Source organism: Rhinolophus ferrumequinum, chromosome 10 (genome assembly GCF_004115265.2).
Source record: "Rhinolophus ferrumequinum isolate MPI-CBG mRhiFer1 chromosome 10, mRhiFer1_v1.p, whole genome shotgun sequence".
Taxonomy (NCBI): domain Eukaryota; kingdom Metazoa; phylum Chordata; class Mammalia; order Chiroptera; family Rhinolophidae; genus Rhinolophus; species Rhinolophus ferrumequinum.
In genome coordinates, this window is record NC_046293.1 from 64977124 (window position 1) to 65121302 (window position 144179).

The following is a 144179-nucleotide window of genomic DNA, read 5'->3' on the forward strand; positions in this document are numbered from 1 at the left end:
CAAGGTCTCGAGCTTACATTGAAAGAAAAGATATTTAAAACATGCAGATAGAAATCTGTTTTGTCTTCTACTCCCTTCCTTTCCCAAACATGTCTGTGTTTTGTATCTTCTATCAAAGCCAGGGGAAATTAAAAATGCTAATATAAGTAAACTGCCATATAAAAACTGCGTTTTACTTCATGTTTCCTCTCATGTTTGAGAGCACCATTGTTGGAGAAACAGGAAAGAGCAATGCAGTATTTGGAAGTTGGCATGTTTATTATGCACTGCGTTGGGTCATACTTATTATGCTGTACTAAAACATGTTTTTCATTTTCAGTTTTTTTCTGATAATAAAATATTATTGGAAATTTAGAAAATAGAGAAAAGTATAAAGTAAAAATCACTAGTAATCCACTATCCAGAGAGACCTGTCAATATTTTGGTACTGTTTACTGCTAGTCCTTTTTTTTCTTTCTATTTTTTAGCATATTTGATCATTCTATAGAATTTTGTATCTTGGTTTTCCCCTCTGAGCTATTTTCTAGGTCGTTAAAATTTCTCATAAACAATTGTCAGTGGCTGCAAAATAATTCCCATTATGGATATCTGATAATTAAACTATCTCCTAATTTTATATTTATTTCAACTTATTCCTATCAAATAAATTTGAGTTAATTTCTTTAAAAGTATCTGATGGTCTTCTCAGATTACCAGATAAAAACCTGTTAAAAGGGAATACTATATTTTTGAAATATGGGACAGGATAAAAATTACATTAAAATGACCCGAGATTCCAACTGCCATTAAACATTTTGATGTAAATATTCTGGTCTCCTCTCTATATATACACTTTTTAAAAATTTGAATCACACTTATATCATTTTCTAAGCTGTGCTAAAAACATTTTTAGCATTTCCCTCTATTATTAAAAGTCTATTAAGAGTATGGCTCCATTATATTCCATGTTCCATAATTTTAATGTATTGTTGGACATTTAATTTGTTGGAAAACATTTATTGTTATAAATTAGGCTGTGATAAATGTCATTTGTTCATAAATCTTTGTGAAGATCTTTGAATATTGTCTCACACTAAAATCTTTTCCAATTTGACTGATTGAAAAAAAAGAAATTTAGAAGTTTGCCCAGCATTGGTGGAAACAGTTATTTAACTGAGTGTGGAAAGATAAATCCCATGTGACTAGTCATATCGGGAGTTTCTTAAAATACCACTGCAATCCTCTCAGACAGGTACGAAAATATTTTAAGCAGGAATTTAACTGTGAACCTTAATTCATATCTTTAACAAATACTTATTGGCACAGTGCAAAGCATTGGAAAGATAGCCTGATCAAAACAAAGTCCTTCCCTTTTTGAAGCTTACAGTGCAGTGAAGGAGAAAGACTAGAAACAAATAAATACAATTTGCATTTTTGGGGAAGGAAAAGAACTGGTTTCTTAAAAGAGAAACTGACAGGAGCATGTGTACATAGATGTAGACACGGACTGCATGAGATCTGCATGAGGGGAAGTTATCCAAGCAGAGGGTGGGGTGAGCTTAGCAGGCAGACGGAAAGTCTGACAGAGACAAGATGAGTAATAATCACTCATTACTCAGAGAGCTGCAGCATTTGTTTCAGTTGGTGTTGTGTTAATATTTTCTTGTTGATATATGTGTCATTGCATAAAAGTTCAGTATATTGCACATGGCGGAGTTCTCTGGACTTTAGATGGAGGGCTCTGTGATGAAAGGAAATGTTTTCCATTTCTTTCCACTTTTCTGGGTTTAGTACAGTGTGCTACTTGTGCTAAGAGGACTTTTAATTCATGTTACCAACTGAATAAAGGACTATTTCTCTGAGTGTACCTAGTAAGGAAAGTCCCTTCAGTTAGATTACTTCACCCAGGGATTTTGTATTCCTAGCATCAAACAAAGTGTCTGTCATAATCAGTGCTCAGTACATATTTGTGGAATAGTGAATAAAAGACCAAGTGAAAGAGTACATTTTTCACTACACTCGTATGTCCATTTCCATGTGTCAATCATTCAACAGATAATCACTGAACATGTGCCAGGCATTGTGCCAGTGCTTGGAGTACAGAGGTGAGTAGCCCTTGTGTAGCTTATAGTCTATAGTATCACAAAAGTCAGCGGTAGAAAATTGATCGAGCATATACTGTACTTTCTTTATTGTTATGAGGTAAAGGGCATGGGGGAAATCTGAACGAAACTCAACTTCTTATGCCCCAACTCAGCACAGTCCACCAATAGACATCCAATGCCGGGATCCAATAGACCTCCTGCTGCCAGGGTTCTATTGCCAAGGCAGTGGCCACCTTCTGGCTACTAGCAAAACTCCTTACACTCCTTCCATCTCCTTCAGGGACCATTGACCTGTGGAGAATTCTGGCAACCTTTCCACATCAAAGGGAAGTGGATTGCTACCCAACCTCACTTGTCTCTTCTACTAGTTGAGTAGCTAAGCAACTTTCAGACAAGATATGATTGTTACAGAACAGAAAGAGTTTGTCCACCCAGTACTAACAGAGCTAAAAACTAAACACCAAGAATTACAGTGGAAAAAGATTGGCTATATTACTATAAATGGAGACACCCAGGAGAATGGGAAGCTAATGTTCAAAATCCCAAACTCCTCAATCTAGGATTTCGGGTAGGTTTTTAAGGGTATAGAAGGAACATGTATGCAGAAGCTCTGGCAGGGCAAGTTTTAATTGGAGGACCTTGGAGCTTCGTCATTTATGGTAAGGGGCATCAACATGGGATATTCCTGGACAAAAGACCCTCTGCTTTGGAAAGAGTTTTGGTGTTCAAGTACCAGTTATATCCTGGTCCTTTGGTTCTGTATGTGGGGTGAGGGGATAGGTGGCAAGACTTTGGCTCCTGGTGCAGCTGGAGATCAAAGTTCTCTCCTCTGCCCATGCTTTAGCCTCATGACTTGCAGTTTTGGTCTGTTGTCTCTGAAAAGCAGCTCAGTATCTTATTAAACACAAAAGGACCATTTTGAGCTGGTTCTGCAGTTGCATGATCACAAATGTCAGATTTCGTTGGGGGATATGGGAGATTATAAACTCTTCATTCGTCTAAAAGATGACATGTGTTGCTCCTGGTGCTCCCTTAAAACTCTCAGTGGTAAAAGTCATCAAACTGGTTGAGCTTATATTACTCTTGTGGGAACGAGAATCTCAGGTCAAGAATTTGGCCTTATTTGAACTTAATCTTGGAGAATGGAGTAACTGTTTTCAACAGGACAATATCCCTACTGAAATCCCTGAAATATTTGGTAACCTCTGAGGACAGGATTAGATATCAATTATGCTCCATGTCATCCTATTACATTATTCTGCTAAAAATTCAATTCATCAGTGTCTTAAAAAAAAAAAAAAGGACCCATTACAACTAAGTAGAGTTTACTGGAGTAAATACATGATGGTTCAACATTAGAAAATCTATCATTATAATATTGCCATATTAACAGATTAAGGAGGAAAGCCAGATGATTAGCTCCAGATGCATAAAGAAGCATTAGATAAAACTGAATACTTATTCATATTAAAAAAACATTAAGAAAAACAGGAATAGAAGGAAACTTATATAATGTGATAAAGGGCATCTACCAAAACTTACAGCAAACATCCAAGTTTAAAAGCATTTTCATTAAAGTCAGTGATATGACAAAGATTCCCACCATCATTGCTACTATTCCATAAAGTAACAATTGTTCTAATGGTTATAAGACAAGAAAATGAAATAAGATATAAGAAAGAAAGAGACTGGATGATTTTTACAGATGTTATTATTATTTACATAAAATTCAAGAGAATCTACTGAAAAACTAATTGTGTTTATAAAATGAAATGCAGGAGTATTGCTGGCCATAAGATCAAAATACAAAAATTAATAATTGTCCCATATCTCAGCAATAACTAAATAGAAATAAAATAGAAAAAAGATACAATTTATAATAACAATAAAAATTATAAAAAAACCCAAAAAACTAGCCAAAGATACAAGAAGAAAATGATACCATATGATTAAAGGTTGTAAAGGGAGAACTGAAAAAAAATGGAGCAATATGTCATGTTCTTGTTTGGGAAGAATCCAGACTGAAAAGATGTCAAATTAATCTATTAATCTAATGTAATTTGAATCAAAATCCCAAAAGGATGCTTTTCTATGTATTAGAGAAACTGATTTTAAAAGTGACATCCAAGAAGAGCCAAAACAATACTGAGAAAAGTAAGGAGACTTTCCCATTAGATATTGAAACTGACTATAAAGCTTAATAATACCCTATGGCCTAGCAATTCCTCTTGTATGTATGTAGCCTACTGTACTTACTGTTTATGGATTCATAAATTTATAGTCAATGTACAAAAACATGGACTCTCTGGATACACATCAAATTGATAATTATAGTTGTCTCAAGAGAGGAAGGGGAATGAGATTAAAAACGAGAACGGGAATTTCAACTTTTTTTTGAGGTATAATTGACATACATTATATAAATTTCAGGTATACAATATAATGATTCAATATTTGTGTATATTGCGAAATGATCACCACAATAAGTCTAGTTAACATCAGTCACCATATGGAATTACAGAATTTCTTTTCTTGTAATGAGAATTTTTCTGATTAACTCTAATAGCAAATTTCAATTATGCAATACAATGTTATTAACTATAGTTGCCATGTATTACATCCTCATGACTTATTTATTTTATAACTGGAAGTTTGTATCTTTTGACTCCCTTCACCCATTTTCCCCACCCATCCCCACCCCACACCTCTCTGGCTACCGCCAGTCGATTCTCTGTGTCTATGAGCTTGGTTTTTCTTTTTTTTTTGATTCCACATATAAGTAAGATCATATGGTATTTGTCTTTTTCTGTCTGACTTATTTCACTTGGCATAATGCCCTCAGGATCCATCTATAGCAAATGGCAAGATTTTATTCTTTTTTTATGGTTGAATAATATTCCATTGTATATACCACATTTTCTTTACCATTCATCCATTGATGGACCCTTAGGTTGTTTCCATATCTTGGCTATTGTAAACAATGCTGCAGTGAACATGGAGTTGCACATATCTATTTGAGTTAGAGTTTTTGTTTTCTTCAGGTAAATACCCAGAAGTGATATTTGTGGATCATATTAGTTCTATTTTTAATTTTTTGAGGAGCCTCCATACTGTTTTCTATAGTGACTGCACCAATTTACATTCCTACCAGCAGTGCACAAGGGTTTCCTTTTCTCCACCTCCTAGTCAACACCTGTTATTTTTTGTCTTTTTGATAACAGCCGTTCTAACAGGTGTCAGGTGATATATCATTGTGGTTTTAATTTGCATTTCCCTGATAATCAGGAATGTTGAGCATCTTTTCATATATATCTTATTTATCAACTTTAAAAAAATGTTCCATTTTAAAAATATATCTGAAGCAGAAATGACAAATGTGAATTCTGGGCAGTGGTTACATTGAATGTGAATTGTTCTGAATGCTTCTGCATATTTTAAACTTGTTAAAATAAACAAAAAGTTGATTGATTCTCAAAATAGAAACAAAAAGCCTGTGTTTGTATTCACCATTTGCTGGGATTTTGCTTTTTAAATAACACTATTCATCTCTAGACGTTTGGAATTTGGACTACTTTTATAATTTTAGACAGTCTCATAAATATTGTGAAACTTTCAGCATTCTAAACATTCTAAACACTGTTTCTGAGATAAATCTCATTTTTTAAAACCATTCCTTAAAGATTAGTTAGTTGTTATTAATAAATATAACATGGCCCTTGGACAAGGATAAAATTCTATTGTGGATGTGTTTGTTTCTAGGTCCCAAAGAATATAAAGATGCTCAAAGGTATCTCCATCTCTTGAAACAAAGGAGGGTGTCAAGAAAAATACTGCTACACACTAAGCAGAAATTTGCCTCAGAAAAGCCTTGAGTAAGCACAAGAGCAGAGTGACATGGGATAACTGTGGAATGCAAGGAAACAATGGTAGCTCACGTCCATCTTTTTCTTAAAGTCATATTCAAGAACTGTTTTTATTTTTTTATATTTGTTTGTTTGTTTGTTTGTTCATTTATTTATATTTTAAGGATGGCGCTGCTCACCATGGCCTATGTGGGGATCGAACCAGCAACCTTGGTGTTATTAGTACCACGCTCTAACCAACTGAGCTAACCGGCCAGCCACCCAAAGAACTGTTTTTAGAGTGAGTAGATCCAGTGTATTTTTCTTTCTTCTCTCTCTCTCTCTCTCTCTCTCTCTCTCTCTCTCTCTCTCTCTCTCTTTCCTTCTCTCTTTCTCTCTTTTTTTCTTCCAGCAATATTCAGTGTCATTACTTGACTCCTCTAGGTTCTGAGACACCATTAGATGGTCCTGTGTTGGTTGACCTTCTGGTCATTCCTCTCATTTGTTACTGTTTCTCACCCTGCAGCCTTATTTCCAGTCCAGTCTCTACTTGCCTTTGAAGAACTCATCAGTTCTCCAGTGTTGAGCCAATCATCATCTCAAAAGCTCTCTCCAGCCTGACCTCCAGTGCCACATTTTCTAGCACTGAACTTTTCCTTCTGCCGTGCATCATCCAAAACTTAGCCACAACCCAACTTTTCATGTCTTCCAGGCTTTCTGTCAGCAGCATCATCATTCTTTTTGAGTGCAAATTCAGTCATCTTGCTAAGTTTTAAGACAGCAGAGAGAATGACTAACTTGTTCACCTCTTGGGGCCTAGGGTAGTGCTTGGTACATAGGGTAAATTTTCAATACCGTTAAAAATTTTTTTAACTTTCACTGTTGAAAGTCTTTTTATTTATTTTTAAACTTGTATTGATTTTAAGTGTGTTTTTTCTGGACCCATCAGTTCCAAGTTAAGTAGTTGTTTCAATCTAGTTGTGGAGGGCAGAGCTCACACTGGCCCATGCGGGGATCGAACCTGCAACCCTGGTGTTATGAGCATCGTGTTCTAACCAACTGAGCTTACTTTTACTGGCTGCCCCTGAAAGAGTTTTTAAAAGCGAGGCCATTGCTAGAAGAAAAAAAAAAAAAGGCCTTTTTAAGTTCATGCTAGAAAAAACAAAAAAGTAAGACTAGTCTTGGGGAATGGAGTCTAAACTACCAGCAGCATGGATAGGTAGAAAAGACAATATGTGTGTCATCCTGGAGTTTTGCAAGCATTTTTACACATCAAGTTGGTGGTGGATGGCGGGGAGAAAGATGTAAACCCTTCCGAAAGAATTTATATTAGCTATAAACAAAGGACATGGGGGAATGTGAAGCAGGGTTAGTTCTGGGATAGGTGCAGCAGAGTCCATAGCAGAGTCTGTAAGATTCACACATAAACAAGAAGTGGAGGCTAATGGCATTCTATGTTGCCTGGCTATTCTCTCTTTGTAGATAATCTCAGAAAAAGCCACCTAGAAATTAATTTAATAATTGCAACATACACTAAGGAGTGTGAGCAGTTTTTTGTTGGTTTTGCCCTGCAGTTGTTAACTAATTAACCCCTTTTTTCTTTTCCTTCCATCCTCTGGCCTTCTGTAATTTAGGACATCTCAAAATTTTCTCCTTGTCAATACCAATTTCTTGAAAGATAGAACCTTGTCTCACCCATCTCTCTCCCCAACACTAAGTACTATCACTTCTTCCTTCATGTCTGTCCTTCTTTTCTGGTCCCCTTAGAGAAGGACTAGTCCTATCAGTTTTGTCCTTTGTTTCTGCTCTACTAATTATGTCAACAGAATTTTTCAAAACACTGGGCAAATGAGAAGGGGGAAATTTGGTCCAGAGGGGCCTGGCCCGACTGTTCAGAGCTTGAATCTGCTCATGGTGATCCTGTTAAAAATATAGCTTGAAGCAATTCACCTGTTTATATCCTCCTAATCTGTCTACTGCCCACCCTGTCCAAAGCCCCCAATTCCCTTGTTTCAAATTTTAAGGAGCCTCCAAATTCTTAAAACTTTTTGTCTTGGCTTTTATGTAAGTCAAACTGATTTTATTGTTTCTCAAACAGCTTTTCACATTTTCACTTCTGGAATTTTTTGATAATATTTTTCTTGTACCTGGAATATTCTCCTCTGTTTTAAGTCTTCAAGGCATCCTTCAAGGCATAAAATATGTCTGATCTTCTCTGAAGCCTTTGTGAACTGCATGTGTATTCACGGAGCAATCTCGTCTTTGAACTTTTACACCACAACCTGTTCCTTTACTTGGCATTAACAAATGCCATTTTGTATTTTACATTTTTATGTTTTTTTTCATCTCTTACGAATTTCTTTTATCCTGTGTCAAACACATACTTTCACAACCAGAAACTTCACTATATTTGTTATGATAAAGATGAGTTTTTAATTTTTTAGTAAATTAAAAAAAAACTTTAAAAAATTTCAGTTACAGTGGATATACAATATTATATTAGTTTCAGGTTTGCAACATTTTGGTTAGACATTTATATAACTTATGATCTCCCTGATAAGTCTAGTAACCCATTTGACACAACATAGTTATTACGATATTACTGACTATATTCCCTATGCTGTACTTTACATCCCTGTGAGTAGTTTTATAACTGCCAATTTGTATTTCTTAATCCCTTCACCTTTTTCACCCAGTCCCCCAACACCCCCTCCCATCTGGCGACCACCAATTTGTTCTGTGTAGCTGTTAAGTTTCTGTTTTGTTTATTCATTTATTTTGTTACAGGTCTTTTTTTAAGCCAAAGGGAATCCCTGAATAATGTTAATTAAATCAATTGAGTGACCACTATGTTTAAGGAATATTCCTTTCTAGTAGTCTAGGGCATTGGAAAAGGGTAATATATACTGGTAACTTTATAAAAACTTCCTTGCTCACAAGGAATTAATTAATGCTTTCGTGGCCAAAGAGGCTGTTCATAGCGAATGACAGTGCTTTCTGGGTAACGACTCAATTCTTATGTCCTTGTTCATTTTTGAGATGGCCACGTCCATATACCAAAAAGGGACAAGTACGTGTCTTTCAGTATTGAGTGCCTAATACATACATATTTTTAATGGGAATGAATGCATATATTATATACATAAAGGCAAACATTCATACTCTGGGGACAGAGTCCCAGAGAGCAGGTTCCAAGCTCTCGACCTCATGTGGAAAGGTGTTGGCTTGAGTAGTAGATGGCCATCAGCGGTGACTAGCTGGCCATCAGCTGTAACCAGTTAGCCATTGGCCACTGATATAACTGCCCTGGCTACGTGAGTTTGTTGTCGGTTGGTTGGCAGAGAAGCAGACTGCGGATTGCAGCTAGCAAGGGGGATTGATTGCTGATCGTGTGGCTCTTGCTTCTTTTCTCCAACTGAGCTGCTGGTGAGAATGGAGTGGTATGACTCCCCCATCTATGGCTCCCTGGGTGTTCCTTTTTGGCCTCACCACATCCTGTGTTCTTATGCGGGGAGCGGGAGCTGAGACCCCCATATGACACCCCGCATGACATATAACTCCCATCTTTTATTTCTCCAACTGGAACACTTGTATACATCCGTGTACAAGCCTATATTGTTGTATTTTTAATCATAAAGAAAAACCCGTCTTGAAATAACTCATTTGTATACAACTCCAGCTGCTGGCGGTAAGGGCTTAATATACCGCACAGCTGTTAATTTCGGTTTCTTTTCTTGGTAGCGGCACTTAGATACCCATTTGCCCGCAGTTTCCACCACGGTAGCGTCTAAACACAAGAAATACAAAAAAAGAGCACAACCAACAAAGAAGTTCTAAGCACCCCGCGCCAAACGAAGCGGCGACATGCCCCGTCGGCACGGGTGGCCAGTCACACACGCCAAGCACCATCCCTCCCTTCACCTGCCCAGGCCTTGACGGGGCCGCAGGGGCCCCAGACCGGCTCTTCGCACAGTCGCCGGGCCCAGCCCCCTGCCCCAGTTAGCGGAGGTGTCGGTCCTGGACGCGCACGCGATTGCGCGCGCGCGCGCGCAAACACCCGGATGGACTGCGGCTTCCGGCGCGCTCCCCTTGGGCGGTAGGGGTCGTGAGTTGGCTGCCGCCTGGCCCGCTCTGCTCCTGTTGGGGCATGTGCGGGCCTGTGTGTATAGAGAAATGGAACAAGGGCTGCCTGACGGGCAGCCCTAAGCCCTCTGAGCGAGGTCCTGCCGCTTCCGCCGCCAGGAGCCTCTTTCTCCGGACCTAGTAAGTTCGATCGCCTCATTGGCCTGGGCCCTGTGAGTGGAATAGTTGCCCAGGCCCATGGTGTCGGGCTCCCGCGCGCCCGTGAAAGGAACTGGAGAGCTGGGGACCCCTCCCCCCGAGTCCAATCCTGGCCTGGGAAACCCCGCTTGGCGAGGAGCAGGTCGGGCCGGGAAGCGCGCGTGGGCAGTTCAGGGTTTGCTCTGCGACTCGGGTCTCCTAGCTCGCTGTCGTTTCTAGCCTCTTCCCGACCCGCAGCCTTTGTGCATTTTGCGATGGGCTGGGGGGTGCAGAGCACATGCGTTTGGGCGGGTTTTGTTGGAAGGAGGTGAGCTTGTTGCTGCCCGGGCGGAGGGCGGGGCTTCGGGCCGGGTTCTTTGGGTAAGGGTCATGTGGGCAGAGGGCGCTGCATCTCTAGGTAAAGGTCATGTGGGCAGAGGCCGCTGCGGAGCCCCGGGCCTACTCCAAGATGGGGGTTGGAATAATGACAGGTGCCTGTTCTGTAGCCAGTCTGAACTGGGTGTCCCGTCTGGGCGAGATCGGGCTGGTTCTGTGGGCAGGTTGACTCAGCTTTTCCTCTTGAGCTGGTCAAGTTCGGACACGTTCCGACTCTGCAGTAAAAGGAGCTAAGCCCTGACTTGTCTCCAGCTGCGGCTATTTAAACCATGCCTTTTCCCAGCTGTACTCACTGTGGTTACAGGCACACAGCGCTCAATCGATAGTGACCCAGGTAAGGACCCACTTGCTAATGGCTTTAGTTTTAATAAAGGCATTATTTAAAGGTATTATTTCCTTTCTATGTGATTGTCTTTTTCACAGATGTTTCATTGTTTTAACTTGTTTTCGTGTCTTATTTTTTCCCCACTCTAGGCGAATGTGCAATACCAACATGTCTGTGTCTGCTGATGATGCTGTAAGCACCTCACAGATTCCAGCGTCGGAACAAGAGACCCTGGTTGGTATTTTTGTCTCAAGTCTAGCTTTTAATAATTTACTTCATTAGGTGATGGACTAAATTCTGTAGACGCTCCCAATTCTAGCATGGCTCTTTAGGTAAAATTGTATGTACATAGCTTAAATTCTGCCACTGAGGCATAAAATAACTATGTGAAGTCAAAGGTAACTGTAAGAATCAGTGTTTATTTTCTTAGCTCTTTACCACACTAAATTTAAAAATGAGTTCCCTTATACTCTTAAGCATGGGTGCTAAAGTTTATTATGTGATATTTTTTTCTGTTTTGACTTGTTAGTATTTAACTTTTCAACTGGTTTCTAAATGTCACAAAAGGAATTTGTGCTTGTTGTAAAGACTTCAGGCATCACAGAAATGTAGAAAGTGAAAACTGGAAATTCAAATCTTTTTTGACTATGTCTTACATCGTTCGTGTACCTACCCTGACATATATGCACATGTGAGTTTTAATCTGTTACCTTCCTGTTCTTCTAATACAGGATTAAACTAGAGGTGTTCTGCTGATAGCATCCATATCAATAAATAAAATCTGCAGAATTCTAATGGCTGCATAGTATTTCACAGCAGTATATCATTTAAAAAATTTAGGCCTTTACTGATAGCTTTAATTGCCTTTAGTTTTTGAGTATAACGCATAGTGCTACTTTGTACATGTATCCGAACACAAGTGTTATATGACTATTTCTGTAGGGAAGATTTGACAGAAGTTCTAATGTGTCCTAAATTATACACATATTTGATTGCTACTGATAACTTGCTAGCTTACCAAAAGATTGTAACAATTTTCACCTCTGTCAACACTGAATATTATCAATCTTTATTATTATTTTGCCTTTTTTTGGTAAAAGGTATTGCATCATTGTTTAAATTTGTATTTGCCTAATCTTTGGTGAGGTTGGCATCTTGTCAGTAATCATTTGTTTATTCTGGGATTTGCCTGGTCTTAACTGTCCAATTTTCCTTTAGGTTTATTGTATTTTTCTTAATAATTTGTAGTAATTCTCTGTTTTGAGTATATTTAACTTATCATTTACAAGTTGCCTTTAACTTTATGTTGTCTTTTTCCTGTTGAGAATGTTTTATGAAGTCAAATTTGTTGACTTTTATTGGCTTTTGAATTTCATATCATGCTTTGAATGAACTCTCATCCCAAGATTAAGCAAATAAATTCCTGTATTTTCTTCTAGTATTTCTTATTTTTACATCTAGATCTTTATCTGGAATTTATTTTTTTGTTATTAAATGTAAGATTAAGAATGGTATTGTCTTCTATAGTAGTTTTCTTATTAACGCATGTCTTAATGAAAAACCATGGCTTTCATTGGAGATTTTTACTTTGAGTTGTTTTAGGAATATAGTATATATAAAATTTCAGGAGAAAAAAGGTAATATTTTATTTTCTGAGAGAATCATTCTTTAAATATTCTGTAAGTAAAGTATATATGTAAGCACAAAAAATGTGTGATCAGAACAATTAATCGTTCAATAGGACATTTATTGTGTATTTTAAGTTTTCCAGTTATTAAGTAATATTCTGTTCATTAGCTAGAAGTGGGCAATTTTCCTAAATCTAGTTTTGAGATTTAGATCCCAAACTGGGATGTTGTCAGATTTCAAAGTTAGACAAAGGACAGGAGTGTATTAAAGAGAGGTGCAGAGGTACCAGTCTGTGTGGAGGTGGCAAGCTGTAAGGATATTTGAATTTTGAAGATTTTGATACAGCAACAGATAGAAAGCATAAGCACATTATATCCCTGCCCCCTTGCCACTTGTAATTTTTTCTGTATCATTTGCAGAGCTTCTAGATCAGGATCAGGCAAACTACAGCCTGTGGGCTAAATTTGTCCTGCTGCCTATTTTTATAAATAAGGCTTTATTGAAATGCAGTTTACATATAATCTATTCTTCTGAGTCAGACCATCTGGCAGGCAAAACTTAAAATATTTACTGTCTGGCTTTTTATAGAAAAAATTGTTCCTTGGTCTAGTTGGCTGTCTCCTTGAGTACAGGTCATATGTTTTGTCTTTTTTTTTTTTTTTTTTTGCGCAATACCTAACATGGTAGAAGCTCAATAAATGTTTGTCAAGTAGGTAATTGAAATGGAGACAAACTAAGGTAGTGTGATATAATAGGAAAAAAATGGTGTCTTATAGTTGAGGGACATGAGTTGCAGTCTCAAATCTCTTATCTTTGTAAGCTTGGGTTATTTAAATTCTCCATTTTTCAGGAGCCTATTCTGGAGAAGGAAGAGATTGGTAAAAGGCCTCACACTAAAGATTTATTCTTTTTTCTTGGATTTTGTAATTTAGTTTACAGAAAGCTCAATGGAGTATTCCATTTATGGTTGAGTTTGTAAGGTAGTAAGCAGATGACAGAAACAGCTGGAAGAAAAAGAATAATTTTCACTGCTTTGGCATGGGCACCTTTTTAAACATAATGACAATTGATGATACTTGAGGAGTCCATGGCTATTTGCATAATTAAGTCCCAGCATTTTTTCCTCTGAACTCCCTAGATAGTCTATGGTATTCAGTTTATATAGTCTTACATTTAGTGAAAACATTTTGACTTACTTTTTGAAGTCTAACCTTGTGAAATTGTTAAATGTATTATCTGCTACCTTACTGAAATTCTTTATGGACGTGTTTGCTGTGGGACTTAGAGTTCTGTACTAATTTTGGAAGTATAATAGCAATTCTTTGTTCCTTATAGGTTAGACCAAAGCCATTGCTTTTGAAGTTATTAAAATCTGTTGGTGCACAAAAAGACACGTATACTATGAAAGAGGTAAGCTGAACTAAGAGTTAGCAAGGTAACTAATGTCTTACTAATTTATATATCCATGGGGAGAAATTGGCCATATAGAGGGATTTTCAGTAAGAAACAATAAGTATTGTGACATTTTAGACTATAATTTGAAGCTGAAAAGTCTAGTTACATTTGAATTTCATTTCTCAGGAACTGAGACAAAGGGAAGTTCTGTAGGTGAACCCGCTAGGCAGAATGGTAGTCTTGTCAGACTGCTAATTCCTTTTCAGAATCATATTTTTAAATGCATAAAATAAAAAACATAGAATTAGAAAGGAAATACTATATTAAAATACAGTTATCAAAGTAATAAGTTTATAGATTTTTGCAGCAGATCTAATAAACATAATTTTGAAGTCGTGAAGAATATAATTGATATTTTGAAATGTTTATATCAAGCAAGCATAGTATGAAAACACTTGTGATTTTTATTGGTGACAAAAATCACAGGTATTGCTAATACTTTAATATAGGTTTGTTGCCTATATTAGTAATTGAAAGAAAAGCTAAATTTCAGTTAAAACTTAGTGAAAATAAGGATTTCTTTTCCATCCAAATCGTGGGGACTAAAGAAAAATAATACTTTTCCTCTCACCTTCTGAGTTCTTCTAGCTAGGCTAATAATCAAATTAACAGACAGCAGATAAGCCGGAGAAAATAAAATTTTTAATTTTTATGTACACATGAGGAATTCACATAAGCATGACAATTCCAAAGAAGTGAAGAAAAATTGGGTGTATATGTCATTTTGGACAAAGAAAAGGGGATAGGGGTCTGAGATTTCAAAGGAAGTAGGCAATCGACAGGTAGTTGAGGAAGAGCAGAACATACATGGCGAGTAAGTTTTTGCTAGGCAACCCAGAAACAGTGGACAGGGGAATCTAGTCAACAGGCTCCTGCTTGGAGTCTTCCTAGCTAATGTTGAGGTGATTATGCCAAGATTCCCTTCCTGATGCAAGATTTTCCCTCTGAATCTCTTAAGCAGGAAACAGGGGTGTCTGTCAAAGGTTCTCTTTCCGAGTCTTATTTCTTAATAATCAATTTAAAATCAGTATCCCAAAAGACAGTTTTTGAGGTGGCAAAACTTTAGTTCCCTTCAAAATTAATGGACCCCCTGAATTCTGTCCAAGGACTTCTTGGGCATCCATGGATTCCAGGTTAAGAACTTCTACACTAGAGATACATGAGTACAATACACTGTTTCTGTGATAGAGGTGAGATGATTCATGACATGTTCTGTTTAGTGGATACATTTCAATGTTGTCTAGCTTTAAATTTGTGCACAGAAGCATGATTTTCAGTGATGGATTGGGTCATCGTAGGCAGAATTTCAGTGTGTATGAAATGTGCCTCCTCCCCATCTCTCCCACTTAGTTTATAGGGCTTAGATTGCTTACAACACTAAAAAAGTACCTTACCTACATCAGGATGGCGGGGCAGGAAGAGAGTCCAGACCCTTTTCTTTTTTAGCCACACTTTTATAAAACTTCCTTTTGGGATGTTTGGTAGAAGGAGTCTAGATTCTCTTCCTCCTTTCCCACTGTTAACCGTCTCTCCAATCCATAGTCCTATCCAATACATAGGAAGTATTTAAGTCTGAACCTTGCTTAGCCAGTTAAGTCTATAGACAGCGCTTGCAGAGAAGTATCAAATGATGTTTTCAGGGCTGTTAACCTTATTACCATTAAATAAGGAAGCCAGAAGGGATTTAGTAGTCGATAAAAATAAGACAATTGATCAGGCCATCATAAAGACTTAGAATGCTTACGCTAAACCATATAACAGTACTGTATATGTTGTCTGACAGTTTACAGTTGTAGGCTCTTTGTTCTGGGGCAAACGAGACAGTGATGAAAGCTAGTAGAAAGATAGTAGAAAGAACATTGGACCAGGAGTCGGAAGACTGGGTCAATTTTCTTATTTCTAATATGGTGATAACAGTTCTATGAAATATCAGAAGAATGAGACAATACTTGTAAAAGTACATTGTAAAGTGTAGAACGCATACATATTTAGGTGGCTAGTAGGTTTGTATTGAATGTCTTAAAATGTATTGCCTGCTTATTAATGGAGCATGCAGAATATAATTTATCTGTATATGCATGATTCAGGGTTACTATTTTGATTTTATTGCCTAGATTATATTGATACCTTTGAGAGCTTATTTCATTCACTGAATTCTCCTAAACTGTAGAAGTAATTAGTTAATTGACATGCATGGTGCTGAGACTATTTACTAAATGACTCTAGGTCACTGCTTTATTTCAGTTGATGTTTTTGATTCTGCAACTTTTTTTTTTTTTAAAGTGTGTTTTTCCAGGACCCATCAGCTCCAAGTCAAGTAGTTATTTCAATCTAGTTGTGGACGGTGCAGCTCACAGTAGCCCATATGGGGTTCAAATCTGCAATCTTGTTGTTAAGAGCACCACGCTCTAACCAACTAAGCTAACTGGTCACCCTGATTCTGCAACTTTTTATTGCTATCAGTGGACTTGCATTTTGCTACCTTTTCCCTTCAAAAATAACATCTAGCTGGACCATGAGCTCTAATGTGTCTTTTGGAGCAAAAATTAATATAAGACCCGGTCTTAATATAAGACCGGGTATAATATAATATAATGTAATACTGCGTATAATTTAATATAATGCCAGGTCTCATATAATATAAGACCAGGTCTTAAATTAATTTTTGCTACAAAAGACGCATTAGAGCTGATGGTCTTGCTAGGTCTTATTTTCGGGGAAACACGGTAATACCTAGATATCTGGGTAAAGTTAAGGTCTGAAAAAAAAAAAAATTTAAGATTTATTTTAGTTAGAAAAGAAGTGTCTGCTTCCATCAGATTAAAAGGGAAAGATTTAAAAGCAGCTTTTTTTAATAGTACAGAAGGATTGTTATTCTAAATAGTTGTGAATGGTTGCCGTTGTTTAAGCCTCTTCAAATAAATAAGATGATATTGAATGTATTTGAAACTAACCTTTAATGTTCATTAATGCTCAGAAATCATATTTTTGTTTCAGGTTATATTTTATCTTGGCCAGTATATTATGAATAAACGATTATATGATGAGAAGCAACAGCATATTGTGTATTGTTCAAATGATCTTCTAGGGGATTTGTTTGGAGTGCCAAGCTTCTCTGTAAAAGAACACAGGTAAATTCTTCAGTTTAGTCCATTGTAAAAAGCCAGGTGGATAAACATTTCAGTTTACCTCCACCCTCACTCCCTTTTGTAAGAGAAAAGTTGTTATAACATATATAAAAGATACTGAAATTTAATTTCTTAGCAATGTAGCATATTGTTTGCGACCTGAGTTTTGGAATCTTAAAACCTGGGTTTCGGACCCAGCTCAGTCATTTACTAGCTGTGTGACTAGGTAAGTTTACTTAACCCTCTCTAAACCTCAGTTTCCCTTGTTTGTAAAAATAAAGATAATATAAATACCTTATGTGGAGGTTATGAAAAGACATTGTGTAAAAGGCATAGTGTTTGGTATGTAGAAAAGTATTCAAATATTAGCTGTTAGTTACTGCATATTAAAAAAGTATTGTTGTAATCACTTCCAAAAATCTTTATTCTACCTTAAATTTGAGCTTTGGTTAGTTACTTTGGAAATCATTTTTTTTTGTTGTATACCATTATGGTACTTAATCGATTGATTTAACCCGGATAACATTTCTAGAATTATTCTACTGGGAACTGAAGACTGTTTTTTCAGTCATTCTTACCTTACATTTAGAATTCTTTGTCTTGTTTTAAGGTTTAGCACAGTTTATATGGAGCCTTAGCATGTGTATCTTAATAAATGGGATGAATACTTTTCACATGAAACAATTAACTAGATTCTGCTGGTATTTAATGCTCAATAATATAGCTAAAAAGATGGTAATTAAATGGGATAATTAAAATACCTTCATTATTATAAACATAATATAAATTTATTATTGAACATTAAGAAAAGACAAAGCTAAGAAGAATAGGAAATAAATGACTATAGTTTGTCATTGAAAGGAATCTTTACCCGTCAGTTTTATGTTAGGTGTAGATGCGTGTTTTAACCTAGTTGTGAACATAATAAATTTTGTTTTTCTTAATTTAACATTATATAACATCTTTCTATTGACAAAACCACTTCTGTTTAATATTTATCATTTTACACTTGACCTTGAGATGTAAGCTTTAATTCTATAAGTTTAAGAAATACCTATATTGGTGATTTTGTACCATTTGAATATTGAATCTTCGATAATGTTTGGGGATATAGTTTCTGATATTGAAAGCATAATGTTAAAATTACCTTTGACTTGAATTCTAATGTTGAGAGGTTAAACACTGGGGAAATTACTGACTTGGAAAAAGAATATGAATAGGAATATTGATTTTTATGAGTTTAAGGAGCTGTGTCGTCAATCCCTAGGGTGAAAAGAAATAGTTGGGTTTGGTACTTCCACCTTAACCTGGAAAATTAGAAATGATATATTGAGACGAGTCAACATTCTCTAAAATCATTAGTTAAAAAAAACAACACCACAGCATACTGTCATGTCAATGAATAGAGGAATAAGTGAATTGTCTTCCTATTAGAATTTAAGTTCCATGAGAGCGGAGATTTGGTTCTAATTATTCTTTTCCCCAGTATCTAGAACAATGGTATGTAGTAGGTTCTCAGTATGTATTTATGAAAAGAATGAAGACTGCATTATCTTTTTTTGTCTTTTTTTTAATTGGAGAATATTAGTGAACGGTGTGTTTTTCCAGGACCCATCAGCTCCACGTCAAGTTGTTGTTTTCAATCTAGTTGTGGAGGGCGCAGCTCACTGGCTCATGTGGAAATAGAACCGGCGACATTGGTATTATGAGCACCGCGCTCTAACCAACTGAACCAACCAGCCACCCCAAGACTGCATTATCTTTAATAAACTTTAAGATTAAGAAAGAAAATCCATTAAATAATTGGCCTAAGATTGGTGAAAGTCAAAATTATAATCAAGTTCCTATATAGTGGGTTTTCTATAATGCTACTTTTTTAGGTAGTCTACTTCTAAGCACACAGCTAGAAAATTTCTTAATGAAAATAAGTACATATATTAAACTGCCTCCTGCATTTGTTCACACCCATTCTCTGGGGTCCTTTGATAAAGTCTATAAACAAGGCACATTTCAGGAAATGGAAGTGTGAGCTCTTTCAGCTAGAATAGACCTTAGTGATTATTAAAAGTAGTTGTATGTGATCATTGTATCTAAATATGGCACTTTTTAGGGTCTAGAAGCGTGGTATGTAATTTGAATGCAGTGATTTAAAATTTGGTTTGTGTGCAGTAGTTCAAGCTAATAGTGCATTTAAAAGTCTGATTAAATCCAGTTTAATACATTTTTATTTTAAAATGTACATTTCTTATTTTTTTCTCCCTACAAGGAAAATATATACAATGATCTACAGGAACTTAGTAATAGTCAATCAGCAGGGTAAGTTAATTTTGAATACCATAAACATGTGCCATAAAAATATTTTAAAGACATTTTGTATATGTGCAGTCATTTTAAAATGGTGATTCTCTTTAAAAGTTGCTTTAATTATATGTTTAATTATAAAAGAGTATGATAAATTTAACAGGAAGAAACATGTATAAACTAAAACAACATACTAAGGTTCTAATGCAGATTTATGATATATAAGGTTAAATATCCTATTACCTCCGTTTAAGGGGGGATATTAAAGTTAGAATTTGTTTTGAAAGGTAGATCATTTCAGAAGCTCCTGCTTGGTAGAGATGTGATTAAACCTTGAAACATGTATTGAAGATCTTTGGGAAGTAATATATATACATAGGTCAGACCATTTGAAAGGATGGGTATTTTTTTGTTTGATTTTTATAGAAAAAGCTTTGTTTACCAGTTTGTTTAGGTAAGTGGCATTTTACTTTTCTACCTTTAGACTTGTTCTTAACTGCTTAATTTTGGGGTCACGTATCCCTTTGATAATCTCAAAGCACTGGGTTCTTATTTCAGAAAGTTACACATATGCAGTCATATGCTGATTTAACAACCCACTCTCCAGGGGAAAAGTCCTGATTTGTAGTTGTTGCTGATTTCCATGCTATGAATACTCCCATCAGGGCCATTTTCAGGCTATAAACATACAAAGTTGGGAAGAGATGTGCAGTCTGCTTTCGGGTACCACTCGGAGCTGGCTTCAACCTCCCACAGGTTTCTTAAAGCCCATCCTCAAAAGACAAGAACTGTTCTCAGAAGTTTACTTCCCAGAATGAACTCACCACTCCATTGTGCTCCCGCTATTCTGTATTTAGATTTTATTGTTATATATATTGCTGTGTTACACTTGTTTATATTTCTCTTTTCTGTTTATTCAAGTTTACATTCTTCATTGCACAGTACAGTGTTTTATTAATGTGTTTAGTAAATGTGTTGAATTGAATAGTTATTCTTTCAAAGTTAGGATTTAAGGCCCAGAAAAGGGCATCACCATCTTATCCTAGAATAGAAGTAATTATTAGTCTGGTGACTTGACATTTTATTGTTTTACAAAGCTCTTTATAAAATCAAATGAAGGCAAATAAAATAACTGCAGTATTTTCAGTTTTCTTAAGTATTATTTCTGACGTATTTGTTCATTCATTTAAATAAACCTTGATAGATTACTAGGAAAATTCTATTACTGAGATGGTAACTTGTAGATTACTTCTGTTCTCATTCTGAATTTGTCTCAGGTTTCAGTTTAATAGCATAAACTTCAGAACTCATATCAGTGTTCTAAACCTTGTCACACGTAGTGCTTTTGTTATATCTGCTTTTGTAATAATCTACTTTATTATACCAAAACAAAATATAACCTATTTATAGGTATAACTTAAAATCAGTGTAATACCTTGCCCATAATATAAAGAAGAAACAAAGTATTATGATAATGTATGCATGTATAATTTCAAAATGTTAATGCTCAGGCCTGACTTCACTATTAAGATGAAAATGTCTCCTAGGGAATAGTAAAGGGCTTTTAAAAATGATCTTGGTAATTGTATATATCCCGTGTCTGAAACTGACTTTTGAGCTTCGGGTCTACAAATCCAACTACAAACTAAACTCACCTACCTGAATGAGTTTCATCTACTTTAGTTCATCATCTTCCCATCCAAATATGTTCCTTTTCTACATTTTCTGTCTTGGTGAATGGTACTACCTATTTTTCTACCCAAGGTAGAATCTTGGAATCCTTGACTCCTTTCTCCCTTGCCTTGTATATCACATACCGTGTTTTTTACCTTTCTAATTTCTCTGGAATTGATCTTTTTTTCCATGCCTTAGTTTAGGCTTTAATACTTTTTTATTTGTATTATTCCAGTTACTGTTTAATACTGGTTTTCTTGCCTCTGCTCTCTTTTCCTTCTATTTTGCAAGAGTGATTCATCACTCCTGTGCTTAAAATGACCATTTCGGGAGGGATTTCTTATTGCTCTCTGGATAAAATACTTGCTGTGCACTAGCAAGTCAGTTTTATCTCTTGGATTAAACCTTTTTATGGGACGTGGCTTCAGCAGTGCCTTAGGGAAGATTCTGAAGTATCAGCTGGGAAGAGGGTAGAGATGTAGGATTGACGGCAGGAGCGCTGCTTGTGGACATCCTTGTGCTGCTTAGTAAGACATACAGGGTTGTTTCTGATCCTGCTTACGTTCTGGCAGGATCCAGTATACTGCCGGAGTTCCCTGCACCACGCATTGGTAATCCGGTTCTGGATGTTGTGTTTTAATACGGTGTTCCCTCAGGCTGGAATGACGTTTCCTAGTCCTACTTCTACATCTACTGTGAAGCCTTTCCTGGTTTCTTGTTCCTCAGCTCTGTCCCTACCAAATAATCATTGGTCTGCTTCACCTCTGATTTATACTTGTTTTATTGTGTTTATTGCACTTTATAATTTCTCTTATGTATCTTCTGTATTCACACTGAATTATTTACATCTCCAGAATCTAGCACAAGGATGGCAGCTGGGAGACACATATTTATTGAAAAGTTAAATTGTGTAAGGAGTTTGTCCTGATACCTATGGAGTAATCGTTTCTCTCCTAGTTTGTGATTTTTTTTGTTTGTTTGTTTTCTGTCAGAACCATCAGATTCAGGCACATCTGTGAGTGAAAGAAGGTATCACCTTGAAGGTGGGAGTGATCAAAAGGTAATCTTGAAATTAACTCATTCTAATATGATGTTTCTTGAAAATTTGAAGGTTATTTAAAACAAAATTTTTAGTTTCTTGGTGTTACAAGTTAAGTTGGTGGGTCTTTTTTTCTCTTGAATGTTTAGGACCCTGTGCAAGAGCTACAGGAAGAGAAACCTTCATCTTCACATTCAGTTTCTAGACCGTCTACCTCATCTAGAAGGAGAACAATTAGTGAGACAGGTATATATGAATATTTAATTGTCATTTTTAAACAGCTTCTTAGTGTTCATTCTCTAATGAAAGTACGTTTAAGCTTAATGAAATGACTGTGCTTTGCTGAGTTAGATGAATGAATGAATGAGTTTCATTCTCGTTTTTACTTGATTATTTGGTTTGAAAATTGCTTTCTTAGTAATACTTTTCTGGTTGACTACAGCAGGCACAGTTTACTGTGCCCCAGGGTTTTATAGTGAGTCATTTCTCTAGTCAAGGTAATAGAGGAGAAGGATGAAACTATTTTACTCACCATAACAGTGAAAATATTTAATTATTGCTTCTAATAAGTGGTAAAACATACCAGTAAGTTCGAAAACAAACTAAATAGCATCTTAGAAATGAAGACGATAAAATAGCTGAGCATTTTTGCAGAGAAAAGATAGTGGAGGTGGAGGGAGCAGCTATTGCCTGATCAGACATCAGTATCATAACTAAAACTATGATTCAGGTGAAAGAAGATCAGTGAAACAGAATAGATAAAGTCAGACTGGAATCTTGTACATGAGGGCAGAGGGCAGTAAGGGCAGAGGATGGCTTACTAAATACGTGAGACTGGAACAAATGGTTAGTTTTTTGGGGGGAGGGGAAATCAAGTTATATTTGTAACTCATGCCAAAGTGAATTCCAAGTATGTCTTCTAAGTATATTAAACATTTTTGGTTCTTTTCAGGAAAAAAACCTTACCGTCTTAAAGTTTCATTTTGACAGAAATATCCTAGTTTGTTTGATTAATACAAGCTGTGGATGGATTAGATTAATTGTGACTTAATGGAGAGAAAGTTCTGAAATAAGCTTAAAAAGCTTTTAAAAATACAGTGTTCTCCTATAGCTGTTGGACAGATCCAATGAAAGAGTGTTGACTTTTGAAATAGCACTATTTTTCTGTTTAATTTTGTTGGAACTAAATTTTAAGTACAAATAGGTACTCAAACAGCTCGATTTCTAAATAAATTACATATAGCAATTGTAGAAATTTAATTAACTTGTTTTTCCTTACATATCCAGAAGAAAATTCAGATGAGTTACCTGGTGACCGACAAAGAAAGCGCCACAAGTCTGATAGTATTTCCTTTGCCTTTGATGAAAGCGTCGCTGTGTGTGTGATAAGGGAGATACGTTGTGAAAGGAGCGGTAGCAGTGAATCAGCAGGGACTCCCTCAAATGCGGTAATCTTCTCGTTTTCAATAAAACAATACTCTCATTTTTAAAGTCTTACTTCTGGCAGTTCTAACACGCACTCGCGTAGAAAGCGCATGTATCATATGCATTTGCTGCTATATACAGTGGTAAATTATTCTTTGAAATAAGCCTATATAGATCTACCCCACGCTAACCTCAGGTTTGGGGAGAAGTGTAGAAGGTAGTGGAATTGCACTGGATTTGTATTGCTAAAATCAGTACCAATATTAATAGTTATTAATGTCACCCTACACAATTGGAGAACCTTTGTGGGTCACGGCACCAATAGAAAATTCAGATAAACTGGAGTATAGCGTAGTCTGAGAATTCAGAGGTTCTTAAAAAAGAAAAATGGAACAAAAATGAAAATTTGATTTAGTTAGATAGATGTCTTAGGATTCTAAGGCAAATTTGTCTTGAATATTTAGAATAGAAATGTCACTTTTACACAGCTGTCAGCAAGTAAATTGGCATAGTCTGAGCTTCACATTTGCCATATGTAGTCTACACAGTAGTATGTAGTAAATAGACCGTAAGGAAGGTCTATTTACCAAGCTATGAAATGCATGGATGACAGATTACCAGTAGTTTTTAATTCCAAAGTATTAGCCAGGAATAAAATCACTGAAAGAAGTTTTGTAAAGAAGTTTTTGCTAACAAGAGTGTTTGACAAATGAAATATATATTTTTTTGTCATTAACATTTGTCTTTAAAATGTTACTAAAAGTGGAATATTTGTTATAATGGCAATGCCACATGGTCATTATTCTGGATATGAGTGATCATTTTATAGTTCTGTAGAAGATGTAAGGGGCTGAACCACTTGTGATAGTAACTTTATTCTTGCTTTGTATGTATTCTTGTTACGTGTATTATCTTTAGGTTTTTCTCTTCAAAGCAGTGATATTATAGATAACTGATGTTGCTCTCTAAAGTTAGTATTTAATAGAGCTGTTACTTGTCTAGGCCACTAGATGGCATGGGAGAGCAAGTTGTTTATTCAGTAGGTATGGAAGTGTCTTTTCTATGCCAGGTTCCATTTGGCGTTGGAGATACAGTGGTACTCAAGGTAGATATGGTCTCTGCCCTCATGGGGAGGTAGATCATCAGCAATTAAACAAATAATTAAAACATTTAATAAATGCTATGAAAATAAATATGGGTTCTTGAAAGCAAATATATGTGATCTGAAAGTTGAATCCAATAAAAGAAATCTTGACATGTACACGAACTTCATGTTTGGATTATTATATTCCTTACAGTGCCCCATTAAACTTAGTCTTTGTTAAAGTTGTTTCAAAATTCTAGCTAAATGATATTTAAAGTCCTTGTTCTTGCTTTCCATCTGGGACACTACCTTGTTATCAAAGCAATGTAGAGGATATTCCCTCCCGCCCTTTTTTTTTTGGTTATTCCTATCCTACACTCGCCAAAAATTCCTCTCTATTAAAAATCTTTTGTTTTTCAAGCTAAGTCCCTAGTTGGGAAAGCTTTTGGTAGGGCCAACTTTTTTTTCTTCATTTTAGCTTACTTCATATAAGAATGTTATAGTTGTCATTTACCAGTTAGAGGGAGTTAAAGGAAAGTGCAGTTGCCTCCCATCTTTTCTTTCTTTTAGGTTTAATAAATTGGGAAACTAAGGCTATATTCTAGACTATACCAGGCAGTTATCATCTCGATAGCCTCAAACTCTTATTTATAGATGGGAAAACTAAGACTTGAGGACTTCAAATAACTTAAGGTCCCATAACTAATAACTGTCACAATTGGAATTCAGACAAACCAGGGACTTCTAACTTCAAAATTTAAGATCTTTCCAGATCAAGCATGTCGGATGCTTTTTAAATATACAGTATTTAAAAGTTTCTGGATCATTCTTTTTTGAACATTAGCTAGAACTTTTAAAAAGAACTTTTAATATTCCTTTCTTCACAGTACCCTAGCACTGGGGTGGGCAAACTTTCTGTAAAAGGTGGGATAGTATCTCTTTTGGGCTTTGCAGGCCATATGGTCAATTGCAGCTACTCAGCTCTGTTGCTGTAAAGCAAAAGCAGCCATAGAGAACAGGAAAACAAATGGTTCTTGCTGTGTAGTTCTTTATAAAAATAGATGGGTGGTGGGCCATAGTTGTTGACGCCTGCCATAGAGCATGTGTTCTAAGACTTCATTTTTCTTGCGATTTACCCCCTTATTCTAAACTTAGTGCACCAAAGACTAGTTAATTGAAGTATCCAGTTAAGTTACTTTATTAAAGATGTTATTGTATTCTGGCTTGACTTGTGATTTTAACCTGATTGTTAATAGAGCCCTTGTTAGGAGTCAGAACTGCAACTTGATCTATGTTGCTTTACTACTACTTGCTTAACATCACTGTGGAAAAATAGCATTTTGACTTCAGTGGTTATACTTTGTTCTTGTTTTTATAAATGATGGAAGTATCTTAGAGATCATTTAATTCGAACTCCTTTCATAGGTGAAATAGCTGTGGCCTTTCTAGGTTAAATATATCCAACGTTAAATAGCTACTTAGTGGCAAATCTAGAATAAGAATGTATGTATCCTGACTCCCAGACTTACATATTTTTTCTAGTTCTAGCCTTCTGCTTTGTATATGTTCCTATCCTTAGCTATTGACAGCAAATATTATGAGACTGAAGGTCTTACTAGGTATTTGTACCATTAATTAGAGACCTAAAATGAAGAATCACATGAGCAGATAAGGAATTTTAAAAATAATAATAAAAAAGATGTCTGAAAACTCTTCCAAAGAAATTACTCAAAATTCATTATAAAACATAAATATCATAATTATATGTTATAGCTACTAGCATTCTAACAATTAAAGATATAAAGATGATTACGACATGGTCTTAATTCTTAAGTGTATATAACTCAGATAAGAAATGTGTGCAAAATTATGTTTTGCGTAAGTTATGTGTGGAAGTGTATAATCAATAATATTCTAAGTAGTAAAGATAATAAAAGTTCAGAGAGCTCTCTTACGGTATTGGTTATGGTATTGACAGAAGCTTTGGCAAAAAAGGATGAGCAGGATTTAAAAACTGTCGAGTTATTCCATTTAGAAAGGGAGTGTGGCAGTTGAAGTGCCAAGTTTGGTTTAAGAAACAGTCTAGGTCTGGCTGATAGTTCATATTTATGGGGGAGGAGAGTGTGTAGTTGGAGATAAGCTGTATAAGTTAATATAGTCATACTACATGTACTTTGAATGCCAAAGAGGATTTGGCCTTTTTCCTTAATGTAATGGGTTCTGAACAGGGAAAATAAGATTAGTGCAGTAATGACCCAGAACCTTAATCCAGTGTCAGCGTGCAGGAGAGATCTGAGGAGAAATTAGGGACACAGGGATGACTTAGGAAGCTATTAACAGAGGCCAACAAATAATATACATTGTCACACTTATTTTTTTCTTTCTGATTTTAGGATCTTGATGCTGGTGTAAGTGAACATTCAGCTGATTGGTTGGATCAGGATTCAGTTTCAGATCGATTCAGTGTAGAATTTGAAGTTGAGTCTTTCAATTCAGAGGATTATAACCTTAGTGAAGAAGGACAGGAACTCTCGGATGAAGATGATGAGGTAGTTTTTTTATCTAATTATACTCTATAAAGTTTTTTTTTTTTAACATTTTCCATTTTAACTGATGAGATTGAAATAACGTATTCAGATTTCACTTGAAATATTCATACTAGAATATTGTTTTGTGGACTTGAGGCTTTGTAGTTCTTTGTTGTCTGATTTATATTTTTATAAATACAATGCCGAGAAGAAGGCCTTAATGAGCATTCTTATAGTAGTCTGCTCATTTAAAAAATATTCAGTTCTCTTTTAATATTTGCTTTTTATAAAAGTAAAGCATGCATGCAGTTAAAGTCACATAGTACGTCTAGATCTGTTGCTTACATTTCTAGCTGCTTCATTTAATACCTTCATATTTATAAAATAAAAGTGCTTATTTTATAGTTTTTGCTTTACTCATTTTAAACATTCCACTGACTTTTTACCCCAGTGGGTGAGGATTTCACTGATCTCCATTTCTTCCCCTTTACACCTATTCCATTTGACCTGTCTCAATTCCTCATACATAGTAGTAGATGCTATTTGTGTAGGACTTACTGCTAAGAAACCTTTCAGGTTGAAGAAGCAAGGTGACAAATTGATGATAATGGATTTATTTTATTAGGTGTATCAAGTTACTGTGTATCAGGCCGGGGAGAGTGATACAGATTCATTTGAAGATGATCCTGAAATTTCCTTAGCTGTAAGTGAACATTTACTTTTTTAAGGAATCAAAAAATAACATTGCAGTCAAGATTTGGAAAATATGTCTGGTCTACTTCCTGACATGAGATAATTTGTAATAAAGTTAAAATCTTTAAAATGTTAATGATTTAAAGCATTTTCTTTCTTTTATTTGTTGTGTTGGGATCTGTTGCTACATTTTAGTTTTTTTGTGCTGGAATTTGAACTTTTAAAGAACTTTATTATGGAAAATTTCAAGTATGTACAGCATACAGAATAATGTATCTCCAATGTACTTATCACTGAGCTTTAATAGTTACCAACATTTTGCCACTTTTTGAATATAAACATTTTCATACTGATTTGTATTAAAATGTGATAGGATTCGCCAATAAAGAAATCAGGATTTAAATATTCCATACTACTAATATAAAATAATATTGAATGTCAACTGTAATTAAAAAACCTAAAACCAACACTCTATTCCAACACGAAAAAACAAAAACCACATTTCATACTTCACTGAGTTCCTGAGGTATTGGAAGTTTTTTCAAAACAATATTATTGCTTTAACTTTTGTTCTTAATATTGCCTTTTATCATATTCGAATAGGAAATCTCATTTTTCTTTTCTGAGTTGAAAACAATTAGTAATTATCCAAATGCAAAAACGGTGAAATTGTAAAATTTTTCAAAAATTTTTTTTTTGCTGTATTAGAAAATAATTCAAGTAATTAGTGGACTCATTTGATGTCAAACTGAGTGAAATGTTTCAGACATAGATCTTGCAAATTTTTGGACTCTGAAGTACCCCCTCTCCTTTTCTATATTGTAAGAACCTGTCTTTAGTTTTATTAGTTAGGAGAAACCTACTTTGACAACTTGAAAGAACCAATGTGGGAGAATGAACAGTCTGCACCCTTCTTGCTAATGTCTTATGTCATTGGTCAAGCAATTTAAAGATGGTTACATTATTCATGGCAAGATACGAAGAACCTCTTATGGCAGGTTTTACAGCATCCTCAGGCAAGAACCATGCTTCAGTTCTGGCAGGGAAATAAGGATATGTTCACTAAAGTGGCTGGGGTTGTGCGGGGAGTTTGTTACCCAACTTGCATGGTGAAAAGGTTTGGGAAATAAGTTAGGATAAGGTAGAAGCAATGAGCGGTTGACAGAGATGAGAACACAGGAAGGATAGACAAGAAAGAGGCATACATATTTTGGATAGTGACAGGATGACAGAGTTGAGCTGGCAGTGATTGTTGAGAAGAATGTTTTAGCATTGCCTTTGTGGGTGAAGTTAAGGAACACTCAGCTGAGCCTTCATTTTAGAGCACTTTGAAAGAGAGGCAATGGCAGACGGAGCAGTAGTTTTGTCTAGATTGATGGGGGGACTCAGCACAGTATCCACGGTTGAGCCTCTAAGGGCGTGGAGTGGAAACAGGTTTCATTACAGAGCAGAAGATCGATCCCGTAGCACGTGCTTCAACTAAATGAACCAACGGTATCTGTGCCCTCGAACAGATGACTTTATAGGTGCAGACTTAAGTCACGGTGAATACATTTGTTTGTTTTAGTATTCTTCAGAGTTTAGCTAAAAAAAGAAATACTTAATAATCTCATACTTGAGGAAAGATTGTTAAATACTGAAAATTGAGCTGTTGGATACATTTTACCTTAGACATTCAAGTTCTTGGTGTTGATATGACTAGTTACTAAAGGGTTGCAGAAACTAACTCTGTCTTATTTCATTGAAGGACTATTGGAAGTGTACTTCATGCAGTGAAATGAACCCTCCCCTTCCACCACATTGCAACAGATGTTGGGCCCTTCGTGAGAATTGGCTTCCTGAAGACAAAGGGAAAGACAAAGGGGAAATGCCTGAGAAAACTGAACTAGAAAACTCAACACAAGTAGAAGAGGGCTTTGATGTCCCTGATTGTAAAAAAAACACAGTGAATGATTCCCAAGAATCATGTGTTGAGGAAAATGATGAAAAAATCACACAAGCCTTCCATTCCCAAGAAAGTGAGGACTACTCTCAGCCATCAACTTCTAGTAGCATCATTTATAGCAGCCAAGAAGATGTCAAAGATCTTGAGAGGGAAGAGACACAAGACAAAGAAGAAAGTGTGGAATCTAGTTTTCCCCTTAATGCCACTGAACCTTGTGTGATTTGCCAGGGTCGACCTAAAAATGGCTGCATTGTCCATGGCAAAACAGGACATCTTATGGCATGCTTTACATGTGCAAAGAAGCTAAAGAAAAGGAATAAGCCCTGCCCAGTATGTAGACAGCCAATTCAAATGATTGTGCTAACTTATTTCTCCTAGTCTGAAAAGTAGAATTATATATTTCTAACTAACCCTAAAAATTTAGACATGAAATTCTATTTTTTTACATGTATCAGAACAAGAAAGAACTTTAGTACATGTAGATTTGTTTTCTGTAGTGTAATATTGCCTACTTTGTAAGAGGGAATAGTTAATATTTATTTTCTTTAATGAAAACTTCACTTCTGTTTATATTTTATATTTAGGTTTGAATGTAATTTGAATGGATATATAACTCATCCTTGACCCCCACCACTCATATTTTAAATAATTTCCACTTTCTTAAAAGATCCCAGTCGGATCTTTTAAAAAAAAAATACTGTCAATAGAACATTTAAATGTAATTGTTTAGTTGCTGGCCTTTACTTAAGGCCAGTACTAGAAGCCAGGGAATTCACAAAGACTAATTGAGAAATTTAATAAACAGAAGGGCTATTTATTTTTAAACTAGCTGAAAATGTCATAACTTCTCTCTAAGTTGTCTAGAAATAACAGATCACTTTTTTTTTTTTAAGAATGATAGGGTCAGAACATAGGATTCTAAAATATCAAATGTATAAATTAACATCTTGATTTTGCACAGGAAGTTTGTGTGCCAGTTACTAATGGTACATAAAAACACATATATATGACTTACCAATACACAGGTAAGTAGGTAAAAATGGTTGAAGCAATCAGTACCTTAGACAAAGAGTGATCTTCTAATGTAGTAGAGCTTTATTAATTTGGGGTTTATAATACTTCAAGCATAGAAATAGAATTGATCCGTTCTGAACAGAGTTAGTATTAAAAATGTGATTATAAACATTTAGGATATACAATAATTATACTATTTAGAAAACATTCACATGTGCAACATTTACTGTGCATTAATGTAGTCTTGATTGTCTAAATTTTTGGGTTAGTATACATAAGTTTATTGATTTATGAATAAACAAATTAAATGACTAAGCATTGTTTCAAGAATGTGATTATTGGATCTTACAAATTTTTCCATAATAATGAGTTGTTAAAATAGAAATTACATTTGAATATCACCTCATTTCGGTAATCAAAGGTACAAGTCTGAATATGCTTCTGTTTTTGGAAAGATCCTGTCTGCTCACTTTGGAAGTACACGTATCAGTGGGCAACTTGATGCAGTTGGGAGGAGTGAGGCCAACCTGAGAGAATGACGTTACAGTTTAGTAGGGCCACGAAGCGCTTTTCTCTCTGTCTTGTTCACTTGTGTTACCACATGGCAGCCTTGCTAAGTGGTTTCTCAAGTGATAGTGAACTAACTGGTCCGGAAGGGATGTAGTTGGGGCAGGGAGGGAGTCAGGGCTAACCACCCTGCCACTAGTCAGCATGAAAAGCACTATTGTAATTGCTTGTAATTTCTCTGAGTTATCTATGAAACTAAATTCCATATGGCCAAGAACCTCTTCTTGACTGATATACATACATGGGTACCAATAAGAATTTATTGAATGAATCAAAGCATTGAGACTTGAGTCTGGAAACTGCCTTTAAAACAGGAGCCTGCAAGGGTTAGCTGTTGGCATCTTTTAGTTTACATTTTTATTTTTAATAGGGTTCTAAAGATAACTGATGAGTGTAGGTCTGTAGACAGTAACTGCAAGTTATGCAGTGTATCGTGAAAAGTTTGTTGCACTTTCTGGTTATTTGGATTCTGAATTGGGTTTTAATTTAGTATTTACAAAAAAAAATTTCTTCACCTTAAAATACCAATTGTATAGAAGTTTGTGGCCAGCTTTCAATTGTATATGATAGGGAATTTTTGACATATACAAGTGATGCTTTAAAAAGATACATACCTGAAAGTACCAGCGCTTTAGAAGGTGCTCAGAAGTGCTGAATATGTTAACACATTGTAAAATGGACTATTAACAGGATATAATAAAAACCAACAGAAAATAGAACGAGCAGTGTGAAGTGACAGCAGATGGGAGACTCCCCACATGTTCAGTAATTAACAGGTAATGCATTTGGAATGATATATAAAAATATTGGTGGAATAGTATTGTTTTGGATAAGAGAACCATAATAGATTGTTTTATTTTTTTCCATTACTGTCATGTTATGTATTTCATTTACTTTTCAGCTAAATTTTAGTACTTATGTGTGTGTGTTTGATTCACACATTCCCAGGCCACACTCCATATTAGGCCTTTCTCCAAGAACACAGTGACATCGCCTCAATTGACTTCACTGCCTTTGGTCAATGGACCATTTTTGGTTCATTTATAATTTACAGGTGTTCTGATGTCACTTCCCTGATGAAAATACGGAAAAAAGAACTTTAATTTTATTGCTCGTTGGGCATTATCTGAAGTGTTCTGCCTGATCATTTTAGATTTTTAGAGCTCCCTATGGGTAGGTGCTTTCTTTTCACCGTTCTCTCATCCTTTTTAGTACAACAAAGTTTACTACCTCCTGACTTTTCCATGGCTTTTTATTTTCGTCCTGTGCAGTGTTAAGAGCTAACTAAATTCAAGTAGCACATTTGGTACTTGCTTAGTGCCCCTAGAATTAGAGACAAAAAAAATTTATGGAGCCTAGGATGGGTTCTGGCAAGAAGAGGTTCTTGGCCTTATGGAATTTATTTTATCAGTTCCAGGTGTACAAAACAATGTAGTAGTTACACATTTACACCCCTCACAAAGTGATAAGCCTCCATCCCCCAATCTACTACCCCTTTGACCTGATTTCTGAATATTAATTTTGTATCCTTCTACTTTACTAAATTATCAGTTCTAGTATTTTGGTGGAATCTTGGGGGTTCTCTATATATAGTATCATGTCATCTGCAAATAATGACAGTTTTACTTGTTCCTTTCCCGTTTAGATGCCTCTTGTTTCTTTCTCCTGTCTGATTGCTGTAGCAAGAACTTCCAGTACTATGTTGGATAAAAGTGACAGTGGCCATCCTTGTCATGTGGCTGATCTTAAGGGGAATCCTTTTAGCTTTTCCTCATTGAGTATGATATTAGCTGTGGGTCTGTCATATGACCTTTATTATGTTCCCTCTATTCCCACATTGCTGAGTTTTTATCATAAATGGATGCTGGATTTTGTCAGATGCTTTTTCTGCATCATGACCATATGCTGTTATTTTTCATTTTGTTAATGTGTATCATGTTAATTGGTTTGTGGATATTGAATTGACCTTGCATACCAGCAATGAATCCCACTTGATCGTGCTGTATGGTCTTTTTAATGTATTGCTGAATTCGGTTTGCTAATATTTTGTTAAGGATTTTTACATCTATGTTCATTAGGGATATCAGTCTGTAGTTTTCTTTTTTTGTAATTTCTTTGTCTGGTTTTGGAATCAGGGTAATGGTGGTCTCGTAAAATGAGCTTGGGAGCCTTCCCTTCTCTTGGATTTTTTGGAATAGTTTGAGGAGAATAGGTGATATATTTTTTTTTTTTTTGGAATGTTTGGTAAAATTCGCCTGTGAAGCCATCTGGTCCAGGACTTTTGTTTTTTGGCAGCTTATTGATCACTGATTCAATTTCGTTGGTAGTAATAGGTCTGTTCAGATTTTCTGTTTCTTTTTGATTCAGCTTTGGAAGATTGTATGCTTTTAGGAGTTTCTGTTTCTTCCAGATTGTCCAGTTTGTTGGTGTATAATTGCTCATAGTATTTTCTTAAAATTCTGTGGTGTTGATTGTCACTTCCTTCTTTCAGTTCTGATTTTATTTGGGTTCTCTCTCTTTTTTTCTTGATGAGACTGGTTGAAGGTTTGTCAGTTTTATTTTTTTTCAAAAAAACCAGTTCTTGGTTTCATTGGTCTTTTTTTTTTCTTTTTACATGGGTGTTCATTTTATTATTTATTAAACTGTACATGCATGTTTTATGTATGTTTCTGTACCTGTGGTCCATTTCACAGTAAAAGAAGATACAAAGAGATAACAAGGAGCCGAGTTAGTAAGTGGCTAGGATAGGCTGAGATCTAATTCGAGAGCTTTTTACCCCACCAATCCAACCCAAGGCATGAGTACCAGGCCAGCTCACCTATATCTTGGTGCTGTGGCTTAGGGCAAACCCTGATACCTCTCTCAGACTTTGTATTGTTTTTTTTTTTTAGTCTCTTTCATTTATTTCTGTTCCGCTCTTTATCATTTCCTTCCTTGTTCTCACTTTGGGCTTTGCTGTTCTTTTTTCAGTTCCTTTAAGTGTAAAAATAGACTGTTGATTTGAGATTTTTTTTTAATTTCTTTAGGTAGCCCTGCATTGCTAAGAATTGCTCCCTTAGGACTGCTTTCACTGTTTCCCATAGATTTTTGGGCCATTGTGTTTCCATTTTCATTAGTCTTGAGATATCTTTTGATTTCTTTCTTGATCTGATTGTTGACCTATTCATTATTTGGGTAGCATGTTATTTAGTCTCCATGTGTTTGTGTGTTTTCAGTTTTTTTCTTGTAGTTGATTTCTAGTTTTATAGCACAGTGGTCAGAGAAGATGCTTGATATGAGTTCAGTCTTCCTAAATTTATTGAGACTGGCTTTGTGGCCTAACACGTGGTCTACCTTGAAAAATGTGCGCTTGAGAAGAATGTATATTCTGCTGCTGTGGGATGAAATGCTTTAAAAATATCAAATCCATCTGGTCTAGTGCGTCATTTAAGACCACTGTTTCTGTTTGGAAGATCTGTTTATTGGTGTCATAGGGTATTGAAGTCCCCTATTATGGTGATTATTGTTGGTCTCTGCCTTTATGTAGGTCAATATTTGCTTTATATATTTAGGGGCTCCTATGTTAGGTGCATAAACTTTTACTGGGGTGATGTCCTCTTGTTGGATTCATTCCTTTATTATTATGTGATGTCCTTCTTTGTGTCTTTATTATAGTTTTCATTTAAAAGTCTATTTTGTCCGATAATAAGGATTGCTACCCCAGCTTTTTTCTCGTTTCCATTTGCATGAATTATTTTTTTCCATTCCTTTACTTTCAGTCTGTATGTGTCTTTCAGTTTGAGGTTGGTCTCCTGTAGACAGCATCTGCATGGGTCTTGTTTTCTTATCCACTCAGCTACCCTATGTAATTTTATTGAAACATTTAATCCATTTACTTTTAAAGTGATTATTGATAGGTATATAGTTATTGCCATTTTATTATATTTTCTGGTCTTTGTTCATTTTCTTTTTTCTTCTGCTTAAAATAGTCCTTTTAACATTTCTTGTAATACTGGCTTGATAGTAATGAATTCCTTTTCTTTTTCTTGTCTGGGAAGTCCTTCTTCAATTTTAAATAATAGCCTTGCTGGGTAGAATAATCTTGGTTGTGGGACCTTGTTTTGCATCACTCTGATTATTTCCTGCCACTCCCTCCTGGCTTGCAAAGTTTCTGTTGAGAAAAATTCACTGATAAGTCTTATGGGAGCTCCCTTATAAGTAACTAGTTGTCTTTCTCTTGCTGATTTTAGGATTCTCTCTTTGTCTTTAAGCTTTGCCATTTTATTGATGATGTGTCTTGGTGTGGGCCTGTTTGGCTTCTTGTTATTTAGAACTCTGTGTTTCCTGGGCTTGTATGGCCATTTCATTCACCAGGTTATGGAAGTTTTCAGTCATTATTTCTTCAAATAGGTTCTTGATCCCTTACCCTCTCTTCTCCTTCTGGTACTCCTATGATGCAATTGTTGTTATGCTTGATGTTGTCCTACAGGTCTCTAAACTATCTTCATCGTTTCTTATTCTTTTTTCTTTTTGTTGTTCCGATTGGGTGTTTTCTGCTACCTTGTCTTTTACATCACTGATTCGATCCTCCATTTAATCTGCTGTTGATTCCATCTAGTGTATTTTTCATTTCAGTTATTGTATTCTTTATTTCTGACTGGTTCTTTTTTATGGTTTCTATGTCCTTCTTTATGCTTTGCTATCTCTTTGTTGAAATTCTCACTAAGTTCCTTAAGTATTCTTATAATCAGTGCTTTAAACTCTGTCTCTGGTAGGTTGGTTTTCTTCATTTCATTTAGTTCTATTTCTGGAGGTTTCTCCTGTTCTTTTATTTGGGACATGTTTCTTTGTTTCCTCATTCTGGCTGCTGCTCTGTGTTTGCTTCTATGTATTAGGTATATCTCCTATGTCTCTCAGTCTTTGCTGGGTGGCCTTATGTAGTATGTGTCCTGTGTGGTCCAGTGGCATAGTCTCCCTGATCTCCTGTGCGTGTGTTCCGGGAATGTCCTTTGAGTGTGTTGTGTGTGTTCTCCCATTGTAGTTCAGCTTTGATTGCTTTTGACAAGTCAGTGGGTGGGATTGACTTTCAGGCCGCCTGACTGTGAGGATTGGCTATCTCTACACTGTATGATCTGATGTGTAGGGGCTGACCCTTCAGAGGGGAGTCGCCCCCCACCGGCTCTTGTGCCTGTTGAGACTACCCTTTGGATGTGTTGCTTATTGGGCTAACCAGGTAGTGCTCTGGTGTGGTCTGAAGCCAGCCTCTGGATGTGTTGTTTCTGGTGTCAATTGACCCTGCAGCCCAATTTCAGCCTTACCTGTCAATGGCCCGCAGCTACCTGGTATTGTGTTTCCCCGAAAATAAGGTCTTATATTTTTGTTCCAAAAGACGCATGCATTAGAGCTGATGGTCTGGCTGGGTCTTATTTTCAGGGAAACACAGTAGGAGCCACAAAATTGTATGTAGTTGGCTGCTGCCTGTGCTGGACCTGTAGGCCTGTGGGTGTGGCCTTCCTGTGAAACGAGGCTGGCTGCCACCAATAGTGGGTCTGAGGCAGCTTAGCAAAAGGCCCAGAGATCCCCTAGGCCTATTGCCATCGCCAGCTGCCCATAAAGCCCAGCTTTTGAAAGAGCCTCCTTGGGTGTGCAGGCTGCACTGGTTGACCTGACGTTGAGTGCCCTCAGTGATGCAGCACTAGCTGGGTGGGGTATAGTCCCAGGGAGTCATGAGATGTGGCTGGTGGTTTTTACAAAATTAATGTAGATTCAGTTCTTAGGCCAGTGCCCAGCCTGTGACTACTTCTCACAGCACTCTTAGAACACCACAGCCAGCCACCACTTGCCTCAGGCTGACAAATTCCTGAGAGCTGCCCAAGAGTGGCTGTGGTGCAGGTTTTGGGTCACTGTCCACAACCAAAATCTCCCCGGGCCGTCATGGGCCCTCTGCTGTAAAAGGCCTCTGTGGCTTGTCGGGCAGGGCTGGCCACCTAGGTGCCCAGAGTGCCCCTGGCAGTGCAGCCCTAGGTGGGCGGAGCGGGGTTCCAGGGAGCTAAGGGGTATGGTTGGTGGTTTCTACAAAGTCAATGCTGCCTCAACTCCCGCACCAGTGCTGGGCCCACCACCACCCCGCAAAAACTCCCTGAGAGCACCATGGCCAACCACTGCCTGTCTCAGGCCCGCAGGTTTCTGAGAGCTGCCCAAGGGACGCTCTGGCGCAGGTCTTGGGTTACCGCCCACTAGCAAACGTTTCCCAGACCACCACCCAGGCTTCAGCAGTCTGTAGGACGGGGCCAGCAGCCCAGCACTCAAGACTGTCCCAGGCAATGTGGCACCAGCTGTGCAAGGGTGGGTCCCAGGGTGTCATCAAACGGTGGTGCGCACATGCGGATTTTACCAGACCAATGCAGTCCCAGACTTGGCCCTTTGGGTGTGGGCTTAACATTGAAAATATGGCGCCCTCCTATAGGCCACAGGTGTGTCAGGCTCTACACAGGGACAGCAATGGCTCCTGTTCTTCCAGCTCCTGCCCTGAAGCCATGCAACTTGGTTCTTCCCCGCATGTCTGTCCCTGGGCCTCCTGAGCTGCTGCCCCTCCACCAGAGACCAGGTGAGATCCCACGAGCAAGTGAGTCTATGTGCTGGCTCGACACGAGGGTGTCTGGATTTCCAGCCACCCTCTGCCCCACTGGGAAGGGCAGAGTCCTCGCTGATTTTCACTTCCAGATGCTGTGGGAAACTCCTCTTCCTGACGCAGGACCCCTGGTTTGGGGAGCCTGGCATAGGGCTGGGAACCCGCCCTCTTTAGGGGGGACCTCTGCCACCAAGGTGCCCCTCCCAGCATTCAGCCACCATCTGTGGGTTCGGGGTCAGCCTGCTTTGATCTCCCTGCCCTCCTACCAGTCTTGATTTGGTCTCTTCTTTATATCCTCAGTTATAGGAGTTCTGTTCAGCTAGTCTTCAGATGATTTTTGAGGTTGATTGTTCTATATTTGTAATTTTGGTGTGATCCTGAGATGTAGTAGGCATAACATTTACCTATTCTGCCATCTTGGACCTCTCCCCTATATTGTTTTTATAAGAGGCATGTGAACACCAAATCTTTTTAGTTAAGCACTTTTTTAGCCACAAGGTGGAAACACCACATTGGGTTCTCTGAAGGCATCCACTGATGGAAGACCCCTAACAGTATAGACAGAATACTCCCAGAAGACATTGCTGGGCTAGAGAGCAAAGTAATGATGAGAGTTGTACTCTCAATTAAATCAAACACAAGCTTCACATTTGGGTCCTGAAATCCTTCACTATTTGCCCTTCAGAGCATCCTGAGATAAATACTATGTATAAAACCAGTGTTGAAGTACAGATATCTCTGATCAATTAGAACAAATGTATTTGATCTAAGTTGATCAACTGCTAGTTCAGTATAAACTCTGGAAATCTTTAGTGAATATGTAAGATGTAGCAATTACTTGTGTAGACTGGTGCCTCTAAAATTTGAGGTTTATTCTTTAAGTTGCTTTTCATTATAAAACTAGTGAATAGAAAATTTCAAAATGGACTAATCACTTGTTTATAATTTCTTTTACTTTTCCCCCCTATGTTCAATGTTTTAAAGTTTAGTTGATTTAAAAATTGTACCTTGCTTTTTTGGGGGGTGGTGGGGAGTAATGGATGCTTTAAGGAGCTGCAAATTTAAATATTGAAGTCTAGCTAAACTACAGCAGGAAATTTCTGCAAAGGGGTTCCTATGTAATGAATTCTCTTTCAAAAATAGAAAAACTTCTCAATTTATTTTCTAAATTGAGATATTTATCACTTTTTAGAAATTGGTGTCTATAAATTTGCTATGTCCTACTCAGCCTTGTCTCATTTAAAATTACTTTTTTAGCATGTTTCAGAGGGCAGACATAGACGGTAGCCCAACTTCTTTGTCCTATGACTAGAAATTCGTTATCAGGGGTTATATTGATGAAGCATTAGGGCTGTTAATTTTCCAATTCCTACAGGAGGCAAATTCTTTGTTTATAAGTATGCTGTTTCAAAAGCACTTTATTATTTAGGACACTTATTTAGCAATTTATTTAGGACAGAAGACTTCTTCCTATATCATCATTTCCCAAAATATGTTTGGAAATCTAGGAAGGTGAGTTCAAAGGGATGGTACTAAGCTAAATTATTTAAGAAAATGGTTCCATGGCCAAGTATGTTTGGATGATTTCTTGCATGATTTCTCAGACCCTTTACTACCGTGTTTCCCCAAAAATAAGACCTAGCCGGACCATCAGCTCTAAGGCGTCTTTGAGCAAAAATTAATATAAAACCTGGTCTTATTTTACTATAATAGACCGGGTATAATATAATAATATAATACTGGGTCTTATATTAATTTTTGTTTCAAAAGACGCATTAGAACTGATGGTCTGGCTACGTCTTATTTATGGGGAAACAGTATATTAACGTGCCTTGTGAATTTTCCAAAGGTCTTTTTAATTTATTTTATTTTTTTTAACAGAATACACACTTCATCTTCTGCCCCATGTACAAATTATTTTGGAATATAACATTAGGATGGGTAATACCACATAGAAACTGTTCTGGAAGGACTACCTGAGCTTTGAAGAGTTACTGCAATATTACTGCCTCATAAAATGTCATTTGGTCTTTCCCAGGCTTTATTTCATGATAATCAGTTCTCTCTAATATGTGGACTTTGTTACACTTGCGTATTTGTTTTCAAGGTAATGTAATGGAAAGAGACAGCATTTGTTGTTTACATGAATATTAATTTATTGAGAATAAACATTCTAGATTTACTGCATTCAGAGGTAGTCATGGCCAATACTCAGTAAAACTTCATGGTCTTAGACGATTTATGCATTTTAAGTTCTTAATTAGAAAGTCAGAAAACTTATAAAATCATTTGTGAAACATCTATAAATGGCTGTGGAGAAGTTCATATGCTAAAGTATGATAAAATAGTTTGTAAGCAATACAGTATAATATTTGCTTATTAGTGATATAAAGTCTATAATGAAGTTAGACTTCAAACTTCGGTTTTAGGTGTTAACTAACAATTTTTTTGCTTTTTAACCATTTTCTCCCCTTTTCCCCTCCAAAGTCATGAGGAAGATAGAAGGGATTTGTCATAAAATAGACATCAACTGTAGTTTCACCGTGTGCAATAAGAATCAGACTTCTCGTTAAGCATCTTAATCCTGTTGCAATGAGACAATATGCTATGCTCATTTTTCTGGATTCCCCAGGAAAAGATATTTCCAATCAAGTGTTGGATATTGTTACTTTCTAAAGGTAGAACAAATACAAATTTGCTTCTGGAACAAAACGCTGATTTCTTAAGACTTTCAGACGTGTTGAGTAGAGGCTTTTTTTTTTTTTTTTTTTTTTTTTTAACATTTCTGATATATCCAACAGTTCGTCTGAATGTGATAAATTAAGCACCAAAATCAACACTGACTTATCTGCAGGGACTTAACATTACTCTAAAATATTCCCCACCATTTACATGTTAACATCATAATTTGAGTAGGTACATCAGAAAAAGTTACTTCATGAAAGTTTCCTTAAATATTACTAAATGATCATTCCAGCTAACCAGTTTGTTTTCAGACCAATTCTGTTTGTATCTGAGGCAAAAGATTTGGTCTTTAATAAGTTATACCGCCTTCAAAATATTTACCACCTTAGGGTTAATTATACTTCCTCTACCTGAGCAAGTACAAAAAAATGGCACCAAAGTGTGACTTAACCACTGCTTCTGCCAGAGAATCGGAGTCAAGCAGAGGTCTTCATTTTACAGGTAAGGAAATTGAATGGTGGGTGGGTTTGAACCCAGGGCTCGTTAGAAGACAGCGTTAGAAGACAGCACGTGGGAATAAAATTATCATGATAATAAATGATTTTATTCCCACGTGCTGTCTTCTAACGTGAAAACCTTTACCATGTTGGTTTCTGTATACAAAAAGTTCTACAGAACGTGAGGAGCACGTGAGGGTGGGAACAGTAGGAAAGACGTTAACGCAGGGAAATGTGGGGATCTGGTCCGACTCTAGTCAGAATTCCATGGTGGTCTCTCCTCTGGATTAGTGGAGGGTGTAGCTGGGATGCTATGGTACTATTCCCCTTGCTGCAAACTACTTTTGAGCACAGAGCCCTTGCTGCAAAATAAGTAGCGCATACCTGCTCTGAATTAAATTCAGGCTTGGTTTAGATTTTGTAATCATCTCCAAAAAAAATTGTCTAAATCATTTTAAGTTTGATTCTGATAAAATTCCTGATTTTAAAATCATTTTCTTAAGAAATTTACATTAAGGATCATGAACCAATTCAGATTTTGGTTCACATCCCTTCAAAAATTTCTTAGAAAAGGAAAAGTTAGAACTCAGAATGCTGGATTGGAAAATTGTTGGGGCTTGATGGTAGATCAAGCCGAATTTTGTATGCTTTTATATGTATGTAATATACCAAGATCATTTTCTGCAATGTTATAGTAATATATACTTTCGAGTACATAATAAATTAAGGCTTATTTAAATAAAAATGATCAAGATATTTAGGTTATTGCCCAATTTAAGTGATTAAAAGACGATAACTTCTGTTTATATTAAACATGCATGATTTTTGTGCACAAGAATAATTCCGAAATGCCCACGTATCTCCCATTCCTTTGTGGTTCTTAAGCATTTACCACGCTCATTACAGTTTCATTTCTAGATCCTACAGAAATTTCAATTTAAGAGCCAAGGAAACTCATTTTCCATAAGCAATACACAGCACTTAGAGATCTGCTTGTGCTTTCCTCCCCCTTAATCTTACATATAATGTTTTAAGTTAGGCTAACTCATTAAACAATTGCTTTATATTTGAGTACTAATGGTAAAAATTTTGTTTTCTGATAAAAGGTAGCTGTAGTGTTGTTAACAGGTAAAATACTATCTTTACTATGAACCTTAGGATAAATGCAAAGTCTTATAAAAGCACCGTATTTGAATTCATTTCTTCATACATATATGAAAACACTGTTACTACTGAGCTGGAAATCGGCAAAGCATGGGTCCTAGTTTCATAAAATGACTCAAAGCCCTATAAGGTTTCTGGGGAGAGATTGGGAGTAGCAGATTGCTGGAGCCCTGCCTTCATTCATTCATTCATTCAGGTCCTAATATGTTCTAGGCCCTGAGGATATAAAAGCTAATTTTCAAACAAATAGCCCTTGGTCTCAAAGAGCTCACACTCTACTAGAGAAAAATCACATGTGGAAATAGAGGATCATAATACACTGTTCTAAATCCAATCATAGAGGCAACCTGTTTAATTTGGGAAGCAGAGGAAGGGCCCCCAGAACGGCTGGGCGGGGGTGAAATGGAAAGAAATGGGATGATGGTCACACCACAACCTCCCTGGGGGAGTTGGTACCTAAACTGAGTTTTAAAGGAGGTGGAAAGAAAACGTAGTGGGTCAGAATGGCATTCCAGACACGGGGGACACAAACAGGACGGTACGTGTATAGGAACTACAAGCAGTTGATTGTTGATTTTTGTTTTAAACACACCCCTTTCCCCAGTGCTGTGTGGAGGATGAATCAGAAGAGGAGAAGGCTGGGAGCAAGACACCAGTAAGGCCGTTGCAGTGGTGCAGGTGAGCTACGATGGCTGAACCTTGGCAGTGTTAGGCGTGGAGAGAGGGCAGAACCAGTCAATGTTTGTAATGAACATCAGTCTTTAGGGACTGACTGAATATATGGATGAAGGAGGGGAGGAAGTATCAAGGATGACTCCCAGGTTTCTAGTTTGGTGGTACCAGTAACTGAGAGAAGATAGGAGGAAGAGCAGCTCTAGAGAGAAAAGCATGTCCAATTTTCGACATGAGTTTGAGGTACCTGTGTGTCACACCCAGGGAGAAGTGTCCGGTGGGCAGCTGGATGTAAGTCTGAAGCTCAGGCAAGATGCTACAGTTACACATTTGGGGGTTATCAGCAAAACAGGACTGTGGCATCTGGGTACAGAAAGGCAGGGGCACTTATTGACCTGTTTTGGGGCTGTAAGCAGCAACCTGTCATCCCATTAGGCCCATATTTTCTTGGGCCACTGAGACATGGTTGCCTGTTTTCTCTCAAATTTCCTTAGAACATTGACAAAACTAAATATTCCCAGTCCTGCCACCAGTTTTCCCTGCCCTGAGAACTAGTTATATATGGCACTATGTCTTCACATATAGCACTCATAGCAAGGTCTTGTATATAACAGGTGATCAATAAATGTTCATCTTCATTGCTTACATTCATCTGGCTCTCTGTATACAAAAATAGCTCCTTTTTTTTTCTTGCAGGAGCTTCTTTTTTGCTCCTCAAGTTTAACTTCTTACGAATTTCTAAGACTACTTTAAAATTAAGTGTAAGTAAGTGGGTAGTACTTGATAGCGAGGTGTCTTCCATTCATCAAGATGAAATCATTTCCTTGTGTTATCACCACACATTGCTTGCTGCAGGATTTGGAGACAACTGTTTATCTTCTTAGGGAAGGACCAGTGGAGTTTGTCCAGTTGTCCCACAGAGGGACTTAGATTTGCAGTAACCTGGCATGAGGAATCCCTGATTCCAGGTGGTGATGGGGGTTGAGTTTCACATTTTGCTATATTTGAACAATACGTGAAAAAGAGTCACTAAAAATAAGAACAGACTAGGCTTTGTTGCAGCTGAGTGGCTTGGCAAATTTCTGTATAGAGGAATCGTAGGACAAGGAGGATTTGATACTGTGATGGAATCCAATTGCCCTCTGAATGGAAATAAAATATCCTTTTTAAGAGCGCTGAAGTCCTGGGATTTTTTTGGAATGATCACCTTTGTGAGGTGTGGATTGTGTCCAGGGACTGTAACCTGAGAAGAAACAAGAAACAATTATCTGAGTGATTTCAGATGTTTGTGGTGCCAACACTGAAAACACTGAAATCCACCCCTAAAATGCACTCTTTATGAAACACATGTAACGATCTGCCCGGCCTCCTAGGCTAGTAACCGCTTCAGTCCTGCTCGCTGAAAGGGTTATCCAGTGTCTGTTGATATGGGCCATAGTTAATGCTGTTTTTCAAGAACTTACAAAGTGCCATAAAGACAGGTCCCTTATCTGAAGATGTAAGTCAGGGGAAGGAAGCAGTAGACTGCTTCGCCCCCATCACTGTCACAGAGAGCAAAGGCAGAGTTGCCTGTTTCACTTTGTCCCACGCCTGTACTTCCTATGCCGACTGGGTATCAAGATTACTCATAAGTGGAATTCTTTATTCAATTTATTCCATTTTCCTTGCAGCTGACCTAAGTGTACACGTTTATTGCTTCCTTAAAAAGCTTTGATTGTTCCCTGGTTTTATTCACAGGAGTCTGAATCTTCAGCTAGATTTGCTTTTTTGTTGGTGGAAATGATCAGGAAAAAACAGGCCAAATGCTAAACTAATTTAAGACTATGTCTGCTGAGAAACGCTTTTATTCTATATGGTGGAGAGAGAAAAGAATGGGGAATAACATTTGCATAGCCATTCATTGGTATGTATTTTAGCCATTCACTGCAGCTTCCAAAGTCTTGCCTTCCAATCTTGTCCTAGAACCAGTAGCTAAAGCTGACATGTACTGCATTAGTCTAACTAGAAATGAACAATTCATAACTATACTATCAAGGTGTGGTTTATTTATGGGATTACATAGAAATAATGTAGATTCACTACATGGAAAACTCCTTTTTTCCTAGAATGGAAATGTCACAGTAAATGACAGGAAAATAAAGGGCCTTTTTTAGGGAAAGAGACATGCCGAGTTGGTTTTCCAGCTCGATCGATCTTCTCAGTAGGAGGAGAGGTTCTCAAGAAGAAGATTAGCAATTGATGGGTTGATGGGCCCCACTGCTGGGCACTGGGGGGTAACCTATGGAGCAGGGAGGCTTTGACTTCTATAGAGTTTGATAAACTGAAAACCATGCCTTTATTATGTCCGAAGATGAAATAATGAAATACAAAGCCAGTTTTTACTGCAGCATAGATGACTACCTTCTCCTAGGAGGAACTGCTATGATTGGCATCAGATCCACTGGCAAAGTAGAAGAATCTGGAGTGTCTTAGAGAAAAGTCATATCAGAGAGAAAAAGGCACAATCTGGCCAACTAAGTCAGGTACTTATTCATTTAGTTCATTTACATACTAGTCCATGCTTCCAACTAGGAAGAAATGACTCAGAAACATGCATATTAAATTAGAATTAAAACCTGAAATTTTACTTGCATCCATTGGAAAACTCACTATCATTTGTGTAGGAAAGTGCTGCAAAATGTGTATAACTTTCTTACTGTAGTGGTAAAATTGGTGGATCAAATTTTGTTTAAAACAGAATTCTACAGACCTTGTATCTCAGTCTGTTTTTTTAATAGCAGAAATTATGTTTCATGGAATGGGCATTAAAATGATACTCCATGAAGCTTGGAAGTACTTTGGTTACACTGTTTAATTATTACTATTAATAAGGTTTGTTCCATTTTTATAGCCAAGTAGGATTTGGCTTCTATTTAAAAAATTGCCAGCTGGGGGGGAAAACATGATTTTTTTGGTTGGTTCCTATCATTCTCACCTCTCTCGCTTCCTGCCAGACACAAGTCTGATGTTGTCCTTTCCTTCTGTCCTGATGTACTACTTTTGGACTTTTCAGACTTATTTTAGATTCCTGCTGAGTGAGGGAATATTATGAGTTTTATAGTATTTTAATAACAATAACTAGAACTGTATACTTACATTTAGTGTATAGGACCCAGGCAAAAGCAGGAGATAATACTCTCCAAATTTGTTGGTTTTATAGGGGCAGATATGTTTTCTGTCTTGGACTTCTACAATTACATTGGGTAATGGATTTCCACTCTGATCAAAAACTTGACCCTTTACACCTGCAAGACAAAAAGAATTAAATATTAATACCATGTTTTATGGCATATGAAAAATGTTCTTGTAATTATTTAAGAAAAATATGTTCCCTCCTCTTCTATTTTTTTGGAAGAGTTATATGGTCTTGGGCTTTTGTTTGCTGGGAGGTTTTGATTACTAATTCAATCGCCTAACTGTAAAAGTTCTGTTCAGATTTTCTATTTCCTCATGACTCAGTCTTGGTAGGTGTATGTTTCTAGGAATTGAACCATTTCTTCTAGGTTGTCAAATTTTTTGGTGTATTATTGTTCATAGTAGTCACCACGATCTTTTGTGTTTCTGTGGTATCAGTTGTAATGTCTTCTCTTATATTTTAGATTTCATTTGAGTCCTCTCTCTGTCTTAATGAGTCTAGCTAAAGGTTTGTCAATTTTGTTTATCTTTTCAAACAACCAACTCTTAGTTCTATTGATCTTTTCTATTGTCTTTATATCTCTATTTTATTTATTTCTGCTCTGATCTTTGTTATCTTCTTTCTACTAACTTTGGGTTTAGTTTGTTCTTTTTCTGCTTCCTTTTTTTTTACTATCCATTAAGAAATTATTGTGCTTAGTTAGTGTTACTACTTTTGTCTTTTAACCTTCATACTAGTTTTATAAGTGATTAACCCGCTACCTTTACAACATTAGGTTATTCTGAATTTTACCAAATATTTATCTTTACCAGTTAGATTTATACTTTCATTTGTTTTCCTGTTACTAATCAGTGTCCTTTTGTTTCAGTTTATAGAAGTTCCTTTAACATTTCTTGTAAGGCCGATTTAGTGGTGATGAACTCCTTTAGCTTTTGCTTGTCTGGAAAATTCTGTCTCTCCTTCAAGTCTGAAGGACAACTTTGCCAGGTAGAGTACTCTTGGTTGGCATTTGTTTTTCCTTTTAGCACTTTGAATATGTCATGCGACTCCCTTCTGGCCTCCAAAGTTTCTGTTGAAAAATCTACTGATAATCTTATGGGTCTTCAGTTGTGTGACTTCTATTTGGTGCTGTCTTATATTTTCCATTTCTTCGTTGAAATTCTCATTTTGTTCATGCATTGTTCTCCTGATCTTGGTGGTTGGTGGGCATCGTTATGGTCATTTTTTGAACTCTATTAGGTAAATCACTTACCTGGATTTTACTGAGTTCTTTTTCTGAGGTTTTATCTTGTTCTTTTGTTTGGAACATAGTCCCTTGTTACTTTATTTTACTTTCCGTTGGTTTTTATGCGTTAGATAAAATAGCCACCTTTCCCAGTCTTGAAGGAGTGGCCTCGTGGAGGAGATGAATCGTATCCTTCAACCCTATCCTAGCTCTTGGTTGCCTCTCAAATCTTTGTACTTTTCCAAGCAGCCTACTTTATTCTTAGTGGCTCCCAGTACTTAAGGGTGTACCAAGACCTTTAAGGGTCCCAAATGGGAGGCTCTCAGTCAGCACTTAGGTTCAGGCTGATTGGAAGCCAGACCCTCAGGCAGCAGCTTTTAAAGTCTGCAAATCTACCTCTTTCGGGGAAGACATGGAGGTGGGCATTTCTGTGTGCTCCCACTGCACCGAGCCCTGGGGTGATAGCCAGTTAGGAACCATTTCTTTGTTTGCTAATGTCCTATTGAATTGGTCAACACTAGCGTGCTGGCCCCCAGAGCCAGGCAATCAAGGGTTAGCCCATGGGCAGCAGCCACTGAAACTGGGACACCAGATGAGTGCACAAGCTCCTTTCTGGGAGATACTGGTGACCTGGAGGGAGGTGGAAGGTGAGCACACTGTACCTGTCAGGTTCCTTCTTTGGAGAATAGTTCAGTAGGCCCCTAGATGTGGGTTAAATTAGATGCCTGCCCCTCAGGCTGAAGCTTTAAGAAAAGCAAATAGGCCTCTTTCTCAGAAAGACAGCACTATTTTCAGTTGACTGCCTCTGCATTTGTTGTGCCCTGGGGTGTAGCCAGGTGAATCTGTGTGAGCCCTTCTAGAACAGTTTCTGTTAGCCTTGTGGTTTCTCGTGGGTAAGCCCCAAGGCTTTCAAAGCTAGATGTTTTGAAGGCTCATCTCTCTGGTGTAGGTCTTAAAAGTTGGGGTGCCAGATATGGTGTTCACAGCCTTCACATCTTGTGGAAAAGCTCAGCGTTGTGAGTTCCTTCCTGATTGTGGGTCGCCATATCAGGAATAAGGTTTATAGTGAGATTATCTCAGCCTCTCCTCCCATTTCGATGTAGGGTTTTTTTCTCATTCACCTGATGTGTAGGAATCTATCAGTTTTTGGGTTTCTTTCACAGGAATCTGTTCCACATGTAGCTGTAGATTTGGTGTGTCTGGAAAGAAGTGGGTTCAGGAGCCCACTGTGTCGCCATCTTGAAACAGAACGTGGTAAACTTATTTCTGATATATCTTAAAATACAGTCAAACTACCAATGTGATACCAAATGAGAACACATAAATGACAGTCTAAATCCATTTCTGTCATTTTCAAGTTGTTTCCTCAGTCACCAAACTGTACTACAACATTACCATAAGTGGATTCCACAAAATCCTAAACAAAACTCAAAATAACAATGTATTAATTTTACAGTAAGATACTTATCTATGCAAGGGACTCAGTAGTTTTATGGTCAGGTAAACTACATGGGAAACAAAATTATAATCGTGAGTTTGCTTGGAAGCATGGAATTGATTGATGGGGTCTCATTACTACTGACAGAGCGAACATTCATTGAGCAGTTAGTATACTTCAGGCTCTATGCTAAATGCTTGATGTGCATTTTCTCACTGAATCCTCACATCAACTCTATGAGGTAGGCAATGTTATTGTCACAATTTTACAGACGAGGAAACTAAGGCTTTGGATTATTAAATAACATTCTTAAGCTCACATAACTAAGTGGCAGAGCCTACCTATAAATTCATGGTAGTTCCAAATCCATGCCCCTCACCTCAAAATTTCAGGAGTAAAGTTAGTAAAAGGCCATTTATATTTTAAAACTCTTCTCATTTTAAATTCTATGTTTCACATTCTATTTTGTTCACTCCCGTGACAAATCATGTTATCTTAATGATGAGAAGGAGAACGAAGAGGACACAATGAACAAATGACCCTGAACTATCCCCAATTATACTTAGTAATTATTTATGAGGACAGAAAAATATGAGGTACACATTAAGTAGTTTCCTTCAGAAAAGGTTAACATGAAATGTAAAAGTTTTGACATTTAGAAATAAAATCTTTATCTTGAACATTAAGCAAACTTCTATCTGGCTCAAATTGCCTTTCATTTCTTTTCTAATTCTTGACTCTTCAGTTTTCCCCTCCAGGGAAAGAATTATTAAAACCCATATTTTCTTTTTACTTTTCCAACATAGATCAACTATGTAAATCTCTATTTTCATGTAATTTGTCCCTCTTTTGCCTCCTTAAGAAAATGTTCCATTTATATTTATTCCTATTACTTGGTATGTAGTAGGAATAAATATATTTTTGATCTTTTGATCTTTCGGTAGCACTAAACCATAAATATCAGTCATAATTTAGTAATCTGATTATGCATTTATTCCTTGGATTTCATCTTTGAAGAGATGTTTCCATTGTGCCCTTTTTAGGAGGCTCTTTGATACATTAGATAAACACAGCATAGCTTAGTGTGACAGAAAGACCAGTCAGGTCTCAATTTCAATCCCAGCTCCCCTGTCACTAAACATTCCGAAGCCTCAATTTCATCATTTATAAAATGGGGATAATCCATAGCACCTTCCAGGATGGTCATGAAGATGCAATGCAAGTAACACAGAAGCGGAGGTTTAACAAATATTAATTCTTTTCTTATCTAGATAAGAAAAACTATACAAAGGAATAGAAAGACTATAGCTGTATAAATTTGGAATTGAAACAGAAATGCTGGGTAAGTTTCTGGAATCTCAATTCAACTTTGTTCCACTAAGGCAGGAATATGTGAAGGAAGAAACTATGTATATTTCTTCCTTCTTTGGGTCTCTGAACCAGCTTATCATCTTCCTGCCACTTAGAAAATGTGTGCATTTGAGCAAGATAGTGTGTGGTAATGTCTGTTGGTGTCTTTTGTAGTTTTCATTGATTTCTACAAAACTAACCAAATCAAACAAAACCCACACTCAAACAATAGAAACTGTCTTTGAAACTGACTTTACACCATCCTTTAATGTCTAAGATAATGCTGAAATAGGATTCAGGATGCTAATAATGAGTAGTTGGCAGAAGGCACCAAGAATAAAAAATGGTACCTTAAAAACCAGTAGTAAATTCCTTCTTGGCTAGAAATGGTTATACTTTAACAGAACAGACTTGAATTTTCGCATGAACAGTGTTTTTGGATGGCCTTAGGTACATCAGCCATATACAACAGCCATATGTCAGTATGTGTCACAAGTGAACACAGATTTCAAGTGACCTGTGGTCTGTCTACCCTCATACAGGCAAAGGAATCATTTGGATTTAGGGCATCACTGAAAGTCTTCAGATTCGAGTTTGACCGTCATTAACTATCCTCTGAAAATCGAAAAGATTCATTTCCATATGACCCTTACCCAAACCTAGAGACAGTTCTTCAAGCGAGGAAAGGCTGGGTATCTGAATATCACTGTCACTGAACAAACACAGACCATGCCAAAATATGGAGTTTCTATTAGGGGAAAAACCCCATACCACCAGACAAACGAAAGCTGTCTTCAGATCTTACATTGTTTACAATATTCTGTCCAGACACCACCAAACGTTCCCTTAGAGGGAAGTAATTGTTTTACCAGAAGATAGGATTTATCTCTATTATGTTCAAACCGAAACATTGAAAAAAAGACCAGTAGATCCAAAGAGATGCAGACAGAGCCAGCACCATTACATCAGGGGAACAAAAAGTAAAAATTGGAAAAAAATAGCTGAGGTAATAAAGGAGAATAAAATCAAAGCCTTAGATTTTGTGGCCACAGCTGAAAATGAGGAGAAATATAAAGCTCTCCTTCCCTTGGAAATGTATCAAGCTTCAGGAATGAGAAGTGTATGGCAGGCAAGAACTGGAATTCTGCGTCTGTTGTCCGCAGGGCAGAGTCCGAGCTGGGTGGTGCTCGGAGGCTGCTCGTTTATTCCCAGGGCTCCACCTAATAATCACAGGTGCCACCTATTTTGGATCTGATGACAGATGCGTATCTGTGTCCCACAGGCTCTGGAACTCAGCACATACCAGATTCTCTTAGGCCAGTTTGCTTAGGTTTCTAGGTGCTGGGGGCCATCCCCCAAACCTTGGGGTTCAGATCTGCTTTGAGAGGAGGGGACAGCAACAGGTAACATCATGGCCTGCTCATCTTTGCTTCTCCCCAGAGAGGGGGACACGCATTCCAGGTCCCTAGAACTCAGACTTGCCCTCCTTTGCTCTCTTGGCCTCAATGTCTGCAACCCCTATTAAAACACCAAAGGCATTCTACTCAGAACAACTAATCCTACAATCTACATGGAACCACACAAGATGCCAAAGAAACCTTGCTTGAGAAAGAACAAAGTGGAAGGTATCATGCTTCCTGATTTCAAACTATATTACAAAGGTACAATAATCAAAACAGCATCATACTTGCATAAAAACATACATAAGATCAATGCAGTAGAACAGAGAGCCCAGAAATAAATCCTCGCTTATATGGTCAATTAATCTACAACAGAGGAGGCAAGAATATACAATGGGGTAAAGACAGTCTCTTCAACTAAGTGGTGCTGAGAAAACTGGACAGATACATGCAAAAAAAAAAATTTAGACAATTAAGCATGGTGACACAGCACCCAGGGGCCTCAGTTTAGATTGACGTTGGCAGTGAATTTAATGGAAAGAATAATCCCATTGCAGCCTGAGAACAAGCTGGCTGAGGCAAAGGTAGAGGCTATTCCTCCCCTTTCAGTTGCCTAAAACTGTAGACAAGTGGCTCACTCAAGGTTTTACACAGGGGCAGATGACAAAACAGCCTGGGTCTTACCCAGGCTCCTGTGCTCTTGGCCAGGCCCTTCCATTAGAGCAGGAGGCCTTTCCTTCCCAGACAAGATAGGCCAGAGACTTCCCAGATGGGTCAAAATCTCAGACTCAGAGGCATCTTAGTAAGTGGTGAAACAACCAGTGAATGTGACGCAGCTTAAAAAGTACCTATAATTTCCTCAAACCAGAACAATACCAATAAGGCGGTGTTTGCTTTCATCACCCACAAAAGTATTCTTTGGCTTCCTACTGGGCACCAATATGAAGAGAACCTTTCTATCAAGTAACAATGACCACACGGTGTCAGTATTTTGAAATAGGATTTCATAATAAACTAGAAAAAAAAAATGCCTGTGTTAAACCACGAGGGGGCAGGGTTGATGTGCTAACATATGTTTTTAAGTGAGTTGAACACATCTGATTAGAGAGACAGGCAGATAGACATTCTTTATAAAACCTAGTGTAAATGGACTTGTAAGCCTTCCAAATTAATAATAACAAGAGTTATACTGTAATTTGTATGTCATTTAACAGTATAAACTCCTTCACTGGCAATATGTCAGCACACTACTTCAGAGCCTGCGTTAATGCAGTGCTTCGCAAAAAACCTTGACTGAAATTCAGAAAATAATACTGCAGTTGCCGGGAGCATGTTTCACATTCAGTTGCTCTCCCATGTTGATGCTGATGGGGGAGGAATTCTAGAAAAGACTAGGCCGAGTAACACAGTGAAGGATCAATGTAGGTAGAAATACAATAGAAAGGCTAAATTATTACGTGCCATGCGAGGAAAATCGAGTGGAGAAATACCAGAATACTAAGCAAGAGAGAACCCCAAAACGGCGTGAGCTCCTGGGTGTTGCCATGGCCTGCCGCGGGCTGCTGTGTGCTGCCGTGGGCAACCATGGGCTGCTATGACGGGCGACCGACGACCGGCGACCGACTGCCTCAGCCGGGGAGAACGCAAGGCTCCTACTCCCAGCATGGGCCAGGGAGCTGTGTCCTACACAACTAGACTGAGGAACAACTGCTTGAACCGGAATGTGTGTGTGCGGCGGGGAGGCGGAGGAAGGGGAAAACAAAAGAGGACCTAAAACAAAGTTTGATGACATAATTAGGAAGAAGAAAGACCCAATAATAAGCTTAATACATTTTAAAATGCTGGTGAAAAAGATGACATTTCGTCACATGCCTCGTCCCAGGGAATCAACCTACCCCATCTATGCCTCAGCCAGTTAGGCACAGCCCTGTGAGTTCACCAGTCACCTATACATACTTGTGTTGGGGTGAAGGGCATGGGGATGGGGATACAGGTGTGAAAGGGGATGGGCCTCCATTCTGGGGACGTGTGGCCAAGGGAAACTCTTAATTGCCCTCGTACTCAGCGTTGTACCCCTGTGCTTCTGACTTTTCCCTCCTTCAACCATCTTCATCTCTTAGCAGGTGGAAAGCTTTGATGTGAAGCATGCAGAAAATTACGGGAATTACGCAATAGGCCTACGATGCAAACCTGTTCAGCACAAACACACACCCTCCACTTTGGCTTGATGTGGTAGCATAACTATTATACCAGTTCCTGACATATTTCTTCCCCCAAGCCATCAGAGTGGAGAAAATTAACTCGGGCAATGCAGAAGAGCCATCCACACCCTGCCCACAGAGACAGACGAGTTAAATGAACTATGTGATTCCATCATCGTCAACAGCAGGGTGTTTGCCTAGTGCAATGGTTTTCAGAGCCTGGTCCCTGGACCAGCCGCAGCTTCGCCTGGGAAGATGCTAACCATTCAAGACACACGAAGTCCAACTCTGGGGCTGGGACCTGGCAATCTGTGTTTTAACAAGCCCTCCCGGTGAGTCTGCTGCGCGTTGAGAATGACCACTCTTGCCACATTTAGTCTGTCTGTGTGTGATAAAGGCCAGACAGCCATCAGGGAAACAGGCTGGGAAGATTCCCAGGTCATTTGGCAGAGCTGAGGGGTGGGAAGGGATAAAGCTAATGGTGCTAGGACCTCAGTTTTAGGAAAAAAAGGGAAAATGGCATGTCCAGTGTTCTCTGAATCTGTGATACTGTATGGCAAGTGACAAGCAAACTCGGCTTTCTATCTTTTACTGGGGAATGACGTAACAGAGTAATGACCTGTTTTCCTGATCTTTTGCCAGATTTCCAGGCCATTCAACATGTAAAGTTAGAAATACTCTGGGTTTTACACCCCTATATTAAAGTAACATCCACCATACTTTCCCTTATGTAAACTGAGGGGCACTCTATTTCTTACACAGTACAGATAATTCATGCACAGAGAATGCTTAACCATTAGTTGGTACTGAAAATGAGGCAGCACCGAGAAGACACAAATAGGGGCTCACGTTTTCTCAACCCAAAGGTTCTGCCAGATGCTATATTGTGTGTTAACAGAAATTAACAAGAAAAGCTTACAAACCTAGGTGCACCTCTTTTATGTATTCAATCAACGAGGCTTTGTTAAGATTCCAGAAGGAGGGAAGCTTCTCCTCGCGAGGATATTTACAGCATGACAGTTCCAACGTGATTTCAAAACACTGGGCCCAGATATAGTTGTAATCTTGCATTCCACCTAAACACAAGCATATTTAATATTTTTTAAGGTCTAAAATTGGAGTGGAGCCGAGGGTCATGTACTTTGAGGACAAGTGAAAGAAAATACATGTAAACAGGAAAAGATGAATTTGACATATTAGCATATAAAATTAGGCTTTGACATTTAATTACCCAGGCATGACCAGGTAGCCCTAAACATTCCCATATGGGTAACTGGATCACAGCTGATTGACGTTCAGCTGTGTATCAGAATTAAGTGAGGGGTAGCGGAAGAGTCCTATTTTGTAATCATATGTTATTACCAAAAGGATTTTTCAAATTATATTTCTTCCCTAAATTACATTTTAAACAGATGTAAACGACAGTGAGATTTCTTTAAAAATATTCCTAAAAATCATTTATAAATACACATTTATTATGTAAAGCTAAGCACACTACTTTGGAGGAGTAATAACAGCTAACATTTACTGATTGTTCACTGTTGCTAGGTCCTGTTTGAAGCGCTTTGTATCAACTCATTTAAGCCTCGCAGCAGTTATTACCCATATGTGGGAACAGAGCCCCAGAGAGCAGTTTCCAGGCTCTCGGCCTCACGTGGAAAGGTGCTGGCTCAGGTAGTAAATGGCCGTCAGCTGTGATTGGATGGCCATCAGCTGTGGCTAGTTGGCCGTCAGCTGTAACCAGTGAGCCATTGGCCACTAATATAACTGCTGTGGACTGAGCTAGCAAGAGCAGATTGCAGTTAGCAGGGCAGACTGCAGCTAGCAAGTGAGGGGGGTTGGCAGAGAGAAGCAGACGGCAGATTGCGGATAGTGTGGCTCCTGTTTCCTGTGTCTCCAACCCAGCCACCAGCGAGACTATAGTGGTATGACTCCCCTATCTATGGCTCCATGGGTGTTCCTTTTTGGCCTCACCATATCCTGCGTTCTTATGTGGGGAACAGGAGCTGAGACCCCGCATGACATCCCACGTGACACTATATTTTACAGATGAGGAAACTTAATCACAGATAAGTAACATGCCCGGGGGTTCTAGCCAGGGGATGATAGACAGGCACAGGCTCCTGCTGGAGCCCCCGTACTTTTACCCATGATGCCAAACTGCTGCCGTGGAGGAAACAAAGGGTGCCGTGCTGACTGACCCTTGGGAGGGAAAAGGCCCAGGCCCCTCCTGCTTCTGGGGTTGCCATTGCCCGTGCTTACTATCCAGTTCTTAACTTTAGTGACCCTACTTTCAAGGGGTTATACTCATATTTCATATTTTCTAAAATGCAAAACTTTTCATCTTTTAAAAATCTCTGAATTGGGATGTGACTTAAATGTGATAGCTGAAAAATGTCATTGTGTCATTAGTTCGGCTGGAAACTTCTTTTTTTCTGTCTTGGTAGTACACTGTACTTTACAATCAGTGCCATCTTGGGTTTGATGAAATATAGTGACTTTGAAGGAAGTAGTTTCTGCCTAATTTTAATTTGTTATGCTTGATATCTGCCCAATAAAATATGTATTCTCTACTCCATCAGCGTATTTGGGAAGTAGTAGAGAAAATTTTATGCTGACAAAAAGGTCAAAATATTATATCAAAATGGTATTTAAATGTTAAGTAGTGTCAATGTAGGTCCAGATTCCATCCAGGAAGAATTTCTCTGTCCTTTCTATCGAAGAGTTTTGTATTTCTCTCTGACCTCATTTTCACCATGAAATAGAAGAAGGAGAAAATGGTGAGAGACACAAAACAAAAGCCCTTGGTGTGATGACTGTGTCTCAGGTAGAAAGAATTTAAATGGTAAAACAGGTGTGCAAAGCATGCATGATTGAGAACGCCAAGCGTGGCGAGTGCGCAGCTCTGGATAAGGCCAGTCAAGCCCGGCTGACAAAACCTCCAGGCTGAGCCAGAATGCCTTAAGCTCCTCAAAGTAGCTGGCTGGCTGCTTTTTTTCTCAGAAGGATACACAGCTTACACACAGGCACACTTGAGAACAATTCCTGGCCGAAAGATGGGTTCCTAGCTAATTTCCCACACACCTGGATCTGTCTTGAAAGTTAGTACACATGAAGGACAGCTCTGCCTTAGGCAGGAGAGGGCCCTTTCATCCCTGTGAAGAGTGATGAGCCGAGACGAAGCTGGAACCCTGAGGTGGATGGAGGTAGGGAGGCCGTACCTAGCACAGTGGAGGGAAGTTTGGAGTGTTGTGGTATCGAGCTGGCCCTGCTGCCTACCAATTGTGGTCTAGCTTATTTGTGTTACCTGGAAAGCTGGCAGAAAGCCGCCCAGACACAAACGTACCAGCTTGTGCAAGACTGCTTATAGTCTGTGCATCCCAAGTGACAACTGGGGAAGTGGCCTGCAGCTTGCTGTTGGTAGGATCAGGCTAAACAGTCTCAAAGGAGACACTTTCCACTGAGGCCGTGGAAACCCGTTTCCAGCCCACTGTCCACGACCTTCCCTCTCACCCTTCCATCCTACGTGCCTCCTGTTTTCTCTCAGGTCCCAGACCAGGACGAGTTCTCTGACACCCCTGGTCTTCTGCTTCTATTATTCCTGCTGGTAAGAAGAATATCCCCCCTCCCATGTTCCCTACCTGGCGCTCTCCTCACCTCCCCCTTCCTCACCTGGACATCCTGTTCCAAGGGTGGAAAACTGGAGCCCCCTTGCCCCCCCCCCGTATCCAGCCTGAAGAGCTCTTTTGTTTAGCCTACAATGTGGCAAAATTTAAAATCATGAGACTTCATTGTACAAATCCAGTTTGTTTTACAAACTGGAAGATCTGGCAGTATTGGAACCCACTCATTGCTGCATGCAATAATTAACTGGATGTAAGGAGCAGCTGTCCCCATTAGATGACACATAGCATTACATTTCTCCAAGGTCTCTACTACTCCCTGTCGTATTTTGGCTTTACACCTATGGTACACTGTACCTTTTCTAAATCTCTATTCTAATTATACTGCCATCACAATGATTTATTTGCATGTTGTTCTTCCTTATTAAACTTGGGGGTTAAGATCTGTGTCCTGTTGTTCATCTTTCTTGGCACAGTTCCTGACTCATAGTAGGAAAATGCTGAACGAGCATCCGAAAGAATGACGATGGCCTTGGCAGTGAGGAACATGTCTGAGCTTCCCTCAAACGATCAGTCACCCCCACTGTTCTTGTGATATTAGCCGACAGAGACACGACTGAAGGGACTGCACTGTGACTCAGGAACTTTTGACAACTGTCGGAGATCAAAACAACCAGCTGGCCCCTCTGGGTGCAGGCAACAAGAAACATGGTAGAAATGAGGAGAAACTCACCTTTGAGTGGATACCAAGAGTAGCCATTTGTAATTCCATTAGGAAAGTTCATTTTATTTTTACACTGATCTCCTTTCATGTTGGGATTTCTGGAAGCATAGGTATTTGCAAGATACTGGAAAACGTCATCGTCAGGGGTTAAACTCCGGGAGTGTACTGTCCCAGTTGCTGTGTGTGAAAGACAAACCAAGACCTTTCAGTTGATGTTAGAGGAAGCTGCCACATCGCATCAGCAAATGCATCCTCTTATCACACACACGGGCTTTCATTTCCCAGAAAGAAATCCTCTCCCCACGTCCGCGAACGTTCCCTCTACTTTTCTTGCTATGTTTAATGAACACATACAAGGTAATATCACACAAAACAGGCCACATTCATATCCAAACTCCTCCAAAATCAGCTTAACAGTTAAATATCCTCTTAGTCACTCTGGCTAATTTCTGGAGGTCAGTAAATGTTCCTTAGGCACTGTAGGGATTAAAGGAAGCCACTGTAATATTTTAGGTTCTTAGGTACATAGCTCATCCTGCAGAGTTTTAAGAGCAGTTAGCAATTATGACTCATATAATTAGCAAGGAAAGGTCAGTTCTAGTTTTATTTTCTTTTAGCCATGTTGCTGCCTGTCAGATCATCTAAATCCCAATTTTACTATTTCACCGATGAATGTCACGTAATCCTGTTGTCAGTTCAGCCATGCTGCCCATGTACTGTTTATAAATTGTAGGAAGGAGAGCTCAGGGTTGAGCAAATGAGGCTCTTTCTATGCCTGCCAGATAAGTTGAGTGGCGAGAAGAGTTTATCCCCACGCAGAGGCAGAGTTCGCGGTTTCACTCCGGACTTGGGGAGCCAGAGTCAGCCTGTGTTTGCCTACCTGGGACACCATTGTCAAACGGATAACTGGCCACCAGGGCCCCGCCGTGCAGGTTTGCAGAGAGGACAAACGTCTCTGTTTTCAGCCACTCCATGATTGCCACCGTTTCAGGCTGCCTGGATACATTATTAAATTCAAAAGCATCGGGGAAATTTCTATTCAAGTCATAGAAGTTACCATTTTCCCTGTAAAAGAAAGCATTTTTTAGGGTTTACTGGTGGTATGTGAGAGAGTAGATTCGTGCAGTGTGTAAACCTTGGGTGTGGGCTCCAGGTGTTTTTCCAACTATGAATACAGGGGTGGTAGAAGTGCCTTCGCAGCTTCCAGTGACCCACTCCTGGCATTCATGTATTAGGTTGGTGCGAAAGTAATCGTGGTTTAAAAGGTTAAAAATAATTGCAGAAACCACAATTACTTTTGCACCAACCTAACAGCATGCAGTCCCCCTCCTGTGTGACTTGCTCTCGCCCATGGGACGGTGGCTGTTGTAATGTAAGCAGAGGCCTGATAAGTGTTTTGCATTTCAGGGCATTTGCTCTTGGACACCCCCTTTTGGAGTCCTCAGGTCCCAATGCTAACCATGCGGAGAGTCCACATGGGGAAATGAGGTATCCCGGTGACAGCCGGAACTGAGACTCCAGACATGTGGTCCTGAGAGAGTCGTCAGACCCCAGTTGAGGCCCCAGATATCACGGCACAGAGATGAGCCATCCCTGCTCTGCCCTGCCCAAATTCCTAACTGACAGAATTGAGAGCAAATGAAAAGACTGTTGTTTTAAGTCTCTACATTTTGAGATGGTTTGCTACCTAGCATTTGATAACAGAAACAGCAGGAATGTGCTACTTTATACAAACGTATTTCTGAAAAGTGAACTGGCCATGTTTACATCAGCTAGAAAAACTTGACAGTCGAAGGGAATCAAGTGGTGAGATTTTATTTATTTCTGGTAAAAGCAAACAAATTTTTCGTTGCACAACTATAAATGCATATTAGATATTTGAGAAATGCTAAACATCCCGAGGCAGCTTGAAACAAATTACATAGTTTAAATCAGAAATACTACAAGACTCACTCTTCTTTGGGATTAGTTCTTGTACTGGCTAATAAAGCAAGTGGTAATTATTGAGGGCCGAGGTAGTCTGCTGGGCCGTGGGGATTTACCAACAACGGACACAATCGGCGCGACACCTGCCCTCAGGTAGCTTATAGTGTAGACATTAAACAAGACATTAGACTTTAAAAATTGTGCTATGAAGGTAAAGTGCTAGGTGGTAAGAAGACCACTATAATTGGGGACCTAATATAGACTAAGGAAAGAGTCTTTTAGGAAGTGCTGTTTCAGCAGTGAGAGGGCTGAGGAGGGAGAAATGGGCTGTGCAGAACGTAATTCCAGGAGAAGAAGGAGGGTTAGAGCGGCTGAAACAGGGTGGAGGGTGTGGGGGGCGGAGGAAGAGTGACGAAGGAAGCAGTAAGGTGGGCACAGGAGCAAAGCAGCCTTATTCTGGATTTTATTTTTCATCCTAAAAGCAATGGGAAGGCAGCTCTGAAGAGTTTGCAGCACAGCAATGCCCCGACACTGGCAATGAGATGGTTCACTGACTGCTCTCGTAGGGCCCAGGGGTTCTCTCTGAGGGGGCCTTTTGTTTTGTTTTTAATAAAGATTGAGTAGCTCATCATTACCTTCCATTACTGTAAAAACAGTCAGGCTTTTTGACAGCTTCAAATCCATCTGGGTTCATTGAAGGCATGATGTGTATCCGGGTACTGTTGATTAAATTTGTGATTTCAAGGTCTTTTCCATCATTGGTTACGAGATATTCAATTAAATGGAGCAGCAGTTCCCGCCCTACAGTCTGTATGTGAGAAAAGGGGATATTATTAGGTCAGAGGAAGACAAGGAAAACAGCCCCCAAAGCATAAATTTCCCAACAAGGGATTCTACACATGGTATCTGAGACCAACACCAGTTGCAAGACCACTGGTTCTCCAGCATACTGATACCCTGGCAAAGGCCAGTCAATCACCGGTGTATTGAAAACTATGTTAGTAAAAGTTTTTTGTTCTGTTTTGTTTTTTTACGTTAATTAAAAAAATACCCATCCATAAATAGTTTACTTTTAAACAATGAATTAAAGTGGAGTAAAGGTTATTGTTACTCTATTTTCAATTTGCTCCCCTTCCGAAATGCTTTCTGGAGTGGTAGAGAAAGAGATGGGGTTGGCATGGGAGTTGTGTGTGTTTCCATGAGCATGCATGGTGCACGTGAAAACCATCAGGGACGTCTCAGTGGATGACAGACGGAGAACCACTGCATGGACATGTACATTTTTTAATGGAGAAAAATCCAAGTTTGTAGGAAGCAAAATTTAAATAGGTTTCTGATTTCTATATCCTTCTATTTCCAAGTTCTCTTATTGCCAAATTCCCCTATTGCACATTTGTGCAATTTTTCCATATCACTGTATTTCTGATTTCCACATTCTCATTAACTTTGGTCGTTTGCAAATCATCCTCACATTTTTTTTGCCATAGCTGCGTATTATCTATACTATTATTTGTATTTTCTTTAAATTGGCTCTTTTTACTTATGTTAAAAATGAGAAACTTTGTGTCATTACCATGTTGCTAGATATATTTGTAATGTACATTAAAATTAAAGCATGACTACGAAAATAAAATGGTCGCATCCACCTAAATGTATCTTATGTACCAGTGGTTAGGAAACTGAAGGCGTGTGACAAATCTTGCTTTATAATTCCCAAGGGGGAGATTTACTACTTTTCTTACTTTTGTTTTAAAAAGTAATTACATTTCAGATTTATAGGAAGATTGGATTAGGCTGTATCAATGTCTCCCTGTAATCCTGGGTTCCGGGAATCTTTCTGAGTGATCTTACATGAGTCAGACGCTATTGAGGGGCTGGTAAGTGGGAAATTGGGACAGCAGGTGATTAAATAAGGACGATGGTCAGAGACATTAACGCTGGTCGTGGGCAGGAAAAGAATTTTCAACTACAACAACTCCACTGTAGGAATTCGTCGTTGTGACAAAGGAGGAGTAATTCCATCCTTTATGCCCCTCACTAGCAAGCAAGCAGAGACCACATTTTATGATTTTGTTATCCTAATGAACATAAAATAATTGAAACTGGGACCAAGGAAATTTGGATTATGTGAATTATATATTTATAGGTAACCACAAAATTCAGAGTGGAAATATATTAAATTCTGACTTGAATTTTTTCCTATTGATTTCTATTTATTCCCCTACTGTGATTTTAATTTTTACAATCCAAATTGTCACTTGGAAAGTCCTTATAAACTAATAACCCAAAAAGCTAGGTTTCCAACTCTATGTTTTGGAAGCTCAAGCAATTTTGGAAGTAACTTTTTCCATGAGCCATTTACTGGCTACCCTAAAACCGGAGGAGAAGAGGCTGGTGACTTTAATTTTTTGTTTTAAATTTTACTGGGGAATAGTGGGGAACAGTGTATTTTTCCAGGACCCATCAGCTCCAAGTCAAGTCCTTGTTTTCAAGCTAGTTGTGGAGGGCGCAGCTCACTGGCCCACGTGGGAATTGAACCGGCAATCTTGGTGTTATGAGCACTGCGCTCTAACCGCTGAGCCAATGGGCTGCCCGATTTTAATTTTCTAAAGGTGACTTTAAATGTAGAAAATGTGGTTGATTTAAGGAGCTTTTCTGGCAATGGAAGAAAAACATGTAAAGGAAAAGGAGGAGGAAGTGACCGGGTATGACTTGCAGCTCCTGAAATTTCTAACTGTGGTTGGAGACTGTAGGTTGGTTCAATAGAGGGACAGATCAGGAAAAAAACTGAGGCTTGTCTGAGTCCGGTCCAGACGGGAGCCATATCCAAATCCCATGTGGTTCTAAATGTGAATTTCCCTCTTAACTATCTGCACCATACATCCACAAGCATGCCAGAACTCAAGACAAGAATTGGCAATGAAATTCATTCAATCAAAAGCAAATGGAAATAGTAAAGAAGCTATGATTAAGCTATAGAACTGGATTAAGCAACTAGTAATATGGGTACAGAATAGAATATAAAAGTTAAGGTTTATAATTAACAGAGGGCAGGAGCTAGGGGAGAGGGAAGGAAAGGAGAGAGGACTTTTCAAAATGCTAATTTCTTCACTTTTCATAGCAATGGCTCATAAGACACTATCAAAAGTTTTTTTAAAAAAGAGTAAATGATTAGAGTATCAAAGTTTTCCCTTGACTTTAGAAGAATCTTCTGATAGTTTCTTATTTTGAGAAGATATTTTTCAAGTTCACCAATTATTTCAGTTTACTTCAGTTTTAGTCTGTTAAATCCAAGTAAAATTAAATCTCATACTTATTTAAAGATAACATATAATACAATATGACACACATTTAATTTTATATCCTTTAATCCCTCTCATTCTCTTACTACAGACATGCATAGATGTCTGATAAGTAGTATTGATGGCTATTTTTTTAGTGATGGTATTCTGAATGATTTTTATTTCCTCTTATTTTTCTAACTGTGATTGGAGACTAGGTTTTAAATTAAAGAAAACCTATGTCATTTTTACAAAGACAATTAAAGATAACCTATATCATTTTTACGAAGACAATAAAATCATGATTTTTTTTCAAGGAAACAAATGTATGACCAAGGTATTTTCCGTTTGTCTCCACATGCCAAAACAAATCACAAGTTCTTAACTGCAGAGGGTAAATAAGAATCTTGGAAATACAATAAAGAACTAAGAGTCAGATAATTTAAAAAATGCTGAAGTAAACAGATGAAATTTCAGTTAAACAAAGTCCTCTTTTTGTGTTGGGCCATATTTTGCTGCCTCTGTAACAGCAGATTTATGCCAAATAGTATTCAAATTAATTCTTCCCAACCTCAATATAAATGTCTCAAACACTCATTTATGTTTTATGTATAAACCTCCCTTCATTTAAAATTAAGTTGTTGAATATGAAACCTTGAGAGTCCAAATTGTAAGAAAGAATGTGGTCAAAACAGTCTCTAGTAGCTTAACCAGTCTTTCATTTAGCACTCTCACTTCCTTTGTGGGAGAGTGTAGACTTAATGAAAGAATCCCTCATTAAGAAACTGAAAGGCTGCATGAGCACACCAGCTTCTGGAACCTTCCATTCATAATTCATCCAGTAGACAAAATGGCAATAAACCATAAAATAGAAAATAATGCTCTATCAGTTTTAGTTCAATTCAGTCAATTTGGAATTTGCTAGGTTGATACAATTGGTTGTTCAAGCTCTTCAAAGAATGTTTATAAACCATGTAAAACCTTTTTTGAAGAAACAATCCACAACAGAGGTAGTGTGTTGTGAGAAAGTGAGAGGTGGCACAAAACTTTAGCTGTCCTAATGATGTCCTAATCTATTTTTGAAATGTTACACTGTAAGGCAGCTTCTGGGGGGTGGGGGGGTGGAAATAAGCCTGTCAGTTCTGGGGCTCCACAGTAGTGTGTTACAGATCTAATTCATTAGCCTGGTTAACTAGCTACATCCTTCTTCTTCAAGTATCAGCCTAAATATTACATTATCTCGCACACCTTTCCCTGCCCTCCCAAAGTCGGGATTCCATGACCTGCCTGTGTGGCCCGATCACGCTCCACACTTGTGCTATCCTAATACTGCTCACACACCTTACAATGTCCTCGCTGACCTTGACTGACCACCATCGAAGCCTTGAGGGCAGGGATCCTAACCGGCTTTCCCTGTAGCCCTGGTATCTTGCCCAGTTCCTGGTATATCATGCCCTCCAAAATGACTGTTGTTACTGTTTTGTTTTGTTTTTTCCAAGGAGGGCGCAGGTCACAGTGGCCCATGTGGGGATTGAACTGGCAACCTTGATGCTCCCAGCACCACGCTCTAACCGACTGAGCCAACCGGCCACCCCACTCTTGTTACTACTGACAAAACCATTACAAAATCACGACTATTTTAAGGAGGAACTTTCTGAAAACGAGGACTTAGTGAGGGGAGATGTACAAATGATGATTTCATGTGAAGGATTTTTGATATTGAACGAATTTTACAGGAGTGGGACTAACAATTCCGATCAGGCTAAGGACTCGGGATTTCTGGTCACCTCGGCCCAGTCTCACCAAAAGGGAAATGAAGAGAAAGGGATGGTTATATGAGGAATGTAATACATGCTTAAAAGGAATTAGACACTTCATCTGGAAGAAGGATTCTGTCTAAATCCAAAAAGAGAATTAATTATCCAAAGCCACACTGCATAACTGAGGACTTTTTTTTTTTTTTTTTTTTTTTTTGCTGTCATCTGGGATAGTGGTGGAAAAAAGAACCTGGGAAGTGTCATTTGATAGGACAAGCTTTAATTTTTTGTTGTTTTAGAAAGTTTGGAACCTCTACTGCATGTTGACTACACATCCCAGATTTTCTAGGACAGGCACAATTTCAGATATTATGTCCTATCATCGTTCAGGTAAACATTAAGTTACCCTCTAAGTACCAACATTTAGACATACAAACTACATCTCATGTCTCCTAGATCTAGAAAGTGTGTGAAAATCATTTCTCTTATATTTCAAAGTTGAAAAATATGGTCTCTATTATCCAGAGAATGTTTTTCCTTTCAACCTGTATGTATGGAATATGATAAACTATACATTAATGCCACCAAATGTGAAATTCTAAGTGTGATGTGGATATTTCAAAAGTCTATACCTGCATAAATCATCGGAGTAAAAATAATTCATTGACATTTAAGAAACAGAAGCTTTAAAATATATCTCCAAATGTCAACTGTAATTGAAAACAAAACAAAAAACATTTAAAAAAATCTTTAGAAAAGAGTCAGAACGGCAATTCAGTTAAGTTTAACACACATATATATGGCTGTGGGCCCTGAGGTGAAGGGAATCTTGTGAATCTAGCCTCTGACCTGTACTTTGTCCATTACTGGATTAGTTTCAAACTATTGGCACCCAACTTTTTGAGCACATAGTCAGGCCTCACTTCAATATTTCCATTAGACAGGAATGAGACATGTCTTAACAATATAGAGATCACCCAAGTATAAGATGTTTTTTCTACAAAGTTTAAAAAATTGGGATAGGAGATAGGCACAAAACAGAGAGAGGAGGGCTTGAGTAAGGAACAAGGAGTGATTTTCCCAGGCTTCTCTTCTGCACCCACATTTAGGCTGAAGGTGTCAGATGTCCCCAGTTTCAGGGATGGTCCCAGGTTTCGGTAAAGCTCTTGTTGTAAATACAGGGTTACAGTTTACTCCAAAGCCAGCCAGTAGCAGAATGAAGTGGAGGTGGTGGGTGAGGGGTCGAACACCCCACTCCCAAATGCGAATAATAGTGGAGTGAGAAATGGCAGAGCCCCGCTCAGTCTGCACTGGTCTCATCCCTTCCAATTAAAAACAATGATTAGGGGGCGGCCGGATGGCTCAGTTGGTTAGAACGTGAGCTCAGAACAACAGGGTTGCCAGTTCGATTTCCACATTGGCCAGTGAGCTACGTCCTCCACAACTACATTGATGACAACGAGCTGCTGCTGAGCTTCCAGAGGGGTGGCCGATGGCTCAGTTGGTTGGAGCGCGAGCTCTCAACAACAAGGTTCCCAGTTCAATTCCCGCATGGGATGGTGGGCTGTGCCCAATCTTTCAACTAAAGATTGAAAATGGCAACTGGACTTGGAGCTGAGCTGCGCCCTCCACAACTAGATTGAAGGACAACGACTTGGAGCTGATGGGCCCTGGAGAAACACACTGTCTCCCAATATCCCCCAATAAAAACAACAAAACAACAACGATTAGACTTTAGGTATGTCAGCACTGCCACTTAGGAGCTTGCATAAATTAAACGTGGAATTGGGTTTCTACAATGCAGCACACCAGTGTGTGCCAAGGAGGGACTGGATGGTCTAGGAAAACGAAAAACATCTGAAGTTTTATTAAAATGAGAAAGGTAGAAACTCAGAAATATTTCTCACATGTTGTTTTGAAAACAGGTGATAAAAGGCTTATCAAAAAGCCACCCAGTGTGATTCCCCAGCAGTCAAGGAGGGGGAAGCAGGGAGTAGGAAAAAGAAAGGGACGAGATAGGTGACTTGGAGATATTCATTCCAGTGTTACTCTAAGAGCACGCTACTCTCTTATATGATGAATGAGCCCAAATCTTCTCCCAAAAGGCACTGGAACAACTAGATACCCATCCAAACCAAATTAATTTGGAGGCAGAGTTCAGTGCTAAGGCTCTGGGTTCAGATGGCAAGGCATCAGAAATTTGGGGAAGTGCACAGAAAGAATAAGCAAATTCAGAGGTGAGTGAGCGAAAGGCCTCTTGCTTATCTTTGGAAGTTTCAGTTCTGAGGTTTAATTTCTGAGCAGCAGGCTGCAACTCTGAAATGCCAGGAATTCAATAAATAAACTACTGAAGTCAATGAGTGCCATATGTCTCTTATTAAAAATGATTTCCACGGGACCTTGATCAATGGGCTAGATAGCAAAAGGAAGTCTGGGCTGCTGTCTGTAACGAGCGGTTGTTTTATTAAAAACAATGTTGGTCAGACTCCCAGCAATATTAAGTCTTTGAAAGTACAGCCCCATTCTGTTAAAAAAAAAAAAAGTCACATGGGGGTTGAACTCCCATTCACAAATCAGGTTCAGAGATCAATCCCTTTCTTATAGGCAAGTGTTTGCATCTTAGCTCCACCTGCAAGAAGTCCCCTCACTCAGCAGGACAGGTTGGGCAGCATGCCTGGAGAGGGCAGGCTGTGTGTCATGATGGGTGGATCCTATTCCTATAGAGCCCAGGTTTGGGGAGGATTAAGCCAGGACAGGAAGCTCAGCATTTGATTAGAGCGTGCCACCCACACTTTCGCAAATTCAGAGGTGTTTTAACAAGCCAGCCGGTTGTACTTACTGGAATATACATTTACTTTGACATTCCTTCAAGTTAAGTGTACTTTATAGGGGTTTATACATGATTTCTACATACATTTTCTTTATTGTGATGACTGGGAACTATCTTTCCCTTCCACTTGACTGCCTAGTTGTGTGGAGTCCTGGTGAACAGAAAATAGTGCAGTTGCCATAGTCTTAAGGTAGTCAGAGGAAGTAAGGTGAGAAATAGAGTCAGCATCTTCAAATGCCCAGCAAAAACGGCTGGGCGGGTAGGAGCGGTAAAAGGGTGTCTTGCAAAATATAAAATAAATAACATATACAAAACAAAACAAAAGTAGAATTTATCTCGCTAAGTTGGAAAAAAACGCAAGACATTATGGAATGTAAGAGTGGTTGTAGAATGGTGGGTATGAGAGAGGCCTAAGTTTGTCTAAACTTGAGCATTGAAAACATTGAGTATTAGGTTGAGAGCAAGTGACAAAGTATTCAAAAAGCCAGATTCTAGGAGTTTGGATTGCCATTTGGGATCTTCTGTCTGTTTTGGGTTTGAATAGAGGATCCGTCCTTGGCTAGGTCACCTTGATGCTGACCGGGAGGTGGGAAAAGTCAACCCAGGAAGGAGCTCAGGTACTTGGCTGGCAGTGAGAAGCTTGGGCACTGTCGTTGCAGCCCCAACACAAAAAGAGTTCAAGTTACCCTCACAGGGCACTAGGTAAACAACCACATGGCTGCGACGGTGGCTGGGCTCTGGTTCCTGCCATTCTCTCAGAAGGCCTAACAGGAAGACCGTTCCAGATTCTTTGCTATAATTTATGCTGCCTTCTTGGCATTTATACAGAGCTCAGGAGACCTGAGAGGAAGTTTCTCTGGTGACATTTCAGCTATTCAAGCCACATACATACCTCATCTCCATGCATATTTGCCACGTACTTGAACTCGGGAATCCCAATTTTGTGTTCCTTTGGTGAGCGCCCCACGACAAGAACCCACAGGTTTCTGCCTTCACAGGGAAGAAAAAAATAGAAAAATACGTTGTCTTTTACAAATGACAAATGAACTCTGGGAGAATGACAAAAGGAAACAAAAGATGCTGCTTGTCCTACCTGATTAATGTTTCAGGATGACTAAAGTTCACATGACTAACACCTCCATGCTTAAAACGCTCCTAGTTTACTGCCAGCCAAAACCCTTTCAATTTAAGCACAAATATTTACTTACTATTTTAGAATGCGATTTTTAAAAATTGGAGACTTATTAGGCTACGCAGAGCTTATTATTCCAAAATGTTTTTATATCTTGATCTGAGTTCCTAGTGCTTTATAGAAACAATCTTGCTAATTCACACAATTATACCAACTTAAAACTGTTGTTGATGGTTGACTGAGAGGGTGCTGTAACTCTCAGAGTAAGGAAAGTGGGGGAAAACACCGACATAAATAAAACATGTAACGCAGAAGGGAAATTGTTTTTAAAGTAAGAAATCCAGAATCTCGTATTCAAATGCTGATGGAACGCACAGCTCCTTTGCGGCAAGGGTCCTTGATGCACGTGAGTCCTGTCAGGTGAACTGGGTACCACAGTCCATCCTAACAATACCTCAGGGAAAATTTCTCAGTCCTAACTCTGCCTCAGCTGGTGTGATTTGGGCAAGGAAGGGTAGAGACAAAAGATCGTTCAGGGTTTGCTCTGTGCAGCCGCTACAGATGGTACCCTGGTTCACATTATCTCATCCTGACTCACTGAGATGGATTTTTAACCAATCTTTACAAATGAGAAAACTGAGCTTCAAAAAAATACGAAGTAAACTGCTTGTGATCACAGAGCCAGTGAGAGGCTGTGATTTGAGCCCCGGAGCCCAGACCTGAATCCTGGCCTGTTTGATTTCAATTCTAGTGCTGTTTTCACTAATGAAAACTGTCATCTCTCAAAAGGCTTGGTTTCCTAACCAGTAGTCTGGAAGAGGTCCTTTTCAATTCTAAACTCACCTGGCTCTTTCAATACAAGCATTTTAAAATCAGAGGTTGGGGGTTGTACGTTTGATATCTATCACATATGTACAAAGGTCAAATAACCTGGAATATTTAAGCCCGCTGTGGCTTAAATGAGCCCAGAAGCCCAGCAGCAGCTAATGGGCTAATATAGAACAGGTTTCTGCAGAATTTCAGATCTAGTTCCTTAACAATAAGGGTCCCACAGACTGGGAACACTCAGTGCCATGAGGAACCCAGGGAGAAGTAGATACTGGACTTGTCTTTTTCACCATTTATTCTTACTATAACAATATTTTAGGGAGTTTTCTCATGACAGGGTGATATATTAAATTAACTGTAGGAATTCTCAGAAAACACCCCCAAAATGCAGTTTCTCTGATGGAGGCCATCTGTTCAGTGCAGAATCCCCATTCATTCATTCATACACTTATTTAGTCCTACTTTATGCAGGCATTTAACCAGGTGACTAGACTATACAGATAAGTCACACTCTCCACCCCCAGTGTTTCTGATCTAGTGGAGAAGAGCAACACGTAAACACACAAAGACACACACTGTGACATATATCATCCTAGAACTGTGGTCAAGGTGTTGTGGATGTAGAGTAAAAGAAGAAATGGTTGATTTTCAAAACTTTACAGACGGAGAGTTTTAGGGCTGACTTCTGACTAGGATTCTGAAGAATAATTCTGAGTTTGCCATGTGGACAAGTACAGTCATCTGGTGATCTCCTGCCCAAACCATGTCATTACCAGAACCTCTTATTCCCTAGTAATACCAATTCTCAGGTCATTTGGAGTCAGTTCTACAAAGTGAACATTTTCATGTGAAGGAAGTGAGAGCTTTATCTGAGGAGCAAGCTATTAAACTTGGCTCTTTACGTTTCCTTCTGGGGAATTCTTTTAGGTAGCTATTAATACTTTCAAAGCTAGAATGAACGATCACAGATTTATACAGAATCTAATCCCCTCACAGGCAAGGCAAAAACTTCAATATCATTTTAACATAATATTTACCAACTCTGTATCTGCCAACTGGCCTGTTACATAAAGGAGAGTGTAACACAACACAAATGTGGATAGCTAGTATTATTTGGTTTAAGGAAGGAGGGAAACCAAACCAATAAAAACTACGTGAAGAGGTACTTCGGTGGGTAACCCAATCTCAATTTTAGCACAAATGGCCCCTAAGTGAACTGCAAGATGAGACACTCACCTTAAATAACCTCAATGGCACAAAGTCTGAGAATGAAATCAACCAATAAATCTGGAAGACATTCACACAAAGACAAACCTCTTCAAGGGTTTTAACCACTCTCTCCAATGAACACTGGCTGTCTCTGGCTTACACCAGAGTAAATGCACAAAGGACAAACTATTTACTTTTCACAGCCTTATTGCCAAGGTAAGGATAATTTAAACAAGATTTTTTTTTTCCTATCAAGGTTGGAAAGGTTACCTTTATTCCCCAAAGTTCTTGCTAATATCAGGTATGCTAAAGAGTTTTGAAATGCTTGGCCTCTTTCTCCTCACTAGAAAGTAAACAAAACTTGGATTCCAAACATTTCATTATCTGTATTCAGGAACTCACTTGGGGCTTCACACAAATCCCAGCGGTGTGTCATGGGTACCCAACTGGGTTTGCTTGGAGGATCAAGAAACACCTTACAGTTCAGAAGGATTCACAAAGATCCACAGGACAAGAAAGCAGACAATAAGTGCCACAAAGTACTATGGGCATTCAGGAGAAAGCAGGAAAAGCTCGGAAAATTAAGTATAGCTTCAACAGGTAGCAATGAGAGGAATGTCATTCCCACATCAGAATCACCTGGATTGTTGTAAAACTGCCAATCCCTTTGCCCACTCTCTTAAATCAAACTCTAGGGATAAAGCCTAACGTCTGCATTTATCAGGCTCCCTTGGTGACTCTGAGGCCCATTAACATTTGAAAGCTGCTGAGACTGAGGCAGTGAACATCCAGTCGATCTTTAAGTAAAATCATCTCATTTTACATATAATCATGAACATGTTTCTATGTTGACAATATAGGTACTTCTATTATGTTTAAAATGGCTGCTTAATATTTTATAGACGAATGCACTACCATTTATTCCACTAGTGCTCTGTTAGGTGTTCAACAACAAGTATTTTATGTAAATTTCAGCACGTCCACTGAAATTACATACATGAAAATATGATGTGAGGATATTTTATAATGTGAAAGAAATCAGAATGCAAAATTATGTAACCACAACCATGTAAAAACAGACCATTCATTAAAAAAATACCATGGAAGGAAATAACTCCACAACTTGTAAAGCCTTAAATAATGAATGAGCCCCTACAAGAACTGAAAATAAAAAAACAAAACAAAAAAATACCACAAACCAACAGAGTTTTTCAATAAACCAGATAAACTATGCTAAAAAAAAAAAAAGAATTAAAAACGTCACAGTGTCAGTGATAAGGGGCTAAGTGGTAGGGCTATAATATAAAACCAAGTGATTTTTTTTCACTTTTCCATCTTTCTAATTTTTAAAAAACAAAATACCAAACCCTACCATTCATTAACACCAGATGCTATGTGCTAGGCATGACGCTGTGTTACTCGATCTTCACAACACCTCTGTGTGGTGGATGATGGCCACAAGTTATTGTTGAGGAAACTGATTTAAGTGGCAGAGACAGGGTTCAACCCCAGGTATATCTGATTCCAAAATCTGTGCTTGTCTGGTGACTCCAGGCTGCCTCAGTCTCCCTGGAAGCACTAGATAGGCCAGAGCCAACCCCACTCTGGGGGCAATGTTCCCCGGCAATTGTTTCTACATCATGTCATTACAGTTTGCACCTAGAACAAGATCTAGGCTGCTACCTGGCTACTGAGCCAGAGCATGACACCTGAATGGAGGGCGATCCTATAGGGTCATTCCATACTGGGTGCTGATGTAACAACCCTATCAGACTGTCTTCCCTCTGAGAGTTTCAGTGGGACGTGCCCAGGGAGAAGCAGAGACCTTGCCTGGTGGCCCAGTCACTGAAGCAGAGCTGCAGTGATGATGAAGCACGTTCCAGTTTCTCAGGAGGCTTGTTGTATATGTGGTCTGATCCACATGGCTCTGGTACCCAGAGTGATGGATCAGAGGCTGGTTTCTCAAACTTGCATGTATCTCTGTATGTCCTCACCGTTACCCTTTGACCTAAGTCAAAGCTTCAGAGAGCTTGCCCGATGCGCTGAGTTTCAGTGTCCTCATACACACGTGTGAATAACAGCCCTGTTAACAAAGCTGTTTGTTGTAAGGCTGGTGACTTGCTTCCAAGAATGAGCTAAAGATCTGATACCAAACCTTCATTTTCCCTTAGGCACATTCCCTTTACCACACACATGAAGAGTGTATCACATAGCACACAAAACCCTACATGACAGATGAGTCCCTACAAGAGTTGAAAATAGCACATTACTTAAGTCAGGTTATATACTCTGCCTCAAAAGTTCACACCTGCTGATTGGCTTATTACAAAAACAAAACAAACACAGATGCACAAAACAAGGACAAAAAAGCATGGGAAAAAGTTTTTAGATTAGCTATGCTTGCATAGTAGTAGTCACAGCTCAAAGCATTTTATATATATATTCACTTAACCCTAACAACCATAAGCAGTAGGTACTAGTATTATCCTTTCATGCAGGTAGACGCAACCTTAAGTAACCTCAGAAGGCAGTGGTTCTCAAAGTGTGGTCCCAGCAGCATCAGCGCCACCTGGCAATGAGTCAGAAACGCACATTCTCGGGCTCCACCCCTTATGTGCTGAATCAGAAACGGGGGGTGAGGACCAGGGAATTCTCATTCACACTAAAGTTTAAGAACCACTGTAACCAGGAATGGAGCTGGGGAGTCTACCCACAGAAACCGCTCTGTTTTTAACCACTCTGCTGCACTGCTCTAGTCACCTAAGAGATGGAAAACATCAAAGACAAAATCAAAGAAAAATCAAAGAAACATGACCCATGTTTGTGATGTGCCATCTCTGGTGCTGAGATATTGTTCTTTCTCTCCACTAGAGAATTGGACACGGAAGGAGGAGGTTGAGATGACACTATGAGGGTCCTTTGAGAAGTTAAAGCTATTGTTTGCTCCCTTTCGTGTGCAAACCAAACCCCAAAGTGGATTGTAAACTGGTATAGCAGTTCGTCTCCAAATTGCTCTCTACTTAAAGACACAGGCAAGTCCAAAGTCGTGGCATCTGGAGTGGCCGTACTTCAGGGGATCTGGCTGCTAGGCATTTTCCCTGCAATACGGTTGGCTACTAGTCAACAAAGATGAGGCTGAAAAAGTAGGGTGGGTAGAGTAGCAATCAAAGGAGAGACACAAACAAAACCCATCTGCTCTATACGTATCCTGTCTCTGCGACACAAAATCCATGCAAATGTCTTCCCTTCGTGGCAAACTGCCCAGTGTTCACTGTGGCTTCTGTACTGAATTGAGGGGTTCTGGCCAGCCATTGTGAACACTCAGTCTGTCTGTGTCTGTACTTGCAAAGCCAAGAACCCACGATTGGACAGATGCAATGCCCTCCCTGCCCCGTTTCCCCCTCCCTGCCATGTAATCCCCAGGAAGCTTAACTGCCATTTCCTGTGCAGTGGGCTGGGAATTCCTGACCTTGTTCATGAACAGAGGAACTTGTCAAGAAGGGGGTCAGAAAGGAATTGGGGGATCCCAGGAGTCCTGCTGCTCCTGTGATAAGAGCAAGTGCTCTGCTCTGCCTGGAAACAACATGGGTCTAGGCTTTTTCTTTTGCCTGGGGTCATTCTAAATTCCAAATTATCCAATGCTAAACATGTTGTACAGTTTTGTTTTGTTTTTTTATAGCACTGGAAGGTGTCATGCACATTCACATATCTATGGATTGATTGTGGACAGGCAACAAATCACTGTTAAAATGCATGGAAAACACTATATTAAAAAAGGAATACCAATAGTAAGACATCATTGGCAAAGCCTTTCTCTTGGAATTTTTTCCCTGAGTAATCTCACTATATCTTCATGTACCATTAAATAGTATTTGTATGTGGAGAGATAGGATTCCAGAGCTGAACTAATGCTTTGAGTGCAAAACTGGGCACGAATAGAAAAAAAAAAAAAGACAACAAAACCACCTAAATACTTACCATGTGGTTAAAAGTAAAGTGGGGCAATCTCAAACAAGGTAAGTAGGGGAGGCCCGTTAAGGAGGCACTGAAACACAGCGGCAGACAAAACGGTAGTCCAATAAGATGCTGGAACACAGGCCTGCCTGACGTCGGGAACCAGGAACTGCACGGCAACAATTGGGTACACCGCAGCTATCGGACCAAGCTGGCAGCAGCAGCCAGCACTGCCACCTGCAACTGCAACCTTCCTAAGGTGATCAGACGCCTTTGTAAATCTGCGTATGAAGTTTTACGAGCGACCACCCTACACAAAGGGCTTAACTCTTCATTTCCTCACTTACTCATTTGACAGATAAGCACTGAATGCCCATCCTGAGCCTGAAGTTTAGTCAGCTGAAACAAATGGAAAATGCTAACTAGTTATATTACCAAGGAAAACACAAATTTTCTATTTCTGGTATCACTTTCATCATTTGAAAGAAATGAAGTCCAAAAGAAGCACAATGTTTGGTACGTTTTCCATTATTTGGGGCTTAATCACAGGTGAATCGGATCACATGGGTCCATTGCTTATCCTGCAATGGCTTCCCCTCAGGGCCTCAAGATAGAACCCAAGCCTCTCAGCACGGCAACTAGACCTCTCATGGGCTGTCTCCTTCCTGCCTTGAGCCTCCCACAATCCCATACACCAGGCTCTAGCCATTCTTAATTATGTGTAGTTTCAAAAGGAGCCAATCATCTGCCTTGACATCTTTAATGCATGCTCTTTCTTCTGCATGGATAGTCCTTAGTCCACCCGATCAAAGGGGAACTACCACTTGCCTTTTCTTTTCTTTTTTTTTAAAGATTTTTTTTTAACTATTATTTATTTAAGTGTGTTTTTTTCCAGGACCCATCAACTCCAAGTCAAGTAGTTGTTTCAGTCTAGTTGTAGAGGGTGCAGCTCACAGTGGCCCCATGTGGAGATCAAACCGGCAACCTTGTTAAGAGCACCATGATCTAACCAACTGAGCCAGCCAGCCGCCCCTCCACTTGCCTTTTCAAGACTCAACCAAAAGCCCCCTTCATGCAACACCTTTCTTACCTTTCTCTTCCCTCGGTCCTATCCCTCTCCTTAACAGGGAGAGCCTGAGTTACTCTCCCTTTTGAACTCCCATAGTATTTCTGCAACCCCTCCCCTAACACTTACTGAAACCACAGGCTTTCCTGCTGGCAAGGGATTGTGTATGTAGCACCTAGTGTAGTGCCTGGCACATACATAGTAGATGACTGATAAATACTGCTGAATGAATAAATGATTGCATAAATTAACAATAAGGAAGTCCAGCTGGAGCTGTGATCACTCTTGGCCCAGAGGTTAAATGGAGTTGTTTTCCAATATTGATTGAAAAGTGTGCAGCTGGTCCACCAAGTGCCATCTGGGGTGGCCTCTGAAAAGGACCCAATTTTCTAGATCAATTCCAGAGTAGATGGACCTTGTTGGCGTATTTCTGTGCAAAGGAGAGCCAAGATCCAAACCAAATGCCTGGCTTCGAGTTAGACTCTTCTGACCTCATGGGGAGACAGGATTTTATTTGCTTATACATTTGCCCCCCTGGCGCTAATGTTTTGAAATGATACCTGAGGAATGTTGATGTTGTTCCATTTTATTTCTTCCTGAATATGGGGGGGGAGAGGTTTGAGGACCTCAATTCCTAAATCGGGATTCTTCTGATGGCTCAGGGACATTTCCTTTTTCAGTTGAAAAAAGGAAAGGAAAAATCTGAAGATGAGGTGAATTGGAATACATTTTCTTTTCTTCTTTTTTGATTTCAAGACAGTCAAGACTCCCAGAGAAGCAGAGCAGCTTGTCTCATTCACCAACCATCAACCAAAACAAGAGTCTAAGGAATTCCTCCTCTGGCAGCTGTATCATCACTATTCCTCCCACTCTATAAGGGGCTGATGACTCTGTTCCCTTGCCTGTAAAATTCTTCATTTTTAAGCTATAACTGATAAAATTATAGTGAGTTTTAAAAAAATTGAGTTTTACAAACCAGCCATAATTCTTATGTCCCAACCATCGTAATTTCCCTATGTTCCTTTCTAGCGTTTTTTTCATATAAAGACAGGAAACTTGTTTTTAAATCCCCAAAGTGAAAACCTCTAGAGGCCTCATACTATAAAAAGCTGAGAACTTCCCTTTTTGTTCCCTTGGGAGAGAAATAAAAAATAATCAGATCATCTTTTCGAAGGGGAGTTCAAGCAATCATAATAGCCAAGCTGCGTAGTATCTTAAAATATTTAAAGAGATTTTTTTAATGTTATTTTAAAAGATATAATAATTACAACTAGCACTACATATTTATTGTCCATTTAATGGTTCTCTTTTATGATTGGTCAGGGGCATTCTGGTTCAGTGTTGATGCTTTGGTTCTTTCTTCTCAGTTGTTGTTTTTGTTTCTTATGAGTTCCTGTAGGTGTCACACAGCTAGAATTTATGAGAAGGTCAATTCAGATCCATTTGCCCCCCAAAAAGAGAGTTTGTTGGAGGCCTGCTTATCCTTATTGCCTAATTAAGAACTCATCTTTTAGTGGCAAGAAATAATGACATTTAATTTACTAGTTTCCTCATAATCTGCTTTAGGCTAAAACTTCTTTCCCTTATCCTGCTCCCTGAGTTTGTGGTCTGAAAGGTTTTCCTTTAAAAGTGAAGCAAAGCCCGAGTCCAGACACAAGGCTGCGGAGCTCCTGATAACAGGAGAAACCCTGAAATTGTTTCTCCTTAAACTCCTTTAAGAACTAAACTTGACCTAAAACTAGGGTATTTGATGGAAATGTGAGAATAACCAAGGGTGACCTTCTCACTAGTATCACTGTTCTGAGATTTAAATCTCACAAATGCACCAATAGTTTAGTAAGGACATCAAAACCAATATTTCAGCAGCACACCATCTGCCTCAAAACAGCATCTGGGATTTCTTAAAAGACGTGCAGTATCCGTTTAGTGGCACCTTATAAAATGATTCAGTGTGCAGTTTCCAGAATCCAATTGCCAGCGTTGAAATCCCAGCTCCGCCACTTACTAGCCACGTGGTATTGGGCAAGTTGCTTAATTAATCTCTCTGAGAGAATCGGTTTCCTCCTCATTGTTATGGGATTAATGGTACCTATACAATATAAGCTTGCTATCTCATTTGATCCTCACACGCTTTACAAACAGTGCCAGAGACATGGTGAGCACGTTTGTTTGAGGGCTTTGAGTGTATCTAATTGGCTGATGACAAACTAGAGGCCCTAGCGGAGGACATAGCAGAGCCATTGAAGAAAAATTTCAAATATAAACAGTGTTCATACCATATGGATAGAGACCTTATGCTAACAGCCAGGGGCCATGTACGTCCCAGAGGATCTGCAGATCCATTCAGATAAGCCGTACCCACTGAAGATTCTGTACAAATTGAAGTGCGGCTTTAGAAAGCGGAAGAGGCTATCCTTGAAAGAACATGTCCTTCAAAATCAATTAGCACAAAAACCGTCACAAACATACCACCAGACATCAGGTGACTTTACTTTTTAAGTCCAAGGACTGAATTGCATTCCGAATTCCCAGAACAAAATGCCCTAGGATGGTGCTGAGCCTGGAAGCACATGCGCATTGCCACGGTGGCAGGGCAGGGAGCAGGTCACCTTGGCTGACGGTGCTGGAACAGTCACCAGAAAACATTTTTCACAACATTTTCCTACATGGTCTGTTGCCAAAGTCATTGAAAGCATCACACAGATTTTAACTATCTCCGGGCTTAAGCATGTGAAGATTTCCAGTCTGGCCCTGCCACGGAAAGACTCCAACTCATCACTGTAAAAGGGCAACCCAGGAGTTTGTCGGTGGGGAATTGGTTCATTAACAATCAGTCAGTGACATAAAACTGGTTCCAAATGAGTCAGTCAGTGTCAACAAAAGGCAGGGGGAACTGTCCCAAATGACGAGACTAAAGAGATATAACAGTATATGCAATGTGTTTCCAATCCTTGATTGCCTCCTAAGAGGAAAAAAAATGTTATAAAAGGCATCCTTGGAACTGCCGGAGAACTTTACAAATGGAGTATATTGTGTATTGATTATTATTTTTCTTACATTTATTATTATTATTATATTGTTTATTGTGTATTGATTATTATTTGTCTAGTTTAATAATGGTGTGTTGTAGTTAGGAAGGAAGAGGTCATTTTTAGATGGTGCATGAAAAAGTATTTAGTAAATAAGCATGCTATTTACCATTTCTCATAGTTCAATGAAATCTATCGATAGAGCTCTTGAGGAAAAGCAAATGTGGCAAATAGTAACAAACGGTGGATCAACATAAAGACCGTGTATTTATTTTACTATAATTTTTGCAATTTTTCTATGGGTTTAAAAAATTTCAAAATTTAAAGCTGAGGGGGAAAGGTTAAACAAAGGTAAAAAATCATGGCCTGATTTACTGGATTCTGGCTCCTGTAGCTTGTAAAGTTGAAATGCAGGCTCAAGAGAGGTCAGAGTTGATCACCATAAAGGTGAAGCTGTGAGGAGGAAATGGAATCCTCCAGGTGAGAACTTCACAGGCTACTTCTTTTGAAAACATACAACTATACTAGAAAAGGGATTAAGAAATCACTATGTTAATATATGGTGATGGAAAGAGAACTGACCCTGGGTGGTGAACACACAATGTGAGATATAGATAATATATTACAGAATTGTACACCTGAAACCTATGTAACTTTGCTAACAATTGTCACCCCAATAAACTTTAATTAAAAAAAACCAAAAAACAAAAAAACAAAAACAAAAACAAAAGAAATCACTACATAAGCTATCCAAAGCCAAGGCACATTAGTCGATTAAATTTCCATATATGAGAAAGAAAAATCATCTCAGTGCACATGTGAATGTTAAGTATAGGGCAGACACTTTTTTATTTTTATACAACCAGAAAACAACTACAAAAATACTTTAAAATGATACGGTTCATGTGATCATTGAGCCTTCTGGTCACCAAGTCATTAATCTAGCAAAGGCCAAGCGATTAATGTAGGATAAGAATAAGGGATCAGGAAAGCGTGGGTGTTGGGCAATTTAATCCTGCCTCCCATGTCTTCTTCAAGACTGGACTTTGGGTCAGGGAAAGAGAAATGCATAGTTGGAATCATTCTCTGCCTCAATCTGATCACCCTGGGGGCTTCGGTTGGAACAGAGCAACAAGACTATTACAGAAGAGGAAGGGAAGGTGAGGCAGGAACAGTGGCTACTGAGAAGGAAAATATAAGAAGGCTCTGAATGTGAACACGGACTCAGGAGACGCCCTGCTTTATTCAGTGGACATCAATGGAGCCACATATGTTTGTGGCTTTTAAGGATCCTTTCAATTTATCCCTTAACAAAATCGTAGCATGTATTTGTTGTCAACAAATTTAAGAAGATATATGGTAATTACTCAACCTCTTCCCAAGGAGTGATAAAAATGAGATTTACTTAATTTCTGTTTGTGTTCATTTTTAATATAGCCAAGAATATTAACATACTTTAACATCATAGTTCTTGATCATTTAAACCATGAGCTGGTGCTAATCAATTTCTCTACTGAAGTAGTATGTTAAATTTGCTGTACCTACTGTTGCTAAATCAATACAAATATAAATACTTATTTAAAAAAAGAACAACAAGAACCAGTGCCTATGCATTCATATCATTGCAACACCCTACCTTCAGAAATTATCAACAGATTTCTCAAGTTTACAAAGCAATCGGCAATGATCCCGTCAGCAGACCCATGAAAATGATCACTCGTTGTGGAGCATTACAGGGTGAGAGGCTTTGATAGCAATTTCTATTGATTTGGGACTTTTCCAGTGTTTCACTGAGAATTTGATGATTAGGATTCCAGAGGGGGTAAGATATTGAAATGATGTCATAATCATGGAATCTGAGGAAGAACTCCAAGATTTCAGAAATCATATCTGCTTAAAATACTCTTATTTTACATAATTTCCAAAGTATCCTCATGTACTTCATATTATCATTTAGTCTTCAACAAAAACCCCACAAGATAGGTAAGGCAGGTGTTATTATTCTCATTTTACACCTGAGGAAATAGGCTCAGTCAGACTGGACTTTGAACTGGTTTTTTGTTTGGTTTACTCTAAGATTAATATTTGTTCCACTTTGTTCCTCCGATGTAAAACAGAACTTCCTCTGTAACCATCTTGGTTGCAACAGATATTTACCTTTCTGAGAACAAAGAACTTGACACATCTAACTCCTAAATGCATGAGGCATAACTCCCAAAACAAAGTAAGAGCTTCATCTTCCATGTCCCTCTAACCAGCCCACAAAAGCAACTACTAATAAGTCACTTCTCCAATAGTAGCATTAGACTCATCCATGAGAAGATGCTTTCTGGAATGTCATGTGTTTACTTTCTTTTGTGTCTACAGAGCTCTGAGACACTAACTGCTTACCCTTCAAAGCCATTGTTATCTGCAAAATAGGCCTGCATACACACAAAGAAACTGGCATATATTTTGAAAGTTGCTAGGTTTCCCAACTGTTTCTGTGGCTGGTATTTACAACTGGTCATCAGTCTTTCCTAAGCTGAAGACCATAGCTTTAACGATGCCACCTTGTACCCATAATTGCAGCTTTTGCTCAATCTGTCTGAAGGAGCAATACTGAACATTCAAGCTCTGAGCTGTCAGCCAGAGCAGACCCAAGATTACAAAGGCCACCCCCACTGTACATTTTAAGGTCAGAAAATCTCCCAGGCCCAACTCTTCAGCTTCATCAAACTATATAATTAGCTTGCGTCTCAGATCAGCTCCTACCTGAAAATGAGGGTTGAGAAATGCCCATTTCCAAGAAGCATGAGGAAATGCAACTGTTAATAAGCCACCTGAGTTTACTCACCCATTAAAGCACGTCTTTGTCTTGATTTTTGTTAGTTTGTATATATTTAATTAATGATTTATGCCCTGCCAATTTCACAAAGGATATGAGACAGCTTGGTCACATAGCACATTGCTCACTGGCAAACTATTCTCAAAAAAGCGTGGGCCAGATGCCTACAATTGATTTCATACACACAAACGTATGATGCAAATCAGGTCTCTTCAGAGGCACCTCCTTTTCCATGGGCTATGACACAGGAACCTTAGTGAAAAGGCCAAATAAACAGAAGAAGCCATTGCAGAGCTACTTTTTGACAATATTAGACACTTTCTCACAAAGGGTCAAGGTAGCAACCAAGGTTCAGCTCACAATCACAGCTCTGCCCAGCACATGGTGGCCAGCTTTCTGACGGTGCCCCTCTATTTATCTCAACTGAGTTTAAGAAATTTGTAGACAGGAACCTTATTCAAGCTGTCACTTATCTCACTTCACTACACTCAATCAAATGGTTGGGCTGAAAGGATGAGGCGGGTTCTTTTTTTTTTTAAGTTAAAGTTTATTGGGGTGACAATGGTTAGTAAAGTTACATAGATTTCAGGTGTACAATTCTGTAATACATCATCTATATATCACATTGTATGTTCACCACCCAGAATCAGTAGGATGAGGCAGGTTCTTAAGAGAAGATGGAAAACGAGATTTGCCAGGGTTTTCTCATTGCTCAACAAGTCAGCAATACTCAGCCAAAGAATTACTAATAGGGCAATACCTTAAGACATGCCCAACCATCACTCTTAAAGATCAGTGATAATGTACTATTCCATTTAGCACATACGTAAGCGGGCATGAAATGGTGTGGCAATGGCCCAGTGGAAAAGCTGGGGAGCAGCAGTTTTAACCATGGCTTTGCATTTGGCAGGAAGGGGAAGAAAGTCAGTGGAGGAAGTGGATGGTGATACAGTCATATGTGGATGACTTCTATGGAATGGAGATCAACTATGGTAAAGTAGAGCCACACCTGGAATTTATCCTCTTTCCATCAAAATGCAGGAAGATTTTTAAACACCTCTCATGTAGGCGAGGGAGGGATTCAGAGAAGTCTTGTTGCAGCCATTTTATACAGTGTTTCTGCTTTTGGGGGCATTTTTTTTTTTTTAATCATGTAAGATACATCCCCTGGTGTGAGTTCAGTCATTCTCAAAAATTCTTTTGCTCAGCTTATACAGCCCTGTTGCTGGCAAGAGTTAACAGCAGATGAGGGCCGTAGCATCACCATGTTCCTTCATATAGAGCATATAAAATATATTATAAACAAGGCTGTTGTTGGATTGAGGTTTGCAAAACAAGTGATTTACTAGCAGGTGTGAGACTGATAAGAGTAAAGTGAAAGTAAACATGTTTATGTGTGAAACTGAGCATAACAAAATTGAGTGGTAAACACGTTCACCAAAGCAACTTCTGGTTATCACCTAAGAGGTAAACAAGTGCAAGGGAAAGAGGACAAAAGCAGAGGTCGAGAGCAGTGCAGTGAGCAGTCTGACTGGGCGCTCTGGCTCAGACCCCCTGCGCAGGGCATGCTGAGATACTCTCCGAAGTTCTTCCCTGCAAGACCAGCTTGTCTCATATGAGTCGGGGGCCCTGTCGTCTCTCCCAGACCGGGAACTTTCTCCCTCTCGATTGACTCTGGGACTTGGTTCGTTACTAAATGCTATTCTATCTTGCATAACCTGTGGTGTTTTCCAGAGCATTGGCCTCTGGAGGGATATTGGTTCCCAAATAAAGCTGTGTTACTCGCTCTATCTGAACCTGTGTGCCGGGACTTCCCCACTCGTGTCATGAGTACCACGCAGGGATGGAGGGCCCTGCTGAGTGGTTAATGTCCCCTTGACTTTCAGAAAGAGACTGAAATGTGGCAACTGCCCTTCCGGACGCTCACGACATCCTTACAGCGTATCTCGGGACTACCTGCAGCCGAATTATTGGGGGGTATTTGTTACCACTGCAAACTCTTGGGCCCCACCTAGAATGGGAATCTCTAGATGTGACCTTAGGAGTATGCACTCTTCACAATACCTGACTATACAATACATACCATTAAAAAAAGAAAACCTTTTCAGTGAAATACAATATACACAGAAAACTGTACAGTATACAACTCACTGTGGATTTTATAAACTAAATGCAGTTGGGCAGCCAGCACCTTTGTGCCTACTTCTAGGCACTATTCCCCTACTGTGGGTTCACTCATACTATTGTGTAAATGGTAATCATTCATTCTCAGGGCTCTAGAGTATTCCTTTGGGTGTTGCAAACCAAACTGAGAACCACAGCCTTCCACAATGAAGCATTAACACAGCTATCCCTGCACGTTATATGCCACAGCTTATATCTGAAGGTGCTCATCTCCATTTTTACCACAAGGCCCAACTTTGCCAGGAACAACCGAACTCACACTGTCACTGAAGTCGGAGGGCTGGTCTGGAGTACCCACCGGCCAGAGCGGCAGCTGTTTTTCAAGTTTACAGCGGCTCCTTCCAGGGTGGTCTGATAGCTGTAGAGGCATTACAAATCTCTTTTCCTGACACTGGTTTTTCAGCTCTGCCTCCTGGGGGCTCATCACAGTAGAATCCTTTCCTCCCCACTGCATTTGCTAAAATAGCCAATTTGGAGATAGCATGAGCATAGTGGTTATGCTACCTGGAGCCAGACTACCTGGGTCCAAATTGTGATTCTTGCTGCTTCTTGTGTGGCCCTAGGTATCCTGTTGAACTCTTTGGAGCCTCAGTTCCCTTATGTGTAAACTAAGGCTTATAACTGTACCTTATGGAGTTGTTAGAGGGAATAAATGAGCTAACATTCGAAAAGCACTTAGAAAAGGGTCTGGCACACAACAAGCAAGCAGACGTCGTGTCTGCTAGGTGAACTGGTATTTCTAAACTCATCGGTGTAACACAGACACTAAAGGATCGTATGGGTCTCGTGCCAAAGGAAGAAAGGTACCGAGGTGATTCTGAGTGGATTAGCCCAGACTAGTTTCCACTCCACCTCCACTTTAAAAAATTCTATCTACTGAAGGTTCGTTCATTCATTACCCATATTTTGGCCACACAACATTCTCTTTCTTAAATCTAAAAAGTGTTACTTCACATGCCTACATACTTTAGTAACCCACTTTTATTAACCTCTGGTAGCCAGAATTAATGGGAATCAAGTCAATCATGAATCCAAGGTTGGATTATTTTTAAATAGGCTGTTATCCCAAACTCAATTTTGTCCCAGATGATGGATTAACAATTCTCTTACAACTAGAAATACCACAGAATCCCATCTCTGATTCATTTTCGCTTGTTTCCTGAAGCTGTGACATCTTGTATATTTGAGATGTTTCATGTCTTTCCTAAGCTGCTGTAGCAACCAGGACACGAGGTCAACAAGGGGCTCATCCTTCGGCCTCTGTCTCTCTCTAGAGCCTTTATGACTCAAGTCTATTCCACAGGCCCACAGTTCCCCATCAATTTACCTTTGCTCCCCTGGACATTCACTCCCTAAGTGTCTTTTCAAAATCTTCATTGCTCTGTCTACTTACAGAAATCATACACGCTTTTTAAAAATTTGAACATTCAACATGAAGGTGAAATCTATCCACAGCCCACTCCACTCACAAAAATAGATTCCAGATGGATTCAGGTGCTAAATATAAAAACGAAAACTATAAAAATATTGAAAAAAGTATAGACTATATTTATGACCGTGGGGGAAAGAAGGCCTTTTAAAATGAGACATAAAACATAAAAGCCTAAAGAAAAAGATTGATGAATATGACCTCATAAAAATTAAAAACTTCTGTAAGGCAAAATACATTGAAAACAAAGTTTAAAAGAAAAGCCACAGAGTGGGTAAAAATATTTCCCACATATACCATAAGGGATATCCAGAGTATCTAAGAAGGCCTACAAATAAGTAGAAAAACAGGCAAAGGGCATGAGGAAATATAAATGGCCAATAAATTTTGAATGGAAGTTCCACAGGGGCAGGGATCTGTGTTTGTTCACTGCTGCCTCCAACATCTAAGCAGAACTTCAGTGTTTATGTAATCTTAAATAAATGTAAAAACACACTCATTCTGATTTTTAGTCATGAAAGTGCAATTTAAAATGGAGATTTCTTTTTACCCATTGGATTGGAACAAACTTAAAGTGTTGCTTTAGGATGTGGGGAAATGTACATACTCATGTGGTGTTGGGAACGTAAACAATACAACTTATTAAAGAGTCGTTTGTTGGTATTGACCAAGTACAAAAATGCATGGACCTTTTGACTTAGCAATGCCTACCCTGGGAAATTACTGAATTCACGTGCTTGTTCAAGGGTATTAGTCACAGTCTTGTTGGAAATATCTGAAAGTTATTGCCCTAAATGTAAGTACCCTAAATACTCATCAATATGGAAGTGATTAAATAAACTACGATGAAATCAAACCAGGAATAGTATGACAGGTAAAAACAGTGAGGGATGTCGACATGTACCAACCCCAACACACACAGAAGAAATGGCAAGTTGCATAACAATGCATATGAAGTGACACCCACCAAACAAAACTGTAGCCTTATGCACATATGTAAATGCATAGAAAAATAAGTGGCTATGAACTTTTTTTCCTTTACAATATATTCTGGATATCTTCCCATGTCAAAACATAAAAATCTACCTCATTCTTTCAGAAAGGTATAATATTCCATTGGCTGAGTATAGCATAATCTAATCGATTCCCTATAGGTGAGGGTATTTTTTTAAAAAGCAGCTTTATTGAGATATAATTCACATGTTATCACGTTATACAATTCACCCATATAAAGTTCAATGATGTAGGTATATTAATTTCTAAAAATTGTGTAAACATATAACATAAATTTTGCCATTTTAACCAGCTTAAGTGTGCAATTCAGTGGCATATTTTAGACGGCTATCATTTTCATTTTTTACTATTATAAATAATGCTGTAAATCTACATCCTCGTACATACTTTGTGCAAATGTGTTTCTCTAGAAGATAGAAAGCTCTTATCTGCTGAGGGCTAGTGATAAAGTGTGATAAAGAGAAATATGGGCTGGTCTTTTGCTAAGATTACTACATTATTATTAAACACACTTTCAAACCCCTTAAAGAGGTAGGGGATTTTCTGAATCAAGTTGCAAAACTAGAAAAACAAAAAAGCCCTTATTTTTCTATGTTCATTCACATTGGCAAGTACTATATGAATAAAGCCGATGAAAAGCAAAGGATGATTTGTTGCCCAGTATCTGAGCATGCTAGACCTCAATGGAATCAAATACAGTGTATCTGGAATATGACAGCTTATCCTGAGTCTTTTTTGCCAAACGTACCACCAGCAATTGGATCCTACAGAGAGAGACACAGCCTTACTATCTGATCTGGTTTCCTAATGTGGACCTCACAGTCTCATTAGAGGATGACCTTCGGCAATTCATTTAATCCAGTGACCTCATGTTCCTCTTCTGAAAAATGGAGGGTCTGCCTGGATGCTATAATTTGTATGGCCCTGGTCACAAGGTGTGTGGGCAGGAATGAGGTCAGCCTAAACCTGCAGTGCAGTGGGAACCACGCTCTGCAGATGGGAGCTGGGGTCTGAATGTGCCAGCTACTTGTTCTGTGGCCCTGGGCAAGTTATTTAACCACTGGCAAGTCAGTCTCTAAAGTTGTCAATTAGTATTTATCCTATAGGATGTTGTGAAGATTCAGTAAGATAAAGCAGAAATCCTGCCTTTCTTATGTCTGACACCAAAGATGCCCTCCATAAACAGCAGCTCCAAGCATTTTATACACCAAAGCATGTGTCAGTGCCACACTTCCAAGTTGCCAAATATCCTAATTTCTATAACAGCAATAATAGTAGCATAGACTTCTGTAGCATTCATTATGTGCCAATCACCTTGGGAACATTTAACGTCTATTCACTTGTTTAACCTTCTCAACAACCTATAAAGTAAATACTATTATTTTCATTTTACAAAAGATGAAATAGGTACACAGAGGGTAAGAAACTTTGCTGAGGATCATAGTTACTAAATAGCAGAACCAGGATTTGGACCCAGGTAATCTGTACTCTTCAGAGTCTGTGTTCTTAACCATTAAACTATTGTATGATTGTTTCCCAAATATCTGTGTATTTAGGGGTGAGGGTATAAATATGTTATATTTCCCTATTCCGATAGCTCCCCACTTTTCAATACTTGATATCAAGATCTCTTTCTTAGCAAGATTTTAAAAATTAAGATTACTTTGCTAAACAGTCAATTAATCTAATTTAAAATGACTGCCAGATGATAACTTGTTTTAAAGGCAGCTGTATAAAAACAAATATAAGAAAAGGCATTATTACCCTTCTCATTGGTCACTTGGACCTCTAAGATCACACTGTGATTCCTATGAGCCTAAGATGTTTGGAACTCAATTGCTTGGAGAGTTACCGTCTCATAACGGGCAGCTCTCTAGTCCTTTAGATTACACTACTTTCCTAGAGTTTCCACCTCAAAATTGAATGGTTTCTCACTAGACCACATGTACCATTATACCAGCTCATAATACATCCCATAGAGGAAATACAGTTAGGACTCCTGATGGAGCCCACCTCAGTGTTTGGCAGCCTGGGATTCTGTTAATTTACCCAACGTAAAAGGTTATTTTGTTTTCGTTTTTTAATTCACTTCTATCTCCATCTCTAGCACACAGGAAAAACCCTTTCCCCGACCCCTAGAAAGTGGGACCCCAGTGGTGAGGAATGAGAGTTATGTGTTTGACAGGACCACCTCATTCCCAGGATACACAGGAGTTGAGGCTGCTCGGCAAAGCTGAAGCGTCCCTATACTGCACCACCATCTTCTCCCAGACATTAAGGGTGCTGAGTGGACTCTGTCCTACCAACTGGGTGGCTTGATGTCTTATGCATAGTCTTCCCTCAGGGGTCCTGCAGCCTAACATCCAAGGTATCTTAGTCTGTGCTCATTGGGAAACCCAAGTTCCTGATGGCCAGATTCCACCCCCTACTCTCTAGGTCCACCTTGTCCAACAGAGTCTGTATGAGTCTGAATTTCAGTTGTGAGGAGACAGCTCCTGAGCCCAGCCAAGTCAGTAGAGGTGGATAAGTGTTCCCGAGCATTGTGAAATAGAGGGACTGTACCTGCCCAGAGTACAGCAAGGATGTGGGGGTGGGGAGGGTGACGAGTGAGATTGTTTGCCTAACCCAACACATAGGTGATCAGCCAAGATACTCTGTTATTCACTCAAGCTCCTAGCATTTGGCTTGATATATAGAATATAGTCAACATTCTCTGACAGATACAATCTTGTTTTGATAAGTTTCAGAGTGCTCGGAACCTTTGTGAAGCATCACTTATACATGTCCCACTAGAATACTATGTTCCAAAGGGCAGGAACTGATATACCTTGGCACACGCCAGAGAGTCTGGCACACTGCCTTGCTTACAGCATATACTCAGTCTATTCTTGCAAAGGCACCAGGGTTGAGGAAGTAGTTTTCATGCTACCCAACCCTGGTCCTGGAACCTTTCTCCAGTAAAGTCTTATGTGAAAATCCAGTGTGAAAAGTTAAAGCTAAGCAGCTCTGGTTTAAGGAGGAGGACCCCAAGCTGTCTTCTGTCTCCTCACCCACTGAATGAAGTAACTTAAGTCACTTCAACAGAAACTTGTAGGCTCTACAGACCATTTGAAAACCAAAAGAACTGGGGCCTTGAATCCTGACAGACCTGGCTTTGAGTTCCCACCTCTTTCTAGCTAAGTTGTCTTGGGCAAGTCACCTTTTCCCCAAGCTTTAGTTTCCCACCTATAAAACAAGGGTCACACTACCTAATTCCCTGATGTCAGGATTTAAAATAACAGGCGGAAGTAGCTAGTACATAGTAAGCATTCAATAAAGTGTCCATCTTTATTACTAATCTTCAAATACTTCTTTTTATTCTTTTTTAAACATATTTTCCCAAGGACAGAGAACAGAATGTCCTATGGAAACACAGTTCCCTTGGGGCTACAAATATTGCAATTTTAGTGAAGTATTACATAAGTCAAGATAGTTTCCCTATTTATCACTGTTCTTTGAATAATCTATTACACACACACACACACACACACACAACCATAATGACAAAAATCCTTCTGAAATTTGTATTTTCCAGTGAGCACAAACTGAGATACCCTCAATGCTAACACACATTAGAAATTGCTGTCCAGTCTTTATCGTTATCCGTATGTACAAGGGTGGTCCCATCTCCTCAGGATGCCGGGCTCCCCCTGCTTCCTGCAGCCCCATCCCACCCTGCCCCTTTAGCTCCAAGCTTCTTTTCCCATTCACTTTACCTGGAATTCCTATCCCCTCACCTGTCTGCCTGGTAATGTTCAAAGCTTTGTTCAAGTATCAGCTTCCTTGATAAGCCTTTCTCAACTTTACCAAGCACCCCGGAGGCCAGACCACTGTTATAGTACTTTCCCATTAAGGTGACGGGGCATAAAGCTCCCAGCTCTAGTTCCCAAAGAGAAAGGTCCAGGTCACGTTCTTCTTTGTATCCTCCCACACAGGTTCTGGGAGAAAACAGGAGCTCAATAAACATTTGTTGAACAAATGAATTTAAAAAGATGAATTTGGGTTAATGGCCCCAAATCTATCAGTTACCAAGATACACTTTTGGATCCTTCATTTCTTCATCTATAAAATCTATTTGTTCTCAGTTCTAAAATAGGAATGTAAATAACATTACAGAGTTTTTATGTAGCTTAAATGAGAAAAATCTGTAAAGGACCTAGCACAGTGCTTGGCACATAACAGGTACTCAATAAACAACCATTGCATTTCGTTGCTTTTCCCATCCTCACTGCTCCTATTGAATAGCTTACCTAGAACATGAAACCAAGATTAAGTTCCCTCTCAGTGCTGCTACATACCACCTGAAAATACAAATGGTTACACTGCATAATAGCAATATCCCCAAATTATTTTTAAATAGAAAGTATGTTTTCCTAGCTTGTGCACTGTTGGTGGGAATGTAAATTGGTGCAGCCACTATGGAAAACAGTATGGAAATTTCTCAAAAAAATTAAAAACTAGAACTACTATATGATCCAGCAATCCCACTTCTGGGTATATATGCAAAGGAAATGAAATCACTATCTCCAAGAGCTATCTCCATCCTCATGTTCACTGCAGCTTTATTCACAATAGCCAAGACATGGAAACAACCTACGTGTCCATAGATGGATGATTGGATAAAGGAAAGACATAGGGGTTGGCCGGTTGGTTCAGGTGGTTGGAGCTCCGTGCTCCTAACGCCGAAGGCTGCCGGTTCAATTCCCACATGGGCCAGTGGGCTCTCAACCACAAGGTTGCCGGTTCAACTCCTCGAGTCCTGCAAGGGATGGTGGGTTGTGTTCCCTGCAACTAAGATTGAACACGGCACCTTGAGCTGGAGCTGAGCTGCAGCCTCCACAACTAAGATTGAAAGGACAACAGCTTGACTTGGAAAAAGTCCTGGAAGTACACACTGTTCCCCAATAAAGTCCTGTTCTCCTTCCCCAATAATAAAAAAAAAATCTTAAAAAAAAATATATATAGATAGATAGATAGATAGATAGACATCAGAGGGTGCCATACAAATGTATACACATTTTAAGAAAAAAACTATTAAAATTGTAACACTATATACCAACAACAAAAGATCACTACCAGTCATGTATATACAATTTTTGGCACCCCCGGTTTGTGTGTGTGTGCGTCTGTGTGTATATACACACATACACATAATATACACATAGTATACATATATTATTCAGCCATAAAAAATAAAGAAATCCTGCCACTTGCATCAATATGGATGGACCTTGAGGGCATTATGCTAAGTGAAATAAGTCAGACAAAGACAAATACTGTATGATTTCATTTATATATGGAATCTAAAAAAGCTGAACTCATAGAAACAGAGTAGAATGGTGGTTGCTAGGGGCTGGGGAAAATGGGAAGATGTTGGTCAAAGGGTACAAAGTTCTAATAATAAGATGAATACGCTAGATCTGCACATGAGGATCTAATGTGCAGTATGGTGAGTATAGTTAAAGATACTGTATTATGTACTTTAAAGTAGTTAAAAGAGGAGATCTTAAATGTTCTCACCACCGCCACAACAAAATAGTAATTATGTGACGTGAAGGATGTGTCCACTAACCTCCTTATGGTCACTTTACAATATGCATGTGTATCAAATCATCACATCATATACTTCAAACTTACACAGTGTCATATATAATACCAATTATGTCTCCATATAACTGGAAAAAAATAAAGTATCTCTTCCTAGATACTCTGGTATTTCTCTTTGAATTCTAGATTTAATTAATATTTATTAGTTTCTTTACATTTGGCATACACAGAATTTATCTCCAACATAGCTGATTAAAATAGTTCTTTTTGTGTGTTTCATGCTCTGAGGGCAAAAAGACACTGTGTAATCACTATTGAAATATTTCTAGTAAGTTCTGTTGGTAAAAATAAATTATCTTTAAGGTTTAAGTGAACAATCTGGTCCAATTATCATATTTAAATTAGAACTTTTTACCCTTACAGTTCTTAGTTTTACAGATTTAATGTTACATTCTCTGAGCATTTAATGTTGGTGCTCTGGTTTACTCTCGCTGGTTTGCATTTTCTCACTTTTTTTTAAATTCCATAAATAGCTATTCTATTTATTTCTTAAAGGGAATCTTTATTGTAATGCAAGATGAATTATAAAATTATCAGAAAATTTCCCATCAAGAAAACAAAAATGTCATTTTCCAATGAAGCATGGATCCCTAGGATGAGTACAACTCCTGTTGGATGAAGCAAAGTCTTTAACAGTGGTACGAGGTCTTCCAGGATCTGCCCACTTTGCTGCCTCTCTCCCCTTCACAGGCCCCTCTCCAGCCAAACTGAATCTCTTTTGTTCCTCAAGGTCAACATGCTCCTTCACCACCAGGCCTTTGAATATGCTATGTATTGCCTTGCTTTGGCCCTCTCACCTGGTTGACTTCTATTTATTCCTCAGGTCTCAGCCACAATGAGTACCCCTCCATATACTCCCACAGGGCTGATCACATCTGTATTTGCCAGATGTCTCTTCCCTCCAGCTCACCCCTCAGACTGTCAATTCCATCAGGGCAGGGACCACATCTTTTACCTCTATATCCCTATGCCAGCACATGCCACAAACTTATTAGGCATTCAGGAAATGTTTGCTGAAGAAATGGAATGACTCTGTGTAGACAAAAATGGAATTTAGCTAACTATCCTTTGAGACATTTCACTTAACTTTCGGGTCCTCAGTTTTCACTCACAGCAGCATTCTGTAACCATGACCTCAGTGAGGAAAGAGTTAACACGGCCTGTCTGTTCTACTCACTTCTTATCTCTGGGAACACGTGCAGTCACAGTAACGACCCTTAACCAAACTGAGCAGGAAACTCCTGAAATGTTCACTAATTAATGATGTTATTTTGTACTCTCATGTCAGTGGGTCAAGATGTTCCAAGCCGAAAGCACTGTTTAAAGTAAACATGAAGATTCATGATGTACACCTGGTCCCCGGGGTGGACCTACACCCTGGCTGGTCACACAGCTCCCTTGAAGAACTCTGGACTGCCAAGACGGGAGTGGGCTTCCCTGGGTGGCGGTACCATTCACAGCTTGAGAGGAACATGCACCTGTAGGGTCCTCACCGAGGGAGAACAAGAAAGCTGATGCGTCTCTGTATACATATATCATTATCTTACTGTTTCTGCACTGTATCCTTTGCTTAATAACGCTTAGCTGTGTGACTTTATATTGAGTCGTGACTCCTTCCAGCAATTCACTAGTGGGTGTGGTCACAGGCCCCTAAAAGAGCCTCCTTCTTGAACAACTGATTCTCTTCCCGTCTCCTTTGTTGGTTTCTGTCTCTACCAGATTCTAAATGATATAGTGTCCTATAACTTTATTCTGGCCTTCTTTTATCTCCACTCTCTTGTTAAATTATTTTATTTTATTAGTCACATGGGTTTCAATACTATCTGTATCTCGATGACTCTCAAGCTTATTTCTACAGCCAAATCTCTCCCCTAAACTCCACATACAAACCCAACTGCCTACTGGACATCTTCACTGGATATCTACTAAGGACTTCAAACTTATAAAAGAAATGGTTTATTATCAGAACTCTTGGTCCTCTTCTAGTTTTTCCCATCTTAGTAAATAATACCTCCCACACTCAGTTGCCCAAGCATAAAACCTAAAAGGTCTTCCAGGATTTTTTTTATTTTTTCCTCATCTCTGCCCACCTCTCTTACAATCCATTAGCAAATATTGTTGGTTTTATTTCCAAAACAAATCTCTAATCCCTCTACTTCTCTCCATTTCTAATCCAACTCACCATCATCAACATTTGGCTGGATTATTATAATTATTTTCTCTGCTTCTATACTTGCCCCTTTCCAAGTAATTCTCTATTCCGCAAAGTTATCTTTTTTCAAATCCACATCAGATTACATCAATCTGCTGAAACCCCTTCAATGCTATTCTCAGAACAGAATTCAAAGCCTCCATGTTTGATCTGGCTTATCAGGCACTCTGTGAACTGTCCCCTGTACACCTCTCCAACTTCATCCAGTATCACTCTTCTCTGCTTACTGCACTTCAGCTCACTGGTCTCATTTCTGTCCTTAGAACACAGCAGAACCCTTTCTACCTCCTGCCCTTTGCACTCTCACCAGCTTCTACACTGTGAACCAGTGTACGCTATAGAGCCTGAAATCACACTTTGTAGGTACCTTTAGAAGTCCATGTTCTTAACACTCAGAAAGGCCAGAATGTGGTATTTCCCAATTTATCTTTGTTTATTCATCAATAGAAACTTACCAGTAAGAAATGATAAACCAGCTAGGCTTATCTATAGGTTATTTATAGTACAGTAAGATTATTCATCTGAGTCCCTAGGAGTAATAGAAAAAATAAATAAAATGTGTTCCCCAACCGAGCAACCTTTACCTGACGTTTAACTCCATGTGACCCTGGTATTATTATTAAGGTGTAAATAACTCTTTCTAATTAAAAGTGTAAAAACTCCTTAAAATGATCTGTGCTTCCCACATATCCCCAGGTGTCTACCCTTTCACAAGAGTGAATAAGGTTAAAATAATTTTAATGCTTGGGCTCAACTGAGTTACCAACAATGGGCAAGGGAATGAATATTTACTAGGAACTAAAAATTAAAGGTAAGATACTGTCAACAGTCTACAATGCCTGACAATTAAGTTCGTGAACTTGTTACAACGATGTTGCTAAGCTTTTTTCATATCAGAGGGATTGTTCATTATGAATTTGTACCAACTGGACAAACACTTAACCAAGTTTACTATTTGGAAGTGCTGAAAAGGCTGCGTGACAAAGTTAGACGACCTGAATTTTTCACCAATTCATGGCTCTTGCATCATGACAATGCACCAGCTCACATGGCACTGTCTGTGAGGGAGTTTTTAGCCAGTAAACAAATAACTATATTGGAACACCCTCCCTACTCACCTGATCTGGCCCCCAATGACTGCTTTCTTTACCCAAAGATAAAGGAAACATGGAAAGGAAGACATTTTGATGATATTCAGGACATCAAGAGTAATACAATGACAGCTCTGATGGCCATTCCAGAAGAGTTCCAAAATTGCTTTGAAGGGTGGACTAGGCACTGGCGTCAGTGCATAGCTTCCCAAGGGGAGTACTTGGAAGGTGACCGTAGTGATATTCAGCAATGAGGTGTGTAGCACTTTTTCTAGGATGAGTTTGCAACCTTAATTGTCAGACAGCATATTGGTGTATTTCCAAAACCTGTGCCTTTCTGAACCACTCACAGCAAGAATCATTAAACATGTCAAATGCCTTCATCTTAAATCTGTACAACATTCCTGAGTATGGAGGGGACAAAAAAGATACTTAAAATTGGTGAGTTTCAAATCTGTGCTTAACTTCTTTTTTGGAGGGGAGGTTTCATCTGTTTCTCTTTCTTTTTACATTCTCTAAACAGACACTTGAATTATTCTTGTGCTGTTCAAATAAAACCAAGGATATTTACTTACTTTTCTTAATGGAGGTGTGGGTGTATATTCTATATACACCCTCTGTTCTCTTAGTATGTTTGGTTAGCATTGGGGGTGGGGAAGTGCTGAAGGGAGGCGGGAACAGAACCACTTGAGGCTTGTCAGTGAATAATTCAATTATGCACTTTACTGCCTGAAAGACACTAACTTCCCCGCCGTCAGTGACTTCTCTGGCGCTGTGGCATGAGGTCCTCCAATCCTACCTTTCCAAGTTATATTACTTTCCATAAAGTCGTTTTAGCAAAAAAAGGTTACATTGCAAACAAATAATTTCATTTTCTTGAGAGACTGAAGTACTTATTACATACAGTATGTGTAACTATGTAAAGTTATACAACATAAAGTGACATATAGCATAGGTAACTATATAAAAGTATATATAAAAAGACGTCCTATACTTATACAACATAATAACACACTACATACTGTACACTAAACTGTATAACCATATATTTCCATTCATGTTTCGTTTACTATGCATGGAAAAACTCTTCAGCTTTGACCCTTTGAGTGCCTGTCACATAGAATAAGTATTCGGGCCTAGGATACAAAGATGAACAAGGCCTAGTCCTTGCTCTCCAGATGCAATGTAGCTGGAGCCACTGGAAGATACTCAGGAGGAGAAGCCCAAGGAAAATCCAGTTCTGCCCAGGGAATTAGAAAAAGGCTTCCAGGAGGAAGTACCATTTTGAACTAAGCCTCAATTAACTGAATAAATGATCACATGGTCTGTACCATCCATAACTGCTCTAAAAATGTGACGCTGCGCTCAATTTCACCCGCTGTATTTGCAATATACCTGCGCACTTTGTCAGGAAGGAGTCTGAAGCATGCATTTGGGTACCTGTCAGTTCTTGTGACTTCAGTGGTGCTCCGTAAATGTGGTTCTAGTTTGTTCAGAGAGCTTCCGATCAGAAAAATGAAAAAGCTGGGAAAGCAACTAATTGAAAGTTCTTTGTTTAAACAAATAGAAGAGTTACTTAGCTGGTTTCTTCTACTGAACTCTGTGATAGGGTAAATCCTCCAAATACGTAAGCACTACTGTTAATCCCTTTACACCCCACGTTATCTTCAGCTCTGAGTAAATTCATGATAAGTCTGTGGAGCCAGTTTGAAGGCACTTGTTTGAAGTTGGCGGCACTTTTCCTGAGGCAGTGAAGACTAAGCCCCCCAGTTGAGCTTGACGTAGTTATGGTCTCTGGGAAAGGTCAGAGACCAGAAAATTTGTACTTTAATTTAAACATCTGACATACAGAGATGAGAAACATTTTTAATGTACAACTCATGTCTGTTTTAACACAAACTCAAATTAGGACCTACTAACCTCTCAGCAAATTACTATACTAGGGGCAGGCCCGGTGGCTCAGGCGGTTGGAGCTCTGTGCTCCTAACTCCAAAGGCTGCCGGTTGGATTCCCACATGGGCCAGTGGGCTCTCAACCACAAAGTTACCAGTTAGATCCCTTGACTCCCACAAGGGATGGTGGGCTGCGCCCCCTGCAACTAGCAACAGCAACTGGACCTGGAGCTGAGCTGCACCCTCCACAACTAAGATTGAAAGGACAACAACTTGACTTGGAAAAAGTCCTAGAAGTACACACAGTTCCCCAATAAAGTCCTGTTACCCTTCCCCAATAAAATCTTAAAAAAAAAATTACTATACTACATTGAATTGCTAAGGAGTCAGAAAGGTTACCAATTGTTTTAAATCACTACATAGGAAGATTTGATTTAACTCCCTTCCCCTAACCCAAATGCATGTTGGTATTTGAGATAATATTAAGAATTTTAATACTTTGTTACTTTGTACCCTTAGACAAAGAGGTACATTCTAAATATACAAGCTGAAGGAAAAAAAATAGAGCTAATGGCAATTGTCTCTCAACTCTAGATACTGCTTTCAGCACAGTGTTATCTCCAGACACACATACATGTTCACTGACCAGGAACAGAAACCAACCACCTTTGGGATGCTGCTGCATAAATCTGAAGTGGGTCCTTATCAGCTCTCTATGCCTGTAATTTTAGACTAACAGTTCCTAACCCTATCAGTCTACGACTATTTTTTTATGTCCAATATTTTGCAACTCTTCCTTTACTGGCATTAAATTCATAGAAAATACAACATAATTTCAAAAAGATCAGCTCAGTGTTCAAACTGTACTTAGAGGAGAAATAAAAGGAAAGCAACTTAAAACATGGTATCAATATGTAAAAACTTGGGCACGATTCACTAGAAGACGTAATGAAAAAGTCAGATGCTTACATTTATATAGTCGTCCCTCTCTATCTGCGGGTGATTGGTTCCAGGACCCCTGTGGATACCCAAATCTGCCAATGCTCAAGTTCCTTATATAAAGTGGTGTAATATTTGCATATAATCTACACACATTCTCCTGAATACTTTAAATCATCTCTAGATTACTTATGAGTATAATACCTAATACAATGTAAATGCTATGTAAGCAGTTATTATACTATATTGTCTAGGGAATAATGACAAGAAAAACAGTCTGCACAGGTTCAGTGCAAATGCAACCATATCGGGCCTAACTACAAACTATATGTCAGCAACAATGTAACTTTTTTCCAAATATTTTCGATCTGTGGTTGATTGAATGAAGAAACTGTGGATACAGAAAATTATAATTGAGAGTAATTCAGTGGTATGGTCACTGGTGTCAGGACTTTATGAATGTGAAATATCTCTCAAGCAAATTCAGAGAAAAACAAAATAAAAAATTTCCTCAATTTACCTACAGTTACGTTCCTGGAAAGTTCACTATATGTTAAAATTGGAAAAAGTATTTTGTGTTTGCACAAAAAAACAGTTTGGTTTTAGACTCAGATAATTTTAAGCTGGTCTTTAACCTATGTACGGCATTAGAAAATGTGGGGGACAATTTTTCACTGTGCATAACTATTCTGTGCATTGAGATCAGGAGAATGCACCAGGAGGGTACCCCCACCTCTCCCACAAAGATTTCTTAAGTTATGGCCTACACCTCACTCTATTTCCAAAATTCCCTCTAGGGGGGGCTACCACTGTTCTCAACTCAAGAGATGGCAGTTTGGTGAATAGGTGTCCAGTAAGTGTGTAAACCAGAATCTCAGCCTTCTTCTGTCTCATAATCAAAGAGTTTTGGCATATAGAAAAGAAAATTTTAAGTCTACACCAAAAAGCGGAATTCAAATTGCTTTGGATGGAACTGTGTGAATACTGAAAACAGATCAAGGAATTCCACAGATCACTCAGCACAAGGCCCTTTCTTGGATGATAGAAGATGCTTGTCAACTTTTTCAGAATCACAGGGGTTAGGGTCAAGAACAGAGAAAAAGGTACCTGGAGAAACTTTTATCTACAAATCTCTAGCAAAGAGATTTAAGGTTTATTCACTATTTGGCACAAGACAGACTTTGGTTCCATCACCCCTCTGTCTTTAACAAACTGTGGACAATTCACTTAATCTCAATTCTTCACGTGTAAATTGGGGAATAATAAAGGTATTTCATACCATTGTTAGAATGAGTAAGTGAAACATATACGTGTATGTAAAGTGCCAGGCAAATAGTAAAATTCAGTTGACATAGCCTGTCATTATTTTTCTAAAATTTCAAATGCCACTTTCCCGTAGAGGATTTTTGTTTAGATATATTTGAGATTTGGAATAAAAATGATTACTAGATAAAAGAAGCAGAGTAAAACTCTGTGCTACTTTTAAGATATTCTGTCTCAATTTTCTCTTAAAATATTCTACAGACATGGGGGTCATCTAAATCATTTCCTTATAAGAAAAAAAAAAAGGCAATGCCTTAAAAAATCCCCAAATGGTTATAAAACAAGGCTGATATCCACAAGATGTTTCAGAAGACTTTGCATTTCAAGTTAAAATAGGGGAAAGACTTGCTAAACCAATGTAACTTTAAATCACAAACGTGTATTACAGCTGAAATTCGTAGATTTTAGTGGTTTTATTGATATTTAATCCTCAATATGTCCCCCTCTTTTACATCACACAGAGCATTTTATCAGGATCGCAAGCAAACTGGCCTTAAGACCACACTTGAGAAATGAACAGAGTGTGATAGAAAACTCAATGTTGTGGCAAAACATAACACACAATGTTTTTTTCCAAGGACAAATCACTAGCCAAAACCTACCCAAGGGCAGGAGACGATGAAAGATCTGTGTATGCGAACACATGCATCTTTGGGGTAGGAATCTAAGCCGATTCTAGGGAGATTTTTGAGCATCTGAAATTGTATAAAGACTCCTGGCAGAGGGACTAAATAAATTATCTGTTGAATGAATATATGGAGGTGAGAGTTCTTGGGAAAAAACCTGAGAAATAAATTCTCCCTTATACTTTAACCACAACAATAAAAAGTTGGTACTACAGTAATCTTTCATCATCATCGTCCTCATCTCAACGTAAGATCTATCCTCTTACCAAATTTCTAAGTACATAATACAGTATTATTATCTATGGGTACTACATGGTACAGTAGTTCTTCAGGACATATTCATCTTGTATAACTGAAACTTTGTATTGCACTCTTTGACAAATACTATGGGAATCTTTCAAACCACTAATACCAGTACTGATTTATGACCAGTATAAGATTTAGAAGAGTTGTTTTCTTCTTAGCATACATTTCTTGCAAGATTATAAATCCATACAATCTTTGTGGAAAACAATTTGTTCATATGTATCAAATACATAAAGCTGCTTACGACCAGTAATTTCATGTTTGGAAATGTATACCTAACAGCAGCTCTTATGTAGCACTTAGTATGTGCCAGAAATTATTCAACAACCCAGGGTCACACTGTGACAAAGTAGAGAATCTAGAATTTGAACTTGGGCACTGTGGTTCCAAAGCCTGTGTTCTGACAACTTTTGCTGTCTTAGTGAAGATGTTCACTATGGCACTGTTTATAGAAGAAAAAGTTTAGAAGCAAACTAAATGTCCATCAGTGGGGTGTGAGTTAAATAAACAATACTACATCCATTGATAGGACACAAAGCAGGCATTAAAAATTAAGTTTTAGAACTAACTTGTTTGCATGGACAAACAAGATTATTTGGCTCAGTGGGCGGAGGGGAAAGGCACAAAACAGCACTTATAGTGGTTCTAGCCTACAAAATGTTTCCTTGGGATGGTGAGATTTTAATTTTCTTCTTGGTGCTTTGCTGGATCTTCCAGATTTTCTAAATGAACTTAAATTTTTTTTTGTACTTAGAAAAAAATTACTAATAACAAATTTCTCTCTAGATCAGCACAGCCCTCAAAATACAATGTGTTATATATGTAATTTAAAATGTTCTAGTAACCATACCCACAGTAACAAAAGTAAAATTAATTTTTAAGTATTTGTTTAACCTATATGTCTAAAGTATTATCTTTTCAACAAGTAGTCAATATAAAAATAGCATTAATAGAATATTTTACTTTTTTGTATTAAGTCTTCAGTCACTTTAGGAAATCTCAGTTTGGTCTAGTCACATTTTAACTGCTCATAAGCCAAGGGGCTAATGGGTACTGTAACGGACAACACAGCTAAAGATCCTTGGCAGAAGCCACCCTTTCAGATCAAATAAGCCTAAACCATGACTCTGAAACCCTCCACCAACAACCTTAGTCACCATATAACCATCTACATCTGTGTCAAGATGCTTCTTTACAGAAAAAAAGAGATGTGCTTGGGAAATAGGTGAATCTCAATTTCAATTCTCCCTCTAACCCTGTCAGCTGTGTGATCTTCAGCAAGTTAATTAACTTATCTGTGCCTCATTTGACTTGTGCGACAAATGAGGAAAATTCCTATTTTGAGTTGTGCAGATTGAAATAATGTGTTAAAACACGCTATACGTGGACAACACTGGGTAACAGAGATTTTATTATCTACCTATTGTCCTTTGCAATCTTCCTTATTCAGATAAAGATTAGACTTAGCAGAAGGCAAGACAAGATTCTTAAAACAGGGATGGTAGGCAATCCCATTTAAAATGGTCCTAGAACTAATGTGTTGGGGTGTGAAGAGCCAAGCTGGGGAAATGCACAATAAATACATTCATATTTTAAAGGGGCTACCTGATTGCAAGGAACATCTTTGCTTGCTTCACACACCTTTCATTCAGCAAATATTCAATCCATTAACCAGATATAGATGACTGAATATGTGCCAGGCATCTTGCTATACAAAGGGGGTTAGAAGTGGAAAAAAGAAAAAAGGATGCACGTCCTTAACTGAATAGAGGAGTGAACTAATGAACCAATGAACAGTGTACTTTTACTGATTTTTTTCAACTCATTTGTCAGTTCTTTTTTTTTTTTTTTTTTTTTGAGTTGCTTCTCTATTTCACACAGAGTTTCTTTACTATGTTATTAGGTAGTGGGATTCCCTCCAAAAGACTCAACTGATATATGGTGTCTGCTATGGTTGAATCGAGGTGAAGGGTATACATGGGTTTCAAACACTTCAAAATAAAAAAAAACTGGAAAAAAAATCACCAAATGTAATAGAAGGTGATTATCATGACATGTATCAATGGTTTTATAGCATCACTCTTTATAACAAAGATCATCAGAAACGATACAGATTAGTCCCAAAGAGGTGAATGACTAAGAAAACTCAGATAATCAAGAGGATAAAAATACTATATGGCAACCAATGCACATCTGCAGACTTTGCCAGTTCATGGAAATATGTAATGAAATAATGTGAATGGGGAAAAAAGGAATAGAATCCATGATTACAACAATGGAAATAAATGTGATATACACTGACAAAAAATTAAAAATGCATTTGATGAGGTAGGAATATTATTTTCTTCCCTTCTGGGTAGGCTGCCCACATTCATAACAAAAAAAAAAAAAAGGAAAGAAAGAAAATAGCACATATAATAAATCCTGTTTGCTAAGCAAACTTATCTCACACTAGAGGGCAGGTCAGCTAGGGAAAATTGCCTACGTATCTAGTGAAAAGAGTGCCGACAAAGGAGCACTGTCTTTCAGTGCTCATGCTAACGTGCAGTTTAACCTACCACTTGGAACCGAATAGTAGATTTGGGATTTTTCTTAATCTGAGTAATTATTCAGAACATACTCGGCGCAAACATTTGACCACTATGGGTCAGATTTTATTTTTACATTATAACTTCTTAGTCCTTCAATTAACTACAGGAGTGCTGGCTTTCACTATTCTGTGGTCTGATATCATGCAGGATAGATCAAAATAGCTGGTTCACATTAAGAAAGTCCCCAGCTTTCTTTCACAAGCCAAGCACTTTGTGCTTGAAATAAATAAAAGCTTTTCAAATCATTTACTACTTAAAATTAACAACATCCTCATCATGTTGTGGTTTAAATGATGACTGAATGACTCAAGCTAGCTGTGTTCAATATTTCCTTTATTAATATAATTAGTATTCTTAGATGTCTTTAAGTTTCTCTAGACTTAGGGGGAAATGACTTGAAAAGGTTGAATACACATGCTGATTCAAGATAGGATTTCTCATATATCGAACCTCTATAATTTTGAATTATAGAGCAATATAGAGTAATTAGGACACAACTCTTTGGCAACGTTGTTTAAAAACAAAAGTACAATTATACACAGAAGCCCAGGATTTTTATTTTGCATTGCACATAAGTAAACTTATGTAATACTTCTTGAAAAACTGTGACCTTAATTTTTTGGGGAAAGAATAAGAATATGGTAATTAAGAGACTCCCAATTGGCTGAAAAGCTCAGAGCTAAAATCCAGGTAGGTTTTGAACACACTTACAAAGCATTGAGATCAAAATTGTATAAGCTTGACAAAACTTTTGATTTAAGCATTAAATTTTCTGGTAATCTCTTTGGGGGTAGCAATATAATAAAAAACTAAGAAATAATATCTGATAAAATTATTTGCATTGACCCCAAATGTCTAAGCCTTGAAGTAGTGATCTTGATTATAAAATTCACAATCTGGGTGATCTTGGGTAAAATACTTAATTTCTCTATGATTCAAGTTCTCCAGCTATAAAAGTGAGAACTACTTAATGCAATATATTGTTATGTTTATGCTTAATGTATAGTTTCTAAATTAAAACAATAAAGTAAATTAAACAATAAAAATCAAAATGCTAGAAGCAGTGCCAATCACTGTTAATGTATATTTATTATTCAGCACTTGTCTTATTCAAATGGTAATTTAAAAAAAAAAAACAGCCTTCAACAGTATCAGAGCCACTTTTTTTGCATAACGTTAAGCATTTGGCTAATTATACTTGACTCAAATCTTACCAACAGAACTGTACTATTTAAAAGAAACTTGAAAAATGATGGTTTTATGTAACTTTAAGCCATAGGGCTAATTATACATGACATAGAAATCTCACCAACAGAGCTGCACTATTTTAGTTTAAAAGAGGCTTGAAGAAATGATACTAACAGTCCAAATCATATTTAAAGAAGTCAACAAAAAGGGAAACCTGAGATGGATAAACGGACTTCCTTGGCAGAAGTTTATTTAGAAAAGGAACTAAAATACACATCCCAGGCAACCAATGTCTGCAAGATCCAAAAAGACAGAACGCCATTAACTCATAGGACTCAACGATACCGAATGACTGCTGCGATGTTTAGTAAACCTCAGGTCTTCCTACTACTACTCCCCTGACAAAATAAAACAGCACGACATACAAAAGCAGAAAACAACCCACGAGCAAGGCACTGGAGTACCCGCTTAGAGTCTGTCTGAGTAGCTTCACGCAGAGAGGGCACGAAGCTAAGGCATATTTATGAATGAAAGCGAGGACGGGGGGCTGGGGGGGGGTTGGAAAACTGCACGAGACGGACCCTACCTTTCACAGATTTCCCAATACTGTGTAAGTGAGTGATAGAACTGTAGTTTTGGGCAACATTCTTCAAAAACTCTTCCATCTCTTCCTGGTGGTGGTAGCTGAAATCCAGCGTAGCTACCACAGGCAGGAGCACCCCTAGCCAGAGGCAGGCGAAGTCCATGTTCTAGGGATGAATAAAAATGATAATAAAGCTGAGAACAGACAAGGAAAGGGGCCGCGGGGGGGCTGGTGTGGACGTTACTAGCTCCTGACACTATCGCTCCCTGCTTCCTAAGGAGGTAAAAGTTGGAAGCAACACCTTCGGGAGTTAGTGCAATCGGAACACGGGCAACCTCGGGTGCCCTCCATCCCGCCGCCCGCCCCTCTCTCTCCTCCACTAGTCTTCGCTGCCAGCCGCCGCCCGGCAGCTGCAGCAGCTGCACTCGGCCACACGCGCCCTCACCCTCACCCCTGCACAGGCGCGCACCTCCATCCACCCGCAGTCTCAGCGCTGGGCCAGCGATTATAGCCGGGCCAGGGGGCGGGTGCACCGAGGCCCCGCCCCCACAGCCTGACTGACATCCGCCGGCCCACTCAGGCACCGCGAGGTCCCTCTTGGGCGCGGCGGAGACACAGCCCCGGGGCCTCTGCCTCTTTCGCACCTGGGCTCTCGGGCTGTCGCGCAGTGCGGGATTCCAGGGAAGCGTCGGGCGGTGCGCGTGGGCGGCAGTCTTAATCATTGCTAGGTTGGAAGTGTGTCCTCACCTAGATCAGGGCTCCGAGGGCCGCTGGTGGGGTCCGGGGCGCTCCAATGAGGGGCACACGGGCGTTTGGGTGTCTCCAGTTACGGCAACTTTGGAGATGTTAAAAGTTCGGCAGGGTTCACGCGCTGGGCAGCGCGGACGGGCCACTGGTTCACCTGGAGTCCCGGGGTGCGCTGCGAACTCGGGGCTCCCGGAGTCCCACACCGGCTCTTACGGGTTTCTGCAGCCGGAGTTCCCCCGGGCGGCGCTTCCAGCCACCCCAGGCTCCCCTTGGCTGCACTGCCTGCTCTGCGGTTGCATGGGATTTAAGAAAAATGAATGTATTTGTATAAAAGTTTTAAATGCCATCAAGTATGTAGTCCAGAAAAAATTCTGAGAAACATATATATACATACGTGTGTGTGTTTGTGTGTGTGTGTGTGTATGTGTGTGTGTATGGAGTGCGATTTGATTAAATCAGAGCTAAATTTAAAACTGGAAATTACATGGAGGAAAGCAGAGCCATTATTTGTAAATCCAGTGCTCCCTCCACCAATACTCGGGTTCAATTTCCATTCTCTCTTCGTAAAATGTTTCTTTCTGGAAGGATGGGGTAGCCTGTGTTTACATTGGGGAGAACAAGGACCTCATCGGAACCTGAGAGGCAATACACCTGCCACACACATTACCTGTTAGGATAATGAGGGACTCTTTTGAAAATCACTGATTTGCAATAACATTCCTCTTCAGCAGATTAAAAATAGTGATGCCAGGGCCCCACCCCAGACGAACTGAATAGAAGTTCTCTCAATGATGCCCAGGAGAGAGATTTTTTAAAAGTGCCTTGAGTGAATCCAATGTGCCTTCAAGATTTTGCCTGTCCTTTTGTTGTTGTTGTTACAGATATTAATAGATGCTATTGTAGAACTGAGCTCTTGGGAACCATGAGACCTCCTGTGAGTCCCAGGCAGTACAGCCAAGAGGTTTAAGAGCTAAGACAATAGTGTCACATGATTTGGGGCTCTGTGTAAGGTGTTTATTAAAGAAATAATCTAGTTGAATATGTCTTCAAGCAGAATTTTCTAAGACTTGGAAAATCTTAATATGACATTATTGGGTTTTTGAGTAGATTTTTTTTTAAAGGTATGCAACATCCCTATGTTCATGGTATTATTTACAAAAGCCAGGATATGGAAGCAACCTAAGTGTCTATTGATAGATGATTGGATAAAGAATATGTGGTCTACATATATACAATGCAATATTACTCTGCTATTAAAAAGAACGAAATCTTACCATTTGCGACACAATGGATGGAGCTGCATTATTTCATGATGCTAAATGAAGTCAGAGAAAGACAAATACCATATGATTCCACTTATATATGGAATCTAAAAAACAAAACAAACCAACAAAACAGAAACAAACTCATAGGTACAGAGAACTGATGATTGCCAGGTGGGAGGGATTTGGGGGGCTGGGTGAAAAAGGTGAAGGAATTAAGAAATACAAATTGGCAGTTACAAAATAGTCATGGGGATATAAAGTACAACAAAGGGAATATAGTCAGTAATATTGTAATAAGTAACTATGGTGTCGGGGGTACTAAATTAACTGGGGGATCACTTTGTAAGTTATATAAATGTCTAACCAATATGAAGTACACCTAAAATTAATATAATGTTGAAAGTCAATTGTAATTGAAAAATAAATATAAATAAATAAAACATTTATTTTTATAAATATAAATATTTTTATAAAGAAAAAATAAAATGTTCCAACTAAAAAAAATCAATTTAATATTATTTTAAGATGAATGAATATAATTTTTCTTAATATAAATCATTTGCTCTTTTTATAAAGAATCTCCTGAAATTGTAAATAAATTGAATTGTCGTTTAGATTTTTGTAATGGAACTAAGCCAATTAAAATTAAATTAACATAACAGATAAAAGCCAAATAATTTTTCAGTTAATTTTTCTGTACAAACACATCTATCTGTGAAGCTAACTGTCTTAGTTCAGGTCCCACAACAAACACCTTAGACTGGGAACTTAAACAACAGATATTTTTTTCTCACAGTTCTGAAGGCTGGAAGTCCAAGATCCATAGCACTAACCCTATGATCTGTATGAATGAGTAAATATTCAATATTAAGTAATTTTAAAAAGGTATGCTACCGTTACTATGTTAAATGTGACTTCTACTAGATGGCTTGAAGAGATTCTCCTTTCACTGTTGTTTACTGAGTTCTGAAAGAAGGGGGAATGGACTTTGAGGAGATTAGCTAAATTTAGGTAAAGTTACTATAAGGAATGGGAAGAAACTGACAAGGAACAAAGTGAAGGGTTGCTGGTCTGACTTTAGAAATCATACATTTGATAGAGAAGCAGTGGTAGTTATATGAATTCCTTTAGTGGTTGTGTGTCTAGAGACTGGAAGCAATGGCAGCTTTGAGAACTTTCACCTTTTCACTTAAAGGAAGCACTTAACAGCTTCTCTTGGGCAATTGTCAGCATCACTACTCTTGTGCTTTAGGGCCATTATTAAGTGAAATAAGGGTTACTTGAACAGAAGCACTGTGATACTGCAACCATCCATCTGATACCTGAGACAGCTACTAATGACTAATGGATACAGTGGACAATGGGATGATTCATGCCCGGCGTGAGACAGAGCAGGACAGTTCAAGATTTCATCATGCTACTCAGAATGGTACACAATTTAAAATGTATGAATTGTTTATTTCTGGAATTTTTCATAGAATATTGTTGGACCGTGGTTGACCACAGGCAACCAAAATGGTGGAAAACAAAACCATGGATAAGGGGGGACTACTGTAATTCACACTTGTAAGTTCATCCAGTCGTCTTCTTTTCTATGATCCTTTTGAAAACAGCCTAAATCATGTCCATTCAACAATGACCTCCACAAAATGAAACTATAAATATACTCAGACAACACCTAAAACAAATTACCTTGTCTTCCCATGATTGAGTTGGTTAGTCATTCTGTCGATAATTATTAAACATCTAATAATATGCTAAGCACTGTGAATACCATGGTGGAAAGTTAGAAACATAGCCTTCACTTTAACAGAGTTCATATGCTATTGGGGAAGACTCAGAGATAAACAACCACTCAAGTACCATTTTGATGTGTACTACAGAAAGGAAATTATAGGATATTATGAGATAGACTGAGGGTGCTAGTTGGGTTGGAGTGGGCCTGAGTGGAAGTCAGAGAAGGCTTCTTGAAGATGTGTCTGTTTAAGCTGAAGTCTGAAGTGTGGAGAAGTGGAAGGCCCAGGAAGAGAGAAAGTATGTTGTATTTTACATTCTCATAGAGTTTTTATTACATTTCTTCACACGCATTAGAAACAATATTGAGATAATAAGCAGTTTCATTTCTTTATAGATTTATACTATATTTTCATATTTTCTATCCATCTCCAGAATCCCCTCTCCAAACAACTCTAACAGCTGTTCCCCATCTAAAGAGGTTCTGAACACCCAATTTTAATATGGGGGGGAGCTCCCCCACCACCACCAAGGAATTCTCCGGTTACCAGCTGGGTGTCCTACAATTCATCTCAATTCTGACCCTCTCCCTGAAGGTAGCTTCAGATGCCACAGGTTAAGCGTTCAGTCCCATAAGTTATCACCTGCTATGGATCAGAGGTTCCCATGACCTCCTTTGGATTTGATTCATTTGCTGGAGCAGCTCACAGAACTCAGAGAACCATTGTACTTACTAGATTATCAGTTTATTAATAAGATCTAACTCAGGAACAGTCAGATAAATTCAATGCATAAGGGCAAGGTACGGGGAAAAGGCAGGGAGCTTCCACGTCCTCTCTGAGGGCCCCACTCTCGCTCAATCTCCACCTGTTCACCAACCTGAAAGTTTTCAGAAACCCCTCTTTTGGGTTTTTATGGAGGCTTCATTACATAGGCATGATTGATTAACTCGCTGGCCATTGGTGATAATTTCAACCTCCAGGCCATCTCCCCTCCCCTGAACCTTGGGGTGGAGGTGGGACTGAATGTTCCAACCTCTAATCACCTGGTTGGTTCTCATGCCAACCTGCCCCCATCCTTAGGAGCTTTCCAAAAGTCATCTCATACACATAACAAGAGACAACTTTCAGCTCTCATCACTTAGGAAATTCCAAGGGTTTTAGGAGCTCTGTGCCAGCCGGGGGATGAAAACCAAATATATATTTCTTATTATAAACCACAATATCACACCATGCCAAAGGAACTCTCAAGGCCCAAATAGAATCTAACAAACAAACAAACAAATAGGACCCAAACCGCTAAGGGCTCTGAGCTTTTGCTGAGGTAGGCCTTTATTTAATTACTGGTGGGGCTGATCTTCAGACTACAGGTGAGGTTATTTCAGTATCTCCTTTACAGAATCAACAGAAATATTGAAACTTAAGTTTTATAATTGTCCCCTGATCTGTGTCCCTAAATATCCCAGATTTTATTATCTGCCTATAATAGCTGGAATATAGGTATCAGATAAATACTGATCATTTATTTTCTGGGGTTTTCATTGAAAATGTGAAACTAACTGTTTTATGATTTTAAATGATCATTTTCTGGAGAAGATGGGGGTGATGAGTGGCCTTGCTCATCCGCTCACTCCTGGAGCCCACAGCTCCTCCAGCTTTCACCAGATCTCCTTCAGTTACTGTGACCCTTGGACCAGGTGTGTATTTACTCCTGACATAGGTGCCTACTGCTCCTGGAAGTCATCTGCACATAGAAGTTGGAGGCTTGGAGGCAGGGTGGTAGCTAGTCATGTGCTGGAGGGTTCCAGCTCATCCCTGCAAGCTCCTGTTTGTCCTTGCTTTCTTCTACTTCACATCCATCTTTCCTTCCTGACTACCCGCCTTGTGGACTGCAGGCCCCAGCACCGGATGAAGAGGCAATAGTCTTGCGTAGACCGTTTAACAAGCTCCAACAATTGCTCATTAACCACCAGATTCTTAAATCCCTCACTCTATATCACTCCTGGTAGTTCTGCTTCTTGGATTGAACTCCACTTGGCACAGGGAATTAAATATATAGACTTTAAGGTCTGAGAACCTGATGGCACCACTTCCAACTGTGTGACCTTCAGGCAACTTATTCTGTATGAGCCTTACTTTCCCCATCTGTTAAATGGGAACTCTAATCCTTTCCTTCCAGAATTGTGGTGAGATAATAAAAATCATATGACAGTGTCTGCACTTCAATAGCATTCAACAATTTTTGTGTGTGTGTGGGGGGGTGGGCTGCCAGGTTTAGGGAGTACAGTATAGGACAAGGCAAGCAAGTCCCTGTTCTGATCATGCTTGGGGTTTAGGCGGGTAACAGGCAAGTTAGCAAGAATTAGTAAGTACACTGTGGTAAGTATTCCTATAAGGGGAGGAAAGAGTAGGATGGGAGGACCAGCTTAGTCTTGGTGGTGAGTGGGGGTGGGGTATGTCAAGGAAGGGTTCCCAGAGGAAGTGGCATCTACACTGTGACCTGAGGACAGGTAGGAATCCTTGAGCATCCTGAGAATAGGGCACTGCATGTACAAACCTGAGAAGTAAGAAAGAGCCTGAAGATGGTGATCACTGTTAGAGTTCATATTGTAGATGCTGAATACTGGCTCTGATACCTCCCACCACCAATGGACCTTGTGTCCAGAGCCAGGAAGAGGGATGGAGCCTGGGAGAGCAGTCTGGGAGATGGAGCCCAGGAGAGCAGAGCCCCTCCCGGAGCCAGGAAGCCTAATCAGAAGCCGACTAGCCAGGCCATGAGGGCGCCTCTAGATTGAGAGAGAAAATATAAAGCAATTTGAGGTCTGCGTTCTAGCAAGCAAATGAGACTTTTTTTAATAAGAAGAGGAAAAGGAAGAAGGGCAGAATAAAAGGAGTTACATAATGTGCCAGTGAAGGCCATGCAGGGACCATGTGAGGAGAAAGAAGTTGGAGTTCTGTGAGTGGGTGTTTGCAGAACTGGACCTTTGACTCGCTTCTCCTAGCCCTGTGTGCCCCAACTTGTGACAGCGTGCGAGGTTATTTGGGAGAGCAGAAGGCCTTCAAATCCAAGTGACAAAGAGGGTGTATCTTCTTGAAGTGTCAGTCTTATTTAAAGGTTTTCTTTAGGAGTAGGAGGGAAGCCGATCTTATGTTTTGAATGTATCCAACAGATATATTATGGAGCAGAATGCAAATATCACTTTTTTTTTAAGGATGAAATATCCACCTTCAAAGAAATGTCACAGTTGAGGAGAGCTGTTTCCTGCTCTTCCCTCAGACCTAGGTTAGTGAGTCCTCTGTTCTGACACTGGGAGTACTTGGGAGAAGAAAGAACTTGACCAGAAACTGGTCAAGAAGTACTAGTTTAAGAACCAGGTAAGAGTCAGGCCTGAGCTTGCTTTTCCCTGAAGGCTAGGATGGGAGGACCAGCTCTCGCCTTCAGAACTTTCTATACAATTTGTGGGGCCCAGTGCAAAATGAAGATGAGGTCCCATATTCAAAAATTATTAAGACAGTGAAACTATGGCGTTAAACCAAGGATGCTGAGCTATTGTGCAGGCCCCACTCCGACGAAGCTGGCTCTACCCACTTCTCTCCCCTCTTCCAAACACACATCTGGTGTATATTTCTGAGGCAGAGTAGCAGCTAAAGAGAGGGAAGAGAGAGACTTTCCCCCAGTTTGTCCTGTGTATATTTTCACAACTCCCAGAGTCTTTGCCTTTCCCAAATTGTTGGGAAGAGGACAGACAGGGCAAGATTTTACAGAGGTTCTCCATCTGCTCAGTTAGTCCTACAGGTGTCTTTGATGCCGCCTGTTTCCCATGAAAGTAAGCAGGGAGGAAAAGCATTTGTGGCTAACTGTATACACCTCCTTTGTGCTTATGGCTGGGTCAGAAGAACATGAGCCTTAGGCTCTGCTACCTGTGTTATATTCTGGTCTATTTGCATGATTCTGGCTGAGGTTGGATGGCTGACTGTCTTCACCCAAAATGTATAGGTGATCTAACCAAAACTACTGTTTCTCAAGAAGACAAGGTCAAGCTAGGTAAGTAGGTACCAGTTATAGGAAACAGCGTTCTCGGCAAGTTATCACTGTAGAACCCAAGCCAGGGCGTTGACACACATTGCCCCGGCAGAATATTTGGCTCAATATTAGATAATGAACGCATTCAAAATAATGAACGAACACGTACTTCACGTGACTGGGTAATGAAGAGCCTCCTCCAGCATGCATATACTTTCCCTTTTCTCTTTAAAGGATCTCCTTTGGTGGTAAAAAACCTTACAGAGACAGTTCTTTCTTGTTTCCATGCCTAGAATATCTTTCCTTCTGACTCTGTTAGAATGCTATCCAGCCTTCAAGGCCTATTTCAGAAAACACAATCTTTTCAAGAATCTTTTCTGACAATCCTAGTTCTACATCCATTCGTTTATGTTTTTCCTACTTATTTTGTAACGTATCCTAAGATGTTTGTTTAACAAATATTTATTGAACACTTACTATGTGCCAGATCTACTTATCTTATTCTATTTTGAATTCATGCATTCCCAAATGTTGACTTGGGTGCTCCTCCGCTCTGAATGTTTGTGTCCCCCCAAAATTCCTATGTTGAAAACCTAATGCCAAAGGTGATGGTATGAAGGGGTGGGAGGCTTTGGCAGATGATTAGATCGTGAGGGTGGAGCCCTCAGGAATGGGATTCATGCTCTTGTAAAAGCGACTCCACAGAGCTTCCTTTTCATGTGAGGACACAGCAAGAATATGGCTCTCTAGGAACGAGGAAGCCTTCGCCAAACACCAAATCTGCTTGGCACAGTGATCCTGGACTTCTCAGCTTCTGGAACTGTGCAAAAATAAATTTCTGTTGTTTATAAGCCTCCCAGTGTATGATATTTTGTTATAGTAGCCCCAAACAGACTAAGACAAGTGCCTTCCTTCTACGTCTAGGAGTTGGGTTACAGTGGTAAGCCATAAAGACTCAGTCCCTTCCCCTGTTGTGGTGGCGGCCTGATGGTAGAGAGAGTTCTTGTTAGCTTTTTATGATGTGTGACTCATCTTTGACTCATGTTGGTGTCCCCTTCAGCAGCAACCACAACCCCTTTATTTACTATCTGCCCACTAAAAATATTTGTTGAATTAAATGGAACATGATAAAGTTTCTGTAGCGCTTTGTGACAAGTGAAATAAAAGTCTCTCACAATTGTAGACAAAGTTTTGCTGGTTGTGGGCGTTGTTATAATATGAACTGCCTTAACCACAGAAGTGAATACCATGTGTTTATGGTAGCTTTGTTAGTATTACAACAGAAAAATTCATCAGGCATGAGTTATTCCCAGTCAGGTTTTTTATTTTTGTTAGACTTTTTACAGTTGCTTTTATTAGTTATTTCTTCATGATGTCTTGGAGAGCTACCCCATAAAATTATTAATGCTGGTTATTTAGGAGCTCTTTCATGGCATTTCAAAATTTATGAGCTATGTAGGTGGCAATGAAAACTTCACAGCATTTTTTTGTTGTTGTGTATTTTCTGTGTGCCAAACAGTTGAGAAAAAATATTTTTAAAAAACGACAACAACTCCCACCCCCCAAACCTCTGAAAACATTGTGTGTTCCTAAACCAGCACAGCAATGGGGATATTGCCCAACCTGCTAGAATACGACATGCATTTCCTCAATCCCCTCACTCTGTTCCCATCACTCTGAAACTGCCCTGTCAAGGCTGCCAAAGGCCTCCAATGGCCACACATTTGCCTGCTTCTCATGCAGCTTCTCATCAGCATCCAGCACAGTTTACACTCTCTCTTCCTGAAACACTACCTTCTCTTGGCTTCTCAGACACACGCAGCTCAGATTTTTATCTTTTTCAATGGCTCCTTTGATGACTTCTCTGCTTATCCTTTAAGTGGTGGCATTCTTAACTTCTCCATTTACCCTCCCTCTTTAGAGAATCTCATCCAACCCTGTGCTTTAACTTCCATCTATATGCTAATGACTCCCAAATTTAAATTTTTATCCCTGGCCTCTCTCCTGTGCTCCAGACTTACGTATCTAAATACTCACTTGGCAGTTCGACTTGGATGTCTAATAGACACCTCAAACTCAACATTTAAAAACACGTAATTCTTGATTTCCCCCTCGAAACCTGTTTCACCACCCTGGCCCTCTTTCCCCAGCTTTTCCATCTCAGGAAATGACACCACCATCCATTCATAAACTCAAACCAAAACCCCAGGACTCATCTTTGACTCTTCTCTTTCCTTTCCTCCCCTCCATATATAATACATCAGTAAAATCTGTTGATTCTGTCTGCTGCCAACATCACTACAGGTGCCATTCTGGCCTAAGCCACCATCATCTCTGTCCTCATTGCCCTCCCTGCTTCCTCTCCGGCATCCATAGTCTAGTCACAACTCAAATGCCAGAGGGTTGTTTTAAAACACAAACAGAACGTGTCCATCACCTGCTTAAAACACTCCAGTGGTTCCTATTCACACCCAGAATCAAGCCCAAAACCTCTTCCCGGTCTCTAAGACACCCCACGACCCGGTCCCTGCCTCCCTTTCTCCCCTCCCCTCCCTTGGTCATCCTACATTCTAGCCACATTACCCTTGAACAAACAGAGCTGCCTCTCGTCTTAGGGCCTTCGTACTAGGTCTTCTCACGTGTCTGATGTGTTCTTTTTCTAGACCATCGCGTGTCTGGTTCCTTATCATTCAGGTCTCAACCTCAATGTCATCTCAGAGAGGCCTTCTTTGACTACTCAGCTATAACCTCCAGCCCAGGCCCTAACAGTCACTTCTTTTCATACCACTGTGTCTTATTTTCATCATCGCACTTGTCATTACTAAATATTTTCTTATTATTTGTTTGTAGATCGTCTTCCCACATGCCTAGAATGTAAACTCCATGAGAAATGGACTTGGTCATCCTGTTCAATGTTGTCTGCCCTGCATAGGCTGTCCTTAATACGTGTTTGATGATTGCATCAAGAAATGAACAAATGCTCTTTCAAAAGAGCCAGTCCTGCCCATAGGCTGCCATCTAAATTATGAGACTTAGAGATGTTTCAAAATCCCAATTCCTGGGGCAGGCCCGGTGGCTCAGGCGGTTGGAGCTCCATGCTCCTAACTCCGAAGGCTGCCGGTTTGATTCCCACATGGCCAGTAAGCTCTCAACCACAAGCTTGCCAGTTCAATTCCTCGAGTTCTGCAAGGGATGGTGGGCTCCGCCCCCTGCAACTAAGATTGAACACGGCACCTTGAGCTGAGCTGCCGCTGAGCTCCCGGATGGCTCAGTTGGTTGGAGCGTGGGCTCTCAACCACAGGGTTGCCAGTTCAATTCCTTGAGTCCCGCAAGGGATGGTGGGCTGTGCTCCCTGCAAGTAGCAATGGTATCTGGACCTGGAGCTGAGCTGCGCCCTCCACAACTAAGACTGAAAGGACAACAACTTGACTTGGAAAAAAGTCCTGGCAGTACACACTATTCCCCAGTAAAGTCCTGTTCCCCTTCCCCAATTTAAAAAAAAAAAAAAAATCCCAATTACCTAGCCATAAATTTTAACTTTCAGAGTCACCCCATTGGCCACTGTCTTGATATCTCATTGTTATTGTAAAAAATATTACCTAAAGGAGAATAGAAGTCACATGCTACCTTGTGACTACAAAACACGAGCCCAAATTAGTCATCAGATTATTTTCATCTTGGGAATCAGAGGGAGTGGGACCAAGGACAAATAAATTATAAAGGAAGTGTGAAAGTGAGAACATGAAAAGTTGGCTACCTGGGAGCATGGCCTAATTAGGACAGATATAGATGAAAAACTAGCAGGAGAAAGGAAGTTGTTTCCTGGGAGGCCAAAATTGGAGAAAGTGTGAAAAGAGGATTTGCTGGGTACTTTCCATGTGCTTGTATTGTATTAGGTGCTTAGGGATAAGGAAGAACTGAAACCCAGACTTTGGACTTCAGTGCCTTCTGAGAAAGCCGGCTCTATAGTGATTTCTGGTTAGAAAGGATGATCGTGTGTAATAAATAAGGCACAAACATTTCAGTTCTGACATATCACCAGTCTTCTCTCCCAACATCAGTTTATCTCTACTTTACAAGCAACAATCAGTTAACATCAAGGTTTATAAAATTTGCGAAAACATACAAATGTAAAGTAAATGTTACTCTGCTAAACTGGAATGGGTTCTGGCAAGAATTTTCAGATAAGGATACAAATACATTCTTTGTTCATTTCCATGAATGGTCTTTTTATGGCTTTTGAGACCTAGTCTAAATCAGTAAACGTAAGAATTAGTGTTTCTGATAGGTGTGGGCCTTATAAAACTGGAAAAAAGGGATCACATTTTCTATAACATATGAATGCACAAATGATTCATTCTTTGGCTCAAGATGGAAACATTTATTTTTGGAATCCTTGATTCTTCTTTCTGCATTAGCTTCACAGATTTTCCTCAATAAGATGTAGACACTGGATGGACTTCATTCACAAGGAAACACCAAGACAAATGGTGTGACTCATGAGCAAGAATTGGAAACTTGTAAATATTTATGAGAAAATTATATTCGTCTTTCTGAGGATTTCTCTCTGAAACTTGGTTATAAGTAATATGTGTTCTAGCTTCTTTTTAAATGGCGGATGCTAGTAACAGTATTGCAGTGCTACTTGGCCAAACCAGTAGGAAAATTGTCTATAAAATTGAGGAAAAGGGACAATGCTGCTCGTTTACTCATATGACTTTTCTTTCAGCTGAGCCTAGAGCATCACGTGTTGGAATCAGTGACCGAAGCCCTGGATAAATTGCAGGCCCAGTGCAAAATGAGAATGTGGGCCCCGCGTTAAAAAATTAAGAATTTCAAGATGGCAACAGCGGAGCGTGAATCCCAGCACTGGGCTCTTCTAAGCGTGAGCCCTATGTGACTGCACAGGTCTTGGTCCCAGGAAGTTGGCCCTGCCTAAGTGTTTATTTTAGATCCTCTTAGTATGACTTGTTCAGTAAGCTAACCGAACTTTCCCTATCTGCAGAACAGGTAAGAAGAATTAAACAAGCTGATTATCTGTAATAACTAAGGGAGGAAATCAAGGTGTTTATGTAATTGTGATCTTCAGGTAAAAGAAAATGGAATTTTAAAACACATTTCTAGTGTACTGGTTTCTCCTGACAAGGGTTTTCTATTTTAAATTTGGAACCCTTTTAGTAAGAGCTTGAGAATCCCTTCAGAGTATTAGTCCCAAATATTTACTAGTCCATGCAAATATTTTAATGTTTCCCCTCTAGTCTGATGGTTCCCAGGCCTGGCTGATCATCATAAATACTTGGGGACCTTCTAAAAAATACAGGGCCCACTGTAGATCTATGCAATCAGAATCTCCTGGGCTTATGTTCCCAGTGAGAAAGCATACAGAATGAATGAATGAATGAATGAATGAATGAATGAATGAATGAAAGAAACATCCTTTTTGGCCTACTTATCTTGACTTTTTACTATGCCCTGTCAGGCAAGTAGAATGATACAGTATTTATCTTTTATGACTAGCTTATTTAACTTAGCATAATGTCCTCAAGGTTCATCCATGTCATACTATATATCAGAATCTCCTTCCTTTTTAAGGCTGAATAACATTCCATCTTATGTACAAACTACTTTTTTTTTTCTTTTTTATTGGGAAAGGGGAACAGGACTTTATTGGGGAACAGTGTGTACTTCCAGGACTTTTTTCCAAGTCAAGTTGTTGTCCTTTCAATCTTAGTTGTGGAGGGTGCCGTTCAGCTTCAAGTTGTTGTCCTTTCAGTCTTAGTTGTGGAGGGCGCAGCTCAGCTCCAGGTCCAGTTACCGTTTCTAGTTGCAGGGGGCGCAGGCCACCATCCCTTGCGGGAGTCTACATACTACTTTTTATTTATCAATGCATTTGCACGGACACTTGGGTAGTTCATCTTTTGTTTTATACTCCCAAAAGGCCTTATCAAGATAAGGCCTTTGAAATAGTGTAATGTTCCCCCAAAAGGAATTCTACTGCATAAAATTTCTCCCTTGTTACCAACAGCAAATCTGTGTTTTGGCTGGCAGGTTAAAAAAAGCAAATAAAGCCATCATTAGGTAAATGTTATGCTATTGTTTGAGAAAGGTGTCCCTGAGAGTTCCAGGGTCCCCATGGGTAAATTCTAGCTAACTAGTGATCTTGACTAATCTTTGCAGCTCATTTGCACATGGTAGCTTGAAACAGAAGAATTAATGGAAGATTTAGCAAAGAAGGACTTCATTTTGAAGACCATTTTTCTTGCCAATATGACTTCATGGAGAAATGAAGTTCATCAAGTTCATGTAAACTCAGCTGGAACCTCTATATACATGTGGTAGAGTTAAGGATATCCATGAGCTTCCCATAAACATCCTGAATATGCTGTGTTATGGAGCTCCAGGCCTTCTAGTCAGTTCTCTTGCTTCCCTTTCCCTCTACCTCATCCTCTTTGATGAGGTATACATGCAGCTTCATTGTGTGAGGCTTCTGCTTGCTTTGTGTAAAGGAAATAAATAAGACCTGGCCTATATAGGATGGGTCCTGTCCAAAACAAGGTGAGAAGGTGTGGCTCATTGGGGTTAGAAGGACAGGAAGAATGAGAGGGGATTTCTCAGATCAGAGATGCACAAGACGCATGTTAAAGACGTCAGGGAAGTGAATAGATATACCACAAGGTTTGCACTGATAAATGGGACCAAAGAGAGACTGTGGAAGGGAGCTGGCAGAAGTTGGAAGCATAGAATGAAAAGACAGGACAGATAATCGACCTTCTGCTTCTATTTCTCGAGCTGAGCTAACTTGGACATGGATTTGCTCCCATGAGCCTATAAACCAATGTGGAAAAGTTGATTAAAAAAATACATTGAACGCAGAAACCCCCAGACCTTCTCCCAACTCAGCTCCCAGAATCTGACAGTTTGCCAGACCTTACTCTCCCTCCAGGTAGGAGACTACAAAACTCTTCTCAGGGACATTTCTGATCAGCCCAAGGGGAAATACTTAAAAATACGAACATGGGAGTAGAGGGTGGAGAGGAGAGTCAGCAAATAATCCATCCATATCACCCCGGGTCTAGAGTTGAAGATCAAAGTTAAGAAGCCTCATTCTTGAAAATCTGATCAGTGTTTAGTCTCCATTCTTAATTGGGGGTGTTAGTAAGCAAAACAGACAAAAGTCCTGTTCTCTGCGAGTTTACATACTATTGGGGGGGTGGGGGGAAGGGAGAGGCAGAAAATAAAGGGTAAAATACATAGTATTTTAGAGAGCAATAATAAATGCTTTGGGTAAAAATTGGGTGGTGGTGGTGGGGAAATGCCACTCCGGGAGGGTGCTGCACCAGAAGACTAGATTCGGGTCAAGGAAGGAAATCACATGCATCTGTTTAATCCACCATCTCGCCCTGGTCGCTTCGCATCTGAACTTTCAGTTCCTGAAAAAAAAATCTGGTCCGTGCTGTTCTGGAGGACCTACCTCCCCAGTATCCAGTTCCCATGATTTCGAACACTGGCCTAGACTCTGCTCCACCTTGCGTCTAACTTCCGTGGAAGAATGAGCGTTGGGGTTGCGCCTAAAATTACTGTAATTGGTTTCGCCGCACCTATTTATTTTTATTTGCATAATCTACACAAGGAGGAAAAAGCTATTATCCTTACACCAAGAAAACCCACAGCCTTTTATACGGGTTGAATTCATTCTAACAGCATCAGTGAGGTCTTCCTGGTTAATTATCACAAGGTTGGTGAGCTAGTTTGACCTCCTGTGACAAAACAGTTTATAACCTCAGATGAAGAAACACGATCCTGTGCACCGTTCTGGTACTTCAAACACTCATAGTCTCAGGTTATGGGTCAACAGCCCCTGCAAGTATAAAAACATACCGCTGAATATCACAGGAACACTCTTTGCCCTTTTTAGTAAACAGAAACCTAACTATGATTACAAGATGAAAAATCATTATAGACTTAAATGTAATGGCAACAGGTATGTAAACATTCTCTAACCTCCTCCATTTTTTTTTTTAATAGAGGGTAATGACTAACCCAGTGCTATGTGAAGTAAAAGCGCTTGTGTCACAACTCAAAGTGTCTCATTAAGTACCACTGCAATGCCTATGGCCTCAACTATGATTTTAAATGAGAGTGAGTCAAAAAAATGTGTTAACTTACAATAATAATTTTTTTCACCCTCTCCTCCGTTTAGTCATCATTCCTCCAGGAAGCTTTCCCTTATCCCCCAAGAGGGAAATTGCAACCTGTACGCCCCATTACTTACTTATGACATTGTGACTGCCTTTGCCTATGTCCCTTTTTTGAATACCCCAGTAGGCTAGACACTTCTGAGAGCAAGAACTAAGTTTATCTTTCTCTCAGTTCCATCCCCAGGGCCCAATACAGTGGCTGGCTTTGGTAGGCACAAAATAAACATTTTTCTTTTGAAGCAAATGACTAAAGATACAAATGAACGAAAAGTTAAACATAATAATAAGAAATTAAAATAGTTTCTGTTTTAATCTCAGCAACGTTTCACTATTCTTTATTACGATGTCCCTTTAAATTTAAAATCACATTTTAAAATGCTAGATTAAAAACTCAAACGTTGAACTCTGCTCAAACATTGCCTTCTCAGTCATGCCTTCTCTGACCATCCTATCTAGAACTGCACCTGTCACCGGTCCTTCGTTTACCTCCTTCTTTCCGTGGTGCTTGGAGAACCGCCTGAGCTGGATGGACCGCACCTGCCTTCCTCCTCTAAAGGAGCCCGGTGAGATTTGGGATCTCAGTTTATTACCACTGTATCAGTGCCTAGAACAATGGCTAGCATATGATAGCAGCAAATAAATAATCCTCTTTAAAACAAATTTAAGTTATTAAAGGCTAATGTTAATGGAGACGACAGGCATACCTCATGTAAATAAAATAATGACTGCCTTCACTACACTATGAGTATGTCCTGAAAGTTCCACGAAAGCTCTGTTGATTGCTGAAAATAGACCAAGAATTAGTTTCAGCTCAATAAGCTTATTTTTTCCTAAGCAATTTTATTTATTCACTGTTGTTTACAAGAGAATTTTATGCTGTGTAAATAAAATTTGCTAATGGAATGGCCCAACATATTAGTTGAAATTCCTTTGGGGGCTACATTTGGGTGGGGGGGGGAAGGAAATTTAAGAGTTATTATATTTGAAGTATGAAGGATAGATGAAAAATATCTTTGGCAATGAATTATTATAACAAATAAAAGGCATAGTTTGTTAGATATCTTAAAACCTTTCTTCATTTTATGATGAGGTAGGACTTTAGATGGCGGATTTTAGACCCTGGTTTTCCATAAGAGATTATATAATAATATATTCTCTAGCAGTGGAAAAAGTGTAATCACCATGGTCCTAATGTTCATCATTACTCAAAAGGAAGTGGTCCAGTCAAAAAAGTGTTCACAACAATACACAAGAGAGGAAATACAAGTGACTAACATATGGAAAAGTGTTTCACCCCACTGGAAATGAAAGAAATACAGATTAAAATAACAGTGAAAAAAATTTAACCTATCAAAATAGCAACTATTTTTAAAAAATTGTTTGTAACTATTCATTTTTTTTAAATGAGATGCCTATTATGAGTAAGGTTACAAGAAAGTGGCCATTCATTCATACATTGTGGTAGGAATGAAAATTGCTGCAAATCTTATAGGAAATAATTTTGTGATGTAGCCTTAAAAATGCTTATTAAGGTAATTCTACTTCTAGGAAACTATCCTAAGGGCATCATCAGAAATTTGGAAAAAAAATTTTTTCCATCAAGTTGATAGTCATATTATTTATAATAGCAAGAAATTGTTAGCAAGGTTTAAGCTAAAGACAAGTGGACTATAACTTTTGTTAATATATTGGCATTTATCTGTCTATATATTTTTTCTCTGCATACATATGCATATATATTTTTTATTCTTTCAAAATGGGGTAATTCTAGTAAATTTTTTAGTTACCAATATATCGTCAACACCTTCGCATGTCAACAAATATAGTCGTACCACATTATTTTTAATAACTGCATATTCTGCATTATGACTGTAATAAAATATATTTAACCAAATTATCCATTTTTGATATCTAAAAACCAATGTTTTCCAAATTGCAGTGCATTACCCTTAGTAGGTAATAAATTGAAATAAATTTAACAGATCATAACTAGCAATCTTATTTATTGTACTTTAAGTGTTATACCTTTATAATAGAGAGGATGCCAAAAAAATACATACACATTTTAAGAAAGGAAAGAACTATATTAAAATTGTAATACTCAATATATACTGGTAACAAAAGACAAATACAAGTCATGTGTATACATTTTTTTGGCACCCCCAGTATGTTTTGTTAAATAACTGATAGGGTAAGTCCTTTCTTAACCATATTCTTTCATTCTTCTAAATTTTATTGATTAAGTCTAAAAAGTTGATGCTTATAATTATTTTAAATAGGTCCAAGAAAAATACTGTGGAAAATTTCCATATTGATAATAATGAATCGTCTCATCCAGAAATTAAGTGTGTCTCTTCAATTTATTATTTCCTTTTATGTCTCTAAATAATGTTATAAAAAATTCTTCATGTAGGCCTTTATATTTCTGGTTAATGTTTATTCATTAGTGTTTAATATTTAGTTTTGCTTTTGCAAAGATATTTCCATTTTTTTTTCCAATTGAACACAGCCATCTGTAGGAAAGACACCAATGTTTATACACTTATTTTGTAACTGAGCATACTGAATTCTAAAAATATTTTCCCACCCAAGTTGTGTAAGTCAAATGAAAATGAGAGTTGTGAAATGTAACTGCCAAGTTTTGCTTCTATCCCTCTTCCTTCCTCAATCACATTTTATTTGAGTCATTTTCATTTCATTAAATATTAGTGGCTGGTCCATGAAAACAAAACTAAGAGCATAAGGATGTCGGTATGATCAAATCTCCTTGAAAGAGCAAATTTCCAAGTAAACATGATTAAACAGGACCCACCTGCACTTGCTATCTCTGTTCCCCTTTTATCAGCAGCTGCACATGCTGAAACCGTGTTCTCCCTGAACAGGAAGAACATAAAGGACTCCTTAGATAGGTAAACCCTGTTCCTGCATTGTGATGCTGGTTGCTATCTGTATACATGTCACATTGAGTACTATTATTATCTCATTTTACAAATGACAAAACTAGGTGCAGAGAGGTTAAATACTTCATTCACTCATTCAGTTAGTAAGCGCTGAGCACCTACTATGCATTAGGCCTTCTTCTGTGACTGGGAACTAAAGAAAGTTCCACCAGCATGAAAGTTACATCTTAATGGGGCAGACATGCATAAGCAAAAAATGTGCCTTGTCCAAGATCGTGCAGCAGAAATGTGAGTCTGGCTGCAGAGCCCATGGGCTTGACCACTACATTCTACCACATGGAGAGAGAAGAGAAAGTGGGCTTTGGAGAGGGTTATCTGCCATCTCTTGAAAAGCCTTCGAAAATGGCATGACTTGAGTGAGTTGACCATCATACAGGGTATGATCTCATGCTACTGTTTCTGCCCAGGGAGAGGATATCTGTCTCCCAGAGACAGTTGCTTTTTGACTATTTTATGTGTTCACTTTTCCTGACCTCTGCAGCCCTCTTATGTCCCCAGAGTTCTTGCCTTCACATCCTAGCTACCTCAAATGCCAATTCAAACTAAGGTATTAATGATGGATAAAAGCTAACTTATTCCGGCAGAACACAATAATGAGGCTGATGCCGAAATTTTACATACATTGTAGACCAGTATATAGAGAAATATTTGAATGGAGTTAGGCAAAAACTTCCAAGATCATTCAAAATTACCCTAAGAAATAGGGCAGTTGGTTAGTGGACTATCACGTGAAGCTCCGAGATTTAATTTATTATTATTCTTTTAACATAGATTAACTTTTACTTAATAAAACTTCATTCACTAGCCCATTATTTCTTCATTAATGAAACCAAGGCTCTTCTTGCCTTATAAACATAGATATTTGATCAATACAGATCTTTTTCAAATATCCAGAGTTAGTCTTTATTTACTAGTTTCAGGATTCATCTAGATTTTAATTTATATACAAATAAAATTTAACTCCTTTGATATCTTTGGAGTCAAGCATGCTTTTTATCTTAAGCCAGGGTTTATTTGAGAACCCAAGAAAGTTTATGAAGGATTTAAGTTGATTTTATTAAACACTCTTGGTAGTTTAAACACAGGAGAAACATTTTTTTCTCTGCTATTAATTTAGCTCGATGTGAGATATTGTTAATCCCTTGGAAATAAGCTTCAAATTTTCAACTTTAATTAAAAAATAATTTGTGAGGTTTTTTTTTTGTTGTAGTTGTTGCTGCTTTTGTTGTTTTTGGGATCTGTGAAAGCCATACGGGAAAGAGGAAACCCAAAGGAAAAAACACACTGACATCTATTAGCACTGTACAGAAGTGTGGTTTATCCCTCTGAATTCTCTGTAATTAAGTGGTTCTAGCACATTTGGTGAGCACACTTGTTATGGAAAACTTTACACGCTTTTTCAAATTTTTTTTTTTTTTTAGTACATCATGTGAAATCCGTGCAAACACAAAGAACTTTTATTTATTGACAAAGGGAACAGTGATTCTAGACAAGCAGCTCTCTTGTCCTCAAAAATAAAGAGAATCTGTGCAATATTTTGATGCAGAGGAACCAGAATGAAAACTGTATATTGTGTGTTATTTCTCCTTTACTTTGTGAATGCTTTCTATCCGACAGTGAAAATTATTTATGTAAACTAACCCATGCTTTCTGCAAATGACCTGAAAAAATAAGTCATTCAGGAAAAAGTAAGTCATTAAGTCATTCAGGATCAAGCATTACATTATTGACCAAACTGAACAAAGTATTAACTTACCTCTCCTTGGGAACTTGAGATAAAATAAAGAAACTGGTGGAATGATTTTCTTTCTTCCGTACATTCTTGGATGGGCAATTAGGTATTCTGCTTGTAATATGGATCAAGGGTTGTATACTAGGCACATAAATGGGCCAGGGCCCTGCCCTGGTACAGCTCAGTTGTGTAAGGGAGACAGGCAGGTAAACAAATACTTACCAGGCTGGGAGACTCTTGCTCTAATCAAGAACACCTGGCAGGAACAAGGGACTTCCTCACCCAGGGACCCAGCAAAGGAAGAGAAGAGGCAAACCATAGCCAAATACTACACTGACTTCAAATCTTCACTGATTCCAATCAACACTGCACAGACACTTAGACAGGAACCATTTGTTCATTGCCTGTATGCACGGGTGGCGGAAGTCCATAAATGGGGTACTTTGGGGAGGGTCTCTGATGCGGGCCGCTTCTATTTTAAAAGAGGCTTTTCAGATGAAGTGCTACATTCCTGTCTTTTCATCATTTGGTGCCTTCAGAAACCACAGTGGAGTCACCATGAGTCTCCAATTAATAATAATTTATTGTCAACTAAGTGTTTTTGGTTTCTATGTCACTTCTTCAATCCCTCACTGACAGAGGTGGATTTAAGGCGAAGCTAAGGAGGCTTACCTCTCAGAGCCCCTGACTTTGCATGGGCTCTTTCTAAATCCTCAGAGGGACCCAAACGATCTAGTCACATGCTTGTGTGTTTTTATAAATGTTGCAAAAGTAAAATATGTTAACCACAATTGGTTAAAACATAAGGCTACTCTCTCTTTTTACTCCAATTGTCCCTTTCTCATGCTTCCCCTTTGTCAGGTGGCATTGGAGTGGCTCTGGGCATTTTGGGGACCGGGCTAAGGGGAAGTTGATTTAGGATTCATTTTAGGTGAGTTTAGGGAAAACAGTTAAGTAATTTGCAGTCATTTTTTTGTGTAGGTACTACCGTATTGTTGGATATCCTGATACAGTAAGGATTTCCTGGAATACTCCTGTTACTGGCGTGCTGACGATAACCTGTTGTCACTATGACCAAGTCTCAACACCCAGCAACCAAAAGATTAGGAAAACGTGGGAGGAGAGTGAGCATGAAATGAGTCGTGGGGTCAGACGCTAGTCTGTGGCACATCTTTCCAAAGCTAAAAGTACAGACTTTCCCAAATTTGACAATAATTCTAAAACGTCACATGACTTTACCAAATAAGTTCTGAAACTGAAAGAAACTTTTTTAAAAAAATCAATAACAAAAGAATTCTTTTTTTTTGGTCTACCGTTTTAGGAGAAAGATCAAAATGTCTTTGTTCCCTTAATGAAGAGTGTATTACCAAACATTATCACATAAGGAGGTACTTTAAAAATATAAAACCCTAACCGGAAAAAAAAAAAATCAAACCCCAAAGCAAAACAAAAATCAACAAAAAAAACAAAACAAATACATGACCCAACTATGTAAGAAAAGTATTGTAGAGGTGTGTCAGGAAGTTCTTTAATATAAATGTGTTATATTTTCTGGATTTGTGATGTTTGAGTTATTTATTAGCTTTTATTATTTATAACTAGCGGGATTTCTCATTTTGAATAGATCTTCATGTATGTACTAATTTTGTACTTATGATTTTATATTCTTTTACTTTAGAAGGGCCCCTCAAATTGTAAGCCTCAGGTTCTACAAAATCTGAGCCTACCAGCCCTGTTTCATGGCCATCTAATCTAATTAGTAGTCTCTTTTATGTCGCTGAATGTTCATTCTCTCCTACCACTTACCACTAGGTGACTTTTTCCCCTTGTGAATATATGTAGATGGTGTTGGTACTCTCTGCCCAGACGCCCTTTACCAGCCAGTGAGCCCATAACCCGCCTCCTGAGAATGCCACAGCTGACAACTTATACTAGTGACCAAGGAGCCCCTTTACATGGTGTGGCCAAAGACTGACGGATACAGAGATACAAAAGCTGTAACCACTTGCCTCAAAGTAGGACTCAGCAGGTGCAGTTTGCATTCCAGAGCCCCCAGTGACCAGGCCAAGGTGAGACACACCTGAGCAACACTCTTGCTCAACTTCTTCCCCCTCCGCATCTAGAATTCCTCACCCTGTATAGGTTTTTCCTGATGTGACCCTAAATCTCAGTCTCAGGCTGACAGTGTATTTATCTGCTGATGGTTGGTCTCGCCTCCACACAGGAATTTAACGTCAAGAGAGCAGGAACTGGAACTGTTTTGCTCGTTGCTGTATTCTCATTGCCTGATGGCACGTGGTAATTACAATTACATGGGTGAGATGATTAAACATTGAATGAATATACAAATTCCAGTCACTCGTACATATTGTCTGTAATCCTCATAATGACCTTGAGGGATAAATGTTGTTTCTTTTCATAGTACAAGTAGGGAATTGAGACAGTGCTTTGGTTAAGTGGCTTCATCAAAGTCACACCCCTACGGTGTACCTCTGTGCTGACTGAGCCCAGTTGTTCTCCGCTGGCACCATCCTCTGACCTCTACCAAGGGGATCCAGCATTTCCCTGTATTACTCTGACCCAGGCGTGGGTGTGGACCCCTCCCTGATTCAGAGCAGGACTGGCTGTACAGATGACAAAAGGACACGTGGCACCAAGAATGATTCAGAGATAAGGCAAGTCAGGACCTAACCTGAGGCCCTTTCCTAACTCATCCTAGGCCACTTCCTGTGACAAGGAACATCCAACCCCTGTCATTAGAAGTGCTCCTGGCGATTCTATAACCTGAGACTGGGCCCGGTGTTAGCCAGGCACAGAGAAAAGAAAATATCCCTCTTACCCCTGCCGTATATGCTCCTCCCCCAGAGTCTGTTCCTTACTCTCAGACTGACTTTTCCCAGGGTAGCTAATGGTGTGTGTGTGTGTGTGTGTGTGTGTGTGTGTGTGTGAGATTTCCTCAGGGAACACTCATCTCCATGGGACAAACAAAATAAGTTCATATTGGCAGTATATTTCCAAGATCGATGTTGTTTACTCTTAAAACAATTTTTATTGAGACATAATTGACGTATAACATTGTATTAGTTTAAGGTATACAATGTGTTGGTTTGATACATTTATATATTATAATATGATTACCATCATAGCATTAGCTAACTCATGTATCACATCATATAATTATCATTTCTTTTCTGTGGTGAGAACAATTAAGATCTAGTCTCTTAGCAACTTTGAAGCTTATAACACTGTATTGTTGATTATAATCACTATGTTGTATATTACATCTCCAGAACTTATCTACCAGTGGCAAGTGTGCACCTCAATTCCCCCACCTTCTGGCCCCTAGTAACCAACACTCTACTCTGTATTTCTGAGTTTGGCTTTTTTAGATTCTACATATAAGTGAGATCATACAATATTTGCCTTTCTCTGTCTGACTTATTTGACTTAGCGTAATACCCTCGAGGTCCATCCATGTTTTTGCAAATGGCAGGATTTCCTTCTTTCTCTTGCCTGAATAATATTCCACTGTATATGTATACACCACATCTTGTTTATCCATTCATCTGTTGACAGATATACATACTTAGGCTGTTTCTGTGGTTTGGCTATTGTGAATAATGCTGCGATGAACACGGGTATGCAGATATCTCTTTGAGATACTGATTGCAATTCCTTTGGCTATATTCCCAAAAGTGGAATGGCTGGAAACCTCGCAGTTCAATTTTTAATATTTTGAGGAACCACCATACTGTTTTCCATAATGGCTGTACCATTTTACATTCCCACCAACAATGTGTACGGGTTCCCTTTCCTCCATGTCCTTGCCAACAATTATTATTTCTTGTCTTTTTTATAATAGTGAAGGGGAGCATAATATGCCACCCCAACATATGCCACTTTGGTATGTGGATTATTTTGAGCTGAAGGCAATCAAGACCCACCAGACTCAGGAAAACTTTTACCTCTCCCTTAATTACCTAAAAAATTTAGATAGAGGCCTGGACGAGAAAAAGCTATTGTCAGAGATAATTTTGTTTTTCTCTTAACGATCTGTCTGCATAGCAGGGTAAACTTCTAACCACCACATATCTGCTCTTCTCATCATCCTGTGAATTACCTTTCTCCCCTTTGAAGCCTCAGGCCCCTACTCCAGTTCTCAGCTCAGGATGGCATATAAGCCTCAAATGCCCAACTCACCCTTGAGTCTTCTATCTCTGGGGCTCTTGTCTGTATGTAATTAATTTTTTTCCCTGTTAATCTGACTTATGTCAATTTAATTATTAGACCAGCTGAAGAACCTAGAAGGAAAGAAGGGAAATTTTTTCCACCCCTGCAACAGCCATCCTAACACCTCTCTGGTGAGATCTCATTATGGTTTTGATTTGCATTTCTCTGATAATTAGTGATGTTGAGTATCTTTTCATGTACCTATTGGCCATTTTTATGTCTTCTTTGGAAAAATGTGTATTCAGGTCCTTTGCCCATTTTTGAATTGGATTATTTGCTTTTTTGCTGTTGAGTTGTATAAGTTCTTATCTATTTTGCATATTAATCCCTTATCAGATATATGGTTGTGGATATTTTCTCCCATTCTGTAGGTTGCCTTTTCAATTGATTGTTTCCTTTGCTGTGCAGCAGCTCTTAAGTTTAATGGAATCCCACTTATTTGTTTTAGTTTTTGTTGCCTGTGCTTTTGGCATCTCATCCAAGAAATCATTGCCAAAACCAATGTCAAGGATTTTTTCCCTCTGTTTTCTTCTAGCAGTTTTATAGTTTCAGGTCTTACTTTTAAGTCTGATTAATTTTGAGTCAGTTTTTGTGAGTGGTGTAAGATAAGGGTCCAGGTTTCATTTTTTTGCATGTGGCTATCCAGCGTTCCCAGCACCATTTATTGAAGACACTCTCCTTTCTCCATTGTATGTTCTTGGCACCCTTGTCAAAAATTAGTTGGTCATGCATGTGTGGGTTTATGTCTAGGCTTTCTATTCTGTTCATTTACTCTTAAAATAACTCTCTCCATCCAAAGCTCCATCTAGTGTTTTTTTCAGTTTCTTCTTAGAAAGGTTTCAAGAAATTTAGTAGTGTGTTTTCATTTGTGGCTACCTTCTTACAAAAGAGTAAACTGAGGTACATGCACTGAATGTTTTATAGTCTGGTTAGGGGGATGAGACGAACCTATATGAGACAATTATTGGGTAGTACAAAAAAAAAAAAGACATAGGAAGCTAAAGCACTTCTGTCTGAGCCTCTCTAAGGAGAGGGTGAGGTCATTTGTTGCTAGCTGGAATTGTTGGTAAACCACAGAACTGATGCATTTACTCCTGGTGCTCGTCTACATATCACCGAAAGTAATAAGGGTGAGCTGGCTCTCCTCCACTCTGTTGTAGACGTGACTGGAAGAGTCACCCTCCCAGCTTCCTCCTGTTCTCTTATCCCTCCCTCAACATCTGATTCTCTATCTTGTCTTCCCCTTTCCTATTGTTCTTTCTTTCTCCTCCTTTTTTTAGTCATCTAACACTTCTCCCTTTTTTCTTTAGAAGATTTGGCCATATATTCTACTTTTGAGGCACTGCAATTTACAGAAGAAAAAGGGCTCTAGAGCCAGACTAGGTGCAAATTCAGATCTGTGCCTCTTGGGTAAGTTATGTACCCTTGCAAAGCTCCATCTCCTCATCCACAGAAGTAGGGGCACTGATCTCTCATCACATTATTTGGAGTAATAAATAAAATGATATACGTGCATATAAAGTGCCTGGCACAGAGATGGTTCTCAGTAGATGTTTATTCCCTACTTCCTTTTTTCTTATTTTGTTTTTGCAGCATTATGCGTGCAGTATTCGGTATATAGGTGCTTACTGAATGAGTCTTAGGGTTTAATTTGGTTGACCCTCATATACTTTGTGGGGGAGGAACAAACTTTCCTCTATACTCAAGGTTCTTCTGGCTGGTCTAATAATCAAATAGACATGAGACAGATTAGCAGAATAACCAAATTTGATACATACATGTGTATGGGAACCCCACATGCAAGAGAAAGTCAGAGACTAAACCTGCAGGGATATATAAGAGATCCAGAGCTAGGGGCGAGTAAGGTGACTTGGGGGCTTCCAAGGATCATTGCAGAATGATAAGAAGAGCAGACCTTTAGTAAATAGGTTTGCCCTGCCCTATAGACACATCAAAAGAAGTTATCTCTGGGTAGTTACGAGTGGGGGGAGAAGCAGAAGTCTCTTGAGTCAGCGGCTACGTTGCCTTTAGCTCAAAACAATCTGCATACCACAGAAGTACATCTTGAGGTGATTTGTTCTGGACCCCCCACAATTTGGAATGATTGAGATTGGGGGTGATTTAATAATAATAATTATAACCCATTTATTATTTCGTGCCAGGCAGTGGAATCAGGAAAGACCTTTTCATATCCTACCCGACACGACCCTCCTCAAACACGTACGGTAAGCATTATTTTTATTATCCAAGATACAGCCCTTACTGCTCAGGGCCCACACTTCATTTTGCATGTTAAGAAGGGGAGGCTTAGAGGAGCTGAGTAATTTGCATGAGGTAAGTTACTTGAGCAACTATGTGAGTAACTTACACAAGCAGAATCTGGACTCCAGACCCCAAACCCTAAATCACGGGGTAAGATTGCAGGCAATTTGCTAGTCATAGTTCCCAGCAAGCTCACAAGGAGGATAGGGTCCCGCAACTGGAGGATCATGTGTTTCCTGAGTGCAAAGTGAAATCATGCTTCTCTGAGAGCGTCTTAAGTACTGTGCAGTTAAACAAAATGGAAAGATTTGAGACAGGGCCATATTGTTCTCATAGGAAAAGATGAATATGAAGGGGTGGGGAGATGGAAACATGAAGGGTATGAGAGGAAAATGTATTTAGAGAGACGTGGTAGGGCAGCCCAGAGCTGGTGGATAACAGAAAGGCCTAATGGGGAATTTCATTAAGTTGTTTGCAGTTGAAGATGCAAGATAAACCATCTCTTTGTCTTCCACAAAATCTCTAGTAAGCTTGACCGTGTTCTCTGAAGCTCTGTGAAGAGCCTGTGTTTGGTGCAAATGTGATGTAGATGGGGTCCAATTTTCAAAGCAGGAGTAGAGACTGCTCACAGGGACCCAGGACCCCTGGGCTACAGATTTAAATGAAATTCAGACCATCTTTCCCCACCATTTTCCTTCTCTTCTATATCTACAGACTTGTCTCGCAGACTTGTGCCCTTATTAATTCAGTTTCTACTGCAAAATACTTAAATAGGCTCAAGATGAGAGCTAGATGTGAAGATGGCAAGGTTCCCTGAAAGTTCAGTGGAATCTTCTATATCCTTTGGATGAAGCAAAGAGTCAGATATGTGTGTGTTCTGCTATCTAATACAACCATTAAGGATATTGATATATCTAAAATATAGCTAACACACAATATTGTATTAGTTTCAGGTGTACAACATAGTTATTCAACATTTACATACCTAATGAAGTGATCACCATACTAAGTCTAGTACCCATTTGTCACCATATACTGTAATTACAATATAATTGACTAAATTTCCTATGTTGTACATTACATCCCCATGACTTATTTATTTTCTAACTAGAAAATTGTACCTCTTATTTCCCTTCACCTTTTTTACCCTTCCCCTAACCCCGTTTCCCTCTGGCAATCATCAGTTTGTTTTCTATATCTGAGTCTGTTTCTGCTTTTTTTGGTTGTTTATTCGTCTGTTTTATTTTTTAGATTTCACATATAAGTGAAATCATACAGTGTTTGTCCTTAGAATGGTGACATTTTGGTCATTGCAACACCATCAAATTGGTGTTGGAGTGTAACTGAGTGTGTCCAAATCAGTTCCTAATTGAACTATTTTCTAACAAACAGGTCACAAGCACAACCTTTAAACCACAAGTTGACAAAATCCCAGTAAGTGCTCTTTCATCTTACATAGAAACCACCACTAAGTCTAATTGCCTATTGCTATCAGAAAAGTGAAATAAATAGCAGTCAGAACAATGATTTCGGATCATGTTTAAAATGCCAGGGGTGGGGGCTGGGGGAAATGGGTGCGGGTGGTCAAAGGGGACCCACTTCTAGATGAATGAGTTCAGGGGACGTTATGCACAGCATGGTGACGATAGTTAACAAAACTGCATTGTATATTTGAAAGTTGCTAACAGACTAGGCTTTGAATGTGCTCACCACACAAAAAAATTCTGTATGTGTATATGCATATATGCACTATACGCATATATCAAATCATTATGTTGTACATCTTATATAATGCTATATGCCAATTATATATATTAATAAATCTGGGGGAAAAATGAATACAAATAGGTTCACAATAACAAACATAATAAAATGCCAGTAATTCCTGCAACATTGAGGCCCGCGGATGGAGGCTGGCTATCCAGAGCTGTCTGGGAAGCTGAGGTATTAATACATTCCTCTGGAAAGTTTAGTACAGGCCTCTTAAAGTTTAATGTGCATGTGAATAACCTGGAGATCTCATTAAAATGCGGATTCTGATTCAACAGGTCTGAGGTGCAGCCCAAGTTTCAGCATTTTTAACAAGCTCTCAGGTGCCACCAGTGCTGCCGGTTCATGCACCCCACTTTGCGTAACAGAAGTTTTGTGGGTGGTAACTGTTCCCTCTCCTGCATTTTCTGCTGGATACTGGGGAAAGCAAGTACTGAAGAAGCTCCTGAACTGATGTGTCCTACATTTAGAAAACGTTCAAGGAAAGTATACTGCATTTTACTTCACAAATACTTTTCTTATCCCCATGTACCTGTATAGTCCACCCTTTTAGCAATCCCAGGATGCACACAAGGATATTAAACTAAAGTTGTTTGGTTTAGGGGAGCTATGATCTTAATATATCCAATTCAAAGGGCTTGAAAGACGTAAGGGTGATTCAGCAGTCACGATGGCGTTGTCATTCTGTTCATCCGTATTCGCTAGACGTCTATTACAGGGAGCTGTCGGTTCACCAACTGCAAGACTGAGAAAGATATATTCCTCCTGAGATTTGAAGAAAACAGAAATAAGGTGCTGGAGACAAACACTGTCAGAAGACGTACTGAAATAAATTCTTTCAAAAAGTTAGATGGCAATAACATCTTATAGTTGTTTAAAGATTTACAATTGTAGAGCAACTTTATCTGAGTTATGCCATTTGATCTTCAAGAAAACCCTAGAAGGCGGCTTTAAAAAAAAAACAGATGAAGAAACGAGGGCTGAGAGGTAAAGTGATTTGTTCAAAATCACATGCTAGAGTGGAGCTGGGACTAGATCAGATATCTTTTGGTCTGGTCTTCTTCTCGTTACAACACTGGCGGCTATATCCCGTTTACTCTTACTATCCTTTCCTGGGAAGACATCAATAATTTATCCCAGAATTCTTTTCCACTGAGATCTTAGCTTCATAGTCTTTCCAATTCCATTCCTCACAAAGCTAGAAAGCCACGACCAAGGAATTGGACCTGGTGTGAGAGAAGAAACCTATTTCACTCCTGGCAATGCTAACTTTTATTATCCATAAGGATTGATTACAAAAAGAATCACTATGCTTGGAGATCTGTAAAAGGACAAGCATTCATTTTTCAGGTGTGATAAAGGATTATTCCCTTAGAGTCAAAGAATGATTCTGGAGGTCCTTTCCAACCCTGGAATTACGTGAAGTTAACTCCATAGCTGTTTTCCATGTTTGCCCTGACGTTACAGTGAGAGAATAATACACGCTGGCTAGGCCGGATTCTAAGATGGGTCCCCTGATAACCAGCCCCTAATGTTCACATCCTGTGAAATCCCCTCACCTTATGTTTGGGCGGGACTTCTGACCTGCGTCTAGCCAATAGAATATGGCAAAGCTGAGTGGATTCTGCAGATGTAATCAAGATCTCAAATCAGTTGATTTTGAGTTAATCAAAAGGGAGGTTGTCCTGGATGGGTCTGACTTAATCAGGTAAAAGTCCTTTAAAGAGGACTGGACCCTTCCTTAGGTCAGAGACTCTCCCTCCATTGCTGGCTGTGAAGTACAGTGTCATGTTGTAAGAGAGTCTATTCAGAAGGCCATGTGGCAAGGAACTACAGGTGGCCTTCTGAGAGGACAGCGGCCCCTGGCCATAGCCAGCATGAAAACAAGGACCTCAGTTGTACAACCACAGGAAGATGAGCTTGACGACAACCTGAGGGAGCTTGGAAGCAGGTCCTTCTCCAGTTGAGCCTTCAGATAAAAATATAGCCTGGTCAACATCTTGCTCGCAACCTTGGGAGACCTAAGCCCAGACTCGTGACCCACAGAACCTGTGAGATAATAAAAGTGTGTGGTTTTAAGCTGCAAGATTTACTGTTTGCTATGCAGCAACAGAAAACTAACGTTCATGCCTTATAGTGCACTTACATCATTAAATCTTAATCTCGGTCTCTCCCTCGGCTGTGCATCTATTTACCTATTCAAAATGCCAGTGAAGTGAGCATTGGTGGTCTAGTGGGGAGCATAGCTGCCTTCCAAAATGCCAGTGAAAATTCACCTAGACTTAATTTTGTCTGAACTTGAGAACAAGGTGAAGTACAATAGGATCCTTAAGGTGGCAGAGCTCTTCCCTGGAACAGAGGGAAGACCTCACTTCACACATTCCTCCACACCCCCACATTTCTGAATAATATCGCAGCCCAACTGACAGTTGGCTGTGAAATCAGCACAAACCACAGGACAATCCTTAGACTTTGCCACGATCTTCCAACTTTTACTCTGAACCACCATAGCAAAAAGGCACTTAAGGATATGTATTCTGGGCAGTCCTGTTTGAAAGCCCTTTTGGAGTGAACATTCCAACTCGACTTGGTTTTAATAATTAAGATTAAATTCTAAGTTTTCTTTAGTGAGACTTTCCAGCACGATGTAAGCTTAGGGGATACACCCACTCATTTAATCATTTAGCATTGACTATGGGCCATGTGCAGTCCTGGACAGTGAGACTCTAAGGGCGATTAAGGCAGGGCACTTGTCCTCAAGTTGCTGGAGGAGAAGAGAGGCAAGAAAACCAATAATTACAATGCAGTGAGAATGAAAGGGGTGGTGGGTTAAGCGAAAATCAAAAGTCTGCAAGAAAACACTTCCCCCAAAATCACTACATGGAAGTTCATGGCTTACTTGTCTCCACTAAGAGACTGTGAGGCAGCTACCTCTTCATGCTTTTATTATTCTTTTCCCCCCCATGGTTATATTTGCGTTTATTTGAAGTTAGACAATAGATATTTTTCATTTAAAATTTTTTTTAAAATTTCAATTACAGTAGACTTTCAATATTATGTTAGTTCCAGGGGTATAGCATAGTGGTTAGACATTTATATGACTTATGAAGTGATCCCCCAATAAGTTTAATACCACCCCCAACACCATACATAGTTATTACAATATTATTGACTATATTCCATTCCCTATGCTATACCTTATATCCCTGTGACTGTTTTGTAGCTGCCAATTTGCACTCCTTAATCCCCTCACCTTTTACACCCAGCTCTCCAATACCCTCCCACCTGGCAACCATCAGTTTTTTTCTCTGTATCTATGAGTCTGTTCCTATTTTGTTTGTTCATTTATTCTCTTCTTTAGATTCCACAGATAAGTGAGATCACATGGTATTTGTCTTTCTCTGTCTGACTTATTTCACTTAGCATAGTACCCTCTAGGTCCATCCATATTGTTGCAAATGGTAAGATTTTATTTTTTTTATGGCCAAGTAATATTTCATTGTATATATGTACCATTTCTTCTTTATTCAATTGTCTATTGATGGACACTTAAGTTGCTTCCAAGTCTTGGCTATTGTAAATAATGCTTCAATGAACATAAAGATAGATATGTCTTTTCGAAATATTGTTTTGGATTTCTTTGGATAAATACCCAGGAGTGGAATTGCTGGGTCATATGGTAGTTCTATTTTTAATTTTTTTGAGGACCCTCTATACTGTTTTCCACAGTGGCTGCACCAATTTGCAATCCCACAAATAGTGCACCAGGGTTCCCTTCTTTCTACATCTTCCTCAACACTTGTTTGTTGACTTTTTGATGATAGCCATTCTGACAGGTAAGAGGTGATATGTCATTGTGGTTTTAATTTGCATTTTCTGATGATTAGTGACATTCAGCATTTTTTCATATTGGCCATCTGTATGTCCTCTTCAGAAAAATGTCTATTCAGGTCCTCTGCCATTTTTTAATCATGTCGTTTGTCTTTTTGGTGTGAAGTTGTATGAGTTTCTTATATATTTTGGATAGTAACCCATCAGATATATCATTGACAAATATCTTCTCCCATTCCATAGGTTGTCTTTTTGTTTTACTGATAGTTTCTTTTGCTGTGCAAAACTTTTTAGTTTGATGTAGTCCCATTTAGTTTGATGTAGTCCCTATTTCTGTAGTTTCTCTTGCCCGAGTAAACATATCATATATATATATATATATATATATATATATATATATATGGGCAATGTCAGAGATTTTACTGCCAATGCTTTCTTCTAGGAGTTTTATGGTTTCAGATCTTAGGTACATTTAAGTCTTTAATCTATTTTGAGTTTATTCTTGTATATGGTGGAAGAAAGTGGTCTAGTTTCATTTTTTTGCATGTATCTGTCCAGTTTTCCCAACACCATTTATTGAATAGACTGTCTTTACCCCCATTGTATATTCTTGCCTCCTTCGTCATAGATTAAATGACCATATAGGTATAGGTTTATTTCTGGGCTCTCTAGTCTTTTCCATTCATCTATGTGTCTGTTTTCATGCCAGTACCATGCTGTTTTGATTACTATAGACTTGTAGTATAGTTTGATATCAGGTAGCATGATACCTCCAATTTTGTTCTTCTTTCTCAGGGTTGCTTTGGCTATTGGTGTCTTTTGTGGTTCCATATAAATTTTAGAATTATTTGTTCTGGTTCTGTGAAAAATGTCATTGATATTTTGATAGGGATTGCACTGAATCTATAGATTGCTTCAGGTAGTATGGACATTTTAACAATGTTAATTCTTTTTAGCCATGAGCACAGTATAGCCTTCCATTTATTTGTATCTTCTTCATTTTCTTTTTTTAATGTCTTGTAGTTTTCTGAGTACAGGTCTTTTACCTCCTTGGTTAAATTTATTCCTAGGTATTTTAGTCTTTTTGATGCAATTGTAAATGGGATTGTTTTCTCAATTTCTCTTTCTGATAGTTCATTATTGGTGTATAAAAATGCAACCAATTTCTGAATATTAATTTTGTATCCTGCTACTTTACTGAATTCATTTATCAGTTCTAATAGTTTTTTGGCAGACTCTTTAGGGTTCTCTATATATTGTACCATGTCATCAGCATTATTACTATTTTTTTTTATATTCCAGATACTTAGCAGTGTCTGCACATAGTGGATACTCTATATTGTACTTCATTAAAACGAAGACACTATTAAGATTACATCACTATTTTTATGTTCCATTAGAAAGAAAGAAAAAATACTGCTAATTAAACTACAACATGCGAGAGGTCATAAACAGATTTTAGTTTCAGAGATTTTACAATGTGAGGAAAAATGCTCACCTTAAAATTGATTTATAGTTAAGTAATCACTGAACTGTTTTGTTGAGTTTCTAGGGGGGTTATGGAAGTAAGAGAGTAGAGATTTCAGAGTGGATCGCAAAGTTATACCGTATGCTCGCAGCATGTTATTCAGCACCAAACACTGTGGACTCAAACCAGGTTATCAGAAGAATGACCCTCTGAGTTTTTGACCACGGGACAGATAAAGCGACATGAGATATCTTTAAATATCTCTAAGAGTTGTAAGGTTCTAAAGCTATGAAAAAATGCAATATCCCATAAAGTTTAAATTTTTAAAAACTATTAGGTAGAAAATACATTTACTTATCTTAGAAATCCATGTAGTTCAAAGGTCTTTAGAGTTAGGAGAAAAAAAAAAAGCATCTGTCGTTATGGGTTGAACTGTGTCTCCCTACCCTTCAACTTCATATAATGAAGTCCTAACCCCCTGTGAACAAAAAGCAGGCTAAACAGGCCTGGGAAGCTCAGGGATCAAAAGTAATCACACAGGATGGTCTGAACATTAACTCCTAACTGGGCAGGTCAGGGTGGCTAGTCCCATCTCAGGCTTATAGCTTTTTTAGTAAAACGTTCCTCTTTACCACTAAATGAGCACTGTTTATCGTTCTTGTACATCTAGGTTAACATCCCTTTGAAATGTCAGGGTCTTCCAAACCCCTCAAAAATAGACTCACTACTAGCAAATGAACACAATGAACCGAAACTTCACGTTGTTATCTTGTTGCCCACATACCATCTCTACTCACTGTAATTGTTAAACGTTAACTATCCTGCGCTCAGTATTGCAAAAGAAGTAAGTATATGTCTCTCTGTTATCCCTTTGATCAGTCCTAGAGATTTCCCTGCTTTGTTTTCTGCTGCCTCCTTAATCTACTACCAATGATTTCACGTAACTTTCCTTACTTTTCTCCTTTGACTCTAAATGTATGAAAAGAACTATAAAACTGCCTTTTTCTGGAGCATTTTTTCAATCCATTGAAATCTTGCTTCCTGGCATGTCCTCAAAATATTGGCTCAAATTCTTATGAAGGCTTCCCACAGGTTTAGATGTTTCTTTTGTCAACACCCCAGCACTTCAGAATGTAACTTTGGAAATAGGGTCATTGGAAATAGGCTAACTAGTTAAGATGAGGTCATACTGAAGTAGGGTGGGTCCTACACCAATCTGTATGGTGTCCTTATAAAAAGGAGAAATTTAAGCAGAGATAGGCACATGGGGAGAACCCCATCTGAATATGAAGGCAGAGATCAAGGTGCTAGGTCCACAAGTCAAGGTATGTGTCAACAGATTGCCAGCAAAGCACCAGAAGCTAGGAGACATGAAACAGATTCTCCCTCACAGCTCTCAAAGGGAACCAGCCCTGCCAACTCCTTGATGTTGCACTCCTAGCCTCCAAAACCATGAGAAAATGTATGTTTGTTGTTCAGGCCACCCAGTTTGTGGTGCTTTGTTTACGGCAGCCCTAGGAAACGAATACATCTACATATCTTAAGAGCTAAAAAAGGCCACGTCCAATCACATGACTAGCCTGAGTGGCAATCGTAGACTTCTGTGAGTAGGCAGAATTAAGCAGTGTGGGGCAGGAGACTAAAACCCTTTCGACATGTTGAAACCCATGACACCACGTCTATAAAAAGATAATCTGACAGGGAAGAGAATCGTTCTGAATGTCTGAGGCTCCAGCGTCACCTTTGACCAACATCTCTGACCATTCGACTCCTCTAATAATAAGGTGGCAACTGCCATCCCTAGTAGCTGGAAACCATATTTGGGATGGTAGCACTCTTCCTAGGCTTTCCTTTCCAGGAAGACTAAGCATTGGGTATAGAAGGATTTAAGAGAACCAAAACCAAGGTGTGAGTATATTTTGTGTAAAGAAAGGATCTATCTATCTATCTATCTATCTATCTATCTATCTATCTATCTATCTATCTATCTACCTACCTACCTATCTATCATCTGCCAGATGTCCTTCATCCTCTCAGAGAACTAGCTACCATCCAAGGTGAAGAGGTGCAGAGCTTGTGTTGACCCATGAGACCAGATTGTTACATTTTCGAGAATTTTGCCAGCTATTCATAAACAATGTGCCTTGCAACCCCACAACATTCTAAAATGATGGCTAGTATTGTTGCAGTAGCGCTGAAACTGAAAGAGGTGACAATTTGGTGAATATAATTTGTATGAGGGTGAGCAATAGTTAAATAGCAGATGACCTATCTGACTCACTGATAATACTTTACTGGAAAAAGAGTCCACAGATTGGGATGCAGCATCCTTTGTCAAATCATGGTTGAACTGCAACCATAGTTTGGCTACAGATATAAGAGTTTGTCAAAAATCCGTAAAAGCATTCTGTGAGAATCAGTAAACTCTATGGAATTTACAATAAAGAGTATTGTATATTTTATTATTATTTGGAAGTGGTGTGCTACGTATATTTACTATCCTTCCCTCCCCCCGTAGCCAGTTGTTAAACATTTACCACCATTGAGAAGACAGACGAATAACAAACATAATAAAAAAGTTTAGGTGGTGGCACTAAGAGCTACGAAGGCACTGAAGCAGTGATGTGGTGAAGAGTGACCAGTGCTTGGGGACAGCTTGGAGAGGTGAATGACTAGATGTAGCCAGCCATATGAAAATGGAGGGAATGTTTCAGATAGAAGGAAGAGCAAGGTTAAAGGCTGTGAGAGAGGAAAGAATTTGTGTTGCTGTTATTGCTGCTGTTAACAGAGTCTGCATGTGAGATCCCAAATCTGAGGCTTCCCCTCATTTCTTTCCTCCTTGATCTGTACGTGGGAACCGCTCAGAGTCACTGCCCATTTGGCCCCACGGAAACATCTGTGATTCCTGGCTTCCTCCAGCAACTATCAGAGTTCTGCATTGTTTAGATCATAATTCCATGTTTCCCCAAAAATAAGATCTAGCCGGACAATCAGCTCTCACGCGTCTTTTGGAGCAAAAATTAATATAAGACCTGGTCTTATAGTAAAACTAGACTGGGTCTTTATAATATAATATAATACAACATAATATAACAAAATGTAATATAATATAATATAAGACCAGATCTCATATTAATTTTTGCTCCAAAAGACCAATTAGAGCTGATTGTCTGGCTAGGTCTTATTTTCGGGGAAACACAGTTGTACCATGCATTCCTTTCTTGTCTCTCATGTTTGGTGGAATTCAAAGCCATGGAACCTATATTTTCCCAGTTCCTAAATTCATTTTGCTACACAAGTCTAACCTAGACTCCATTTGAAGCCTCAGGTCCACCTCCCTGCTTTCTCTCTACTAGTCGTGATCCCTTCCAAGTGCCTCGTTGCTGGGTTTGTTTAATGACATGGTGAAGGGTGAATGCGTCCTCTTCCATGTCTTTAAAAAAGTGTTTATTCCCCAATTTGGCTTTGGAAAATGACAGTTCCTAAAGTGAAAAGAGACAGTTTGGGGCAGATGTTTTGATTTCCACACCTTTAGTAATCCCCCTTATTTAGTCACTTCTTGTTCCTGAAACTGGGAGGCCTGCCTGGGCTCTGCGGAGATGCTCAAAGGATGCTGCTTTTGTGTGTGTGGATAATAGCACCACGTTCAACTCTTAAATGCCAGGGCTCTAATTCACTTCTTAATGATGGTACAAATGAGTTGCATATTTCACATTGTGGACTCCAAACACCATTAAACAAAACCATCACAGTGACCTATATAGCCCAACAGATTTGTGCTTTGGCTGCAGCATGAAATAGCTAATTAGTAATTAAAAATACGACGGCCTTGTCTTTTTTCCCTTTTAGTTGATAAAAAGGGAAACTTCTCCTCCGTGGGCTGAGGGGCCGGTTCTTCTCCCTGGCTGTTTGTCTTCCAGAGTGCCTGCCTCGCTGCCAGTGCTATGAGAGTGCCTGGAGCGGTTAACTTAGCTTGTGAAATTACCAACGTCAGCTCGATTGCTCACATTAGAGCCAGCTGCTTCAAGTGTCAGCACAGCTGCTTTGTGAGATAAGAACAAAATCCTACCACTGCTCCTTGGACTAAGGCTGGGCTACAATGCAAGAGCATGCTGATAGGAACCAACGGGCTTGTAACACATGCATTTTTGCTCCTTTTACCACCAGCTCAGATTTCTCTATCATGAACCCTCAGTTCAGGAATCTGGAAGCAAAAGCAAAAATGTCTCCCTGATTCTGAAACAGTGTCCTAAGACTCATGGATTTCAGGATCTGGTTTTTTGATTTCTCGATTGTATGACTCACTGAGTTTTTAAGGAACCACCACTCCTGAGGGCCCCATTCACATGGATCATTAAGTTTCCTCCTGGGTTAAGAACAACAGTCTCTCATTCCGAACGACGGAGGAATGAATGGCTGTGCACAATCTGAGCAACACTGTTCCGCTGTGAGGCTTTGCTTCACCTCCTTCTGGTCCTGAGGGGTCCAGACGGGGATGCGAAGATGCCTAAAGCGGAACACAGGAAAGAACTGAGCAGGCCTGGTCAGGGCTGCCATACCACAGCTGGGCAGAATGAGGCAGAGGGAAGGCACTCGTGGAGGCACAATGATTCTTTAATTCTTTTTAGCCCAAGTTTTGACCAGCCATTGCTTCTTTAACATCCTGCATTGAAGCATTTGATGCAAAGTGACTATTTCTAGGCAAGGGGATATAGATATTTGCCACATGTGTAATCAAAAAATAAGCTAGGGGAGCGACAATCTCTTCTTTCTTTCTCTTCGTCCTTCTCTCTCTCTCCTTTCTTTCTTGGTTTTTAAAGATTAACCACACATGTCCACCCACCCACCCCAACCCTGTTTTGCCCTGGGAGTGTACCAACTCCCTGCTGTTCCAGTGTATCCCAGCTGTCAATCAAAACCAAACAGAAGTTAGCCATAATTCA

The 144179-nt window shown here is 39.1% G+C and overlaps 2 protein-coding genes across 3 annotated transcripts; one reads left to right on the forward strand and one right to left on the reverse strand.

Moving 5' to 3' along the window:
• The first annotated feature begins 9904 nt into the window (after nucleotides 1–9904).
• MDM2 (MDM2 proto-oncogene) lies at nucleotides 9905–31146 on the forward strand. Its single transcript, XM_033118035.1, has 11 exons — nucleotides 9905–10189; nucleotides 11057–11141; nucleotides 13872–13946; nucleotides 16989–17122; nucleotides 19386–19435; nucleotides 22087–22154; nucleotides 22283–22379; nucleotides 23421–23581; nucleotides 27036–27191; nucleotides 27796–27873; nucleotides 29611–31146. The coding sequence occupies exons 2-11, from the start codon at nucleotides 11061–11063 to the stop codon at nucleotides 30184–30186; spliced, it is 1476 nt and encodes a 491-aa protein (XP_032973926.1). The 5' UTR covers nucleotides 9905–10189; nucleotides 11057–11060; the 3' UTR covers nucleotides 30187–31146.
• A 9616-nt stretch (nucleotides 31147–40762) lies between these two features.
• Nucleotides 40763–105512, reverse strand: CPM (carboxypeptidase M). 2 transcript variants are annotated; one of them, XM_033118446.1, is made up of 9 exons: nucleotides 105486–105512; nucleotides 105020–105182; nucleotides 68840–68937; nucleotides 60715–60887; nucleotides 59034–59218; nucleotides 58163–58330; nucleotides 54730–54882; nucleotides 46153–46301; nucleotides 40763–44260 (listed from the first exon to the last, which is right to left on the reverse strand). In XM_033118446.1, the coding sequence occupies exons 1-9, from the start codon at nucleotides 105489–105491 to the stop codon at nucleotides 44006–44008; spliced, it is 1350 nt and encodes a 449-aa protein (XP_032974337.1). In that variant the 5' UTR covers nucleotides 105492–105512; the 3' UTR covers nucleotides 40763–44005. The 2 variants fall into 2 exon arrangements, with proteins under 2 accessions (XP_032974337.1, XP_032974336.1); XM_033118445.1 differs by having other exon boundaries at nucleotides 105468–105491.
• Between the last annotated feature and the right edge of the window lie 38667 nt (nucleotides 105513–144179).

What these genes read in the sequence shown, in the direction of transcription:
- MDM2 (XM_033118035.1), top strand. Translation starts at nt 11,061, where the DNA reads ATGTGCAATACCAACATGTCTGTGTCTGCTGATGATGCTGTAAGCACC. An exon ending in TTCTCTGTAAAAGAACACAG is followed by an intron (nt 17,123 to 19,385) that starts GTAAATTCTTCA and finishes TCTCCCTACAAG; the next exon opens with GAAAATATATACAATGATCT. An exon ending in ATCCTGAAATTTCCTTAGCT is followed by an intron (nt 27,874 to 29,610) that starts GTAAGTGAACAT and finishes ATTTCATTGAAG; the next exon opens with GACTATTGGAAGTGTACTTC.
- CPM (XM_033118445.1), bottom strand. Translation starts at nt 105,491, where the DNA reads ATGGAGGTGCGCGCCTGTGCAGGG. An exon ending in GTTTGACAATGGTGTCCCAG is followed by an intron (nt 58,331 to 59,033) that starts GTAGGCAAACAC and finishes TTTCACACACAG; the next exon opens with CAACTGGGACAGTACACTCC. An exon ending in CTCTTGGTATCCACTCAAAG is followed by an intron (nt 54,883 to 58,162) that starts GTGAGTTTCTCC and finishes GCTTGTGTTTAG; the next exon opens with GTGGAATGCAAGATTACAAC.